Source organism: Myotis daubentonii, chromosome 18, assembly GCF_963259705.1.
Source record: "Myotis daubentonii chromosome 18, mMyoDau2.1, whole genome shotgun sequence".
NCBI classification, from domain to species: domain Eukaryota; kingdom Metazoa; phylum Chordata; class Mammalia; order Chiroptera; family Vespertilionidae; genus Myotis; species Myotis daubentonii.
Window position 1 is genome coordinate 34,421,114 of NC_081857.1, and position 143,889 is coordinate 34,565,002.

General features: G+C 47.6%; 2 protein-coding genes across 2 annotated transcripts; both read right to left on the bottom strand.

Annotated features, from left to right (window-relative positions):
• Window positions 1–11,901: 11,901 nt before the first annotated feature.
• On the bottom strand, window positions 11,902–44,524 carry CD101 (CD101 molecule). The gene is made up of 9 exons (XM_059673415.1): window positions 44,223–44,524; window positions 35,833–36,213; window positions 34,138–34,551; window positions 32,570–32,956; window positions 26,647–27,030; window positions 25,313–25,717; window positions 21,745–22,155; window positions 18,472–18,867; window positions 11,902–12,787 (listed from the first exon to the last, which is right to left on the bottom strand). Exons 1-9 carry the CDS (start codon window positions 44,263–44,265, stop codon window positions 12,555–12,557), a joined length of 3,054 nt encoding a protein of 1,017 aa, XP_059529398.1. The 5' UTR covers window positions 44,266–44,524; the 3' UTR covers window positions 11,902–12,554.
• A 4,382-nt stretch (window positions 44,525–48,906) lies between these two features.
• PTGFRN (prostaglandin F2 receptor inhibitor) lies at window positions 48,907–100,882 on the bottom strand. Its single transcript, XM_059673416.1, has 9 exons — window positions 100,561–100,882; window positions 78,132–78,500; window positions 74,768–75,193; window positions 71,769–72,149; window positions 62,435–62,860; window positions 58,996–59,415; window positions 56,208–56,315; window positions 53,987–54,292; window positions 48,907–52,535 (listed from the first exon to the last, which is right to left on the bottom strand). The coding sequence occupies exons 1-9, from the start codon at window positions 100,607–100,609 to the stop codon at window positions 52,369–52,371; spliced, it is 2,652 nt and encodes an 883-aa protein (XP_059529399.1). The 5' UTR covers window positions 100,610–100,882; the 3' UTR covers window positions 48,907–52,368.
• Window positions 100,883–143,889: the final 43,007 nt, after the last annotated feature.

Genomic DNA, 143,889 nt, shown 5'->3' on the forward strand with positions numbered 1-143,889 from the left:
CAGGAACTTGGGGAGCTACGGGCTGGACTGAGACGGGGCGACTCGGGTTTCCACTTAAGACCCTCTAGGGCAGTGGTTCTCAACCTGTAGGTCCCGACCCCTTTGTGGGTCCAATGACCTTTTCACAGGGGTCGCCTAAGACCATCGGAAAACACATATATAATTACATATTGTTTTTGTGATTAATCACTATGCTTTAATTATGTTCAATTTGTAACAATGAAAATATATTCTGCATATCAGATATTTACATGACGATTCATAACAGTAGCAAAATTAGTTATGAAGTAGCAACGAACATCATTTTATGGTTGGGGGTGACCACAACATGAGGAACTGTATTAAAGGGTCGCGGCATTAGGAAGGTTGAGAACCACTGCTCTAGGGGGCGGCCCTAGAGGAAACACGGGTTTACAAACCGCAGGGAGGAGCGCTGCAAAGAAGGCTCGCTCGGCCCGGGGGCCCAGAGCGCCGCGAGCTGCCCGGGTCTCCCCGCGCCGGGGCCTGGCGCTCGGGGGCGCTCTGGCGCTGTGCTCGGTCAGGGTCACTGGGGAGGACAGGCCTGGAGGAGCGGGCCCCGCAGGAGGAGCCGCAGAACTTGTGGTGCTGGAGCGGCGGGGGCAAGAGGGGGTGCGGGTGAGAGGTGATGGGGGCGTCCCTTAAAGCTGCGTGGTGAGCTGACAGGTCTGCCCCAGGACAGGCATAACGGACCCCACAACAGTCTTTTAAATTTGTGTAGCGCTTTGGACCCCACAGAGTGCCTACGCACGCATGTCTCTCTACTCCACAACCTGGAGAGATGGGCAGCATTTTATGGAGGACCCCCGAGTCTCAGAGGGGTTAAAGCGACTCCCCCAGGTCATAGACGCAGCGAATTACTGGCAGGTGCCCAGCGGACCGTGCAGCTTGCCTCCCGTGTGTGTACAGAATGTTCTCTAGACACTGGTAGTGTAGGGGTGGAGGGGAACTTTGTCAAACTTTTTTCTACTAGTATGCTCTGATAATATTAAAAATCGAGGTTGAAATTAAAGGAAAGGGGACTGCATTTGAAATCACAATCCAAGTTATCCATTAAAAAGGGAGGAATAGCCTAGCCGGTTTGGCTCAGTGGATAGAGCCTCAGCCTGCTGACTAAAGAGTTCCGGGTTTGATTCCGGTCAAGGGCACATGCTCTGGTTGCGGGCTGAATCCTAGTAGGCCGCGTGCAGGAGGCATCTGGTGGATGATTCTCTCATCATTGATGTTTCTGTCTCTCCCTCTCCTTTCCTCTCTGAAATATATATATATATATATATATATATATATATATATATATATATATATATATATATAGAGAGAGAGAGAGAGAGAGAGAGAGAGAGAGAGAGAGAGAGAGAGAGAGAGAGAGAGAGGAATAGAGCCCTAGCTGGTTTGGCTCAGCATAAGAGCATCAGCCTCCAGACTGAAGGGTCTCAGTTGGATTCCTGGTCAGGGCACATGCCTGATTGTGGGCTCAATCCCCAGTAGGGGGGGTGCAGGAGGCAGCAATCAATGATTCTCAGCGCCGATATTCCTATCTCTCCTCTCCTTTCCTGTCCGAAATCAATAAAAATATATTTTTTAAAAAGAAAAAAAATGATTTTAAAAATGGAGGAATAGAAATCAGACTTATTGCAGTAGAGATGGTTTCGTATTACAGCTATTGAGGGCCATATGGCCAGACATATGGTGTGGCATGTGCTGCTGTACTTAGTGGGGACAGCAGGACAGAAAAGCTGCAATGTCTAGGAAGCCTGGGCTATATGATAAATGTAAATGTCGCCGGGGTCTGGAAGAGGGAAGGCAAACCTGAGGTATCATTTATTAGTTAAACAAGTACATATTAAATAGCTTTTTTAAAAAAATATTTTTTATTGATTTTTTACAGAGAGGAAGGGAGAGAGATAGTTAGAAACATCGATGAGCGAGAAACATCGATCAGCTGCCTCCTGCACATCTCCCACTGGGGATGTGCCCGCAACCCAGGTACATGCCCTTGACCGGAATTGAACCTGGGACCTTTCAGTCTGCAGGCCGACGCTCTATCCACTGAGCCAAACCGGTTTCGGCTTAAATAGCTTTTTGTGTGCCCGGTGTGGACTGGGCACTTCAGAAATAATAGAATTTACTTATTCATACACACAAAGTTTCTAACAACTAAACAGAAAAGCCTTACTCAATATTTGGTAGAGACTGAACACTTAAATAATCATGTAAAATAGTATTTAAATGTGGAGATGAGTGGGATTAGCAGTAAACTCTGTAGGGCAAGATAAAGATGTTCCTGGAACCTAAGTGGAGTTAGTTTATATATAACCACCCCTCTGAAATGCCTATAGATAAATTTAGAGACAAGACAAAGCAAAGACAAACAAATAGAGGCATTTTCATCATCCCCAGATTATAATTCTTGCACTGAGACATTTTTAGGTACATACATTTAATAGACTCTGTACTGGGAGAAGCAGACCATAAACACTGGGTTTGCAGGAAGAGGGGCATAGTAATTTAATTCGTTTTTGAATAATATCCTTTTGAAACAAGACAAAATCAGGGCCTCTCTAAATACTCCATTCAGGAAGAAGCTCTTCCTCTGTAAGTATCCCAGCCAATATCTCAGGTCCAACCCCATGAAAGTGTGCACAGCCAGATCACAGAAAGGGGGAATATTTCTTCCATAAATATGTGATATGCTACACATCTGTAATAATGTCAACAATAAAAATAAAGGAAAAAATGTTTAGGCTCTGGACAGTTTATCCTACCTAATCATATTCATACGAGTGAAAAAACAAGTTTGTCACTGGGTGAAGGGTGGCCATAATATCAGCATAAACTATAATGAATTGTACAATATACACTTTTCAATATATACACGTACAGTAGGGTATGTGCATTAACTCGGACTCTTTACTCGCATTTTTAACTTATGTCCTGAAATAGCTTGCAGACCTGTGGAGAAACCATTGAAGAATGTGCTTTACAGACCTCTATCTTGAGTCAAATTGAGATCTTGATTTGGTTTTTCTTTAGAGATTGATTTCCTCAAAAGGAATGCCTAGGCTAGGTCCTAGAGCTAGATGGCTTAAATACACCGGTTAATGGTCCAATAAATTCTTTCCATCCCGGGGCTAGTCAAACACAAAGTATGTGATGGGTTTGCTCCAGAACTGGATTGTGGTAATGGCTGCACAACTATACAAATTTATTAAGACTCTGAATTGCATACTTTAGGTGAATTCTGTGGTATCTAAGTTATCCCTCAATAGAAGCTGTACAAAACAAAGAAACAAAAGATATAATGTATAAGCAGTGTCAGAACGTCAGCATGGAAAACAAGAGCTAAGGTTAATTATCTAAGCTATTTTGACATCTTAAGGAAATAAGAAGAAGTGAAATAGTAGAAACTGTTCCGTTTCAGACAATGTAGCTCCTTAAGCAGACTGGTTCTCCAATGTGTGAAATGAAATCCAGAGTGGTTTAAACACTCATTGTTGTTTGTGGGGAAATGGAAGGAACGTATTTTCTCTAGTCAGTGTTGTGCTGGCTGGCATATATAAACATGTCAGACATCTAGAAGATACCAGTGGTAAGAGGCTCAGCTAGAACAGCCAACCCTTGACATCCTGGCACTATCCATATGATCTATAATAATAAAAGGGTGATATGCTAATTAGAACGGATGTCCTTCAGGATGAAGCTGTGGTTGGAGGGAAGCCTGGGTTCCGGGTGCTAGAGGGAAACCAGTTCCAGCAGCTGGGGGAAGGAAGACCTACTCTTGCACAAATTTTGTGCATTGGGCTTCTAGTTTAAAAATAATCAGCAAAGCCAGGTTTCAAGTTATTTGTAAAATTCCAACTTCTATGCAACCTTATTTTAAAATTAAATTATTCAATTGTGTTTTCCAATTCATTGGTAAACCAAAATATATTTAGTTTTCTGAATGTATATCCCTGTGGCTTTTGCTCATTGTTTTGGGATGGGGTGGGAGGGGGTCACAGTTATGACGCAAATTAATAGGGAAACATCACTGGAGCCTACTTTTTTAAAACTCTCCCTCGAGCATGTTTTAATTGATTTGAGAGAAAGAGGAAAGGAGAGAGAGAAAAAACATGGATGTGAGAGAGAAACATTGATCGGTTGCCTCTTGTAAGCGCCCCGACCAGGGATCGAACCTGCAACCTAGGTATGTGCCCTGACCAGAAACTGAACCTGAGACTTTTAGATGTACAGGACAACACTCCAACCAACTGAGCCACACTGGCCAGAGCTAGCCTAACCTTTTCTGAGATGTATGTTAGGTGGTTTTACATGCATTCTTAGTTGTCATAACTACCCTGCAAGTGGGCATTCTTTTATCCCCATTTTAAAGCATAAGATTTCAAAGTTTAGAGTCCTTAAGAGCTTGCCCCAAGGCCCTGCTCCTAAACCACTGCCTTAAGAGCCTCTCCTTGGACTTTGGAATCAAATTAATCTTCTCCCAGCTCAAAGTCACAAAGCTGACACCAGCAGATGGGGACTGGAAGTCATTTTTCGAGATTCCCAATCCAGTTCTTGCCACTGTAGTATTTTTGTGAAGCATAAATTATTCAGTGATTCACGCAAATATTTCACCAACCCCATAGCCAAGCATTCAGATATTTGTGGTATACAGACATGGCTTAACAAATCCAAGAAGGAAAAAAAAAACAAACCGAGTCCTGCCATTTTCTAAATGATCACTAGGTAGCAGCATATTAACATAAAAACCAAACTGAAGGCCCTCCTCTTCTGAAGGCTCTATTCTTTTTGCTTAACAATATGTAATGCTAATTCAATTTCATGTCATTGTGTGCCTTTCAAAAAACGACCATTTTCAATTTGTCCTTTAACACAGGCACAGTCAGGTTGCCATTATAGTAGGAACGACTCTGGTTATAATTTGAAAACACAGGAGACTTTACACATTCTTTAGTCGTACCAATATTTTGTATGAATTTCAGTGGTGTTAAAATTGTATCCCTAATAACAGTCTCAGGACAAGGCAACCACCTATCTGCTTTCTGTCTTCAGAAATTGGCCATTAAACATTTTTAAGCATTTCATATAAATGAAGTCGCAGAATATGTAGTCTATTGCCTCGTATTCTTTCACTTAGCATAATGCTTTTGAGGTTCATCATGTTATATAGCATGTATCTGTACTTCACTCCTTTTTATTGCTAAACAGTATTCCATGATATTCGTTCACCAGTTGATGGATATTTGGGTTGATTTCCCTCTGGGGTTATTAGGAATAATGTTATGAACCTTAATACACACTTCTTTATATGGGCATTTGTTTTCATTCCTCTTGAGTGTGGTTTTAATTTCTAAAACACGCATGTATTGCTGTCATGATTTTTTAAAATGTACTGACCACTCTATATAAGCAATTTAAAGCTGCAAACATGTCATACTAATTAGTAATTTTTAAAAAAATATATTTTATTGATTTTTCACAGAGAGGAAGGGAGAGAGAGATAGAGAGTTAGAAACATCAATCAGCCGCCCCCTGCACATCTCCCACTGGGGATGTGCCCGCAACCCAGGTACATGCCCCTGACCGGAACCGAACCTGGGACCCTTCAGTCTGCAGGCCGACGCTCCATCCACTGAGCCAAACCGGTTTCGGCCTAATTAGTAATTTTTATCAAGCGTGCAATCAACCAAAATCACATATTTCTTTTTTCACACGTGAACTCAAATCTCCCTTACCTGGTGCATCGAACTGCCTGAACTTAACTAGGGATTCTATCTTTCATCTCATTAGTTCTGATCCATCATTCTAACCTGTCCACTACTGTCAGCTGGCTTATTAGTGCCATCTCCTGACTCTGTGTCAACTGAACACTTGACAAGCTGCTCCCTTTGCCTTCAAGTTGTCAGCAAAAATTCTGAACAGGCACTTGAGCACAACCCGGAGAGATCTCCAGGTAAACATGACGCTTAGTCGTCATGCTTTGGGTACGGTCATTTAGTCAGGCACGGAGTCCCATAAATGCCACTTGTTCCTTCTGGCCCAAGCACCTCACTGCAGATCCTGCATGCTCTATATAGCTAGCTCTTGATTAACCAGCCTCCAAAGTATAGCAGAAAAGGAAGTGAGGTTAACCTGGGTGATTTTTTTCTTGGTAAACAGGACACAACACAGACTAGAAGCCACAAGGGGATGTGGCTCTTCAGGACAATGGCTGTCACCTTACACTCATTCAGTTGCATCATCTTCTGTCCTGTCAATTTGCCTCACAACACCTGTCACTTCTCACTTCTCCGCTAACCAGCCGCCTCCTTCCTCTCCCTCTTGGTCCTCTCTCAAGGTCTGCATGCATTTGAATGAAGGCTAAGTGAGGGATTTGCTTCAGTCCAACAATGAGAAGAGGAAGAGTTAATAACTCTTTTGATGGAGATCTGAGGCAGCCTTCCTGGGCAGCTCAGGGCAGCCCCTTCAAAAGGTCTAGCTCTTCCTAGCTCTTCAGTTCCTCTTTAGTACTTTCTCACCCTCCCTTTCCTGGACTGAACTTCCACCTTACTCAAAAGCAGAAACACAGACCAGCCCGGCCGGCGTGCCTCAGTGGTTGAACGTCTACCAATGAACCAGGAGATCACGATTTGACTCCCGGTCAGGGCACCTGCCTGAGCTGCAGACTTGATCCCCAGTGGGGGAAATGCAGGAGGCAGCCGATCAATGATTCTCTCTCATCATTGATGTTTCTATCTCTCTCTTCCTCTCTGAAATCAATAAAAATATATTTAAAAAGAAAAGAAAAAGGAAAGAAACCGACAGACTTAAGGTGTTTCTCCTACTGTCCCAGAGAGCAAAGCCTTGCCCCAGTGCTGTGGCGCTCGCTGCCTCTCCTGGTGTCTGAAGGGCTTCTTCCTGAGGGCAGGCAGTCTTCCTCCTTCAGAAGTTGCCTGGTGCTGAGGGGGTGGGAGAGGACGACGGATCCAAAACCCATCTGCGCCCAAGGTCAAAGCTTGGGTGGGGCAAGGGGTGTGAGGTTCTTCTTTCTGTGGTTTGTTGGCTTGTATTTCTGCTTTCTCACTCGTATGTGCTAATTGTCCATTCCTTTTCCCCAATTCCTCTTTTTCACCTGCTTTCGCCATAACACCTCCCTCCAACCCTCAACACTTCTCTGGTCCAGAGGAGACAAAAACAGCATTTTGCGGTGGTTGTGGAGGACACATGGCCCAGCTTCGTTGTGTTCCCACCCAGAGCTCCGCATGTATGTTTAAGCAATCCCTTTTCCTCCTTCTTCAACTTTTCTCATGATGACACCATTCCTGCCACTTCAGTAATCACCCATTTCTTATGGAAGAGCTGGAGCATGGCTAAGTAGGAGGAGAGCGGGGGGAAGAATGCTGCTCACTCGAATGGTTTTCCTTTTAACTTGTGTACCCTCCCCAAGTGCCATGGACTGACTTAATTTTTTCCTCCAAATTCATATGTTGAAGCTTTGCTTGCCAATGTGGTAGTATTTGGAGATGGGGCCTTTGGGAGATAATTAGGTTTAGATGAGGTCACGAGGGTCTCTCTCTGTGTCATGTGAGGACGCATTGAGGAGTTGGCAGTGTGTAAGTTGGGAGGAGGGCCCTCAGTCAGTTGGCATCTTGATCTGGGACTTCCCAGCCTCCAGAACCGTGAGAAAATAAGTTCCTGCTGTTTAAGCCACCCAGTCTATGGCATTTTGTCACGGCAGTCTGAGCAGACGAATGCAAATTCCCAAGCTAATTATTTGCACCCAAATCTACATGTAAATTGAATTAGCTAATTAATACAGGTATAAAGAGCCTCAGGATAGGAGTCTCTAGTGACTTCATTTCCCATTAATTCCCATATATTCACTTGGAACTCCTGGATTAAACTATCTTGACTCCTCATTTAACTGTAAAGCACTCAGACAATTTTATCCAAATATTCCTCTGTCCACACCGCCTTGATATCCTGACTTTTTATGAAACTTTACACTTCTCTTTCTCTAAATTAGTCTTCTGGGCTGAGGATCCCATTTTGTGGCCAAGCCTATGCTTGAATTTCATTCTCTTGCCCTGTTCTCTCCACTGTTGTATTAAGAATTAGGTAGTAAAGTACGGCTGTCTGGTTTCCTTTTCAGGAGTAGAAAGGATTCAAACGGCCAGCTTGTCACTGATGTCAATAATGATGATGATCTCTAACATTTATGACTTCTCCTTCACATGAATATCTCCTATAATCCTTATAACAAATCCTACGAAGTAATGGGTATTATTCTCATTTTATGGAGGAGGGAATCGAGTCCAATAGAAATTAACTGCTAAAGACTACAACCGGAGAGTGATTTGAACCTAGGAGTCTAAGTCCAGAGCTCACATTCCTGACTATTGAGTTATCGAAGCACTCACTGGGCACATCATTTAAAAGGAGCAAAAAGTCAAGGTGGAAGATCCTAAGACAGTGATGGCGAACCTTTTGAGCTCAGCGTTTCAGCATTTTGAAAAACCCTAACTTAACTCTGGTGCCGTGTCACATATAGAATTTTTTTGATATTTGCAATCATAGTAAAACAAAGACATATTTTTGATATTTCTTTTATACATTTAAATGCCATTTAACCAAGAAAAATCAACCAAAAAAAAATGAGTTCGCGTGTCACCTCTGACACGTGTGTCATAGGTTCGCCATCACTGTCTTAAGAGGAAGCAGTTGCAGCCTCAATTGTATCTCATTGCAGCTTACTTCTCAGGAGGGCTCAAATGTTGACTAGTTCTTTTTGGGTGGAAAGATTACTAAATATCATAGTTGCCAAGCGGAAGTCTCGCAGTTTACTGCATTTGAATGACCCATACTTAATACTACACTGAATACCTCTCTCTCCATCGGGGAAAATGTTTCAGGTGAGGAATTTAGGCGTATGTGTGTGTTGGGAGCTGATGTTGGACAAAGCCAGTAACCCTTACTCAGTAGTGATGCTAACTCCAGCCACTTCAGACTCCTAAACACTGCTCAATGTTTTCCTTCAATAGGGGTGCCTTTTTGCACACAGCACCCCAACTTGTCACTTTAATGGCTAGAAGGTACTTGGCCCACACTTAGGGAATAAAGACCATTTTGCATCAGCGCCCTCTAATGGGGCTGGTCATGCCTTGGCTATGGAGAACAGAAGATCCATAAACCATTTCCGGCTGCCAGCAGGGTGGTACAAAGAGCTGCTGGAGACAGGCCATTAAGCAACACAAAGATTCCCTAAAGACAGACTTTAGAACTTGTAGCATCCGCCTTCAGTCATGGGAGACTGTAACAAAAACATGCTCTTGTGTGTCTATTTGAACACCATCATAAGGCAACACAGAGGAGCTATTGAATCAACATGCATTGGGTTGAATGGAAATCTGGGGATCAGGGCAGAGTGCAAAGCGGTCCCCTGCTCTTATAGTCTGAATTCTTTCCCCCTTTTTGGAACAAACCAGCACTTCGAGAGCATGTGACAAAACAAGCACCTGTCACGCTTATTACAGAAAGAGCCCTGGACTAGTCAGCCAACCTCAGTTTGAGCTCTTACTCTTCTGCAGATGGCTGGGTGATGCTAGATAAGTCCCCACCCCTCTGAATTTCAGTTTCTTGCCTATAGGATGGGAAGAAGAATCCCTTTCACCCGGGGAGGCCATGAAACTCTGAGATGATGAACACCTGTCCCATTGTAAGAGACTGTGATGGCACATGACTTCAATCTACCATTGCGTTCATCTGCTGCCATAAATCCGTTGTTCCTATAGATGCCTCAATCGACTGAAGATAATGAATGGAGCCTATTCCTGCCTTAGTCATCTCTGTGTCATCTCGTCCTGTACAGAGTAAGTGCTCAACAGGATGGTGTGGAGTTGCCATCGCTAGTAGGAGTGTGGTGGAGAGGATCCCACCTGCAGAACTGCTGGGCGAGACACCAATATGGAAGCCTTAGATTCTTTGTTAAATTAATCAGATCTATAACCGGTGCAGAAATAATAAGTCAAATCAAGTTTCCCAGGAACATAACACATGGTGAAGACAGATGGAACACTAGCCACTTAAAGAGAGCAGGGTTGTCAAACATTTTCCATAAAGAGCCAGACAGCAAACATCTCAGGCTTTGCGAAGGCCCTACAGTCTCCATAGCAACTGCTTGACTCGGCCATTTTGTCATGACAGTGGCCACAGAGTGTATGTGGGCAAACGAAAGGCAGGGGCTGTATTCCAACAAATTGTATTTTAAGAAACAGGGGTGGGCTGTATTTTGCCCATGGGGCGTAGGTAGCCATGTCCTGAGGCAGAGGTTTGTCCTGTTGCCAGGGAGAATTTATAACACAAGCAAGTAAAGTAAAACCAGGTGGTGGCCCAGAATGGAAAAGTTTAAATCAACGAGAAAAGGTGACGTTCTCCGTTAAGTTTTAAGAACTAAGATGAACAAGTACACAACCGGGGTGAGTAGAGATTTCGTGTAAAATGCCTATGGAAATGGGTGAGAACAAATTTTATTCTAGAAGTTCAAAAAGGAAAAGAAGAAGACTGAGGGGTTTTCATTGCCTGAAACCTCACCATGAGCCAAACAGTGCAATGTGGCTTCTTAGAAAATCCGACATGTTCCACATCCCTTCACTGAAAGCAGAGCGTCCAGGACAGACAAGGTGATAAGCAAGGGGAGTGGGGCTGTGCCCGCTTGGTCCCCACCGGATCCCTCACACCCATCCCGGGCCGGACACAGGACGCTCACTGGGAAATGATCACCCCCAACTCCGCTGGGTGGGGGGCAGTTAGATATTCCAGTGTCACCTCTGGCAGCCTCTGTGCTGTAGCCAAACATGAAACAGTGGCGCTTGAGCTAAGAGCTGAAAGGCGGTATCCAGGTGGAGCGAGAGGCAGTGGAGGGAGGGGAAGCACCAGAAACCACTGATTCTCTGCCTGGGCTCAGTTCTGCTCTCTTTCCCTTCAATATCCCAATGAAAATAGAGGTTTCTGGAAAAAATGGGGAGGGGGAGGCATTAATCATACTTTCTAAGAAGTCTTAACTTGAGCTTTGTTCTCTGAAAGCTATGCTCCCTTTCCTGAGAGAAAGGAACAGTGTGCTGACGTGTTTAGGGAAACATTTGGAGTATTTCAAACGAGGCCGTAAAGGGAGGTGAAGTTAAGGAACCAGTAGGTCTACAGTGGGAGTTCTCATAGCCACTGATAATTCCCCAGCAAAGGAACTAATTATGTTTGGAGAGGACGTCTGTGCCTGATAAAATAATTAAAAATAAATTGCTCTCCTTGGAAATGCAAATTACCGAGTGTTACAGCAATGCTGTCGGCCACTTAGATAATAAGTAGATGTTTTCTCAAGTCTGTTAGGTGACACTGATTGATTTTCAGTTCTGGCTGGAGCAGCTTTTGAAACAAAGGGAAGGGACCTCAGGCCCAGTGGGGACAGTTGTCCTCTCCTGGGGCACAGTTGTTGAAAGTCTTAAACCATGAACACCCCTTCTCCTCCCCCCCTCCCCCACCCCAATTATCCTCTTGACTTTTCCTGGCTGAGAATAGGGGATCCTGAGGAACCAGACTTGACTGGCTGTCCCCCTTGAACTTCTAGACCCCGCTGGAGTGGGAGGGGATGGTGACAGTATGGACCCCTCCTCCCCCAAATAACTACCATAGCCCCAGAGTGCTGTCGGGTTAAAGAAAATCAGGCACTGGCTGAGAGCCAGGAGCCAGAGAGACTTTAGGGATGGGGAGAAACGGAAGCTATGATATGAGGCCTTGGGGGACTGACTGAGGCACTGTCGCAAAATTGAAAAAAGAAAAAAGCTTTTCCTTAGCAATGACTCAATAAGTCTTACAGAGAAAATGGAAAAAAACAAATAAAGAAACTCAGGCTACAAAATGCTTTATCATTTAATCAAAGAACCAATATTGATGACGCACCTGCTATGCAGAGCTCTTGAGTGGCATTTACAGATGAGATTTCTGCCTCGAAGGAAGTCACGTTCTTGTTGGAGGCAGATTTACTGGGAATGAAGGGCATATCCCTAATTCCTTTTGCCTCGCTGGCATCCCTTCCCTACTCCTCTCCCCTGGAGGCTAAGGATTACCTGGAGCCAGTGGGACAGGTCACTCCTGGTGTCTCCAGGGATCCAGTGATGGAAGAGCTAGGAGAGCTGAGGGCAGCTCCCCCTGGGCACAGCTGTAGGGTCTCACTTCATCTCCCAGAGGCTGTGTGAGGGCAGGCCTCCTCTGCTCACAGATATTAAACCTGAACCTCTGGGAGGCATGGTGAATGAAAACGGGGTACTGAGGCCATCTAGCTCCTCACTGTTGGGGGGATGCAAAGGGTAGATGAGGTCACACATAAAGAAACATGTAACAGTGCCTGGCACCACATACACGCTCAATAACCTGTTTCCTCCGATTCCTGGGTAACTTACCCAAGGCCACAGATACAGAGAAGGGCAGAACCAGGATTCAGCCCTGGTCTGATCAGTCCCACTGCAAAGTCCACACTCTTCACAAGGCTGCACGCCTCTTGGGATTCAACTGTCCTCCTCTTCCTCCTTCTCCGTGGTGGCCGGCCCATCGCCAGCCCCCTTCATGCCCACCCAGAGGGCCTTTTCTCTCTGGGAGGTTAGCCTCAGTGCTGACGACTTCCCGGCCTTCCAGTAGAGGCCGAGGGTGGAGACGAGCAGAAGGAACACAAGGAAGGGGCAGATGAATAAAAAATAGATCAAAGGTGCCGACGAGCAGATCCTGGAAGGAAACGAGGGCTCTGCGACAAAAAGAGAGAAACAAAGAGGATCATTAGCCTCCCACTTACTTGCACTAACCAGTCTTACACATTTCTGGGAGTCACGGTTACAGGCAAACACACGTGAAAATGACACCCAGAGAGCAGCCGGCCCCTTGAGTCACATGTGAGGAGCAAGCGGGGAGTGTGGGAGCCCAGAACTCCGAGGGTGCTCTTCCAACCTACCCCCTCGCCCAGCAATTTCCAACCGCCGCAGGCTCCAAAGACCTACTTAAAACTAGCAGCCAGGAGGAAACGCAAAACAAAAAAGAAAAACCTCTCCTTTAATCTTCTTTCCTCAGAAAAGATATCTATAATTCAACCCTCGTTCTCAACTCTGCCACCGGTCCCGATGTTTTCACTGAGTTATTCCCACTGCTGCTGTTTCCTAATCCCTCCCCTCCCCTCCCCTCTCTCTCTCACATGCACGGGCCTCATAAAATAGCACCTCCAAACTGGTCTCACTCCCCAGGCCCCCTCCATTCAGCTCCTTTCCTGTGCTGTTCTTACTGCCGCCTCCCCCTGGCATGCGCTCTGCACCCGAACCCTCTGGGCCCTCTTCCTCCCCCAGGAGGTCCTGTCATCTCAGAGACAGTTCCCTTCTATCCGCTTCCACTCAGACCTACCTGTTCAGATCTCTTTCAATCCCCTTCTAACCATCTCTTTTGTCCCATCACAGGTATGTCTGACGGTGCCATCTGTTTCTACAGGCCCTACAGCGCTTAGCACATGTGCTTGATAACGTCTGCCGATCTGAACTACATTGGGCTGCCGGGGGCAGAGGATGCTATATAGAAAGGCTTGCTGAAGACACCCCATCCGTAGCTGCAGTCCGTGGGGAGGCGCTGGCAGCACCTGACACAGGGAGCACATACATGCAGCCCCACAGCGGGCCCTGGCCACACAGCCAGGGAAGCAGACGGGAGGACCACACCCCCACAGGCTCCAGGACACAGGACCTTGAGTTACTGGGTCAGGACCAGGCTTACAGTCTCTTGATGCAGAGAGAGACACATGTTTCCTGAGACACCAACTGCCAAATGTAGCCTTCAGCTACGTTTACTGATGACAGGATATTCAAAACCAGGGCTGTTCAGAAAATCTGGTGCTAACAGGAGCTGTGCTTTCAAGGGAAATTTGTAAGAACATAAGAAACTTCTTTTTTTAGAGGTTAAGCTATAGGATTCTTGGGATGTAAACTCGTTGAGATGAAAACAACAAATCCCGAGGTCATTTTGATAACCATATACTACAAGGATTCCATGTTTTGGTATGACTGATGCATTTTGCTCCTTGATGTACGTGTCTTTGTTGGAAGTCAAGAATCTCTAGACACTTGTCCAACCTCTGCACTGGCAACTCCGGGAGGACAGGGCCTATGTCTCATGCATCTTTTCTGTGCAGCGCTTTGTCCACAGGTCATCAATGGAGACTGATGGATGAATCAATTAAGAGAGTGAATTCCACACACAGGGACCCAGGGGCGTGCCTGCCCTCTTCTTACACAGAGTGAAGGTCATCGCTGAACAGGGCTGACAAGGCGCTGCAGGGCTTCATTGTCTGCATTTTCTCTGGTCTCGTTTAATTCTCCACCTTAAATCTGGTTTTGGTTTCTGAAAAGCTAGATTTGAATCCTTCATCACCCCCTCTCCACATCCTATCTAACCCCTCTCTAAGGCCCTGCTTGATTACAGCAATTCTCGCACATCTTATCTGAATAGATTTGAGGGCATTTGGTTAAGAAGGACAGATAGCCCTGCCCGAGTGGTTCTTGCTTAGAGCATGGAACCGATATGCCAAGGTTGTGGGTTTGACCCCTGGTCAGGGCACATACAAGAATCATCCAAGGAATGTATAAGTAAGTGGAAAAACAAATCTCTTTCTCTATCTCCCTAAAATTTTAAAAATTTAAAAAAAAAAAGAGGAGGAGGAGGCCCAGACAGAGATGCTGAAGAGACCAAAGGTTAAGGGCCTTGGTACTTCATACTATTCCTGTGCAGAGTGGTGACTGAGCACCTACCATAGTGTCTTGGAGAGCTGGCTTCAAATCCTGGCTCTTCCACTCATCATGACTGGCATTGGACACGTTATTTATCCACTCTAATCATTAGTTCCCTCATCAATCAAATGAGGATAATAATTTCTAGAGTCGCAATGAGATAATGCATAATAAAGCATTTCACATAGTGCCTAGTGCATTTGTTGAGTCAGCAAGGAATAAATATCAGCTAGGATGCTACTGAGAAAGTTAGGAAAATCACAGGCAACTTTCTCGGAGAGATCAGAGAGAAAACAGGCTGAGCCTGCTGATTCCTCTCCGGGGCCACAGGCTTGGTCCTGTCCTTCCACAGGCCACGTCTCTTCCTTGAATCCCTGAGCCCTCAGCCCCCAGGGTGACATTCACTGAGAGCCACATGATTACTTAGGAGACTCTGGCCTCTTTTTCTAGTCATGGGAGGTAGAGAATTGGGAGGTGGGAGTCCACAGTACCCACGTATCACTCACTGTTGCTAGGATGGTGGTGTGACGGTGGGGAGATGGGGCCAGCACATAGAACAGCGGTTCTCAACCTGTGGGTCGTGACCCCTTTGGGGGTCAAACGACCCTTTCACAGGGGTCGCCTAAGACCATCGGAAGACACATATATAATTACATATTGTTTTTGTGATTCATCACTATGCTGTAATTATGTTCAATTTGTAACAATGAAAATACATGCTGCATACCAGACATTTGCGTGACGATTCATAACAGTAGCAAAATTACAGTGATGAAGTAGCAACGAAAATAATTTTATGGTTGGGGGTCACCACAACAGGAGGAACTGTATTAAAGGGCCGTGGCATTAGGAAGGTTGAGAACCACTGGCATAGAAGGTGAAAAGAGCTCTGGTATTTGCTTTTTCTGCCACTGAGATGCTAACTTTCAGTGTGAAGGCACTGTCAGGGGGCTTGACTATCTTAATGGGGAGGAGGCTGCTCCGCTTAGAGCAGTTTGCCATCAAAGGGTGGCAAAGGGGGCTCTTCACAGCACCGATTGGCCACCAGCTAGCAACCGCCAGCTCCACTGCTTCCTAAGGACCTCTCCTGGGAGGACAGTGTTTGCTCTGGATCCCGCAATCACCATTCCCCACCATCTGCCTCACCCCTATCTGGGTTAGAATTAGTGACATTCAAAACCATTACGGTTTGGCATTTTGAATTAATCCAAGTGAGTACCCAAAGCTCAAAGTACAAGGCGTGCAAGACTGAGCCAAAAATGTAATGAGAATATTTCATCATGAGGTTTAATTTATAACATGCTTCTACCCGCAGCCAAACACGTCACAGGGAACATTCGGAGGAGGAAAGGTACGGGACAATCGGGGGGCTACCAACTCTTCCCCCACCCTCACGAAAACTTGGGCAACTGACTGCCATGTGTGGCCGTGTGGGGGAGTCGGCTCCTGCCAAGAAATAAAAGTAGGGTTAGGTAACCTGACACAAGTGCATCCCCCAAAAAGTGAACACCTGACAACAGCCAACACAAGACTGGTTTGCTCATTCTTTCATCAAACACGTGGTGAGCGCCGTGTGTCAGGCCTTGTTGGGGGCACGGGGGTAGCGTGGATACATAACACGGTCTCTCCAGAAGCTTCAGGGTGGTAGGCGCACATATCTCCAGTGAAGACCCACTTTTTAAGTATATCTTTGTCCAAATAAAAGCTTGGAAATAGTAACAAATACCATTCTACTACAAATAACCCAGTTCCCGGGAAGCCCTATAGCTTGTCCATTAATCAATCACAGAGAAGTCTCTAGAATAACACATCTATGTCTGGTGTCGGAGGGTGAGGTTAAAAGACTGGAGCCTCTGCCTTTGCTTCGTCACAGCTAAGGAGGTAAGTTGGAGAAGAAAATGCAAGGTTGGTTCCCCCAGGGAAACGCCTCTTAACATCTCTGCCTTCACTGGAACCACGGGCTCCAGTTTTGTTACCTGGTCCCAGACATCTGATGATGTCACTCCCCTGCTTGAACTTGTTCAATGGCACTCCATAACTTCTCTGATAAAGTTCACTTTCTTTAGCTTCATACTTCAGACACGTTTGAGATCTATACCGCCCCCATCTCACTAGCCTCGTCTCCTGCCATCTTCAATTGTGAAGGATACAAAGACCACTCCATGTTTAACATTTCCTTTCCAGGGACCATCTGTTTAAAACCTCACACTTGTTTTATAAAGATGCCACAAAGAGATGCGATTTTTAGTTATGTACTAAAGTATATACTTTTTACAGTTACTATCTATTCTACTGAAAAAAAGTGCTGATTTGGCAGAGCTTAGGAATTTCTATGGGAAAACATATAGGGAATGCGCTCAGGGGTGTGGGACTTCCATGATTGTTGGAATGGAAGAAAAGCTGATAGGGAGAAAAATTCTGCTTGGAGGCTCGGGAGGAAAATTCACTGACGAATGGGCAGGGGAGAGGATGATGGAACCCCAGGGAGCAAATCAGATAGCTTTGACTTCCACGCTAGAAGCCCTGCTGGGGTAGCTGGGAGGCGGCCACCTATCCCTACTCCTGAGAAACTCCCATTTGTTCCCGGCAGCACTCTCCCGCCTGAGGAGTGTCACCAAAGCTAGCGGGTGTCCTAGGAATGTTCTCTATCGATCCTTTGTACCCTTCCTGGGGTAGGGAACCAAGACCACACCGCTGCCTCTCTGATGACCCTTTTCCATCGTTTGTTTAGCTCATCGCTCACCTCTCACCTTCTCCTTAAACCCCACCGGGCAGAAGTGGCTCAGAGAACGAGCTGGCTACAGCCTCTGCCAGCTCATTGATCGCCAGGGAAGATTTACTGGTCTGGCTGGAGACATTTTTGCTTTCATTAACAACTGCTTAATAAATGGCTATGATATGCTTGGCACGGCACTGGCTGGAAGGGTGCCTTCTTCTCCCCCAGCGTCTCTTGTTCCACCTCCCTCCTGAATCTGTGGGCTCAGGTGGATAGGACCTTCCCACACAGAGAGGGGTCACCCTTTGGCCAATGGTCTTCAAGGAGCTCGCCTCCCTGTTGGAGCCTGTAAACAAGTCTATCAGGTGCACTTCCTCCTCTGAGGCCTTCCAAGGTGCACATAGGAGAGGCACGTCACGTGACTATCAAAGTCCTGGTAGTTGGCTGCGCACACAGAGATAAGAAGCTTGGCTCTTGGTCATCGAGAAAGGTTTTTCCTCCTTGTTTTGTTTTGATTTTGACTCAGGGAGCAGAGATGTAGCTGATATTGGTTCAACCAGATCAGAGGTAAAGTCGCCAGGTCCCTCGCCTTCCTCCCCACCCCCACTGCACCCCCATCAGCATCCTGACATCTAAGGTCAGCCAGGAGGTAAGCATGTCTGCTGCACACACGCTTCGGTTATTTGGGGATGTAATGCTGAAGGCTTTTTTGTTTGGGACGGGAAGCAAGCGCGGAGTCCCCTGACATTTCAATGTCTATGCTAAAAGCTCAAGTAGACCTTGTCTGTCCAAATAAGTTACTTCCGAGAGAAAAGGCAAGGTCGCTGTGTTAGGGAGTCTGGAACTGTTTTCAGCCTGAAGAAGGAGCCAACCATAGCTGAGAGGGAAAGGAGAAGGGGGGAGACAGAGGGCCTCCGGCCCATGAGCCAAGCCGGGCTGACCCCTCGTTACCTGAGGGCAGCACCGTGAGCACCATATGCTGCGACTCATCCGACGCCTGGCTGACCCACTTGCTTGGGGTGCCATGGAGCTGCCACTCCACCACCCGGCACCAGTACTCCCCAGCATCCTCCATCTCCACCCGAGGAAGCTTCAGGACGAAGTCTGTAGGGGACGAACGGTAACAGTGCAGGCGCCTCCTGAGCCGCTCTTCGCCATACTCCAGCAAGCCGTCGTGCTGCAGGTGCACCAGCTTCTTACTTCCAGAATGTTCTCTGGCCCAGTACCACGTCACAGAGAACAGGGAGGCCGAGCCGCCCGCGCTCTCCAGGCCGCAGTGCATGGCCGCCTCTCCGTGCTCCGTAGCATTTTCTGTCCAGTGCACCTTGGAGACACGGACCTTAGTTCCTAGGAAATAAAATGGCGGTGAGTTAGAGAAGAACCCGGACTTGTAGACCAGGCACCTCTGAAGCACCTCACTCGCCCGGAGGAGGTCCAGCTGATACTCTTTAGACATCAGGTCCTTCCGCTTCAACACGTTTCTTTGACCTCTGTCCTCCTTCGATGTTTGCGAGAACATTCTCTGCTATGAATCAAACCAGCCACTTCCATCCTTTAGCCATACCTCTTATCTGCCTGACCTGCCGCTGAAAGACACCCAGCTTTGGTGGGTGCTCTGCCTGCTGCTTTTACTTCTCCCTGTCGCCTGTCTCTTCTGCTTCCCAGGGGGACCAGTCAAAACTGCCCTCCGCCCCCATCCCTCATCCCCTCACCCCCCACCCCCCGATCCCTCAAGTCAGCTATTCCACCTTGCCCTTCCCTCTTAGCAAATCACCCTCCTCCCACACATCTGGGAAGGAGGAGGTTGTCTGAGAGACTGACCATTTTTGTACAAGTGTTAGAATACTACTCGAGGAGACCATTTACCTTATTGGATTAGACTAAGTTTTAAACAGATTTTGACACTCACTTAAAAATTTTTTTTCTCTCTCATCAGGTAAGGAGTTGTAATGAAGGCTAGAGTAGTTACAAACAAACAAACAAAAAAGAAAGCATAGTATGTACTAAATGCTAAACTCTCCTACAAACAAATGTATTAATCTCTCTTTGTGTGGTGAGGGCCTGGGGGGGGGGCGGGGGGGGGCAGGTGCAGGCTAGAAGGGGACAATGGGGGGAAGGGGGGGGTCATCTATAATACTTTCAACAATAAAGAGAAAACAAAAAAGAACAACTCTGCCTGGTCCTGGATTCCTTTTCAGTTCCCATTCTTTACTCTTTCCTTCTCTGGATGGCAAAGCATGGGAAATACTAGCTTATGTGATAAACTAGTATTTACCTGCTTCCTCCCTGCAAAGTACTACGTTATTGCAGCCAGCCCTCCAATGCCACTACCACCCTCCGGCCAGGTCCCCAGTAAGGGCCTGATTTCCTGCTCCAGTGCCCTCTGTGGTTTTTGTCACCGAAGTTCATTTTCTTCTTGAACTCCTCTCCTCTCCTGATTTCAGAGAAAATGTCCCTCTTACAAATGTCCCTTCTCAGGATCTTACCCTGGGCCTCTTCCTTAACCCACTCCTGACACCAGGGTGCTCAGCTGGCCACTGCAGCAGCCACACCCAAATATGTTTTGTTTGACACTCTCTGATTTTAAAAGGATTTGAATTTGCCTCAAAATGAGCCATGTCACACACACACACACACACACACAAAACCTGTAGGCCTTTCTTGCTATACTAAACGACTGGACAACACTGAGCCCCCATACTTGAGTGGGAAGCTCTGGCTTGAGCTCAGCAGTGGCTGCCTCCTTAAAGGGACTTGCACACATTGTCAAGATTTGGCTTAGCCCTAGCTGGCTTGGCTCGGTGGATAGGTCCTCGGTTTGATTCCAGTCAAGGGCACATGCCCAGGTTGCAGGCTCGATCCCCAGTAGGGGGCGTCCAGGAGGCGGCCGATCAATGATTCTCTCTCATCATTGATGTTTCTATCTCTCTCTCCCTCTCCCTTCCTCTCTGAAATCAATAAAAATATATTAAAAAAAAAAAAAAAGATTTGGCTTAGACAACGGGGAGGAAGGGATGCCAGCCCCGCAGATGGAGAATGCTGAGTGTGCACGAGCTGATGGGACAGCAGAGAGGCTAAATGCAATATAGGACATACTGAGTGTGAGGGACTCTGAGGCATCCAAGTAGCAATGCCCAGCGGGCCGCTGGTTAAAAACCCCGGAGCTCAGGAGGCCAGGCTAAGAATAGAGACCTAGAGCCAGTTCATTGAAGTCGGCAGCTGGAATCAAGGCAGTGTTTATGAAGCTCTGAAGAGAGCAGGGAAGAAGGAGAAGAATGGGCCCAGGATCCAGCCCTGAGGAACACCCACGTTTAGCAGGGAGAGGAAGAAGGGTCTGAAGAACAGTGAGAAGGGGAGCCAGAGGGGCTCCCTACGGCCCTAGCAGACTGTGAGCTCCTTCGGGCAAGAGCTGTGCCTTATATCTGTGTATTCCTAACCGCCTAACACACAGCAAAGCTCAGTAAATCTTGCGGTTGATGTTACATCAAAAATAGAACCTTAAGTGCCAAAGTAGATGAACTTATCTGCATTGTGCTGTTGGATCTCGTCCAGTTCCCAACCCTTAGCCGTGACATTCATTTAATGTTAATCAACACTGGAGGTGACCCATGGAAGGCTGAGAGGTCTGCTCAACCCTGCCCACATGGGACCGCAGCTCTCTCAGGCCAATGCAATGGGTGGAACTCCTATTACATTTTTAAAGATCTCCTGAGGCAGAGGCGATCCCCTCAGTAAGCCATTCCAACGGTTAACTACTCTTCCTCTCCTTCTGTTTAGGCAGCCAAATGTTGAAAAGCAATTTCTGCACACATCCCTGTAGAGTTGTACAGTTTCTGTTCACAGTGGGAGAAATATGCTTCTTTTACTCTTTCTCTGCCAAATTACAATAGAGCCCACTGGAATGACACAGCTTGTTATTATACTAGTAGAGATCTGAAGATATGATACCCTGGGTAGCTGCCTGGACCAGGCTGCCAGGCTGCTCGGCAAACCAATCAAAGGACTCTTACTCCCCTGCAAGCCCCTGAATCCTCAGATTGATTCACCTTAGGTGACCCCCCGCCCCCCTCTGGGGGGTTTCTGGGTCCTACCGTCATTGTGTAGGACATGATTCCTAGGACTCTAGGTCCTATTTTTACCTTCATGTGATCAGTCCAAAGAACAGCTGACTGAGAGAAGATGGCAACCCTACAGAAAGACGTGCGAGTACACTCCCAAGTTTACCTGTGGGCCTGAGTTTCAGTTCCGTCACACCCGATGTCTCCTCTCCAAGCTTGTACCCAGTGCCATTTGCAGACAAGAGCCACTCCTGCACTGCGCAGCGGTATCTGCCCTGATCGCTGTCTTCCACGTTCAGAATGTGTAGCTGAAACATGTCTTGGGAAAGTTTCTCGGTGTGGAATTTTTGTTTTCGCCGAGGGGTATGAAATTCATCCCCATATTTTACAACATTGGTTTGGTCCGTTTCCAGGATCCTCAGCCAGGATGCGTTAGAGGAAATGGGAGAGAAGTACCAAATAACGGCCAACTGCAGGTGCCCAGTCGTCTTGGATAAGATGCTACATTCCACGGCGGCGTTGGAGTTGATGGCAAGCTCTTGGGCTTGACTGCTGGAGTTCACTTGTAGCTTGCTCTCTAAATTAAAAGAATGGAAGCAGCGACATATTTTACTTTGTTAGAAGACAGAGCTTCAAGGGAGAAGATACACAGTAGAGGCCAACTAGAGCAATACCTCCTCCATCCCTCAGATGTGTGAACTCCCTCTCCAGCAGCCCCACTGACAGCTCATTCAGCCTCCGACAACTCACTACCTGACAAAGCGGCCTATTCCGTCTTCAGACAGCTCTGCCACTAGAAAATTCTTCCTGATGTCAAGGTGAGTTTTACCTCTCCACAGCCTCCATCCACGGTCCTGGTTTTACCCTTGCCCAGGGGGAGGGGACAGGCGGGCGGGGCAGTAAGGAAGAGTCATACAGAAAAGCCCAATCTTCCACAGGATAGCGCCTCAGTGTTTAAGCACAGACATCTTCTCTTCTGTAGCCTTTTATAATGCAAAGGGAGAGGAAGTTCTTTGTCTGTGTGTTCACTAGCCAGCACACCCTTGGATTCACAATTTGCCAGTCCAGTTGTATGTGCCTTCAAACATGGGTAAACAAAAGGAAGTTGTATGTGGGCTATTAAAATTGTATGTCTCAAGAAAGAAACCCATTGAGTGACGACAAAAAAAAAAAGATTTATATGTCTCTATGCAGCCACTCAACTGTGGGAATATCATATACATATGGAATCAACTATTCTTTAACCCCAACAGCTTTTCTGCTTAGTCAGAAAGATGAATGATAAAACCTGGCTTCCAGATCTTAGTCCAGTGGTTCTCAACCTTCCTAATGCCGCGACCCTTTAATACAGTTCCTCATGTTGTGGTGACCCCCAACCATAAAATTATTTTCGTTGCTACTTCATAACTGTAATTTGCTACTGTTATGAATCGTCATGTAAATATCTGATATGCAGGATGTATTTTCATTGTTACAAATTTGAACATAATTAAAGCACAGTGATTAATCACAAAAACAATATGTAATTATATATGTGTTTTCCAATGGTCTTAGGTGACCCCCGTGAAAGGGTCGTTTGACCCTCAAAGGGGTCGCGACCCACAGGTTGAGAACCTGTGTCTTAGTCTAACTTCATGTTGACATCACTGATTCTACTTTTGTAGCTGCTTATTGGTGTTGCTCTCCCTTCAATAAGCGTTTATTAAGCACATACTATGTTATGTGCTAGACTATTCCAGGCTCTGTGGATCCCTCCCCTCGGTGGGTTCACAGTCCAGAGGGAAGGACTAGTGCAAGGACAGAGCCTTAGAGGTGATAGGATTGTGTCACCCACGCAGGAAAGGTATGCAGGAGTGGCCATCGAAGCACACTCCAGGACCACCTCACCCAATGGTGGGAGTGAGGGACGCTTCCTGGAGGAAATAGCTCTAAGCTAAGTCATAAGGGTTCATAGGAATTAGACTGATGGAGAAGGAGTTAAGAAATTCTATACAAAAGAAGCAACTGGAACAAAGACTTTGAAAATGAGAGAGAACATAGAGTATTTGAGGAACTGCAAGTAATTCAGGGTGGCTGGGGCTCAAATTCAAGATGGAAAGTGGAAGGAGATGATGCTGGAGAGACATAAAATGTACCAAATCATAAAGGACCTTGCAGGTCGTGCTATGGGAGTGTGGATATGAGGTGAGCACGGAGGAGTGGTGGATCACTCGGGCTTCCCATGTGTGCCACTGGTGGGTGGTGGGGACATAAAGGGCAATGGAGGAGAAGTAGCTTTGGGGGGATAACAATGGTGCATTTATGTTTTGACATATTGAGTGTAGACATGTCTTGGAGGCAGCTGCATAGACATGTCTGGAGATCAGAAAAGGAGTCTTTCAAGATAATGGGTCTGGGAGTTGGCAGGATATAGGTTGAATCCGGGGGTAGGTATAAGCCCACTTCAGGAGAGGGTATAGAATGAGAAGAGAGCAACCTGAGGATGAAACCCCAAGGGATGGATCAGTGGAGGAGGAGAATTCTGCAAAACAGAATGAGAAGGAGCAGTCGGAGCGTTAGGAGGGAAACCAAGAAAAACTTGTATCACAAGGTCAAGAAAAAAAGAAGTTTCAAGAAGAAAGGTTTGGACCAACAATTTCAAAATCCACAGAAAGGACAAGTAAATTAAGGCACGAGTTCATCAACATGGAGACCATTACTGTTACCAAAAACACTGCTGAGCAGCAGACAGGACAATGACAGCCACCACGTTTGAGCATCCGCTTGGTGCGTCAGGCACTGTGCTAGGCACATTACGCGTGCCACCACCTTTAAATTGCACATTAGCAGAGGTACCAAGGCTTGGGCAGGTTAAGTGACTCGGCCAAAGCCATGCTGCTACCCAGTGCTTGTCAGATCTAACTGACCTCAAAGGCTCTCGAACACTCTTCCCTGAGAGAACGAAAGTCATGAAAGAAGATACTCGACACAGCAGAACTTGGCCAGGTTGTCTTGCTTTTAACCTCTATGCTCTATTAGCAACTGACAAGGTAAATTATATTGGCCAATAATCATAAATTCTCTAACTCATATACATCAACCCATTAAAGTAAGTGGATAAATACATTCTGATGAAATGTACATGACCCACACCACTGGTGCTAGCCCTAGAGGTCCCCGCTGTGCCATGTGGTACTACTCTTGGGTTGCTGGCTGGTGGGGACTTGTGGAAAGATGGAGAAGGGGCAGGGAGGAACAGTTATTATTAGTTGGTGTGGAACTATTTCAATGTTTTAACAACCAGCATGGTCATTTTGTGCATACTAACACAGTGTTAGCCTAGATATCGCTTATATGTGGTGCTGATGTATGCAGTACAAACACAGGGAGAGGCATTTCGTGTTTGAATTCTGTAACTTACCCAAAGTGGGAGTAGTATTTTTTTTTTTTTTTTAAAAAGCAGGGATTGCCCTGGCTGATGTTGTTCAATGGTTAGAGCATCTGCTGGTGCACCAAAGGGTCCCAGGTTTGATTCCCGGTCAAAGGCACATACCTCGGTTGCAGGTTTGATCCCCAGCTCCAGTCAGGGCATGTGTGGGAGGCAACCAATCAATGTGTGTGTGTGTCTCTCTGTCTCTCTGTATCTCTCCCCCTCATCCCCTTCCACTCTCTCTAAAAAATTAAAGGAAAAAAATATTCTCAGCTGAGGTTAAAAAAAAAAAAAAGAGCAGGGATTAATTTTGAGTGGTGATTACCTGGTAAAGAGATGACTATCCTCAGGGGGTGAGAGCTGGCAGAAGCCCTCGCTGGGCCATTCATGGGCAGGGAATTTCTGTCATAAACCTCCACCTTACACTGATATACTCCCGCCTCTTCCTCGGTGGCCTCGTGGATTAAGAGTTGAGAACGAAACGAAGACTGTGAAATCTTTGTCCTCCTTTGGAACTGGGACGGGAAGTCCCCCCACTCAATGGTGCCATTATGAGTGACTCGAATGAGCTGGTGAGAGACGTGAGAGCCAGCGGGCTGGAACTGCCATGTCACGGTGAGTGGTACCTGGAGGTCAGAGTAGCCGGCCCCCACTATGCAGGCCAGGTCAACGGTGCTGGTTAATTTCACTTGCGGTTGACGGCTCATCAGACTAACTTGTAAACTCGACGCTGTGGGCAGAAATGCGAAACGCAATTTGTAGTATGTTTATCAAACCAAAGTCCAGCCCTGCCCAGCTTCCCAGGCACCCCCTCTGCACACCGAACCATCATTCATCCCCGGGGAGTACCAAGTATTTGTGGGGTAGATGCTGATTCACGGTACAGTCTGTCCTGAATGCTGATCTCAATTTTCCAAAGTTGAGCCTCTTCTCAGAGCGTCCTCAGCAGCAACAACAAACAGGCAGTGTTTGTCCAGTCGGCTCCTTAGACAGCTGCCACTGAGGGGGAGGGGTGCCCCCCAGGCCCGGTGCCTGGCCTCCTTCCCTTACCCCCACTCATGTGCAGTACACTCTTTGGCACACGCCAGGCAGACTGTCATTCCAGGGCTGCAGCTGCCAAAAGCTGAGTGTATGGGACTCAGCTCCACTTGGCATACCTCTTCTATAAGTCTACTCCAATTCCTAGGATTTCCTTTTTAGCCTTGAATGACAGCTTACAAGTTGGACCTTAAAGATGATCTTTACAGCCCTGGCCGGTTTGGCTCAGTGGATAGAGCGTCAGCCTGACTGAAGGGTCCCAGATTTAATTCCACTCAAGGGCATGTAGCCCGGTGCAAGCTCAATCCCAGACACGTAAAGGGAGGCAACCAATCGATGTAAGATCGATGTTTTTCTCTCTCTTTTTCTCCTTCTCCCTTCCACTCTCTCTAAAAACCAATGGGAAAAATATCCTCAGGTGAGGACTTAAAAAGAGATGATTTTTATAAAGATGAGCGAACTTTGGAGATTAACTGACAGACATGGTAGCCAAAGACTATGCTCTGTGTTCTGGGTACACACACCTTAACTAGGGGATTCAGGATGAGACACAATCAGTTGCCACCCATCTCACTGCAAGAGATATTGGTGATTTCAGAAAAGGATTTTTTCGACACTTACCCAGAGATTTTACAGTGACCGACATCTTCTGCGTCCAGCTCAGACCTCTGGCCTGGCTCCGGACCCTCTCGGACACTCTGCACTCGTAGGTGCCACTGTCCGTGACCGTGGTGGAGGTGATCTCCAGCCGGAAGGTGGCCCAGTCCATTTTCTCCAGCCTGGCATGACCGTGGTTAGTGGGTGTCCCATAGGAGGCACCCAGTTGCACGGTGCCATCCTGCTCCATGCCAGCCACAAACTCTGGCTGTGTCTGGCCCTGTGGCACATGCCACCAGCTCACGGACAGGAGACTCTCAGCTCCATCTGCCTTGCAGAGAAGGGTGAGTGCCTCTCCTTCCCACACAGCTTGCTGCTTGTTCAGGGTAGACACGGCCACACTTCTTGCTGTGGATTACAGGTTTTAGAAGAAAACATTATTATTATTATTATTTTTAAAAAATATTTTTATTAATTTCAGAGAGGACAGGAGAGGGAGAGAGAGATAGAAATATCAGTGATGAGTGAGAATCATTCATTGACTGTCCTGCACACCCCACACTGAGGATCAAGCCTGCAACCTGGGCATGTGCCCTGACGGGGAATCAAATCATGACCTCCTGGTTCATAGGTCGACACTCAACCACTGAGCCACACCAGCTGGGTAAGAAAATATGATTTCAAGGAAATGAAAAATTTTCTAAAACACAGTGAGATCTCATTGATTGGGACGTGACTGGTTAGTGACAAATCAGACCAGGCTGCTTGCTCCTGCACCACCTCAGAAAAAAAGACTTGCCAAATGCTTTAATGGTGGAAACAAGACAGCAGAAAGAATATCAGGGGAGCCTATTCACACTTAAACAATTTATAATGTGCCCTTCTTCTTAGCAGTGTGTTAAATCAGCCCTTCCTTGAGAACATCTAGTTGGGAAAACATCTGGCAATATTTTGTTAAATTAATTAGGGGGGGATGTGTGACCCTGAAAGTAATGAAGCTGTGTTTATTTAAATTTTTAGTTTTTTGGAAGTCAGACTTGCACAGTTTAAAATGACCATCCTCTCTCTACTTACCTTTCCCTAAATTAGCATGTCTTTTGAACAGGGAAGGAGTATTGTAAATAGGATTTCTGTTCACAATACTCTCATTAAAAACGATTACTTGGGGGACATACATACGTGCAGATATATTTCTCTTTTTCAAATTACATACAATATATATGTGGTGTTGGCTGAAGGGAGATCCTTCTTTTAAATTACAGTGTAAACCGATATATGTGAATCTGGTTCCCAGGTGGGAAATTTGAGTTGTGTAGAAATGCAGACATTCATTCAACAACCAGTTCCTGGGCAAGCCCTGGTCCTGGGTGCTTTGTAGGCAAAGCAAAGACAGCTCAGGAGCTCATGCATCGGAGGCAGCCCAGCCTCAGGCTGAAGGCCCAGGTCCCTGGAGTCAGAATGATCTTGGGCAATATAATTGACCTCTGCGAGCCTCGATTTTCTTTCCTATAAATATAAGGGTAATAATAGCACTCACCTTATCATATTGTTGAGAGAACTAAATGAATGGCACATGTAAAGGGCTTAGCCTGGCTGGCAAGGGAAAGTGCCCAGTAAGGGTTAGCTGTTAGCATTAGTATGTTATCATAGACACTTCGTGAAAATAGGGTGGTTCAGAGCCAAAGGAGAAAAATGAAAAAGAACTGGCACTGGGAATCTGAATGGCATCTAATTGAATTTGCAAACTGTTCTTCCCTGCTGTGGTGTAGTTCACTCTTCTGCTGTTTTATATATATACTAGAGGCCCGGTGCACAAAAATTTGTGCACTCGAGGGGGTCCCTTAGCCAGGCCTATGCCCTCTTACAGTCTGGGACCCCTCGAAGGATGTCCACCTGCTGGCTTACGCCCGCTCCCTGAGTGATCGGGCCCAAGCTGGCAGTCAGACATCCCTCTCACAGCCCGGCAGCCCTCGGGGGATGTCCACTTGCCAGCAGGGAGCAGGCCTAAGCTGCAGTCGGACATCCTTAGTGCTGCTGAGGAGGCAGGAGAGGCTCCTGCCACCACTGCTATGGTGGCAGCCATCAGCCTGGCTTGTGGCTGAGCAGAGCTCCCCCTGTGGGAGCGCACTGACCACCAGGGGGCAGCTCCTGCATTGAGCATCTGCTCCCTGGTGGTGTGTGTCATAGTGACCAGTCATTCTCAGTCGTTCTGCTATTAGGGTCAATTTGCATATTACCCTTTTATTATATAGATACTAGAGGCCCAATGCACGAAATTCATACAAGGGGCTCGGCCCTCGGCCTCTGCCTCGGCCCCTGCTGCCCGCCAGGCAGCTTTGTCCAGAAGGTCGTCAAGAAGGACATCCAGTCTAATTAGCATATTATGCTTTTATTATTACAGATGTATATAAGTTACAAAGGCAGAATGAAGATTAATGTCTACAAATTATATATATATACATATATATGCATATGTGTGTGTGTGTATACATATACATATACATATACATATACATATACATATACATATATATATATACATGCAAACCTGTTCCCAAATTTTGGGTATTAGAAGCATGATTATACTTACATTTTTGTCAAGTTAAAAATAGAGTCATAACTGAGGCTTAGAAATCAGAGGGAATTTTATTGCTCATAATCTCACTGCTCTAATGTAACCATTATGGTAATTAATGCATGTAGAAAGCTATTGTTCCAGGGACTGGAATGTATGACCGGACCTGCCCTGACTTCAGGAGACCCACAAGCAACTCGAGCTTTGTGTCTCAGGAGGACTGTAAGCGACAAGACAAGACTGTATCTGAGCCATTGTGCTCCAGGGAGAGAATGTCCCCTACGCAGGACGCAGATAAAGGGGATCTCAGAAAATCGCTGGGCTGCAGCTTTTATCTGATTAACCTTCTTTCCTGAATTCCAAACCTCTTACCTATTTTCTCCGGAATTCTAAGCCCTTTACCTTCTTCTCCTTATAAAAAGGGTGGCTTGAAATGAGATGTAAGGTGGACTTTTTAGGGTACATAGCCTGCCGTCTTCTCAGATCACCCGCCGTCTGAATAAAGGGCTCACAAAGAGTCAGTCCTTGTGTCTACTTATTGATTCTGGTAGTGACAGGTAGCGCTGATGCTGACTTTCCCAGTTTCAGTAGTGCGTCTCTCCCTTCTGTCTAAAATGTTCATAGAAGGACACAACCCTGCTCATATTTCAAATAATGGTTTGACTTTCATTTCTTTCTTTTTTTAATTGATTTTTTTAGAGAGAGGGGAAGGGGGAGAAAAGAGAGAGAGAGAGAAACATAGATGTGAGAAACATCGACTGGTTGCCTCCCATAGGAACACACAACCTAGGCATGTGCCCTGACCGGGAATCGAGCCTGCCCCCTTTCGGTGTACAGAACAACGGAACAACGTTGCATCCAACCCAGCCACACCGGCCAGGGCTGGCTTGACTTTTAAAACTGAGTGTGCAACAGGATCCTTAATAAATTTGCTAAATACTTTTTCTGTTTCTACATATTGGGCCCATTTTGGGCTCCAGCCTACACACAGGACTGTGTTTGCTTTAGAAGACCACCCTCTTGGTGAGCTTAGGGTCTGTACTCCATGACATACACCTATGGTCCCTTTGGCACAAATTCCCACATTCTGGGTTTAAGAAAGGTCACGGATGTGCTCCAGGGGGAACTGAGATGCACAAAGCAGAGATTTAGTTCTGTGTAAATATGTAAACCGCCTACACTGTTTTCCTTGATTCCTAGAAAGTTAAACCAAATGTTTGGTGTGAAAACTAACACCAACGCACTTCCTGGCTCGCCACTCTAGGCCAGAGCTTCTGTCTTCATTCCTAGCAATCGGGGAGATGAAGGAAAGCATGAAAGGGGAATTTATCTATCTTGGGAGATCTCTCCAATGAGCAAGTACAATAAGGATATCTTAATTTTTAGTTCGCTTTTGGTTTTTGTTTTCAGGCAAACTAATCTTTCCAGACTTTGAATTTAATACTCAGCCCAGAGAATCCTAATTCAGTCAGTCCTCTATAACCATGGGTTCCTCATCTGCTAATTCAACCAACTGTGGGTTGAAAAAATTACATACACACAAAAAAGTTATTATTGTGCCGAAACCGGTTTGGCTCAGTGGATAGAGCGTCGGCCTGCAGACTGAGAGGTCCCAGGTTCGATTCCGGTCAAGGGCATGTACCTGGGTTGCGGGCACATCCCCAGTAGGAGATGTGCAGGAGGCAGCTGATCGATGTTTCTCTCTCATCGATGTTTCTAACTCTCTATCTCTCTCCCTTTCTCTCTGTAAAAAATCAATAAAATATATTTAAAAAAAAAAAAAAGTTATTATTGTACCTGATGTGTACTATGTAGTTAGGCCTAAGATGGTGGCATCTGTACAAACTTTTTTCCTTGTCATTACTCCCTAAACAATACAGAATAGCAACTACTTACATAATATTTACATTGCATTAAGTATTATAAGTAATCTGGAGGTGATTTAAAGTACACAGGAGCGTGTGCACAGGTTATAGGCAAATACTATGTCATTTTATATAACAGGGGTGGGCAAACTTTTTGACTCGAGGGCCACAATGGGTTCTTAAACTGGACCGGAGGGCCGGAACAAAAGCATGGATGGAGTGTTTGTGTGAACTAATATAAATTCAAAGTAAACATCATTACATAAAAGGGTACGGTCTTTTTGTTTTTTAGTTTTATTCATTTCAAACGGGCCGGATCCGGCCCACGGGCCGTAGTTTGCCCACGGCTGTTATATAAGGAACTTGAGCATCCATGGATTGTGGTATCTGTGAGGGGTCCTGGAACCAATCCCCATGGACACTGAGGGACCACTGCATTATTTGCATATTTATCCATTTTTTCTCCACACAAAAGCACTGACTATTCAAACATGTTTAAGGTCACCCAACCTTCATAAACTAAGTGAGAGCTGAGTGGCCTTTCCAGTCTCATGCCTACAGCTACCCATTGGACAGACATCTCACCACATCACAGCAAAAGGCAGGGAATAGCGCCTGTGTACTATCATTTCCCTCTTCATTCCTTTGGTGAGCCATGCTTTGGTGCAGAATTATGGCTTAGAAAAAAAAAAAAGACTTAGAACTGGTCCCTATGGCTGGTGAAGATAATAAAGGATTGACAAAAGGCACCTGAATGGAGGAGGAGTGTGGGGTGTAATGTGGGTGTTCATTCCCCAGGAAGAAGCAAAGTGGAGCTTTTTCCTCTTAACCTACTCACATCACACACACAACAAAAGAAGACAGAGGGCTTCATTCAGACAGGGGTTCTCTGCTTGAAGAAAAAGCCACTGTGGAAAATTAGGGCTGCCAGCAAATAGAATCAAAGAACCTAGGATAGCAAGAAAGGATTTAAGGACAATCTAATTGTATGTCATTATTTTACACTTGAGGAAGTTGAGATTTAGAGAAATAAAGTGGAGCATCCACGGTCATGACCCATTGAGCGCAAGAACGGGACTCAGGCCCAGCCAGCGTGGCTCAGTGGTTGACACCGACCTATGAACCAGGAGGTCACAGTTCGATTCCCGGACAGGGCACATACCCGGGTTGCGGGCTCGATCCTCAATAGGGGGCGTGCAGGAGGCAGCCGATCAATGATTCTCCCTCATCATTGATGTTTCTCTCTCTCTCTCTCTCTCTCTCTCTCTCTCTCTCCCTCCCTCCCTCTCCATTTCTCTCTGAAATCAATAAAAATATATTTAAAAAAAAATAAAAGGAAGGAAGAAAGAACAGGGCTCAGGTCTTCGTCTAGTTTGGGTGCTTTCCTATCCTTCCCCCCAAAGTGATCTGATTGACACCTGACTCTGCTGTGTCCCTGAGGCGGCCTGTACTAATGAAGGAGAGGATCTGAGAGCAGCCCGACCGTGCCTGGTCCGACTTCACATACCTGCTGGCTTCCTCAGGTGCACGCGACTGTCTGGGGATTGCTTGCTCTGAAGCAGCTGCCAGGAGCCCATCTGAGCCCTTGTCATCTCCGCCACTGCGCATCTGTAGGTGCCTTCATCCTCTGGGCCCGCAGCGAAGATCTTGAAAGAGAAAGCCTTGGGGCTCAACTTTGAAACCTGGAGTTGTCCTTGACTTGCTCTCTCGTTGTAGCCCTCCTTCAGGCCCAGAACTCCACCGGCATCAATGCGGGCCACTTCCATACCATTGAAGAACCACACGCCCTGAAGCTGTGGGTCCCGGCCGCTGCCCAGGACCTGGCACACCAGTTCCAAGGGTTTCCCTTCAGTAAACGTGCTCTCGGCCGTAAGGTTGACTTGAAAATCTCTCACTAGGAAACAAAGCAAGGCAGGTATGTAGAGAGGCCACTGCATCTGTCCCTTCAGTAGCAGAGAGATGACAGCCCTGTAAGGACGGTACAAAGGCTGAATGCCATGTTGGGGTTCAAGTCTAAGGAGGAGATAGGCCGAAGAAATGCCTAGCATCGAAAATGCCCTTGCCTGTTTCTGACATCACACAGGAAGAACAGCATCCCTGTTCTCTGAATGCAATCCTATTGAGCAGGATGTGTGCAGAGATGAATAAAGTATAGAGCAATGTGTTTTTAAAATAAAAGACATGACAGGTTTTATGCTATGTTGAATTACTAGGAATTGTGATTCCTTGCTCTATATTTTGGCTGAGAGTATCCAGTGGAGTTTTCCTGCGTTAAAAGCACATGTGATCGATGGCAGGTTCACAGCTAATATCATTCTTAACAATGAAAAACTGAAAGCTTTTCCTCTAAGATCAGGAGTAAGACAAGAATGCCCACGCTTACCACCTCTATTCCACATGGTACCAAAAGTCCTAACCAGAGCAATTAGCCAGAAAAATAAATAAATAAAAGGCATCCAAATCAGAAAAAAAGAAAGAAGTAAAATCATGTGGAGAAACTCCAAAAGACTCCACTCAAAAACTGTTAAAACTAATACACAATTTCAGTAAAGGTGCAGGTTACAAAAATAAACATCCAAAAATAATCTGTTGTATTTTTAGACACTAACAACGAACTATTAGAAAAATAAATTAAGAAAACGCTCTTATTTACAATCGCAACAAAAAGAAGAAAATGCCCCCCAATGCAATCTACAGCGACTCAGGCCAGGTGTCTGCGGTGACCACCTGATTCCCAAGGCCAGCTCCACCGCTCAGCAGCGGGGTGACCTTGGGCTGAGGCTCAGGGTCCTTGCAGAGCCTGGCCAGAATGGTAACAACACTCACTATTTCCACATACAGCTTGTGGAATCTATCCAACTATTCAACAGACCTTAGCCCATACAAACCCTCCTGTGGACAGAGCCAAAAACGGACGGTCTTTCTTTTATTTCTGCTTCCCGGGTGGCGAAAGGAAAATTTACTCAAGCTTTCAGGAAAAACATTTTTAGGTTCAACAGAGGATTAGAAGAAAACAAAAAGTTATCCCATAAATACCCACCACCAGCACATTAATTTTTCTGAGAAGATAATTACCTGCTGGCTGGATTCTCAAGGTTGTTTGATCTGTCTGCTTTTTTGCAATGAAAGTCCAGGTTTCATCCGGATCCTGAATCCATTCAGTTGCCTCACAGAACAGCCGGCCTTGATCCGAGGGCTGCAGGCTCCCTAAGGACAGCCTGAAGGTAGCGGCCCCAAGCTTGTCGAGCCGCACGGCACCACGTGCAAACCTCTCTGTGTAGGAGGGCCCAGGGAGCAAAGTAAAATCTTTGGAGAGGGAAATAACCTTGGTGGCTGGACTTCCTCCATCCTGCAGCAGGTACCAGGCGACAGACAGGTGGGTATGCTGAGCTGTGGCTCTGGCTGCCTCACAGGTAAGTTCTAACGGCTCACCTTCCTCCTTACTGAGAGTCTGGGGACTCATGGTGGCAGAGAGGGTGTCTGGAATAACTGGAAGCAAAGACATAATGATAATTGGCCCAATGCCAGTCAGACCGGCCTACTTACATGAAGATGGCGCCCTGACCCGCCATCTGTAAAGCACATACCTTGAGTTTCTTTTCAGGTAGCCATACGCGTTCCCTGTGGCCAATGCAAATGTTGGCATCTATGTACATACAGTCGACGGAACTCAGCAAAGCTAATGGCTCCCTGATGCACTGATCCTGACTTTACATGTTTAGCATAGGCTGGAGCCAAGGTTGCTACTTGGACATGAAGTATTTAAAGGGGAACACCCTGGGAGCTAGAAGACCTAGATTCTGATCCAAAATCTGTCCCTATCTGACTACACGAACCGGAGCAAGTCAGTTCACTTCCTTGGCCTTAACCTGCTCCTTTATAAAACAACATTCTGAAACCATCTGTTATCTGCTATTCAGAGCCAACATGCAACCTGTACGAAAGTGCTGATAACCATCCTACACCTCATCATTCTCTCCGTCCTCAAAGGAAATGACAGAGCCTAAGCTTAAGTGAAGGCAACACTTAGATTCGGTCAATGACTATTTACTGAGCATCTATTTAGTGCAAGGGACTGAGATAAACATCCCCTCCTCCTGGTGCTCAGAGTGAGGTAGGAGAGAGTCACAGAAGCAGCCAATTACCACATAAATGGGTGAGGGCTAAGAATAGTGGTGTGAATAGAGCATTGAGAGGAAAGACATTGAAATACTGCCTGCAATAGTCAGGGCAGGTTTCATAGCAGAGGTAATAGCTAAACTGGGTCCTGAAGTATATGTAGGAGTTTGCTAGGCTGAACAACGGGTGATAAGATATTCTAGGCAAAGGGACACAATGGTAATTGCAAGAACTATTACCCTTTCTGTTTTGGTAAATATGCTAGAGAAGGGTAGTTTGAAAATAAGCATTGACATTATGACATTAATATCAGCTCTTATCAAGTTAATGTTCTGCCTCCAAGAGAAGACATAACCTGATGAGAGCTCTCTAAGCTTTGACTGATGCTGTGGCTACTACCAACCTATGGGTAGCTGTGGGTAGGCCTTGGGAAGACACACACTATCTCAATCTTCAAGGCAAAGTTGATTGGAAAAATTAATCACAGCTTCCAAAACATGAAATACCTATTTGTGATAAATCCCCCAAATATCCAGAGAGGTACATGGGCAATTTTGCCAAAGCAAACAGCACAATATAAAGCCATGTCACACCGCAAGGCACTGCGATGGATATTTGGGGGTGGCTAGCAGAGGAGCGCACACGGCTTACCAATCAGAGTAGTCTTCGCACTGTAACTCCCATAGTATTTGCCATCAGTGTTCGGTGTGTGACACTCATATTCACCAGAATCCTTCACCTGGAGCTTTGAGATGTGCAACAAGACTGAGTTGCCCTGGAGCCTCTCCACGTAGATGTCCCTGCTTCGCACCCGCTGCGCATACGCTGCGTAAGTGAAGCCGGCATCCTTGGTGCTAACGATCTGGATTTCTCGGGTCGGGGCTGTCGGCAGGTAAACAGACCACTGGAAATCCTGCTCGGAAGGTCCCTGGTGGCCAGCTACCTTGCAGCCAATGCTGACAGGGTAACCTTCAGCTCTAAACAGCGGTCCTTTCTGAACTGTTACTTCTCTCTGGCCAATGCTGAGCTTAGCTTGCAAGTGGGAGAAAGAAAGGGGAATAAAAATAGATTAGTGTCCCAGTTCCCAGCGTGCCGCCTTCTGCAGCTCCCTGTATTACAATCCCTGTAACTGAGATCGCAGGTTATTAGCTATAATCAACTCAAAGGTTCAACATCTTCTTTAGGCTGAGGAGCAGTGGAATGGCTTGATGAATGAATTGTTCTTCTATAACTTTAACTTCCATTATAATCTCTAGTCTCTTAAAATCAAGTCTAGACCTAGCTGGTTTGGTTCAGTGGATAGAGAGTCAGCCTGTGAACTGAAAGGTCCCAGGTTCGATGATTCCAGTCCAGGGCACATGTCTGGGTTGTGGGCTCAATCCCCAGTGGGGGACTTGCAGGAGGCAGCCAATCCATGATTCTCTCTCGTCATGGATGTTTCTATCTCTCTCTCCCTCTTCCTTTCCTCCCTCTCTGAAATCAATAAAAATATATTTTAAAAAAGATAGCTAAATAAAAATACCTGTAACAAGACTAGAAGTTAATTAAAAAACAACAACAACAACAAGTCTAGCCCTGGCCAGTGGGGCTCAGTTGGTTGGGCATCATCCTGTGCACGAAAAGGTTGCCAGTTCGATTCCCAGTCAGGGGACGTGCCCAGGTTGTGGTCTCAATTCCGGGTAGGGAGCATGCAGGAGGCAGCCGATCTACTGTATGTTTCTCTCTCACATCAATGTTTCTCTCTCTCTCTCTCTCTTCCTTCCTCTCTAAATTGAGTTAAAAAAAAAACCCCACAACAATTCTAGCTTAATTCATGTAACATGGCCCCTACCATGAAACATATCTGCTTATCTGAAGTGCACTTATTTTAAAGTAAATACAATGTATGATGATTCACCTGTACATTTTGGGGGAGGGCGATGGGGGGCGAAATTCAGCAGGTACTTCCTAAGCCTCAAATTCCTGGGTGGCATTTCTCACAGCCATGATTGCTGGAGAGGCAGTCTCCAGCACTGCCCATGGGGCCATGCCTTTTCCTGTGGGTTGGTTGGTCTATTTGTAGCTCCTGGCCTCATATGATGCAAGATCAGCTGAAATTAGCACCTGAAGAGATAGCAGTACTTCCTTTTTATACCGCGGAGGGGGTTTTGTTTTGAAATTTTTAAAGAGCCACTACAGCTTTATTGAAAAGCTTCATACTGTTGAACGTCAAGTCCCACCGGATCTGGAATCAGAATTTATTTTAGTTCTTGCCTTACCCCAGGTTTTCATTTGGGACCACTGTGGAATGTTTCCTGTTGGGACAAATCTAATGTATTAGATTTAAAGGAGAAAACATTATTGAACGGTAACATTTCCTCTGATATACATATTTTCAAAATCAAGCATTTTGCAGAAATTACAATGTGTTTATTTATTATGTTAATATTAAAGGCTAGTTTGTGTTCCAGAAAAAAACAAAGAACAGCCAAAACTGGTTTGGCTCAGTGGATAGAGCGTCGGCCTGCGGACTGAAAGGTCCCAGGTTCGATTCCGGTCAAGGGCATGTACCTGGGTTGCGGGCATATCCCCAGTAGGAGATGTGCAGGAGGCAGCTGATCAATGTTTCTCTCTCATCGATGTTTCTAACTCTCTATCTCTCTCCCTTCCTCTCTGTAAAAAATCAATAAAATATATTTTAAAAAAAACAACAAAAAAAACAAAACAAAGAACAGATGACCAATGCCACAAGGGTGAGCTAGATCTTTCAGGAGGGCGGAGGGCTAGTGGGAAGGGGAGGATGAGATGGAGTGACCACAAGTCGGAGTACTCATCTGAAGGAATTAACAGAACGGAGTTCATAAGAAGATACGGGAGAAGCAGAGCATCTGCTAGATCGCGTGACCCTACAGGACAAAGGAAACTGAAGGGAAAAAAGTGAGAGAAAGGAACAATGACGTTACAGAGACCATGATAAGGCTGAGAATAGAAATTTTGGAATGAAAACAATTCTGATAGAAGCGGGGCTACAAACAAATGGGCAGAAAGAGTAAGTTGTCACCCGATACAGTCAACTAAAAACTGCACATGTGCATGCTCAGTGCAAAACGGAACAACAAACATCCAACCAACCAACTGACCAATCACGCACATTTCCAGTGATCATTTAAAATATACTCATGTATTCATAAATCCCAATTTCATATGTATGTTATGATTATATTATGCCTAGAAATAGAAGTTAGGGCACCTGAGAAAATTTTAAATTATTACCAAAAAAAAAAAATTATACTACAGAGGCCATGGAAAACATTTTCAGCAAAGCCAGCCAGTCTTAGGCATGCACCTAAGAGAAGGTGTGCACTGTGTCTCAGGCGACCATGAGAGAGCATCCGTGGCTGTAGTATCCATTAGCGCCCATAACTAGAGACCACCCATACGCCCACCAACGTGGAGCAGATGAGCTCAGTACATCCATAAAATGAAACAGTTGCAATAATATGAATAACTGTGTTTAATAAAAGATGCAAAATACTTTGAATCTGTTTGACTACCTAGAGAATAGAATGGTTCTACCCTTTAAAAAGTTTTAAAACAGGCGAGACTGCACTGTGTTGTTAAGTGATGCAAACAGAAGGGGTAAAGAGAATTAAAAGAAAAGAAAAGCTAGGAAGTGGTTATCATGAAAGCCAGAAAAGTGATTGCGTGGGGGGGGAGGGTTGTGATCTGGATGGGGCCCATGGCAGCATGGGTGAGTCTTTCTTGGGTCTTAGCAGTGTTCTATTTTTTTTGACCTGGGTAGTGATTGCATGGTTTTTACTTTTTACTTGTTTGTTCAAAGGCACATTTATGTTTTATTAACTGTTCTTTTGTGGTATATTTCACAATGAAAAAAATGCCTTTAAAAAAATACAGTTTCTGAGGTACCACTAACCTGTTTATATCAGGGCATGTTTCCACAATGCTATTTTTGGTTGCTAGGCAACACTCCTTCAACATTGTCCAGGACTTTTCAGAGAGATGGGTGCCGCATTTGAAGCATTTCATTGTGAAAACTAACATTTCATTTTCTACTGTTTTATTTGCCAGTTCAATAAATATTTATTCAACCACTTCTAGTATTTCTGATGCTTCAGGAGCCAAGATAGGAAGATGAGTTTGAGAGAGGCTCTGACTTCTGTATTTTATAATTTGGTCAAGTAGGGTAATAGTCCTCATAGAGAGATGTGATAAAACCGCTTTGAGGAATTTGAAGGAAGGAGAGATTGTATTTTTTGAGGAGGGAAATAGGCCAGGTTTATGAAAGAGACAGTACCAGAAATGGACCTTGGAGAATTGGAACGATGACGACAATTTAAGTGGGGAGACAGGATCTTTTAGATAAGGAGATTTCATGAGGAGACCGAATGAGTAGGAATCAAAAGACTTGTTAAAGGAAATAGGAAGTAATCGGTTAGATTAGGGGAAGAGTTCTATGAAGATTAATAGGAGGAGGTAAGACCAGGTAGGACATTTGGGTCCAGAACATGAAGGACTTGACTCTTATGATTAAATGTTTGAACTTGATTGAGTAAGCCATGCTTGATTAAGCCTGAAAGTGTTTGAATGGTCTTAGGAAAATTAACCTGACAATTTGTATAGGATGATGGAAATTAGAAACAGACATGAGGTAATTATTGTAGCCCAGGAGAGAAGTGATGAAGGCAACAGGGGTGGAAAGAAAGGGACTACAATTTCGAAGCCATTGTGGTGATAAAATCTACCGTTTTTCAGTGTCTTGGATGCTTGGAGGTAGTAGGGGTGGGTGGAGGGATGGAAGGAAGGAAGAAATCAAAGATGATACCCAGGTTTGTGAGGGTGACTGCAAGAACAATGGAACTATTAACAGAAATAGGAGATCAGGGAGAGTTTCTGTTGTGTGTTCAAGGAAGAAGATAATGCATTTAATTTTGGAAATACCAAATTTGAATACCGCGGAATAAACAGGAAGGATACACAGCAAATAACTGGAAATGATATTTAAATATATGTATCTGTGCTTTAAAGTCTTCAACCCTTTGAAAAGATGTATATTCTAATCCTTTCAAGAACTCTGTCATAGTTCCTTATTTGGCAGTGCCAAAACTTGTAAATGGTAGAGCCAAACTTGAACCTAGATTTGCCGATGCCAAACCTCTGGCTATCTCTACGGTTTCTCATGGTTTCCTGTAAATGCTTGTTTGTAAGTAGGGAGAGTTCTAGGCTGTAGATGCAAAATAAGTCAGTTATACATGTAAGTATTGGGAAGTGTTAGGGACTATAAAGAAGAGTGCTAAAGAGAGATTACTAGAAAACCTCTCTATTTAGGGGGTTTTGATGAGGAACAATACCTATGGAAGGAAGAGTTAGGGAGTTGAGAGGGCAGCCAAGGCACAGTGGCTTGGAAACCAAAGGAGGCAAATCATTCCAATAAGAAAGGGCTTGTCAGCACTGCGAAATGCCGCCGAGAGGCTGAGGATTCTAAAGGCTTAATGATGAGGGTGTCAGTGGAGATCTTTGTAAAAGTGATGTCAATAGAGCAGAAGCGGCGGATTTCAAGGGTCAGAAACCAATGCAGGAAGCGTAAACTACTTCAAGAAGTTTCATGCAGAAGAGTAGGGAGGAATAAGATGACAGCAGGTAGAGAGCAGCAGTGAGGGCCGGGAGGGACACAGGTGCCATTGTCTGCTTATGGGAGAGGAGCAGTGGAGGGGAGAGATGGATGAAGCCAGAGAAAGGGTGATGAATGGAGTAAGGTCCTAGTAGCAGTATGAGGTCAAGAACATGATTGGGATGGTACTGTTTCTCAGAAAAGCAAATGCCATAATGTAGCAGTTTCATAGGTATTTTTAAGATGGAAAGGACTGACTGACAGAGTTCAATTCAAATGCCTATGCATTGGGATCATACCCTGAAACATCTTATCATGAATATATTCTCGGTGGGATATGGTGTATATATCTCTCATCTTCCTAAAGAGTAAACTACCTCAGAGGACTGTCCCTTTGCCCTCTCTCTGAATGGGCAGAGGGTTAGATGCCCTAGCACAGCAGCTCAAAGTCTCGTTGACTGATGGGCACACAGCATGGCACTGACATATGGCATTGGAGTCATGCTTTTGAAACATGAAGAATTCCTTGATGGTATTGGCTCCCCCCCCCCCCAAAACTATCTCTGGGATTGCCAAATTTGCCACTTCAGTATTATTTGAGCAGAAGCTATTAGATTGAACCATATAAAACGACTCATATTTGACCATTTTTGATACACAAAAACAGCAACTCCAAATGATTCCACCTTACAGAAAACCTACCAGGAGAACATGGAACACACCACGCCACTCCTTTCTTTATACATGGAAAAACCTATCTGCACGGAAGCTGGGACAGCTTCCACCCATAACTTAGTGACATTTTTTTCATGAAATAGTTTCAGTTACACAAGCAAATTCCCCACCCCAAGACCCTCCCATATTAATGGCTTTTGTTTGGAGGCCGTCTAGTTGAGGTGAGGAATGACAGATCAAATATGCAGAACGAAGGGCTAAATCCAAGAGCTCATTTAATCATGACATTGACCTCATTTAGCACCGTATTATAATAGGATTAAGCAGGATTACTAAAAATATAAATAAATTAGGACTAAACAGTACAATTGATCAACTGGTCATCACTTAATTAGTGTCCTTCATCTCCCCCTCAAAATAGATATATATATGCATGCATAATATGCTAATTAGACCAGATGTCCTTCTGGACAACCTTCCAGACAAAGCCGGGGCTGCGAGAGAAGCCCGGGTCCCGGGTCCCGGGTGCCAGAGGGAAGCTGGTGCCGGTAGCCGGGGGAAGGAAAGCCTACTCTTGCATGAATTTCGTTCATCGGGCCTCTAGTATATATATGTTTTTATTGATTTCAGAGAGGAAGGGACTGGGAGAAACAGAAACATCAATGATGAGAGAGAATCATTGATTGGCTGCCTCCTGCACACCCCCTATGGGGAATCGAACTCGGACCCTTTGTCTACAGGCCGATGCTCTATCCACTGAACCAAACTGGCTAGGACTCCCCCTCAATATTTGTGATGACTAATAGCAAGCTTCCTACATTTTTGCAAGTTACTTCCTGATTTATGTGTTCTTCACATAAAATCTGGTTCTATACAAAGTTAGTGCTGAGGATGACTCAGACTTTAGAAGTAAAATATATACCCCAGTATCGGCCATTGTTTAAATGGGTTAAGGAAAAGCTTCCAGCGCCCCCTTTTGAATCGTGATTACTACTTCCTTTCCCCTCGGACCGTCCAGCCTGCTTACAAAAGAGAGAAAAGTTGCAATTGTCTGACTTGCCCAATGTAAACCCAGCTTCCTCCTACACGCAAACCAAACACACACTCCAAATTCGCAAAGCAAGTACACCGAGAATCACGCTCAGACAAATGAGCAGGACAAACAGGAGCACACCGGCCAACAATCCTCAAAGGGTCCCACCAGTCCACCTGGCCCTCAGCACCTGCCTGACCAGTCCAGTGGGCACTGGCCACCCAGCAGCGGGTCCCAGGAATCTCCTTCAGACCACCTCTCACCCCATCAAGCCCCAGACCTGGTTCTTACCTCACACTAGCCAATGCCCCTTGCGACGTGAGCCCAAGCCAATTCAGCTCAAACCAATGTTCAGTAAGCACCTCCTTGGCTGAATGCTGCTCCCTTTGTGTGCTTTGGCCACAGCCCTGGTCACTCTGAGTGTAATTTCTTCTAGTTCCCCTCTGGTTCCAGTCATTTAAGTCCCTTCACTAACTCAGTCCACTCTCTGTAGAGCAGGAGTTCTTAGCCTGGAATTACTACTTTCTTTCCCCTCGGACCTTCCAGCCTGCTCACTAAAGAGAGAAAATTTGCAATTATAAAGAGTCCATAAACCTGGGTGGGAAAAAACACACAAAAACCCCGACATTTTAATTTTCATTAATATTCATGGAAATGTAGTATTTCCTTCAGTCATGAATGTAGACAACAAACCATAAATATTTTCATTATCACATTACAGTTGTTGCAAAAATCTTGAAATATTGTTCCTATTCATTGCAACGTTGAAGTTTGGTGGTTAACTTCTAGATTGTTATGTAATGCATAAAGAGATGAATAAGTGACTACGTCACAATCGATTTAAAACTACTTTGGCCCTGGCTGGTGTGGCTCGGTTGGTTGGAGCATCGTCCCATACACCAAAAAAGAAAAAAAAAAGTGGCAGGTTTGGTTCAGTCAGGGCACATTTGGAAAACAACCAATCGATATGTATCTCTCACATTGTTTCTCTCTCTCTCCCCTTTCCTCTCCCTAAAATTAATTAAAAATATTCTAATAACTGCATTTCAATATGATTGGTTGATTTCCCCTAGGGCCCTTTGTATCTTATTTTATGCATTTAAGACATTATTCTGAGATGGGGTCTATCGGCTTTACCAGATGCTAAAGGAAACCATTGCACAATTCGTACCTGCTCGCTGCTCTACCTACTCTGGAACTATGTCATTCCCTTCCCAATTCACCATCAAACTTCCCTTTTCCTCCCCTGTTACAGGATGTAGGAATGCCCCGGGCCAGCTAAGGCCCCTGCGTATGCTCCTCAGCCAAGCCAAGTGAATCTCCCTGCCCCTTCTCCGTCTCTCAGCAGTCATTTCCCCCTTCAGCCCAGGTAGAGTCCAGAACCTTCTTTAGCTTAGCCTAAAACTACTAAGTGCTCTCATGACCTTCCCTTCTATCCCCAAGGCACACTTACCTAGTCAGGCTCTGACATCAGGCAAACCTTACAATCACCTCCCAGGCTGGAGAGCGAAGCCTCTTCCTGTCTCCAGGGATGAGCTAGCCCAAGAAGACAAGGTAAAGGCAGAGCCAGCAGAACTGGCAGATCTGGCACCGCAGACAAAAGTCACAAAGCACTGCCAACACCAGAGAAGCCTGGCCCTGTTTTTCCTGGAGAAACCACATTGTCCTGGTCCATCACCCAGCAGCCCCCGGGACCAGAGAAACAAGTGAAACGATGACACTTACTGAGAAAGAGAAGGAGGGATGCCACACGTGGGATGCGTGCCATGGGGACCCGTGCAGAGCTCTGCTGGTGGCGGCACTGAGGTTGCTCAGATGCCGGGTGACAAACACTATGTTCTCACTGTAAAGGCAAAGAGGAAGCGGTGTCATTTCCAGCCCACTGAGAAGCGAGGTGACTTGCAAAAGCCACGCTAGTTGCACTGTGGTGCTTTGCGAATTGCCCCAATTTGGGTGTGAAAAAAAAAAAATTAGCTCAGACAACTGAACAGGACAGTTATCTTCCTGGGTAAGTATATGTTCATACAGATAAAAATAAGAAAAGGTAGGCCTCATCCTGGCTAAATATGCATCCACAGGAAGTCATCAGGGAATTTAAGGAAACGGAATAAGTAAAAAAAATCAAGCAGAAATGTTCTTTTCTTAGCCCTGACCCCTCCTCCCATCCTGGGAGAGAAAAGGACTGAGAAATGGCAGAAGGGCCCCTGAAGGACATGAACCTGGGGAAGCAAGAGGTGATGGTGAGGAGGGCAGGCTCCAGGGCCGGCTGCCTGGGTTTGCACACCGAACCTATTTTTAAGAGCTGTGTGATCTTAGAGAAGTTAATTAACCTTTTCTAACTCTCATCTATAAAAGAGTATGTACCCCACAAGATTGCTGTGAGAATTGAATGGACGAATTTACTTAAGACGCTTAGAACAATATCTCATACATGGAAAATGCTCAGTAAATGTCAGCCACCGTCATTCGACATTTAAGTGAATCTTCTTCTGCCCAGTGTGGGCCTGGGCACCAAGGAGGCCGGGGGGAGAGCCTAAAACCTGGCACTGGACTCTGGCCAACTTAATCCCACTCTAGTCCCAGAAAACCATGGGTGAGCTCACGGAGGATTGGTTCCCTGGGTCGAGCCGACATTCAGATAGGCCAATAGCAAGCTGGCCTGCTTCAGGCAGATCCCTGGCTCCATCCACCCATCCAACAATTTTTCAGTCCTTCTATGTTCTGGGTGCAGTGGTAGGCTGTGCCCCTACGGAGTGTTAGCAATTCCGTCTTGGCTCTCAGGAAACTTCGTCATCGGATGATCAGAACACAACGATCAAGTCAGCACCCAAAGGGAATGGGGGAGGTTGGTGGGCAGGACGGATGGACAGGATGGGCTGGGCTGGGTCAAATGAAACAGCTCGGGAGGAAGGGGGCCGGGTACAGCTGGAGAGAAACGGTTTGACGTGAATGATGTGGCACCAGCTGTGCCCGCCTGTTGGAGTGAAGTTCAAGGCTGGTGTGAAGGGAGAAGGGTCTAGAGAGGTAGGCGGGGCAGATCTTAGTGAGCCATGCACACCAGGCCCAAGCGTTTGGCTTTGGGGAGCTCTTGAGAGGGTGGCGTTTTCTGTTTGTTTTGGTTTGGCGGTGCGTTTGTTTGCTTTTACAGGAGCATGGTTTAGTTAGATTTTCCTGTTAAGCTGAACTCCATGTTGTGTTTAGCAATGATGAGGGTCTGAATGTGGGCGTTGAACATGAAGTCAGAGGAGAGAGGGATGAAGAGGTAACCACTCACTCACTGAGCACCTGCTATAGGGTCAGCACCCTACCAGGTGCTACATACAGGTGCACGCGGAATTCAAGTGTCTGAGGAACTTTAATGGTGGTGGAGGTAGAGCACGGTGGAGGCGAGCAGAAAATACAATGACCAGCTATCACACCAGGGGAATTAGTGGGGTCCCTAGAAGAAACACATCGTAAGAGATATGGACATTTTTAGGAGGGAAAGAGAATATCTAATTTGGGACAACAGGGAAGAGGCTTGGTGGATAAAAGAAGGGGAAAATGGGCCCTGCCCACCAGGAACTTAGACTCTAGTTTAAGAAACAACTGTAGATAAGAAATAGTAGCCATGACAGGCAGCCTGCGTTGGGTATCCAATTTATGGCTCTAGCAAGAAACACCCCATGAATTAACAGACCGGAGAGACCACTGCAGGCAGAGGGCAGCCAAAGGTCGTTCAGAAAAGGCTGCTTTTAAGTAGGTGCTCAGAGATCTGGTATGATTGAAATAGGCAGAGAAGAGAGGGGAGGGCATGCTAGGAGGGAGGAATGAAATTACAGATACAGAGGCAGGGGTGTGCAGGTTGTTTAATTTAGGGCAGTGTGTCTGGAATGGAGATTTCAAACGACACCTCTCTAGGCTGCTTGCTCACTGTCACATCAGCGTGGCCCGAAGTACAAGAACCTGTTCACCATTTCAGTTGAAGTCATGAGTCAACCCCAGGCACCAAAATTTTAGGCAAATGCACCGTCTCAGTTAGTTACTGTTGTGTCACCAACCACCACCAAACGTTGGGGGCACAGAACAGCCAGCATTAATTTTTGCTCACAAGCCATTGCATCTGGTAGCAAGAGCTTAATGGTCGAGGATGCCCTTGGCTTGGACCCTCCCGTTCCCCATATCCCTCTAAGAGGGTAGCCTGGACACGCTTTCATGGTGTCAGGGGTCCCAAAGAATGAGAGGAAATACATAGGTACTTTTTAAAGCTTCTACTTGCATCAGGACTGCCAACATCTCACAGACCAAAGCGAGTCACATGGCTGCATCCAAAGGCAAGAGACGGGTTAACAAACTCGCTCTCTTTCGTGAAGGGAACTGCAGAAGGAGCGATACAGATACAGAACGGAGTCATCGATGCAGCCAATCTGCCAAGCGCACGGAGAAGAGAATTATTTTTGAAATCAGCACTGACCACAGAGATAACCGTTGCCAATAATACAGAGCGCCCTTTATTCCCGAAATACATACAACCAAGTAAAAGCTATGCAACTGCTCATTCCTGGCTGTTGCCCGCCCCCACCCCCTTTTTTTGCTTCCATTTTAGTGGCTCCATTTCTGCCAGAATTTAACATTCACAGGGTGATGTCATTTCCTTTCTGGAAGGAAAAAGAAGCTTTCTGTTGTCAAGAAAAAAGGAGAAAGAAAAAAATAGAGCCAGAGAGAGACAGAGTTATTCTACTACCTTGGGAATTGGTGCATTGCAATTGTATCATATGAAAGGAATGCAAAATGTAGTTCTTGCTTGAGATGGGGGTGGGGGGGGCCCTTGGGGGGCGGGCAGTTCTGGACAAAGCAACCCAGGAATGTATTAAAGGAAAAAAAAATCCTATTCCAGGTCCTGGAAGATTAATGAAAAGAGATATATATATTTTTAGATGTGATACACTCAAATATTAATTCCAAAGAATCATAAAAATTACACCTTCTGTGCCCTCCCCTACCCTAAAAACTCAGGCCCAAGGAATAGTTAAACAGGGACCCTTGGCACGTAGTTTTATAGACTAACTCACATCACTATGTGATAGCTATTGCTAATCCCATTTTGCAGGTGAGAAAACTGAGGTGCAGAGGAATCAACTAACCTAGCCAGGATCGTATAGCTGGGAAATGGCTGCATTCTAAGGCTGCTTCTTACTTCGATTCAGTGTTTTCTATTACACCTTGCAGCTTGTCATTCATGACTTTCAGAGAAGGCAGAATGTGTGTCCGCAGGAAGCTGGTCATGATTTTGCTCCTTTCCCTACTTGAGCTTACAATTCAGGTCAGAGTCATGGCTATATCCAGGCGTGGAACTTGCCAAAGGTATGGGCTGAGCCTCTTGTCTACATGTATGGAATACCAAGCAGGGACGCCACAGGAAGGGATCAAATGATCCGTCAACTCCCTCAAAGAACAAGAGAGAAACTGAGGCCTTGAATGGACCCAAGTCACTGCGGGGCTCTTTCCAGGGCGTTAACTGCATTTATAAACTGCCAGTACCTTCCCCAGGCCTAGAACGGAGCCGATTCCTGGGCAAGGTGAGTAATGAGGACACAGACCTCAAAACACGAGCTGGTTCCCACCCAGAGCACACATGGGGCCCACAGGAAAGTCTATGGGGAGGCCAGCCAAGGCTGTGGCTGCTCCAAGGCCCAGTAGGAAGTCGGGGCTCCCGCACTCCCCCCTGTCCAGGTCCCAGAAGCCAGCGGCTGGGGGAATCGCACTGTTTTTGTATTACAGGGGCCAGCACCTGGACGGGTTGGGTTCCAGACTGCGTCATGAGTCAGAAAAACCACTCTGCTCCAGTCACGATATGGTCACAGGACTTTGGTGTTGGTTTCCTGAGCCGCAGAGAGGAACAACAGTGACTTCTCTTTCCTGTTAGGAGACCTATCAGGTCATGAGAATTCACCCAGCAACCAAAAAGACCTTGCACCAGGCCTGGCCCTCACCTTGCTGCTCAGTGGGAATTTCAGTATTGATCCTATGAAATCCATTTCTTCTTTTATCTTTGTTTATTTTTTAAAAATGTTTTTGTAGATGTTTTTAGAGAGAGGAAGGAAGAGGGATAGAGAGATAGAAACACCAATGAGAGAGGAATACCATCGATTGGCTGCCTCCTGCAAACCCTCTACTGGGGATCGAGCCCTCAACCTGGGCATGTGCCCTGACCAGGAACTGAACTGGAGACCTCTTGGTTCCTGGGTCGGCGCTCAACCGCTGACCCACACCGGCCGGGCTCTTCTCATATCCGTAGAGAAACTCTGAGATGCTGTCCTAGGGTTCAGAGCTCAGAAGGTGCTCGAGTTGCAACAGGAATTCAGCTGCAATCCCTCCCGCAGAAGAGATAGAAGGACACCTGAGGCCAACATCACGTTCCTCACACAACTTCAATTTAAATTAAACTTCCTTTAATGAAATAAAAAAACAAATGGTGCATTGCGTAATAGTTGTGGTCACAGTATAAAACAATACAATCAGTTCATATAACATTGGAAATGGACAAAAATACACAAGATCCTTCGTTGGTCTACGTGAAATCTGGCAGATCCCATGTGCCACACTACAAAAGAAAGTCAACTTTTTTCTCCTAGTGATTTGCACCCAGTATTTATCACTGAGAATTTGGTCAAACAGTGGAAGAGAACTTACCCAAATCCCAGTTCCCTTCTTCCTCTGTGGTTATTGGTGAAGCTAAAAAGAAAGTTTTCCGAAAGTAGCAAGTTGTGTAGTATTGCTTATTATTCCTGCCACAAAGGCCCAGTCTTTGGCTCACAGGTGCCCGTGACAAAATCGTGGCTGCAGGCGGTCTGCAAAGCAAGCGAGAGCCACCAGGGAAGCAGACAGGAGTCTGAGTAGAAGGGGCCTCCACCAGCATCCCGGGGAAAGCCGCGTGGACAGGAGGGGAGAAAAGACACAAATAAATACGTTTCTCCATGAAGACTGAAATCCAGTTGGTGAGTCAGAGTTCCACCGTTCCACGAAAAATCGGAAAAGTTGTCAAAGAGTCAGAGTTTGCATTTTTTTCTCTTCTTTTTTCTTTAAAAAAAGTGTAAAATGTATGTAAACATTACAAAGTAAACAATTGAACGTAATTTTGAGGCTCCTATCTGAACATAGCGTAGGCGCTTTCCGGGGAGACTTTCATGATTAGGGGGAAAAACCCAAACATTTTCTCAAGTTTTGTTGTTGTTGTTGTTCAGAAGTGCAACGTCGTCCGCGGGCATCGTAGCCGGGTCCTCCCTCCGCACGCCCAGTGCTTCTGGCAGGAACCCCGCCAGGGAGCGCGTGAGAATGTCTCTCACACAGGCTGCTGGCAGGCGCACGTCCCTGGAGGAACGAGGTCCCTGTTACAATACCCTGGGATTTTCCCCTCCGGACCCGCCCCCTGGACAGAGGGTGGGGTTGGGATCAAAGCCTTGAACTACAACAGCAGTTTGAAAGGACAAGGGATAGTGTGAGCACAGGTCACCTTTCCTACTACCAAGTGTCTGGTGTGACCCTTTTGCGGGTCACACACATCTGGGGCCACCTGGTCACACCCCAGGCTAATACCCTTTCCTCTACCAAGAAGGGCTTCCGCTACAACAATCCTGAATCTTCAAGTGAGTGTGAGCGCTGCCAGGCTCCCGGGCACTGGCTGCTCCCAACGCAACACCTGCTTATGCGTTCTCTCTTTAACCTCCATGTGTACGCTCACCCATGACCCACCTCCTCTGAAATAGCAGTTAGGAAGCAACACGTAGACAATACCCCGCCTCTGGCCCAGTCAGTGTGGCTCAGTGGTTGAGTGTTGACCTATGAACCAAGAGGTCACGGTTCAATTCCCTATCAGGGCACATGCCCGGGTTGTGGGCTCGAACCCCAGTGGCGGGGCATGCAGGAGGCATCTGATCAATGATTCTCTCTCATCATTGATGTTTCTATCTCTCTATCCCTCTTCCTTCCTCTCCGAAAGCAATAAAAATAGACTTAAAAAAATTTTTAAGAAAATACCCAACTCTAGTGCTATGGAGGCCTCTTCCTCTTCCTCCAGTCACTCATGCTCTGCGGCCCGTCTTCCCGGTTCCATCTGTGCCTAGAAGTCATCTGTGCTGCCACCATCAGTGCAGGAGCCCGTGCCTACCCCACGAGTGGTCCCGCAGTGGGTAAACGGCGAGTGGGGGCCTGCCTCCTGGGGCTGCCTCGGTGATGCGTGCAGAAGGGGTGGTGGGCAGCAGAGTGAGGGAAGTGGAGGGAAGACTGTGAGCCGGGAGGGGTCGGGCTCGTCCGGCCCATTGTGACAAAGAGCCGTACATGAATGGCCATCGTTTCGTATTACTTTATTGCTCAGAACCAACGTGTCTTTTTCCCCCTTCGGAAGACAGAGGAGTGTCAGATCCTTCGGAGCCACGCAGCAGCACGGAGGAGTGCAATGCAGGGCGGGCGTCACCGCCGAGCCTCAGGGCCCCACGGGGAGGCTTCCGAAAGGCCGGGCCTGTGCCGGGGCCAGAACGGAGCGGAAGGTCTCTTTTGGTCCATTGTCCTATTGCTGGTACGAGCAGTCGGGCCAAAGAGACTGCTCTCAGATCACCTTTGTAGGTTGTTCCCAGGGCAATGCGTTGCTGGGTTTCCTTCATGTTCCTAACAGGAAAGCAAGCATCCCAGAGGCCAGCTCTCTCACCAGCCCTTGCAGGGGATCTCACAGACCTGCAAGGGCGGACAAGGCCAGAGAAAACACTCGGTTCTTCCAGGCGATTTCTGATCCCGTGAAGTCAGCCAGTCTCTAAGCAGCAAGAGTCCTTCACGTTAAGGAGACCAAGCAGCCTCGGAAGGAGGGGAGGGGGGCACCTGTGGGTCCCCCTGGGTGTCCCTGGTTGTCCAAGGCCTTTGCCTCCTGCAAAGGACAGGACTGGGGACTGGAGGTGGCTTCTTCCTCCTGACACACCCCTGACCCTCCCAGCACGAGCTGCAGAAACCTAACTCTCAGGGTCCGCCTTCCGCTCTCCCTGGGGCCCCCGCGAGGCCCAGTGGCCTCCGCTCGATCGCAGCGTCGGTTCCTTCCCTTGTCCCCAGCCTCCTCTTCCTGGCAGACCTTCTCCCTGCCCTGGTCCGAGTGGCTGTGTATTTTTCTTCATGTTCATTCTTAAGGCTAAGGTGGCATGATAAGGTGCTTGGTGGAGAGCCAAATCCTAGATTCCAGGGCTGCCTTTCTCAGCACGCTCACAGAAAGCAAAGAGCAAAGAAATGGAAAGGGGGCAGAGAGGCGAAAAACCAAAATCCGCGTCTGGGCTCGATGCGAAGCTACATACTGCAAGTTCAGATTTCCAATGTGGTCTAAGCCCCCGAAAACCGGGGCCGGGCGGGGGGGGGGGTCAAGGCCACACATTCGCCCTGGGCACAGGTCTGTGTTGTCCCTGGGCCGGCGTGGAGGGCCACCCTCCTCCTAACACCTGCCTCCCACCCCGGAGCCGGCCGGCTCTCACCCGGGACAAAGAACTCCGAACGCCATCACCCCGCCCTCACCGCGACCCCTCGGGACAAAAGCTATAAACACACACAAGCCAGAGATCAATAAACCAGTAGGAGAAAAAAATTAGACAGAGGTTAACCATGAAAAAGCCGCCGTCGGGAAAAGACACGCGCGGCCGTCCTCAGAAAGTGCCGTGGGAAGAGAAGCTGTGTGCTGGTAAACGTGTCCGCGCTCCATCTCCACGTGCAGAGGAGAGCGCGCCGAGTCCCACCTGAGATGAGCGAGGACTGGGTTTTAGTGTGACACACTTCACGTCAGAACATCACCGTCCTCTTCCTGCCCCAATCGCTCCGAGACCGTCTGTCCCCGTGTCGCTGCCCCGGCCGGGCGCCGGCCTCGCTAGTCCATCTCCATGGACATGAGCCGGCGGCGCTCACGCCGGGTCTCCTGCACCTCCTTCTTGCAGCACCAGTGGGAGCTGCAGTACCCGATGAGGCAGGACAGGAGCCCCACGACGGTGGACAGGCCGACGCCGATCAGCAGCGGGTACTTGAAGGCGTTCAGCACTGGCAGGGGCAGAGCAGAGGGAAGCCGGTTAGTGATGCCAGGGCGGTGGCCGCAGGGCCCACCACCACCTCCTGTCCCCACTGGAGCCATCAGACCCCCTTTGACCTTGTCTCCAGGCCCCGGCACACAGCACTGCTGGCAGGAGCAGCTCAGCCCTATCTGTCCCAAAGTGGGCAAATGTCTCCCCACCCAGTGCTGGTGGGGGGGGGGGGGGGGGGGAAGAAAACAGCAAAACGATTGCATTCGATGCCTTTGAATGTCAATTTGCTTTTTAGGGTTTGGCAGGAGATGGATTTTTAAAAGTCAGTATAAGGGCACCGCACCCTCCGCAGCAGATGCCTCCGTAGAAAAACAGTACGTAAACCAATTCTACGCGTCAAACGAAGTGCCCTCGGGGAGCTATTTTAAGTAACACTGTAGTAAATTATCCAGCAAAGTCAAGAGTCACTCCCGCACTTGTTTGGTAATCTGGGCTTCTTTTTTTTTTTTTTTTCTTTGCCACTTCAAGGAAAGAATTTCTAAGATGCAAATACGGTGCAAGTGTTAGGAATGCACACTGTTTAGGTCCCTCCCCCACCCCCCGAATCCCACGTCCCCTCCCCTGGGAAGTGCCAGCACGCCTTGGCGGGTGCCCGCAATGTGGGAGGTGCCTGACATTTCGTAGGGCTGCACTTTCACACCGCCCCAGGAAAGGGGGCCACCCCGTTTTACAAGAGAGGGAATAAAGATCGGAAGGGCTACATCATCTGTGGAGGAGCTGGGGGTCCAATTCCAGTCTCCCCCGAACTGACACTATCACCAGGGAAACAGACTCGAGTCTCCGAATGCTCAGAGGCCCCTGGACTGGAACTCTCTCCAAGGAGTTTTTTCAATCGATGTTCGCCCTGAAACGTTTTGCAGAGATGGTTCTCATTAACTGCCTCCGACACTGGGGTGCTCGGGGAACAGGGTGGCAAGGGGGCCCTCTGCCCACCTTGTTCACCTGACCCTGGTGGTCAGTGTTGGCCAAAGAGGCCGGGAACTCCCCCTCCCATCCTGGGGTCCCATGCAGAACCCCGCCATGCTAGTAACACCAGGAGGAGCCTCCCTTTCCCAAGAACCAACATCAAGGAGGGCAAGAGTAGCAGGAGCCCACTCCCAGCATCTCCCCGGAGACCTGAACCGGCTCTCCTGACTCCGCTCTCTGCGGGCACAGTGAGCTTGCATGGAATTCATAGGAAGCATCGAAAATCTTCCCAGTAAGTCTTAAAAATCATTTCTCAGCGCTGCCCCCAGCATACGATACCGAAGCTGGGCAAACACCGAGGGCTGCCTGCTCTTTCTGGTACGGGCCCCGCCAGGCCTGGAGGACACCAGGCCGTGTTCTAGCACATTCCTCAAACGGGGGGAGCCCGGCTTCTGCCCGTTGCGGTCCAGCAGAGAGCAGACAGGATCTGTGCGCCATCCTTACCGTCCATCTTCACAGTTACAAAGACGGGCTTGGAGTAGATCTCCGCCTCCTTCTGCCAGGAACCCGTCGGCGACTTCACCCAGGGAGCCACGGAGCAATAGTAGTTGCCGAAGTCCTGGTCCTCGGAGCCGTGCACCTGCAGCAGGAACTCCAGCACGCCCACGCGCTCCAGGCTGAGGTCGCTCTTCCAGTCCCTGCGGGCCGTGCTCACAATCCCCTTGCGGTCCAGGGAGGACAGGAGGATGGGAGCCTTGTCCAGGCCGAAGGAGTGCACCACGAACCAGGACACGTCGAAGGCCATGTCATCTATGGATCACAAGCCAAAACCCTGGGGTCAGTGCCATGGGCGGAAATAGGCTGGCACGCAGGTCACCTGATGACGGGCCGGCACTGCTCTACCTGCTCCTCACGCCAACCCTGTGATGGAAGTGCTGTCACCCTCCACACCCTGTGGCGGGACCAAATCCCCATGAGGTCACCCAGCCAGGAGGCAGCAGCGCGTGTGTCCTCCCTCTAGGAGTCCAGCCCAGGGTCCCCCGCTCGACCTTGTCGCTGCCACCACCCAGCCAAGGGGCACAGCAGGAAGAGTCAGACCCCAAACTGTCTCCTACAGAGAACACGGGGTGTAGAGCTGGTACGTGGTGACATCACACGCCGTCTCCCAGAGAAAGCGGGGCAGAAGCACCCATGACTGGGAGGACATGAGTCATAAGGAATGAAAGGTCCATCCAGTGGATCATAAAGAATTTAAAGGCGTCAACAGTGTCAATGTTATGGTTCCCTGTGGATTCCCCCTTCCCCCTCCCTGCCTCCCAAGAAGTGCTTAAACTCAGAACCGGAGGAAAAAAGTCAAGCTGAGAAAACTGAACACAATTGAACAGTCCCAGAGAGCAACGCTGCCGAACTGTAAAGTGTGCTGCAAAATTAAGCCTCAAATGCATTCATATGGGCATCAGAGAAGGAAGAGTTCGGCCCCAGTGGTAATGCTCACGGGATGTGAAGAGAGCGTCCCCCATGAGCCCTAGCGCACTGATACTTAATGTCCTCTTAAAAAGTGAGAAAAGGCCGAAACCGGTTTGGCTCAGTGGATAGAGCGTCGGCTTGTGGACTGAGGGGTCCCAGGTTCGATTCCGGTCAAGGGCATGTACCTGGGTTGCGGGCACATCCCCAGTAGGAGATGTGCAGGAGGCAGCTGATCGATGTTTCTCTCTCATCGATGTTTCTAACTCTCTATCTCTCTCCCTTCCTCTCTGTAAAAAATCAATAAAATATATTAAAAAAAAAAAAGTGAGAAAAGGACACCAACTATCACGAAGAGGGCCGCCAAGAAAGGGGGTAAGGCGAATGGCCACAACTCTTTGGCATCCTGTTGGCGATGCTAGTATTTCCTTCAAAGAAAACATTTACAGCGACTTCTCTAAGGATTTAATCTGCACTAGCTCCTCCTGGTCACCTGCTACGCATTTGCTCTTTTCTGCATTTCTTCCTAGCGTCAATCACTATCTGATGGTATATGGTGATTTCCTCCCGGTCTGTCTCCTTAACTAGATTGGCAGCGCCTTGAGGGCAGACTTGGAATGTTTTGTTCACTCCTCTACTCCCAGCATCTCGAACAGCGCCTGTACACAGAAGGAGCTCAATAAATATCGGCATGATTAGGAGGACGAAAGACAAAGGTGAGGCGCTTCACTCTGCCGGTGGGTTTCACACCAGCTTGAATCGGCCCTGTAAGTGGCCCACTAATTGCCTGAACAACCCAGACGAAATATCTGCATGGGGCCCAGCTGGTGTGGCTCAGTGGTTGAGCGTCGACCCAAGAACCAAGAGGTTGCTGGTCTGATTCCCAGTCAGGGCACATGCCCAGGTTGTGGGCTCGATTCCCTAGTAGGGGGTGTGCAGCAGGCAGCCGATTGATGATCTATGTTCTCTCTCATCTATGTTTCTCTCACCCCTCTCCTTTCCTCTCTCTCTCTCTCTCTCTCTCTCTCTCTCTCTCAAAAAAATCAATAAAAACATATTTTAAAAATATCATGTGTTTCCAATTCAACTGACAGATGCATCCATTCAACAAATATTTATTAAACACCTACTGAGACCTGAGCTGAGCAGTGTGGGGATAACTGGACAGTCCAATCCTTGACGTCCACGTCTGTGCAACGTAGTGGGGATGATGCAAGAGATATTTACAAAAGGCCACGTGGGGAAAGGGTGGGAGAAGTACCTGGGTCCAGGGCTGCTCCTTCGACAGTGACGATACAGAACAATTTGATCAGATCTCCCCGGATGACTGAGGGCGTGTCTGAATACACGGAGGCATTAAATATAGGACCTGGAAGAAAATGATGATCATCATTCCCTTTCACAGTGTTCAGTCCTTAAAGGGTCCAGTCCCCTTCTAAGAGAACGCAAGACGATACAAACTAAAGAGATCCTCACAACCCTAACCGGTGTGGCTCAGTGGATAGGGCGTCAGCCTGCGGACTGAAGGGTCCCAGGTTCGATTCCGGTCAAGGGCATATACCTTGGTTGCAGGCACATCCCCAGTAGGAGATGTGCAGGAGGCAGCTAATTGATGTTTCTCTCTCACCGATGTTTCTAACTCTCTATCCCTATCCTTTCCTCTCTGTAAAAATCAATAAAATATATTTAAAAGGAAAAAAAAAAAGAGATCCTCACAGAGGATTTAGGCTTTTATTTAATTTACTTAATTTGAACCAGCAAGGAAAGACTTACCTAATTTGGACAAATTTCCCTTTCTTTTCCTTCTACGACCAGAGAAAGCCCCAAACGCCTTTGAGGTCACCAGTCCCGGCCCTCACCGCCCCTCGTGGCCGCGGCTGCGGGAACAGCAGAGCGTTTGTGCTCTGGCTCCCCAGGCCAGTGAGGACGGGAAGGCCTTCCCTGGGAATGACTCACCCAGCGGGTTTCCTGCTAATGAAACCAGCCACTCGCTGTTAATGTGGGTCATTATCCCCGGCTTAGAAATATTTTTATTACGGTCAGTTTCTGTGGTGATGCTGTTTTTGTAAGGGGATTGTCTGGTTAACTTCAAGATGACAGACTAGGCCAGTGAACCACCAGAGTCACTAGGTGTCCCCCGATTCCTCGTCTGCAGAGAGTACGTGGACCACTTGGCTTTTAAAAATAAATGCTGACGCAAACCATCTTGCAACTCCATCCCCTAAAAGAAGGCTGTTAGCAGCAGTGTTTTTGTGGAAGGCAAAACTGCAGACCAGCTGCATGACCACCAACATGGTGACCGTTAACCAAATTCTAGGAGGTTGAGTCATTAAAGGTGGTGTTTACCTAGAACGTGTTATAACATGGGAAATGTTTATGTTGTAATGTTAAACAGGGGGAAAGCAGGTCATAAAACTGTATATACAGTCTGCTCTCAACGTCATGAAGACAACATACCAGAGAAAATTCTAGGAAGACAGAGACTACAAATTAAGTTTATAGGTGAATCTCTTTTCCTTCTTTCTACTTTACTGTGTTTTAAGACATTCTCTATTAAGGAGAAAACCATCAGTAAGTCATGGCTCAGTAGAAATGCAGTCCTCATCCCAGGAGGCAAGTGGCCTGAGACCAGGGGACAGAAAGGTGGACACCAGGAAGGACATCTTTGCTGTGTGTGCCTGACAGTGTGCTGCTGATTGTAAGAAGTGGTTGGCCAGCATGACTTAGCAGTTGAGCATCGACCTATAAACCAGGAGGTCACGGTTCAATTCCTCGTCAGGGCACATGCCAAAGTTGTGGGCTCGATCCCGTGTGGGGCGTGCAGGGGGCAGCTGACCAGTGAGTCTCTCTCATCATTGATGTTTCTATCTCTGTCTCCCTCTCCCTTCTTCCCTGAAATCAATAAAGTGACGACTCTTCAGTATCAAGTCAATATTTGCTAAGCGCTATTCAGGCTATGGCATTGTGCTGGAAACTGGCTTTGACTGCAGCTTCTCTTACACTGTGAACTGGCCACGACAACTCCAGGGATTAAAATAAAAACCTTAGGCAGTGTATTCATCCTGGAAGCTACAGTGATTTTATTCTTTTCTGTTATTCTGAGACATAAAGAATTGAGAAATAAATTCAATACCCATTCCTTACCCAGAAATACAAAAGACTGTATGTCTCCCCTCTTCCTCATAACAGTTTTAAAGAAACATCAAATAAGAAATGTAAAACAAGCTGGAATAAAGTTCTATAGACAGTAAAAGACATACAAATAGTAAAAACACCATCATCTGAATCTTAATAGACACAGGAAAGCATTTGAAAACACCCAATACCTCTTCATGGTAAAAACACTCAACAAACTAGGAATGAAAGGAAACTCCCTCAACTCAGTTAAGGGCACCTATGAAAAACCCACATTCCCATGACACTTCACGGAGAAAGCCTGAACATCCCCGCCCGCTGAGACCAGGAACAAGATGTCCAATGGAGCCACCACTACTCAACTCCGTATTAGAGGTTGTAGCCAGGGCAATCAGGCAAGAAAAAGAAACACAAGGTATTCAGTTTGGGAAGGAGGAAGTAAAACTGTCTTTATTCGCAGAAAGCATGATGCTCTATTCTTAAAATCCCAGGGAATCGACCAAAAAACTAGAACTCATAAACAACAAAGAAGTATCCAGGCCAAACCGTGCAGAGCATGGAGGCCGAGAACCCTGCCACAGAGCGGCGGTTCTGGAGCCCTGGCTTGCACCACAATCACCAGGAGGGCGGTAAAGCTCAGGCTGTGTGTGCCCACCCTCGGGGAGTGTGGCTCAGTAGGTCTGGGTGGGCCCAGCATTTGCATTTCCATCAAGTTCCCAGGGGAAGCTGTTGCTGGTCTCACTGTCCTAGGTTGAAAAAAGGTTGCATCCCTCCGTGAGCAGAAGCAAGGTTCCAAGTATGCACTCTAAATGGGTAAGCTGTGTGGCACAGGAACCATATCTCAACAAGCTGTTAAATAAAGCCCACGGGTCTCTTCTAGCTCAACCTCTGATTCCACAGGGCTCCCCGCTCACCTGAGGTTTGGAAGTCTATCTCAATAGGATTGGAGAGGCTGGTTGCTGCTTCTCGCCACAGGCTGCCCCTGACAGGAGACCAGGCTGTCACCACGCAGCGGTACAGCCCTGCATCCGACACCTGAGTCTGGTACATCCGATAGCGGAACTCGTCTTCCTGCACTTTCTCCAACACGACGCCGTCCACCCGGGAGGCATCTGTCCAGTTCTCCAGCCTCACCACGGCGTCCTGGTCCAGGGAGATGATGTACTTGGTCTCGTTGGGACTGGAGAGGTCGCCCGCAGGCTTCTCCGCCGTGATGAGAACAGAGTAGCGCGGCGACTTGATATTCTGGGAAGACACTTTGCAAGTCATCTCAAATGTATTTCCGGCAGCAAAGAAAGGCTTGGGCTGCCTCGCCTTCACCACGAGCACGGAATCTGGAATGAGGGAGCAGAAACAGGTGATGCCCGATGGGATCAGTTCAAATGGATATGTATCTGAAAGAACGATGTCAAGGAAATAGCAATTTATTTGCAAACTGCCACACAACAGCACTTCAGACAATGTGGAAACCCAGAAAATCACATGATGCTGGGGGAAGGGGAGCAGCCTGAAGTGACTTATCGGGTGTGAGGGAAGCAGAATTGATTTGTGGAAATTTAGTTTTTAGGTTTTTCAAGTCCTTAAGAAGAGTAAGAATTTGGGTAGCCATTGGTACCCGCCCCTCACCCCCTAAGGATGTGAGGGACTGCTCACTCTCAGGGAAGGGGGAAAGACAGGCTCTAAGAGACACCACGTGCCTCTCCTCTCCTGAGATCCCGCTGGGTGCAAGGGAAGAACCCTCAGCCTAACCAGCCTCGTGGAAGGGCAGGGAAGGGAGAAACGTGTGTTCTCCGTTCAATCCCGCGGCGGTAACGTCACAGAGCAGATACCCGTATTTACTGAAGTGATGGACACACCCACCTGCAGATCTAGTCATTTCCACAGAGACACTGCTGAACACTCTGAGCATGCATCCATGTCTACACTAACTTTAGGTGTTAAGTGTGTTATGCCCCATATCTCTGTCCAAAAAAATAATAATTAAAAAAAAAATCTCTAAGCATATACATATCAGAAATCACCGATGTTAGAACAGCTCAGTGTCAGGCACTTTGGTGCTGAAAATATTTGCTGAGTGAATGAATAAATGAATTAAACAGTCTTTTCATCCTTTAAGGAAATACGATGAGATATTTATGTTGGGGTTTTTTAGGAATAACTGTTCCACCAAACCTGTGAGTAGAACATGTATGTTACGGTGTCTCTCCAGAATCACCAGTTCTTTTTCTTTTCTTAAAATATATTTGTATCGATTCAGTGAGGAAGGGAGAGATAGAAACTCCAATGATGAGAGAGAAAGTATAAATTGGGCAATTTTATTGATAGATTTGTTCTTACCATAGATCTTAGCAACCTCAGCATACAATTTTTGTTCTTTCCTTATTAATTCAGGAACTCCCGCCTTTTCATTGAAACAAAGCACTTATGGCTTCTCTTTGGCACATCCAAATCGCCAGCATCACTACTCTCGCACGTTGGGACCGTTATTACGTAAAATAAGGGTGACTTGAGCACTTGACTGCAACACCACAACTGTCGACCTGATCACCAAGAGGCTGCTAAGTGACTATCGGGCGAGGAGTGTGTACAGAGCAGAGATGCTGGACAGAGATGACTCACATCCCAGGAGGGACAGAGAGGGATGGTGTGGGATTTCGCCACGCTACTCAGCATGATGTGGAACTTAAGATTTATTAATTGCTAATTTCTGGAAGTTTCTTTTTAATGTTTTTGGACTGCCCAGGGGCAAGGAAAGAATGAGAATAACAGGTTGGCCAGGAGGTGTGGGGAACAGAAAGATAGAAGGGATGGGAGGTCAAGATTAATTTAAGTTAAAAAACACACTAAAACAGGAGATCTAACAGCATGTTTACAAGCCAATGGGAAAGGTCCAAAAAGAGAGAGATATTGAAGACACAGGAGGGAAGCCATGTGCCTGAGTAGCGAGAGGTCGCCTAACTGTGAGCTCGGCGCTGGGGAGGGTGTGACAATTCTCCCGATTGTTTCCATTTGTTTAGGGCCTAGAAAGCAGGACCAGGAGCTGAGAGGGAGCTGGGGGAGGAGTTTTTCAGATAAAGTGATATGCAGTCATCATTTTTAAAGAGTAGGGAAGTAAACAGATTAAGGAAACGTAGATGATGCCCAGGGAGTGCTGAGAGCCCACTTGACATGAATGATCGCAGATCTAATCTAAAAGGAGCCCAGTCAACATCTTTAAATGTTTTTCTCCAACCACATTGAGCTCTGCAGATGCAGAGAGGGAGGCGGCAGAGGGCTGGCTCTGAACCGGGGTGTAGCTGAGCCAGAGAGCAGTGCAAACGGGGAGCTAAGGGTGTGCAGGGAGTGACTGACTGACTGGGAACCTGGCCCAAGTAACAGCAGGGTGACTCCTAACTTATCCGACCTCCCACCCCTGGACATGTCCGAGAATGAAGAGGGTGCTATTAAAAATGACACAGGACCCTGGCCAAGAGGCTCAGTTGTTTGGAGCATCGTTCCGCACAACAAAGGGTTGCGGGTTCGTTTCCCGGTCAGTGTGTGTTCGGCAGGCAACTGATCGATATTTCTCGCTCTTTCTCTAAAATCAATAAACATATCATAGGGTAAGGATTAACAACAACAACAAAAGACTCAGGATAACAGGTATAGATTGGACTACCCTGGGCAAATGGTCACCCTCCGTAAGACAGAAGTGAGGGCAATGGGAGTGAAGGACAGTGCAGGGCAGTAGGATTAACGGACTGTCTGTCCTGGTAGGTTGAAGAGTTGATGTTGGAGTCTAGAGAGAGTGATCTAGAAAGGCAGCGGTGTGCATAGAGAATAGGACATTTGAAATTGGGAGCATGCAGGTCTTTCAGTTATCAGAAGGGAGGTGGTCTAGTTCGGGTGTAAGCAGGGCATGAATAACAACAATAGGACAGAGGACGTGATGACCAGAGAGAAGGACAAGGGGCCAAGAATGAAAAGCTTATCTACACTGTGGCACCTCAATGTGCCTGCACCCAGTGGGAACTCGTGGTGCAGACACTCCCAAAGGCCCATGTGAAGTCTGGCTTACTAGTAAGACCCGCCCAGTGGAGCAACAGTGTCAATGGCTGACCATGCACACTGTGAGTGCCTCCAAGATGAGTCCCTGCCACCGACCCTGCCCAGTGCTCTCACGAGGACTTACCCTTGTCCAGCCTCACCACCCTACAGGGCTGGGTGCTGCAGAGAGAAGCAGCAGTCATTTGCGCGTGCGCTTCCTGGATTCCTCGTATAAATGGAAACCTGCAGGGTGACTGTGCATCCGAGAACATACAGTCGGATGACTTAAGCCAAAATAAGAACAGAGAACAAGGACAAAGCGCCTACCTTCTGAGGCCCAAAATATGTGGACAGGTTTAGAGAAGACATCCCTGCTCTTCACCCAGCTGCTGTTCCGCTGTCTGGTCCAGGCGGACACCACGCAGTAGTAATTGCCCCTGTCTTCCTCTGTAGTCCTTTGGATTCGGAAACTGAACGTGTCCGCGCGCTCCTTAGAGAAAATAAAGTCTCCGTCCTGGGCCCGCTGCTTGCTCCTCTCTCCGTACTTGAGCGTCCAGTCCCCGTCCATGGCTGCGAGGAGCTCGCTGGTCACCACGTCGTCGTTGCGCCGGTTCACCCTGTAGTACCAGGACACCGTGACACGGACGCTCCCCTCCATGCTCCTCTTGTCCACCACCCGGCACTCCAGCTCCGTGAGGTCGTCGGAGAACTCGGGGACCTTGGAGGCATTCAGGTACACCTGATAGTCTGGCTCTGAACCAAAGAGAGAGGAACAGGGCTGAGAAATCAGGCGGCAACATCCCAAGACTTAGCAAAAGGCACGAGACAAGTACTCCTCTTGTCCTTAAATTAAATGCTTATCCTGCCAACGACAAACACAGAAATGAAAGTCCTTGCATTGGACGGGAAGGAGCCTGGAAGAGCTGTTATTGCAAAACTTGTACAACTCTGTCCCCAGGAGCACTTCCAAAGCCAGAAGCCCAATGTCCCCATCAGAGCCTCGGTCTTTCCATAGGGGTGGGGTCTGCGGTCAGTTTCCCCAGGAGCCTGGACTCTTTGGAGAAGGACCTAAGAAGCCTGGTGTCCACACTCTGCCAAGATTTCCCCTGGAATGCCAAGCAGTGCCCACAGACCCCACTGGAGCAGCACCGGAAAACCCTATCCCAGAGGACATTCTAGCACTTGAGGCCAACCCACCCCATCGCGGCGCGGCTCCTGCCATCCTTGGCTGGGCCCCAAATGCAAGGCCCTCAGGCCACCACCCCCGTGTGGTCTCACCCTCACTTTACTGGTCCCTGGACTTTCTCCACTGAATCTGTTCCACGGTCAATAAACACACCATCCTCAAACTCCCAACTGACATTCTTCTCCCGGCCACGTGGAACTCGCCCGTATAAAGGTCAACCTTGAAGAGCCTGGCTCGCTGAGGCCCTACTTCCCTGCCAGGCACCGATCTGACAGGGAAGAGGGGGAAAGCCAGCCTTCTCCTAGCGTCCCCACGGCCATTGTCACGGTCCTGTTATTTTATAAAAACCTCTCCTTCTGAGGTTCACGACATTAATCCATTTCTGCAACTCCACGTCGACCCCGAGCCCTTCCTCCACACTTGCCAAGGAAGGGATATTAGAACCCCCTTGCCACCTCCTTCCCTCTACCCCCACCCTCCGCATGTCACCCTCCATTATCTAGAGTCCCCCCCAGTCACCACAGTCTCACACCTCTGTGGCGGCCTGTTTGCAGTGGCTTCTCCTCTTGACTGCCCTGCAACCCTCCACTCATTCCTCAGTGTCACCTCCCCTGCACCCCCTTCTTGGAGTCCCCAGAGTGTGACACTTTCTCTCTATGCTCCCATAAGACGGGCATGTGACCCTGGGTAGCAGGAGCCCCACCCTGTTATACTCCTTGCTTCGGTCTCATCCCCAAGCTCCAAACACACAGCCTCGTATGCAGTTGGCACTCAGTAAATGTTTGCTGCTTTCATGGTAAGGCGTTTAGAAAAGGCTACATTTTTCTTTCGTAGCACTTTGCCTTCTGGGAGGGAAAATCACTCTACCTAAACAGAAGTTTCGTTTGCCAGCACGACCTTTATTCACCTCGGTCCGACAGTGTCGTTTTATTTCACGTTGTTTTTATTTATGACTCATTCAGATTATAAACTGCTGAGGTCGAGGAACTGTTCTTTTTTGATTTACGCTTCTAATGAAATGTGTAACATCAAGACTTCTCCAAGAACGATTCACTGGGCCAGGCAATGGGAAGAACTCAAAATCCTAATTCCATCTCCACAAGCACTTGGTTGCAAGTGAGGTTGGACCCTGTGCCGTTGCAAGTTAAACCAACGTGGCCCTGCCGGCCCCTGGGAGCACGCCCTGCCATGAGGTGGCTTCTGGGACGTCATCCTGCCTCATCTTTCAGACAAGTCGCACGGCTGGGGGTTCCTGCCTCCCGGGCAGCGGGAACTGACACACCACACCGCCTCCCTAGCGACAAGGGACTGCGGAACAAATACCGCCGAAATGTATTTGTACCATCGCATGCATAAGCCGAGGTATTCCCGTTACCCCGCATGCAGGGTTTCAGACCCTCTCCTCCTGGCAGCTTCTGGCACGCGGCTGGAGTGCAGACAAGGTACCAAGCTCAGTTCACGTGGACAGGACAGACGGAACTGGCTGCGCACAGGGCCAGACGCACTCTTAGCTCCAGTCCGGACCGACCTGGACCGTGCCAACATCGAGAGGCCTCGGGAAGCTCTTTACTGAACGGGTGGTCTCCTCAAGAGGAGGACCCTAATGCAAAGACTAACAAAAGCAAGTGAACTTACAAAGGGAAGGTCCTAGTGACTTACAGTAGCGGTCGCCAACCTTTCGGACCTCACGGACCACCAATGATCCACGGACCACCGGTTGGCGACCGCTGCTTTTATTAAAGGACGTTTCAAGGTCACCTGAACTATCCACCAGCCTTGTAGGTCAATGAGACTTGTACTCCTAGCGAAGCCATGACTCCACTATGTCAGAACAGTAGTCAGAGATGGGCTCTTATTTCTCTCGTTTGGTGCATGGATGGAAGTGTCCTGTGTTGCTCTGTGGGCAGAGACTGCGCCTGTTCCCCACGGCCCATTGTGCACGTACCTCACCTCTCCTTCTAACAGAGAATTCTTCCTTTGTGCTCACCCCCACTTCTTATTCAACAAACGTTCACAGACACCCTACCACCCACCAGGCTCCCTGCTCTCTAAGGACTGTACCTGAACACGGCCTTGAACTCTGGTTGTGTCTCATGGACCTTCCTCACAGGGCCAGGCACCGCCTACCTATTCAAACATTTGTGCTACCCACACAGTGCCTTGTTCATAAAAGATACTGCCACACTTGCTGAATTGGACTGCATTTCATATTTTGCATAAAAAAATGCTCATTTCGGGCAGAAGCATTCCACCACTGATTACCGAGGCATTCTGCTTGATCTCATCAAGAAATCTGCTAAGAATGCCATGGTGGTTATGTTTAAAAATGCGTATCAGTTAAAGATGCCTACTGAAGTATTTAATGGTAAAATGACACGTTGTCTGGCATGTGCTTTAAATTCTTCCTGAAGAAAAAAAAAAAGTGAGTGTGTCTGTGTGTGTGTCTGGGGGAGGGAAGAGAGATGAAATGAGATTGGCAAAATATTGATCATCACTGAAGCTGGTGGTTCCTTCTACTTCTGTGTACATTTCTCAGCCAATTCTATTCCAATAGCACCACATGTGAGTAAGCCCTCTCTCAGCACACAGAGGCCGAGGAGTGGCGTCACCAACATTCCAACAAGCAAGGGTCTGCTCCCTAATCCGGTGCCCTGGACGGTGTCTGCTCATAAGCACACCACCTCCTGGAGCCACGGCCTCCATCACTAGGAGCCCCCCTCAAATCAAAGACCACGGTCTTTGCATATGGGTCATGAAACTCCTTTGTTACAACTTTCAAAACAATGAGCTCTCAGAATCACTGGCCGAGTTATCAAAGCAGATATTTTGTGCCTACTGTATGCAGGGGCGTGGCTGCAGGTTTTCGCAGATTACCTGCGTTCACTCTCACAATTCGATAAGGAAGGTATCATTATCCCCATGTGACAATGACAGTGACAATGACAATGACAATGACAACAACAACGACACGTATTTATCGAGGGCTTCCTACAGGCCAGGCTCCCACCATGCCATGCGCTTTCCCCACACTCTCGCTTACTCTTCTCAGCGACCTTATGAGACAGACACTATTTTCAGGTACATTTCCTAAATGGAAAACAAAAAACACACTCCAAACACAGGGTACAGATGGTGGGCTGAAGAACTATGCACCTGAAATTGTATATCGCCCAATAAATCCAATAAAAAGAAAAACAAAACAAAAAATACCAAAGCCCAGAGGAGTTCAGTTCGAAGAGTCCAGCCTTGCACAGTATGTGTGAGCAGAATTCCAGGCTGTGCTTTGGCTCCATGGTCCTCCCACTAGGACCAAATTGCACAACCTTATTACAAGTCCCAGTTATTAACACTTTCCCAGAGCCTGCTTCGTCCCAGAAGACGCGAGTGATGGTTAACAGCCCAGGCACTAATCCGGACCGTGGCCCACAGGGCCATGTTCTAATACCCCTTTGAAGCATAGTGAACTTGGCACAGCTAATCAGAGGAACAGGCTGCCTGCCTGAGTTAGAGGACATGGGAGTGTCCTCTCTGTTGATGGGGTTTCGGGCAGGTATCTCAGAGGCAGCTGAGCAAGTTGACTAATTGCTAAAGAGTTGCCACTATCACGTTTGTGTAGAACAAAATTCTCCAACATTTACACCGAGGCTACAAATAAGGGGCTGTTGTTTTGAGGGGACATCTGACCCCTCCGTAGTAGAACCATTATTCTGAAGCTGGATTTGGATTTAGGTATGTCAGAGCCATAAAGGTAATATCGTTTGAATGGTTCAGCTATGTCCCCCACACAACGTAACACTCATGTGGTTTTGCTCCTTTCAGTCTTCACTTGACTCCTCCCAGAGAAGAGAGAGTTATCAGATTTGGGGGCGGGGACAGGGAAGGGACTGGGTGTGGTCAGCTCAACCCCCTCTTCTTGGGAGGGGTGCTTCCAGGACACACACACTCCTGGTTCCTCCATGCCCTAAGACAGACTCCTATGTCCTACTTGGTTAAGACCTTGGTGGGGAAGAGTATGTTACACGTTGACACCCCACCCTGAACCCCAACACCAGTAAGTCATCACCACCAGCATGAACATGTACTGAGCACTTAAGTACCAGGCACTATGCTAAACACTTTTTAAATGGAGCGAAGGCAACCCAGAAAACCACAGCTTAGAAACCGTAAGTGACACACCCAAGATGACACACCCAGAGGGTCTCAGAGCAAGATGCCCACACTTACCTACGGGCTCTTCTGCCTTCAGAGATAGCCCTGGTCAGGCAGCTAATCATGGCTGCCTATTAACAGTCTGCAGGTCTAACTCCTATTGCCTGTAGATGGCACAGAACGCTGAAGTCTCTGCCACGTACTTAGCAGATTAACAGCTCCTATAAAGAAAAATAATTACCTTCCTCGTTGGCACACTGCTGGAAGAGGGGAGGGACGGCCCTCTCCTGGGGAAGGATGCAAATCAGGTTCCTACCCCCAAGCAGCAGAACTCAACTCTGCCTTCCCTGCTCTCCGATCGATCGGGAAGCCGGTGGAAGCCTCTCCAATTAACACCACAGAAGCTGGTACTTGGGGCAGGGAGCTCAACCACCAACTCATTAGCGCCCAACTCGTGCCAAAGGCTCATTTCCGACATCTCACAGCAGAGAGAGACGGCTTAAGATGCAGATTAACCCGCGATTCCTCCAGACCCTCTCTAGTTGTAGCTATACACCAAACCGCATGGACACAAAGCAACATTGTCCTCCACAGTAACTCAGCTTCTTACAGAAACTCCTTCACACACTTAAGATTTAGGCCCTCAGCTCTTACAGAAAGTGGATAGAAGAAACATCCATTTAAACAATCACTCGGGGCCTTTTGTGAAAGAACAGCGGAAAGCCCTGTCCTTTCTGTTATCCAATGCCCCTCAAATAACAAAGCACATGACAAATTCAGTGCCAAGAAAAAGTTTGTCTCCCTGCGTTTGATTTCCTTTATCCGAGGAGGGCTGCCTAATCACATTTCTTTGTGCCTCAACTCTTCAAAACTTCAGAGGCAAGTTCAGTGTTCAAATGCAGCAACTTATTTGCCCAACTACCTTGAGCTATCTACCCTTTGATTTTTTTTTTTAACTTCTGATCTTGATTTTATTTTTTCATTTTGCAAGCCAACTTGAATCTTTTTTTTTCCCCTTCAAAAGTAGGACACAAACCCTAAGTAAAAGAGGCCTTTTCTTACCCTCTTAAAAAACAAACATCAAGGTCCTCCCAGCTGCTACGACCGCTCTTGGACTTGCCAGACCCATTCATGTCACTGCCCTGATCTCTGTCTGGTTAACACAATAGAACGAGAGAAAGTTCCAATCAGCTTCAGCCCCTCATCTGCTCAGAGCACCAACCCCAAACAGAGAAGGACAAGAATGGCCCGGCTTTTAGGACTCTTACTTTGACCACCAGGAAACAGTGCAAGTGACAAGGTCGGTCCTGAGGATAGCTTTTTGTAAATATATTTTTTATTGATTTCAGAGGAGGAGGAAAGAAACATCAATGATGAGAGAGAATCACTGATTGGCTGCCTCCTACATACCTGCTACTGGGGATCAAGCCTGCAACCCAGGCATGTGCCCTGACCAGGAATTGAACCATGACCTCTTGGTTCATAGGTTGACGCTCAACCACTGAACCACGCCGGCCGGCCCGGAGATAGCTTTTTAACCGGCTGGGCACTTCCACTTCCTGCCTCTTGGAAGCCAGCCACCACATAAGGAGTGTGACTGCACTGAGAAGACTGTGCTGTGTCCAAGCCCAAGCCACGTGAAACGGACTTGGAGGATGAGATGCCACGTGGGGACAGAGAGAGGCCTTGGGAGCACAGGACATGTGCATGAGAAAGCCATCTGGAAGGGAATCCCCATCTCGGCCGTCCCAGCTGTCGCCATGTGCCTCAGAGATGAATCCCCTGAGCCCTTCCTAATGCCTGACCCTCAAAACCGTAAGCAAAATAAAAACCCATGGTTTTCAGAGGCGGGTAGGGCAGCACTCACTCACAGGTTGTGGCGGGGATTAACGAGTTAGTGCATGTATAGCCTTTAGCCCAGTGCCTGGCGGGCAGTAAGTGTTCAATAAATGATGATGATCATTTTTAATATGTCAAGTAGCAAATTGAGAGTTCTGTGTAACACCTGCAGAGCGAACCAACTGTCTCAAGAACTCTTTTGTGACAACATGCCATAGTCATACCATAAGATGAGCCATGCCAACAGAGGACTTGGCAGGTGATGCCTTCCTGTCTTTTTGGGGCGCCTCTCGGTGACCTCTACAGGCCCCAAGCTGCACATGGTATGGTATCCACATACATACACATGCAGGTTGTGTATCTAGAGAGAATCACATGTCAGGCCGGGTCCATGAGTTTCTGGGCAGCTATTCAACTGGGAGGTTCTGGAGAAAGGTCGGCTGCTGTACTCGAGCCGGACGTGCCTCCTGACAAGTGTCCAAGCAGCTGTGATGGTGTGAGTCACAGGCACAGGGAAGGGGAGACTCAGGAGGCAGAAAGGAGCAGGAGGCCATCGGCTTATGCCGTCTGCCATCCACTCCCAGTAGGCTTCCTGGGTGCACATGGCTCTGAAAACTCTGAATAGAACATCAATGCTTTCTTTGCACATACTTCACCACTGCCCCTGTGTCTGGCGCTGGTTTATCTAGCCAGTCAGCCAGCCAGCCAGTGCTCACAGAGTGCCCGTTACGTGCATGGCGCTGCGCAAGGTGTGGGGTCCGTCCACCTCGGCGCCAGGCAGGGAAAAGCACACAGGTGACTTCGCAACAATGGTGCTGGCACTTTGCAGAAAAACAACTGGATCCTCAGGATGATCGCTGAACCGTTTCCCACAATTCAGTCTCTTTATTTCTTCTCACTTTGGACAACAGACCCCAGCAAATCCCTTCCAGTCAAAAGAGCTTGCTCCCTCCCAGAGCCCCCCTCCATTGCCGGCACCCCCAGGTATGCCTGGATCAATGCGGGAGGACTTCAAAGGGGCCCTCAGGTTGGGGAGCAGGCAGCACTTTCTAAAAAAAAAAACCCGCTGGGGCTGTGATTCTGAGTCAGAGGGGGAGGGGGAGAGGGAGGAGCAGAGGGGGCGCCGGGATCTGACAGCACCACACAATGCTCCGAGGATCAGCTCCAGAGATGAAAAACCTTCTCTGGGCTGACAACATCTGTTTTATTTTGAAGGTTGCTAAGGAGAGTTCTAGCCGGGCCAACATTGTTCCAGTTCAGAACTTCAGAGCGCGTCCCCTGCGTGGGGTGCAGGAGGCAGGGATAAAAGCTTGCAGATCAACCCTGCTCCTTTCACTTTCAGATATCAAAGCATCGCTTTGCTACCAGGGATGACGCACGCCCTGCCTGGTCGCGCTCCGAACTGGATGTACCTTCTGCTTACTCTCATTACTCGTCCTCTCCCTGCCCCCTCGGTCCCCACTTGCCAACTCCCCATCTTTGCCAAATAAAAGGCTTATTAGGAAGACACAGACCCACGAACCCATAAGAAGATTTCAAGGCAAAGGAAGAGCCAAGTATGAGCTGGGGGTGTTTAGCATCAGACAAAGGAGGAAGTGACTTCCTAGCCTTTGAAGAGGTTTCACTCCTAATAATCAGAGCCATGCCAAAGGCCGCCAACAGGGCTCTGAGCGGGCGTGGGACGCAGAGCTGGAGCGCGGGACAGGGAAGGGTCTGACTGGCAGGCCTGCTTCCATCCCTGCGATGATGGAGGTGGACAGCGAGGCACACTCCACTTGACCCCATCCTGCCTAGGTTTACCTGTAATTACTTACAAGACCATAACAGAAACCAGGAAAAGTGGGTCTTGCCAGGCGGCATTGAGGACAGTAAGAGGTGGGGAAGACTAAGTGGTGAAAAAGAAAGGACAAGACAAAGATCGTCACATATATGACAAGTTGGTATACACGCGTGGCAAGGGGGTCAACAGGTGACGATGCATTGTGCCTGGGTGAGAGCCCACCAGGAGAGCTGGGGCAGCAGGAGGGCCCTTCTGTGTAACGGGTATATCTGCAAAGAAATCATTTGGTGATTCTAGGGCATTCAGTGAAAAAAACACGTGTCCCATTCGCTGCAGAATTCCCTCTCTCTGCACGGGGCTTGGCAAGGGAGCACCTAGGCGCCGGGGAAGGACAGGAAGCATGATGGCGGTCCCCCTGCACAACGGTCCGTCTCAAAGGGCCATTGAGCAGGGCTGGACCCTGCAAATCTCGACAAAAGGAAACTCTATCCTCTCAACTGAGGCCACATTATCTAAACATTGCCCTCGCCTGCCAGATTCTATTTCAGCCAGTTTTGCTTTCACCCCCAGCTTGGGACCTATCCAAGCCGCTCATCCTGGTACCGAGAACGCCAAACTAGCATGAAACGCACAGCGCTCTAGCTCCTGATACCCCCCGAGGAGGGACGACCCCAGGGAGGGTAGGAGCCACCCTCCAAACCACTCACCGAGCCAGGTCACATCCACCCCCACTGGGGCGGACGTGGCTTCTGCCACCTTGTGCGAGCTTCTGTTATGCCCCGGTACCCAGAGCGCCACATGGCAGGAATAGTAGCCGGAGTTCTCTTTGCTAACATCTCGAACCAGTAAATGGTAGGAGCGAGCATCCACGTGACTCAACGCGACGTGAGGAGAGCTGTGCACCAGGGAATCGCGGTCCAGCCGTGCCAACACGTGGGGGGCCGGCACAGTGCGGTCAGGCGTCCTGCTGAAGTACCATGTCACCTCGGGGCGGACGTCATCCGCTCGGTCGGTTGTGATGTTGCAGCTCAGGTCCAGCTCCTTGCCTTCAGCCACAGACACGTTCCTGCCCACGGCGGCTCGCAGAACTCGAAAATGAAAAACAAGTACATCTTGATAATCTGGATGATGTTTGTCCCTTTCACCTCCCCCGTGCCCTCTTTTAGGTCATTTCCTTTTAGGTTCTTATTTATGGCATTAAAGTGAGAAGGCCTTGTACAGCTGTAAATGCTGGAGAAATTTTTCCTAAATAAACTCATAAAGCACATCACATTTCCTTTCAATTCATAAAAATTTATATACATTTACTATATGCCAGATACTGTTCTGAGTGCTTCATAAGTATTAATCTTCAAAGCAGCCCTATGAGGTAGGCACTATTATTATCTCCGTTTTACTGCTAAGGAAACTGAAGCACAGAGAAGGTAAGGAACTTGCCCAAGTTCACACAGCTAATAGGTGGCAGAGTTGAAATTCAAATCCAGGCTGTCTGCCTCCAGGAACTCTGCTTTTAACTGATACACTACTGTGTGAAAAGAAGTCTGCTGAGCATCACAAAACTAAAATTATACTTTCTCCATGTGTATGGTAAGACCTGGGCGTTTTATATAGAGAAATGACGGTTCTGTTCGGATTGGTACATATTATTCACTGGGGACTGGGGGCTAGAGCAGCCATGGGCAAACTACGGCCCGCGGGCCGGATCCGGCCCGTTTGAAATGAATAAAACTAAAAAAAAAAAAAAGACCGTACCCTTTTATGTAATGATGTTTACTTTGAATTTATATTAGTTCACACAAACACTCCATCCATGCTTTTGTTCCGGCCCTCCGGTCCAGTTTAAGAACCCATTGTGGCCCTCGAGTCAAAAAGTTTGCCCACCCCTGGGCTAGAGGGTAGGAGCGAGGGTGAAACTATCTTTTGGTGAAAGAGGGGAGAATCCTAAACAGAAGGACTGGGAAAGTGAAACCAGACCATACGCCGGATGAGTCACGTCTTCAAAATGCAACGTACGCAGCGCGTCATTTACTCCATGAGACATACCTCCTTGAAGTTAAGCGTAAAGCATATATTTTCAAACTAAAACAATGATTTTGGGGTTACCCGAGCCGCTGCCCTCTCTCATCGGCCTGGACGATGAAAAGTGGCCTATATTTAGGAGGAGCGCTGCCGGGCTTGGAGCCACAGTCTGGAGGCAGCTCTGGTTTCAGCATTCCCCTGTCACAGCTTTTTACATGGAAACATTTTACTGTATTTAGGGGGCTTTTGAAAAGAAGTCGAACATCTGTAATCAGAGTAGAAAAACATTCAACTCGTGGTAATGCTGTGGGAACAGCTGCTTTAGATGATACATAGCCAACAGCTCCCAGGGGATGGGGGCCGGTGTGGGGGGGACAGGAAGCACAGGCACAGTCCTGGTCCTCCAGCAGGAGCCTCGCAACTTCAACTGCTGTCAGAGGCGGCTCACTGACCGAGGCCGGTGCCAGTTCCAGCAGGACCAGCCCCGCAGAGCATGCCCTCTGGAGTGAAGTGCTTTCCTATGAATAGTTCCGAAGCCTGACAACATTTCAGACAAGGGTTGCAGGCCAAGTTCAAGACCCACCTTGATGAAGACAGAAAATGAGGTGGGCATAGTAATTAGAAAAAGGAATTTCAGTCTCATTTCTCACCTCCACCTACCCTCCAAAGTCTTCCTCCTCTCCAGGTAGGCCCTTTTATAGGGGCCAAGCGTAATTTGAAGATGTCTTTTTATTTTATTTTTAAATATGTTTTTATTGATTTCAGAGAGGAAGGAAGAGGGAGAGACAGAAACATCAATAATGAGAGAGAATCATTGATTGGCTGCCTCCTGCACACCCTCCTCTAGGGATGGAGCCCGCAACCCGGGCATATGCCCTAACTGGGAATTGAACGGTGACCTCCTGGTAGCCTCACCGGACAGACTAGGAGTCAGTCTTTAGAGGAGTTAGTCTGGAAACTGTTGCCCTGAGTCTGTGCTGTGGTTTGCACCGCCCCACGTACAACTGTGGTCAGAGACCCTGGGATACTGCTGAGCCCTGTGCCGGCCACCAGCTGCTGGAGGTGGACGACGGCTCAGAAGGGAGCCGGGTGCGTGGAGAAGTGGTCCGCACAGCTGCGGGCTGTCCGCATGGAGGAAACGGTCTTCGGTTGGGCAGTGGCAGGAATGTCTCTTCAACTGTACAGCTCTCTGTGTAAAGGTCTCTGCAAGTGGCTAGTACCTTGTCACACCGCTAACCATCGTTCCCACATGTTCGGGATTAGGGGAGGGGGTTTCCTGTGGGAAACGGGAAGGATTCAGGCTGAAGCAAAAGGAAGCAGTTCTAGGGACTCGTAATGCCAAGGGGGGAGTGTTCACACAGCGGGGGAACACGGTCGCCCAAGTGGCACAGCCCACTGTCCCAGGAGCCTTGAGCTGTTTAGCACAACAATGCAGGAAGAAGCCACATGGACAGTGCAGGTGCTGACAACGAGAGAAAGAGCAGCACTCCAGTGCAGGGTTGGAACCTGGGGTCCACAGAGTCCATGATGGGTGAATGAGAAAACATTTCTATTCTCCTACCTGAAATATAGCATCTCCTCTCATGATGAGACTAACCTACAACCCAGGGTAGTGTTATCTGCTTCTTACACCATCACTGGCCAGAAAGTAAGATCACGTCTAAACGCTCCATTCCCAGAAGCTCACCTGTTGGCTGGATCACCACGGTGGCCACATCCACGGCTTTTTCTTGGATTTCTTGCCAGGCGCCCTGCTCTTCGATCCACTCGCTGACGACGCACCTGTAGGTGCCCTGGTCGGTGGCCAGGGCCTGGGTCACGGAGAGGCGGTAGCCGTCGCTCCCCACGGTGTCCAGGCGCACGTCTCCGCCATGGTAGCGCTGCTCGTAGCCGGGGCCCGGGTGCAGCCGGCCCTCGCGGGTGAGGGCCAGGACACGCTGCCGGGTGGCGCCGTGCCACAGCTCCCACCGCAGCGCCAGGTGCGTGTGCAGCGGGGACGTGGTGGCGGCCTCACAGCGCAGCTCGAAGGGCTCGCCCAGGTGCAGGCTCAGGCTCCGGCCCGGGCCCGGGGAGGACAGCGGGCTGGCGGCCACGTGCAGGGCGTCGGACAGCACTGGAGTGGGGAGGGACAGGCCATCAGCAGAGCACCCGAGCCCCCACCCCAGCAAGCACCAGCCACCTCTCTGGCCTTGAGCCACAGCCAGGCTGACCAAGGACAACCTCCTCCTCCCGTTCCCCGTGCTAATGCCCCGATGGGCACGCTTTCCCACTGTCATTCACCTGTCATCTTAATTGACTTCCTCACTTGAAAATGAAAATAAAAGAGGGCCTAGTAAGACCCCCTGGTAGAACTGGGGGTGGTGTTGAAAATTCCCTTTTGGGAGTTGGGCCTTGGAGACCTGCTACTGCTTCCCTTAAACTACCCTTTACCCCCTCCGTGCCTTAGTTTCCTCATCTCTGAAGAGGGATGACAAGTGGACCTGTCTCAGGAAGCTGAAGGGAAAGTGCCCTGGACAGCACTGGCCCTGGGCAATCACGGTGCAACCACTGGCCACAGCTGTCAGCTGTCGCACACTCCTTTGTTAGGACCCAGGGCTAGAGTGTGGAGCGCAAAGGATCTCCCGAGACTCCAAGCAGCATGATCCCAGAGGGAGGCTGGGCATGAGCTCCTGGGCCTGGGCCTGGGCCTGGGCCTGGGCACTGCCTGCGAGTGAGCAGAGCGAGCAGAATTCCACAGGTGGGGAACCCGTCGAGGCAAACAGACAGACACCTCCACTCTCTGCGTGCGCTCTTTGGGCCAACCCATCGGGAAAGGGGCCGGGCTCTTCTACAGAGTCTAGGAAAAGACGGCCGGGGATCAAGGAAGGTTAGTCAGTGCCATTTTGGAAGACAAGTGAGAGGGAGGGAACCAGAGAGGGGGGCCTCTTCCCAGGGGCAGGGACAATCCCCGAGGCCTGTCTACGAGCTGGATGAGAGAATGCTCGCACACCACGATTCATCATCTCTGGTTTCTCCCATCATTTCACACTCAGAAACTAACTTGCTGGCTTTGAGAAGGGCTATGCAGGAAAACAGGATAAAACTTACATATTTAGAAAGACCCATCCCTGCTGCAAAATGAATGTAATGACCTTCTAGTACATACAGCCGTCTGTGATTCCAGCTAACGTGACTCAGTCCCCAAGGCCGGTTTTCCCTGACACAGATGAACAACTTTCAAACCCACGAGGCTGACGGCCAGGCCGATTCTGGGCCACGGATGGCAGGTGCCAGGGGCTCCCCCTAGGCAGCCAACCAGCCTCTGTCGTGGGCCATCCCTCTGCTTTCAATGGCGAGGGGAAGCAAGGGTGCATCTGACCTAATGGAGGTGTAGCATGTGCGTGCTGACTACAAAAGCAACGCATTCGTTAGCTGCAAAGCAAGGATGCCTTACGGGACATTTTTTCCAAAAGACATCTTTAGGATTTTCTACAGGAAAAAGGAAGAGGTAGGTTTGATGTTTTAATACCTTCATCATGGACAGGGCTGTTTTATCCCCTCGTGAGTCAAATGGGGGAACAGTTTCTGAGGTGTGGTAGGGTTCTACAAATCGTTACTGCGGGAATCAAGCCCTCTTGTTATGTCAACATGTAGCCTCTTCCACTTTGATTGTTAAATACACTCCTACCCTGATATTAATTCTTTCTGGAACAAGGCAGGGTACAAATAAATGCATAATTAAGTAATAAAAATAACAACGATAATGCTTCTATTTGGCTAGCCCCAAATTAAAATTGTTTGTTCTTGCTCATTTACTAATTAGCTGTGGGATTTTAAGAAAGTGATTCACCTCTGCTCTCCCATTTCCTCATGTGTAAATTCAGGCAATGTCCTGTCCGACCTTCTTCGTTGAATTCAGAGAACTGAATGTGTGAGTAAATCTAACAGGATTTGGAAAATGGGGGAAAAAACCCCAAACAAAAACATTGCCAATGAGGCTCAGTGATTGAGCACTGACCCACGAACCAGGAGGACATGGTTCAATTCCTGGGCTGCAGGCTCGATCTCCAGTAGGGGGCCTGCAGGAGGCAGTCAATTAATGATTCTCTCTCATCATTGATGTTTCTATCTCTCTTTCCCTCTCCCTTCCTCTCTCTGAAATCAATAAAAACATTAAAAAAAAAAGAAAAAAAGAAGAAGAAGCATGTAAAAAAACAAAAAACATTGCCAATATACAAGGTGTGATGACCTGCACAGCCAGGCCAATCAGCTCGCCGTGCCCATCATAAGAGAGCAGTGACCACATGACTCTTTCTCTACATATGACCCATACAAGTTCAAGAACTAACAGGTGCTTCCGGGCACCCAGGAGGACATGAGCTTTGAAGTATCTGTTTTTCCCATCGGGCCAAACATTATCATCACGGCCGTCAGCTTCTCATCGCCAGCCTTCACTGAATGCCTACTGCGGCTTTACACGTGCCATCTCCCTGTCCTCACCGCCTTTGAGAAAGGCACTGGGACAGAGGAGGCAGCTGGTCAACGCGCCCATGCCACATAGCCGACAAGTGGTAGAGCCAGTAAGTGACTCATGGGGTGCAGGCAACCTGGCTCAGAGCGGGGCTCCCTACCGCCTGGCCCTCCTGCCTCCAACTCACCAGCCAGGGCAGGGGTCCTCAAACTTTTTAAACAGGGGGCCAGTTCACTGTCCCTCAGACTGTTGGAGGGCTAGACTATAGTTTTAAAAAAAAAAACTATGAACAAATTCCTATGCACACTGCACATATCTTATTTTGAAGTAAAAAAAACAAAACGGGAACAAATACAGTATTTGTATTTGCATGTGGCCCGCGGGCCGTAGTCTGAGGACCCCTGAGCCAGGGGATGGCCCAGAATCACAGCGAAGAGAAAGGACCTCGGGGGCCACCTGGCCCATCCCCTGCCTTTAATCAGATCAGATGCTCTTACTTGTTAAGGAGGAAGCAGGGTCCCAGGTTTCTCGACAAAGTGACCCACGGCCAAGTGGCAGGGGAAGTCTGGCCGCTGGCGTGGGGGCCCCCTTGAGGATGTACCTTTCACCTGCACTGTATCCTCATAGTTGCCCTGGACGGTGGCGTCCGTGCTGGGGGTGGAACACTTGTAGTGGCCTTGGTCCGCGGGCTGGACGTCCTTGATGTGGAGCTCCACGGCGTCATTGGCGGTGCGCCTCAGAAGGATCTCGCCCCTCTGCAGGCGCTCCCGGTACAGCTGGGCCCCGAAGCCCACCTCCCAGGTGCTGGCGAGCTCCACGAAGCTGCCCCCCGAAGACGAGAAGCTCCAGTCAAAGTTCTGCTCGCTGGGGCCGTCGTAATCGCTGACGTTGCAGGGGATGACCAGCTCGGTGCCCGCCACCCGCACCAGGCTCCCGGCGGGGACTCTCACCACGCGCCCTCGACAAAGAGCTGCAAGGACAAGAGGAGAAAGGAGGGTCTTGAATCCGGCCAGGCCTCCCTGGTATACGTGTAGCACACCTGTGGGCCCTCGTGTTTGCAGGCGCATGGCAGAGCTGGGACACCTGGACAGCTGGGGGACATGGGGTCCTGTGTGTGTCTGTACAGAAGGAGCCAGGAGCCAGGAGTGCACCCGAAATGAGTGCCTCTCACCCAAGTTTCCTAGGATTGCCAGGGAGGAAGACAAGAATTTAAAGTAGGCTAGCCACAGATCTGAATAGCAGCTTCTTCCCTCCCGTTACTATGTAACATACCATCATTACCACTCACTGGGATGGAGAAATGGCTCAGGTTTTGTGGGAAAGAAAAGAACACGGCTAATCAAGTATTTACACTTGTGCCCACCCCTGTATCAGCCCTCATCCCCGGAGACTATTCCCTGGGGCTCCTGGGACTGATTTACACTGATGGGTGTCAATTTTTAAATCCTACACCAGCCTGCTGATAAAATGATTTAACTCTGATTATCTGACATTGCCTATAAATTAATTTTAAAATATGACGACTCTACCAAGTATTAATTTTCTATTTTCTGGCTCATTTCCTTCTCCCTACTCTTCACCAAATGCAGAATGAGGATAGGAAAACACACAGGGAGGGAAGGAGGGAGGAAGAGAGGAAGAGAGAGAGAGAGAGAGAGTGAGAGAGAGAGAGAGAGAGAGAGACGCTTGTCTGGCTGGTTCCAGGCTAGGTGTTGTCAGGAATGCAGCCACTCGCCCGGGACAAGCCTGTGGACGAAGCCAAGAGTTCCCGGCACTCCTGTGTGACCTTTGAGACATCTTCATTGCAGTGAAATTCGGCACGATTCCATACTGCATTGGCCACCTGTGCTTAGCATTGCAACCCAGACCAAACGAACGCGAGTGACTCCTGGATGCTCTATGAATGAGACACACAGGAGAAAGCACGGGCTCTGAAGTCAAGGAGACCCACGTTCACATCTGCGAGACCTCTCCGCCCGGCCTTCCCGCTGTGAAATGGGGCACGAAGGGCGCCATGAGTTCGTGAGATGAAACGGCCAGCTGAGGGCCCACCGTGCGAGCAGAGCGCGACAGAATGGGGATTACCCAGCAGCAAAGCCACCATCACCAGTTCACAAGGGACATGTGGTCTCTTTTTCAATGTCAGGTTGGAGAGGACCCGGCAATTCTGAATCTCCCTAGGAAGGCTTTCAGAAGTTCGTGTCAAGGGGAAGATCTTAACCTCCTTGTGCCCAAGTTTCCTCTGAGAAACAAAGACAACAGCCACCACGCTCACCCTGCAGGACTGAGCGACACGGCACTCACAACCAGGCCTACCTCCCAGTACCTCCCAGTAAGGGTGTGTGGTTATCATCTGCTCGGCAGGCCGCCTCTAGAATAAACCTGATCACATCATTGATCTTGTTGACTTGACAAGGTTTGCAAAGGAATCTCCTAATGTATAAATCATTTCAGTTCCTATCCCTTGTCAAAAAGTTGACCAGGGCTGCCTGGCCGGTGTGGCTCAGTGGTTGAGCATCAACTTAGGAACCAGGAGGTCATGGTTCGATTCCCAGTCAGGGCACATGCCTGGGTTGTGGGCTTGATCCCCAGTGTGGGGCGCGCAGGAGGCAGCCAATCAGTGGTTCTCTCTCATTATTATTGATCTCTCTCTCTCTCTCCTTTCCTCTTTGAAATATATATATATATATATACATATACATATGTATGTATGTGTATGTGTGTGTGTGTGTGTGTATATATATATATTTATTAGAGAATCTTAGTGTGGTGAAGGCCTGGAGTGGGGGTGGGAGCAGGCTAGAAGAGGTAATTGGGGTGGGGGGGTGGAATAACTGTAATACTTTCAACAATAAAGATTAAAAACAAAAAGTTGACCAGGGTTGACGACTGCCCCCAGGCATGAGACTACCTCCTGGTAGGGTCTCTATCCGTATTCTTGGTGCGTGCAGCTTGGGAGACTGATCCAGCTCCTTGTGTCTCCAATCCTGCTTCCACATGGCTGCCATGCCACTTCCCTGGTCCAAAGTCTTCAGGGCTCCTCATCACCTACAGGACACAATCCACCTTCCAGATGTCCCCGCTGCGACCACCCCGCGTCAAGCCACCATCCCCCTCACCAGAAGCATTGACAACCACCTCCCAGCTGGGCTCCTGGTTAACAGCTGACGTTGTATGACGTCATTACTCTGCTCAAAACATTCCAATCGTTCCCCATTTCACTCAGATAAAAGTCAAAATCCTCCCAGAGGCCACACAGACAAAACCTCACAACATCTGGCTTTTCTCGAACTTCCTGCTCCTCTCCCTCTGGCTCCCTGCACTGTATCTCAGCCATGCACTCCTACGGTTTCTTGCACAAAGCAGATCTGCTGCAACCTCAGGGCTTTTGCACGGCTCCTCAGTCCAGAGCCCTCTCACTCGCTCCCGGCTTCTTCGCCAGCTTCAGATCTTTATTCCAATTGTCACCTTTGTAGGAAGCCCTTTCCTAACCACACTAAAACCCCACCACCCCATTCTTCCTCCTGCCAAATTTTCGTCTTCTCACTTATCACACTAATACACTTTATGTACATTTACATATTTTTACTATTAATTATAATCTGTTTCTTCCCACAAGAATGTAAGTTCCATACGAACAAGTGGTTTTGTTTTGTTTTTTTGGCCTGTTTTGTTCACTGCTGAATGAATGCCAGTGCCTACTCCAGGGCCTGGTACATAACAGTTGTTCAATAAATATTTGCAAAATGAGTGGCTGAATAAAAGGCATACAAGATCATGCATGGTCTGGCCCATAGCTAGCACTCCAGCTTCTTCTCCAACCATTCTCCCACCCCATAATGCTTATACTCCAGCAAAACAAATGACCCTTCATTTTCTGGAAAAGCCATGCTCTCGTGTGCCCCGTGGCCTCTGCCTGGGTGCCCGTGTCAGCAATCTCTCAGCCTCTTGCAAGAAGCAGCTCTAGCGCCATCTCCTCTGTGAAGCCCCCCTCTCCCCTGGGATCAGCAGGCACTCCTCCTGCCTCCACGTTCCAGCTCCACCTGAGACAGTACCTCCGACGCCGGCTCTGTGATAGTGCCGCTGGGGACAGTGAAGCAGATATGAACAGATGCTCGAAAGATCAAATTCTAATCTGAAAACATATAAACCCGAGCTGTGTCTTGCATGCAGAACTCAGCTGTCCCCTCAGCCGTGCAAATCAAGTTTTTAAATTCTGGTAACAGAATTTCAACTTACTACAAGCAATCTGGTATTCAGCAGATTTCTTTTAATAGTGTTAAATAACAGCTAATAATATTTTTAAATAAATATAAATGGTAAAAAATAAAGCATATGGCTTTTTTCCGATCGAAAAAAAAGTATCTGCATAACTACACATTGCCAATTTTTGTCAAAATCCCTTTTAACAGTTGATAACTGAGGGGAAAAGAATAAAACTTTCCCCTGGTTTTCTAAATTCTACCAACATTTCAAATTGAGAGTCCCAAACACATTGCTATTTGAACTATTATTAGTCTAGTTCTTCACAAAATGTCTTTACTAAGTGATGATTTAAAGCATTTCTTTATCACCCTTTAAAGTAACATTGGGGATATTATTGTGTTGTTCAATGACATAAAAATCTGTATAATAAAATTCCCTTAGAATTAAGTACAAGAAAAAAATACCTGTTGATGGACCATTATACATTCTTTCCCCAGAGGATAAGACTAACCAGTTGAGTACCTTTGATACTCAAGACAAAATAAGTTTTTTTTTTCTTTTTTTGGTAATCTTCACCTGAGGATATGTTTTCTCTATTGATTTTAGAGAGAAGGTTAAGGGTGGAGGGAGGGGAGGGAGAGAGAGAGAGAGAGAGAGAGAGAGAGAGAGAGAGAGAGAGAAAGAGAGAGTGAAATACCAATGTGAGAGAGAAACATCGATTGGACGCCTCCGCCTCATGCCCTCCACAACCTAGGCATATACCCTGACCGGGAATTGAGCCCACAGCCATTCCGTGTAGGGATGACGCTCCAAACAACTGAGCCACACCCAGTGGAACTGAGGCTTCGATGCCAAACCATTAGCAATCTCAATGACGAAGTGGCCCAGCACATGCAATGCCCTGATTGGGTCAGACTCTCTTTGATAAGTTTCAGAACCCTCCATTGCCTCCAAACTTCTGTTTTAAACATTTCTAAGTCTACAAAAATAAAACCAAAATAGCCAAAAAATAAAACAAACCAAAAAAGACAAAAGAACAAACCCCAATACAATTGTTACTACTAATATCATCTCTCTTTTCTCTTCCAAGTCCTGTGTTCCCCAAAACATATTAAAGTTATGTGTCCTTTTGTACCTTTGCTTCAAGGAAGGCCTGTCTAAATATGATGGTCAACAATGGAAACCACCCATAGCTTAAATTTCTCATAATTACCTCCCTCTGCCTTCCCTGCTGTCCTGTACTTTTGATATTTTTACTCTTCTTTTAAGTATTCTATGGCATGTACATATGTATTTTACTACAAATTGTCTCAATTACTTTTTTGGGGGGATGGAGTAAGAATGACATAAATTTCAAAAGACCAATTATTGGGATTTCCACTTCCAGGAGATTTTCTCTATCTGCTATGACACAGTAGCTTATGTCAGACCAACTCCTTCCCTGAGAACAACTACAAAACATGGATACATTACAAAAAAACCGATAACTGAATGCACCGGTGAGCAAGCCAGGATCAAGGGGGCAACATCACCGACCGGACAATGTCCACTGCTTTTTCGCTGGAGATTCACCAATTGTGAGAGGTTTAGGTCAGAGACTAAGTCAAGTTAGTAGCTCAGAGCTGTCAGCACCTCATGGGGCCAAGAAGACAACTGAAGTGCAGGCCCGCGAAGAAAGCCACAATGTGAGGGGTCCAGGTCCGAGGGGAAGAGGCCCCCGCAGGGAAATGAGCTGACATCACTTTTCCCCTCTAGGAGACGAACATTATGAAAGCTGCCTGGGGTGGGCAGTGGGGGGTGAGGGGCTGAGAAGCTAAGCACAAAGTCAATGCTAAGAGGCTAAAAGGTTAAGCAAAGTAATTACCCCAGATTTTCAATGACAACCCTGGAAGGGCTATGTCCTTGGAGTAAGAGTAAAGCTCAAAAAACAACTAGCTCTCATCCGACTGAAATCCAGTCTCAAAGCATGTCAATTCCTCATTGGATTATGGTCTCACTTACTTCTTTTACCCCATAAGCCTAGCAGGAAAACAAACAAAAAAAAGTAAATCTTGGGAAGAAGATAATATACAGAGCCTCTATCATTTTTCAGGATTCAACCATAACGTGCCAGACATTCCAAACAACAGGACCAGATGACAGGAAACAAAAGAGAAGAAAACAGATGATAGAAACAGACCCAGAAATCCAGACACTGGTGTTCTCAGACATAGACTTCAACTCCAATTAGTTTGCTAAAGAAAAAGACAAGAGGATTTCACCTCTTAACTAAAATCTATTGAAATTCTAGAACTAAAAACATAGATGTAATATCTGAAATTAAGAGCTCGATAAATGGATTTGCTAGCAGGGTAGGTGAGGTAGGAAAGAAGACAGTATAACTTACCCAAACTGAAGCCCAGGGTGTAAAAAAAAGGATGAAAATACAGAAAAGAATCCAAGAGACACATGGGAGACAGTAAAAAAAGCTCAGACATGTGTGATAGAGTCCCAGGAGGAGAAAGAATGCGCTGGGATTAGGCAGAGTTCATTTTTGAAGACATAATGGTTAAGAAGTTTCTTAAACCAGTAATAGACAGCATACCACAGATTCAAGAAGTGCGATGCACCTCCCTGGCTGCTGTGGCTCAGTTGGTTGGAGCATTGTACCTTACACCAAAAGGTGGCGGATTCCATCGCTGGTTGTGGTGCGTGCAGGAGGCAACCAATGATGTTTTCTTCTCTCTCTCTCTCTCTCTCTCTCTCTCTCTCTCTCTCTATATATATATATATATATATATATATATATATATATATAAATGTCAATTTTTAAAAAAAGTGCTATGTATCAAAAGCAGAATAGACACAAAGAAAACCACACCTAGCACATCATGGTAAACTGCTGACAGGCAGAGAAGGGAGCAACAGCACACTGACAGTTGACTTTCAACAGAAAAGATGCTCCTAAGACCATGGAATGACATCTTTAAAGTGATGAAAGAAAACAGCCAACCTCAAGTTCTACACAGAAAACATTCCTTAAAAAAAAAAAAAAGTAATATAAATATGCTTTCCACCAACTTTCAACACGGGGAAGAGAATTAATAAAAAGAAATACTAAAAAAATAACAAAAAGAAATACTAAAGGTGGTTCTTCTAATAGAAAGAAAGGTAGTAGAGTAGACAGGCATAAAGAGCAGAAGAAAGGATGAGTATGTGGGTAAGTCTACTGATTACTGATGCTATGCTACAACACCAGTAATGTCTTCTGAAACGTAAAATATATGCGCAATTAAAATATGTGACATCAACAGCACGAAAAGTGAGGGAAAGAGTGGAATACATAGGGCCACCAGTAGACACTAGTAAGTCCACAAAGCATGTTCTAATCCCTAGAATAACCATGAAAATGAAAGAATGGATAACAAACTAACAGAGGGCAGAGGGGGCTGATTAAAAAAAAAAAAAAAACTTGGTTAATCAAAGAATCCATTTCAGCTAAAAATCATTTAAGCATTTCTTAAGTACTTATTTTGTCATGTGTTCACTTTGACACATCATCAAATATCTCTCAACAATAAGACTGGAATAATAACATACTGCATCTCCCTTATATGCCATGTACTGAGGTAGCAACTATTCATAATTCATTGTGATAAATCCACAGAACGGGACCATAAGGTTGGTCCTAGGATGCCACCTCTATCATAGAACCGAGGAAACGGAGGGTTGAAACGGAGACTCGGGGAAGTTAATCAACTTGCTGAAGGTCATAACAGCTATTAAGTGGGGAGCCTACACCGGGCTTATCTGGCCTGTCTACACACTGCACGGTCAAGGCTTTCAACTGTGCTGCTGACAGTAGCCCCGCCTGCTGATTGCGCCTTTGCTCTGAGGAGGAAGGCGAAAGCTTGAAATTCCCTATAAAATGTTTCAAATTCTCCAAGGGCAATGGAACCAAATCGGCAGCAGAGTAACAGAAATGAGTTACTAAGAGAAGACGTAAGTATTCTCAAGATGAAGTAGGTAGATGAAAGAAACAGAGAAATGGGACTGTTAAAAATACCTTCCGCCCTGACTGGTTTGGCTCAGTGGACAGAGTGTCGGCCTGCGGACTGAAGGGTCCCAGGTTCGATTCCAGTCAAGGGCATGTACCTGGGTTGCAGGCATATCCCCAGTGGGGGTGTGCAGGAGGCAGCTGATCGATGTTTCTCTCTCATCGATGTTTCTAACTCTCTATCCCTCTCCCTTCCTCGCTGTAAAAAATCAATAAAATATATTTTTAAAAAAATACCTTCCAGGTTAATTTTTTTTTCTCCCTGAGATATTACCTTCATTATTTTAAGCGAGACGAACTCTAACATCTCACACTTTCATACTCAAAAAAGGTAAAGGGGAACTTTCTTCCAAAGCCGTGTAGAAGGGCTCCTGGCAGCTCAGGGCTCTGACTTTCCGGCGGTACCGATAATTGATAATCAAGAGGCCACTGTTTCCAGATGAACATCTGCCTACCTTTGAAGTGCTCGGGAAGATAATGAAATGCCTCTGACTTTCTCCAGCCACGGAGAATGGATGGGGGCAGGCCAGAAAAGCCAGGCACGTTTTTCAAGGTAACCTATTCCTGCAACCTTTCATTCAATAAGCGGATGGGCAACCGTGAGGCATCATTAAGAGAGACGAGCTAATAAAGGCTCAACTGAATTTATCTACCCTCTCCCACCCCCTCATGATATCCATGGGAAATCAATTTTATTTCTTGGGTTATCACCCACATGATTCTAAATCAAGACCTGCAGCGTCCAGGCCAAGGATTTTTGCAACGGCTCAAATTTTACCGTCTCGCTGAGCTGCCTAGAAGCAAACAGCCTGACTTTCCAATCTGAGCCATTTGGAAATATTGGCAATTTTGAATCCAGGGGTCCAGGCAGAGCTGAAATACTGACACGAAAGAGCTTATGGTATTTCGGTTTGCCTTATAAAAGGACACCTGAGTCCCCTTGCCTGAAACCTTACTGGGACTTTAAGAGAGACCGGAGCCTATGGGTTTCCACAGGGAGCTCCCAGTCCTCTGCGAGCTAGAACTGAACACAGAGGTCAAGCTCCCAGTCCGCTGCGAGCTAGAAGTGAACAGAGAGGCCAAACTTGTAAAGCTTTATGGAGCCTTTCTTGGCGTATCTGACTCAACTAATGAAAAAACCTTTGTCTCTTCCCGTCTGCCACCGAGAGGCCCTGCAGGGAGGGACTGTGCCAGCTTCATCTAGACAGTCCCTAAGTGATGAACATGCAGTAGTGTGTGCACCAAACAAGTCACAGCCAGCAGAGAATGCGCAATGAAGTCACATATGGCAGGACTTCAAAATCCCATCTGAACGCAAATAGGTTCTACTAGAGCAGGTCTTATGATGTGTTGTTTTTTTTAAGGTTCAGCTAAGACCTCCCGGACATACACTGGACAAATATAATGTTACTCATTCAACAAACAATATTGAGCAAGCGGCCCCCGTGCCAGATGACGCCCGAGAGAGGCAAGTCGGCCCCTGCATCTTCTTTTGAGGGACTCATGTGTGATGTGCTGAGGGTCAGAGGTGCACTTAGAAACTGTGATATAAGGAAGGATATAAGTCACCAAAGAGAGACAAGAGCCAGTGGCATGGAATTCAAAGTGAGGGTGTGTCCACCCAAAAAGGTTAGTGAAAAGCTGCATGCACTGTCAGCATTTGAATTGGGCCTTTGGCTGGTGGGGGCGGGGAGAGGAGGTTGGACAGCCTGTATTTCTTGCCCGTGTTCTTCCCTTGGCTGAAACAAATAACCCAGCCCGTCTCTGCCCAGCAAAAAAACTAGTCCAGAATGTTCTGTTCTCTAAGCTTTCTACTTAGTCCAGACTTAATGCGCTCACTCACATCCACCTTGCAGAAGCCATTCCTGATCCTCCCCCAGGCTCAGTCCCAGCGCAGGTGGAGTTCAGAATGTGCCCGCTGAGGGTCAATGGGCACGGCTGCCAGGGTCACCCGGGCATGTCTGGCTCCCTTGCTGGACTGTGAGCCCCTTGAAGGGGCAGAGGGCTGGTTCCCTGCTCATCATCAGGTTCCCAGCCCAGCAAAGTGCCTGGTGACGTCATGACTGCACGAGCTTCTGCAAACTGGGATTTTAGAGCCAGAATTGATCTCTGGACCATCACCTAGGTGGGTTACAACTGGAGTCATTAGTCTCATTTATATCAGAAATGGTTCCTCGTCAATGAATTTTCAAAGCTCTTTGCTAAGCTCACCACAGAAAGTGAAGAGCGTGTGGTAAGAGAAACACACATCCGCCCAGAGAGCAGGTCTCAGTACCCCAAAAGTGATGCAACCTCAGTGTCCCAAACCCCAAATTTCACCCCGTCAGTTTTATTTCACTCTTCTCTGGGGCTTGAGAAGCCAGTGAGCGGGGTGCTGTGGACCCAATCCAGACAGGCCACTAAAGCCCAAGAATGGACGTACAGGTAGAGAGGAGACACGGGTAGTGATACAAATAGGTACAGAGCAGCGGTTCTCAACCTTCCTAATGCCGCGACCCTTTAATACAGTTCCTCATGTGTGGTGACCCTCAATTTCATTGTTACAAATGGAACATAATTAAAGCATAGTGATTAATCACAAAAACAATATGTAAGTATATATGTGTTTTCCGATGGCCTTAGGCGACCGCTGTGAAAGGGTCATTCGACCCCCAAAAGGGTTGTGACCCACAGGTTGAGAACCGCTGGTACAGAGGGTTATGTCAGTCATCCTACCTTGTCTGCAAGAGCACCTCTGTCGACACTAGTCCAGAATGTTCTCCTGCCTATTCTCTAAGCTTTCAGCACTTTCCCCCCTAACAATCCCTGGACACTTCTGTGATGCCACTGCTCTTCCTGTGTAAGTCACACTCCACATCTAGTCCGGCATCTACAGGAGTCGAGGGGCTGTCCTCGTTGGGCCCAGAGCTCTGGGATAACGTCCGACACGGCGCTGAGAATAACCAGTGGTTATGAATGAGGCAGCCGGCGGCCCATGTGCCGGCTGCAGCACCACTGCCCCTTCCCTCGATGTGGCCAGAGCCGGCTGCTGCTACAAAGGTGAGGACCAGCAGGAGGGCTGCAGTCCTGACGACCTGAGCCACGAGGCCCTGGGCGCACGTGCTGGACCGGAAGACGTCTGCTCCTCCTCCCCATGAACAACCGAGTGAGGCCCAGAGGGAGCGGTGCCGCGGGGATGGGAGAGGTTGTGTCACCCGCACAAAGCGAGGCAGGGGTGGAGGGGGAGGAGAGACAATGAGGAGAAGCCACGAGTCGTTTTCTTTCCCAGGAGCTGCCGAGGAAGAACGGCAGACTTCATTCTCTCCTACCCGACCCCACAAATACACGCCTTAGAGAGGAAGTCACCAGCAATCCTTTCGGAAATGCTAATAACAAAACCGTAAGCACACCTTCCGAAGAGAGTAAGGACACATCCTAACCTCTGCCCCCTTTATGGCTTAAGGTCCGCGATTCTATATACAGACTTCATATATGTCACATATTGTATACTAGTATATTCCAGACGTAGAAGTACACGAGACAAATTAACATAGAAATGAATCTCATTCCAAGACTTGAATTCCTAGGCATCGAGATAAAAGCAGACATGGTCCAGCTGTCAGGGTGCTTACCCCCGGGGCTAGGAAGACCAGCACTCATCCTAACAGTCAGAGCATTCTAGTCCACGGCTGTGCGCTGAAGGCACGCGGCTCAGTGAGCCCACGGCAAAGGAACTGGCACAGGCTGGCCCGTGCCACGGGCAGCGGCACCGGCTCAGAACGGGTCCCCCTGTCTCCTGGAAGGGAAGCTTGAGTTCCCAATGGAAATCGTTCCAAGATGAATCAAAAACAAAAGAGGGGCAACTCGGGCATAGATTATCCAGTCATTTCCTAGGACACGGAATGGGGGACACTTGGGAAAACTTCAAGGAGTCGTCAAAATTTGACTGTGTGCTCAGTTTCCACACTTGTGTGTTGTTTTCTAAATATATTTGCATTGATTTCAGAGAGAAAGAGAGAGAGAGAGAGAGAGAGAGAGAGAGAGAGAGAGAGAGAGAAGCAGCAATGATGAGAGAGAATCACTGATCGGCTGCCTCCTGCACACCCCATCCTGGGGATAGAGTCCGCATCCCAGGCATGTGGCCTGACTGGGAATTGAACTGTGACCTCCTGGTTCATAGGTCAATGCTCAACCACTGAGCTATGCCAGCCGGGCTCCACACCTCTTTGTTTTGAGGTCCAAATGCCTTCAGTGACCACACTGGGCAGAAAGCAAGCTTGCCGCATCATGCTGTTTTCTTAGGACGAAGCTCCCATCCTGCTTCGAGGTTAACTCCCTTAGGCCTTGGGTCCCTGAGGGGACAACTGGGCAGTAAGTAATATACCACCTTGAAATGCGGACGCAGGGGTACCCTCCCTGGTTACTCTCAAGCCAGGAAAGACACGAAGCTTTCGGGACTCATCCTGTTGTTTCACATGAAACTTGTTTGTGGGATAAATTGTTATTAATGTAGGACTCTGAGGAATATGCCACATGATTGTATAGAGCTTGTTTCCATAGAAAACCCATCTAAAATCCCCCATTCTTCCTCTAAAACTTACCCGTGCCTCTTACCAGGTGATAGTCCTTAGAAGAAATGCTCTGATAAACTACCTAAGGGGAATATCAGTAATTGTTTTATGAGCCATTTTCCTTGTAAGAAACAACCAAAAATAGGATTATGGCCTGACGCATCACCTGAATTTAGCAGGCGAGCTTCCTGTGAGCCCCGGCAGACCTCAGCAGCCTCGCCAGTGTGCGTGGGCTCTTAGCTGCTCTGGGGGCGCTGACGACCCCTTGCAGGGTGACTGCTCACCTTCTTCCTCTCCGCCAGCCTCCGTCCTCGGAGTTCAATGCGTCCCCGGAGTCTCTCTCGCTGTTCCAGCTAATCCCCAAATGGGACACTGATCTACTCCTACCTACCACCGGTCATTTTCGTACCCGAAATGCTTTTCCTGCTCCCGGCTCAAACCACTTCCCAGTCCCACCTGCTCCATGAAGGCCTTCCTTCCTGTCAGCCCAGGCCTCCGTTTCATCCCCATAATTCCGACAGCCCCACAGGCACAGCCCCCCTAAAAACGCATCCGCTCGGATGCGAAACAAGCACCAGCCGCCCATCCTGTTGTTCGGTGTAACTGGTTCGGCTTCCACGTTGGCCTCCATTTCCTAAATCCTTTGCCGTCTCCCACGGTGTCGGGAACGTGGCAAAGGCTCCCTAAATGCTGCTCAAGTACCAAAACTAAGACCACCAGGAAAAGGAGGAATGGGGGGCGGCCTCGGGTAACAGCGGGGCATCCGTTTGTGCCTTTGAGCAACATGACTCAGCGCCCGGCCTGGGCCAGGCGCTGTGCTTGGTCTTCACTTGGAACTGGCTGTATGGATTTGTCCGTCAAAGATGATGGACTATAATGCCTTCTAATAAATAAGAAAACGCTGGACGTGCCAGGCTTCGGAAAATGGAAAAATGAATAGCCATGCCAAAAGCCGTTTGGTTTTTAACTCCTCTCTGCAGCATAAGCAAAGCAGCGGCACCTGGACAGACACCAAACCAGCTAGTCTCTGGTGCCCCGGACATGCTGGAGGGGCAGAGCCCTTAGAAAGCACCGGCCACCCCTGCACCCCCAGAATGGCCAAAGGCAGCGAGCCACGCCAAACACAGCCGGGGACTCTCTCGGAGAGGGTTCCTAAGAAGCTGCGAGAATATCTGCATCCGCCACGGGCGAGAGAACGGCACTGGGTCAGGAGACTGGCTGCACCTCGAAGTAGGCGACTGGGTTTGCAAGCACAGCAGAATGGAGGCCTTCCAGGTGGGATCCTTTTAGTTGTCATTGCCTCCGACACCACTGTGAACCTTCCCCGTTCAGACTCAGGGATAAAAAGGAAGAAAGGCCCCAAACACCGGGAGCACATAGCCGATTAAGACTATTGGTGGGAGACGTCTGCTTCCAACTCCCCTGCCCTTGAGGAGGCATTTGGACACACCGAGGCTATCTGTCTTCTCGCCCTCGTCTGGGGGGTATTCGGAAAAGGAGAGCCACTCTGGCCAGTTTTCTCAGCGGTTAGAGCATCAACCCACAGACTCAAGGGTCGAGGGTTTGATTCCAGTCAAGGGCACGTACCTCGGTTGCAGGCTCGATCCCCTGCCCCAGTCAGGGTGCATGTGGGAGGCAACCCATCGATGTGTCTCTCTCACATCAATGTTTCTCTCTCTGTGTCTCTTCCACGCTCTTTAAAAATCTATGATGACAAATTTCCTCGGGTGAGGATTAACAACAAAAAAAAGGAGAGCCTGCCGGGCATCAAGGTCTGCCAGGCTCTTCCCTGGACGCCAGGGCCACGTGCGGAAGAAAACGCAGTCCCGCTCCTAAGGCTGGGCTCGGTTACTCACCCCCAGCTGACTCACGGCTGATGTCCTCAACGAAACTTGCCCCAAAGTCAGTAATAAGAAACAGTCCGTCTCCTAGAAACGCCTTGCTGGTTCTATCGTTTCCTTGACCTTTCCCAGAAGTCCGCCTGCAAGCGCAGTCCGCCTGGTGGTGGGGACGCCTCCGTAGCCTAGAGAACCCTGGGGGTGGGGGGAGCTGCCATCTCCCAGCACAGGGACAGGGCTGGAAGGAGGAAGCAGCTGCTGATCGTGACAGAATGACCAACAGTTCCCAGAGCCCTCTGAGGGCCCCGCCGCCCGGTGGTAGAGAGGTGCCAGGCAGGTGAGAGATAAGGAGCACAGGCTGCAGACGGGAGAGAGGCTGGGGAAGATGGGCCAGGAGCCAGGGCTGGACCCAGCAGCCCATATGGCCCCACAGCAGGGGTCAGCGTGGACTCAAAGAGTTCCGGGGACGGAAGGGGACCTTCGGGGTCGGCTGCTGGTCCAGCCCCTGACGTTCCAGAGGCTAAGATCTATTTTTCAATGCGTCCAAGGTCACAAAACTAGTGAGTGGAAGATCCAGGGCCAGAATCCAAGCCTCCTGTTCCAGAATACGAGGAAACAAATGTTCTCACATTGTGGCTAATTGTATCAATTCCTTTCTAGGTTTGCAAACATATGTTTGACTCTGAATAGCTAGACTAATGAAGAGGTGGAGCAGGGTGCTGCGGTTATGAGCTCAGATCTGGAGCCCGCCAACTGGGTTTAAATCCCAGCAGCTCTGCCACTGACTGTGTGACCTTGAGCCGATTCCTTCACCTCTCTGTGACTCAGTTTCCTCATCTAGCAAATGGGGTAATAGTACCTTGTGGGGTTTTGAAACCTACTAAGTGAGTTAATATATGGAGAATGCAGTGCATGGTGTAACAGAAGTGCTATGTAAAAGGTAGGAAGGAATTTCTTAGGGAGGTTGGTTCCTCCTCAGCACACCTGTCCCCCAACCCCCCCCCCCATCTTAGCCACACCTTTTCCCTACAAATACCTGGGACTGATGCTTCTAAAAAGTCACACCACCGTCTCCTCTCCCAAGACCCTGGATGCAGAAGTTACTTCTTCTGGTCCTCACCGCCTACCTTCCTGGCCCACCCACTCCCTTGTGCCCTTGAATATGCTTTTTCACCCTCATCAATGCCCCCTGGCCCCTCAAACCGTCTGCCATGTATCAGCCCTTCCAGCCTCACTCACCTGCCTCTCCCACCTGAACTCCTTGGAGATGAGTCTCCATGAGGCAGCTCCCTACAGATTCCTGCATCCTTCATCCTCCCACCCTCCTGGCATGGAGAGACCACACCATGTGATCCCGGGCTGCCAAACTTGGTGGGATCAAGACAGGGAACCAGGCTGGCTGCCTCCACTACAGACCTAAGCCGACCCATCCTCATGGCTAACTGAATGGCTCCACCTTCCCACGGAGCCCACCCACGCTCCTCTCGCTCTGACTCTGAGCATGGCCTTGGCCTCACACTTCGCCCAGGAAGACCAGGCCACCAAATACTCTTGTGTGCCAAGCACTCATCCAGACCAGGGCACCTCAAACGTTAGCAATCAGTTGAATCCCCCAGGGGATCTGCTTACAATCTCTCACTTCCCTCCTCTTCAGTCGCCAAATCCAAGGCTACTCTTTGCCTTTCTCTGATTTTATAGCGGCATGTGACCAACCCTTCTTTAACAAGTCTACTCACACTCATCCCTGCTTGGCCTCTACCGAATGCACTCCTGGTTCTTCTGCCATCCTCTGGCCACTCCTTCCAGAGCTCTTCCATTTCCTGTTCCCCAGCAGGCATTCCCAAGAACTTGACCTTGACCCTCACCTCCGTCATCCAGGTGGTGCTGCACATTCTGGCAACAACATCGACCACAGGTCTGGTGCATCCTGCCCCACCTTAGAGGGCAGATCTGAGTCAGCTCTGTCCACAGCAGAATCCCTGGCACTCGGGACAACGCCTGGCGAGGGTTAGTGAACACTCTCAGTATTAACGGAGTGAATAAATGGCCGCTCTCCAGGTCACCGAGCTTCTCAACATCCATCCTCAAACAGCTCATATCTCAAGGCCAGGTTGGGGCTAAGGGCTGTGATTCACCAGGTAAAAGATGTAACTGCCAGCCTCCATCAGATCACAGCACACACAGGAAGTGATCACATCTGTATGGCTCTTGGGGTAACCACAGTGTCCGGTTTAGGGGCAGCTCTGACCTGTCAGCTCTGGGGGCTCAGGGCACCGGTAGCGTGACACAAATACAACCCACCTGAAACCCTTGCAGGTCCTAACCACCGCACAAAGGCCGGGAAGTCCTGGCCCAATCCAGCTCTGACTAAAAACGAGGAAGAGCCATGATCAGGATGTTCTTGGCTTGGTGTCCCTTGTAGCACCTGGGAAGTAACCCGTCTCAATGCACACTGCCTCTATTTTATTAGGATTCAAAGGTAGCACCCATTCCGAAATGTGCCCTGAACCCTTAAGCATGGTGCTAAGCCAGACTCCTCCTAGACCCGCAGAGGGGATGGTACTCCACCCCCTGAATTATATGAGTGATGCAAACACTTTCACATTCCAGCTGCTTAGAAAGGTGCGAGGCAGGACACAATTAAGGTCCCAGCGCATCGTATTTAAACTTGAATCATGCTGCTTAGGGACTCCAGAATCTCGCACCAACACTTGGGGAGCATTGTGGCGAAATCAGCATTCGAAGAACGCAGACGTGTACACAGTGTCATTATCTCTCGTCTACGCACCGGTCCAGGGCGACTGGGTCGAATCCCGTGGCTTCCCAAAGACTACGGTTGGTGTGGGGGGAAATCTTCCAAGATCTTAAAAAACCACCGCTGTGCCAAATGCAGCACTTGGCCTTTTCCAGAAGATAAATTACAGAGGATTTTTGCCAGTTCAAGTTATTTTCCCAAAGCAGAGCGTCAAATGGCCTCGCGATCCTGCCTTTAAGAAACCAATGCAATTAAACAGCAGAGCCATAAAATGCCCTGACAGCTCCCCCCACCCCAACTTTGCTTGATAAAGTGAGATGCAGTCACACACTGACAGACGAGCGCACACCTTATTTCACTGCCAGACTCGGCGCCGATATGAAAACCTACGTTCGATCTCCGGGGTTAAAATCCGCTCAGCACTCCGTCACTACAACAGAATAGCCATATACACGCGGACCAGCCCGACTGCCGTGTAAGGAATGAACACTGACACCCGGAGTTCCTATTCAGCAGGCTAATAAGAATAATTACAGCCAGGGCAGGCATTCATCAGCTTGGCAGATACAGGAATTCTGTTAACAAGGCTGAAATGAGTGCCAAGGAATCTCTGAAGGCCACAGCACTTCAAAGACCGCCAGGCGGGATGAATACATGGGAGCTCCTCCTGCCAGGCTTCCTGGTTCGGCGCTTTCTGGAGAAAGCTGCATTTCGGTCCCTGTCCGCGGAGAAGGCGTGGGGACCTGCCATGGGGTTGCAGGAATTGTATCTGGGCTGCGCTCACCCCAGACCCTGTTATTTTTAACCACACGTTTGCTTTCAGACACCACTATCACCCCTTTTCCTCTAAACTAACCTCAAGAAGTATACAGCGTCAGGTGACGGGGCCCATAAGCCAGCTTCTCCTTAGCAGAGTCAGAATGGAGTTCCGGGATGACTCCGGACAAGTGCCCTCGCTTCTCTGGGCACCAGTTTCCTCACCTGGAATACGGAGGAAATAACGGTACCTCCGTCCAAGTGTTGTTGCGAGGATTAAATAAGAAAATAATATGTAAGAGCCTGATGCTTGTCTGCATGCACTAGGTCAGTAGCTGCTATTTTCACTCTGTGCCTGTATAGGTGCAGAGCCCTGTACAGAAGCTCTGAGAAAGAACAAGCAGAATATTGACTACACGGACACAGGTACCGTACACAGGAGTGCTACGCCTGCGCAGTGGGAGGGTGGGTGCTTTTTTTATCTTATAGCGTTTATAACTGACACAGAGACTGCTCGCTGTTCTCCCAAATCTGTTCTTCTTGTCTTCCATAGCAGCTGGCACATGGCTGCCAGGCGACTCTGCATGTGCCAGCTTCCCTTGCAGCTACTGAATTCTATGGAACGGAATGTGTGCAGAAATGATGGGTGCCACACTTCCAAGCTTGGCCGTGAGGCCTCCATGCCCTTTTCCCCTTTAAGGGGCTGGAAAGACGGTGATGACAAACAAAGGAACCTTAGAAACTACCGTTGCCCTAACTGGTTTGGCTCAGTGGATAGAGCATCAGCCTGCGGACTAAAGGGTCCCAGGCTGATTCCGGCCAAGGGCACATGCCCGAATTGAGGGCTCAATCCCCAGTAGGGCACATGCAGGAGGCAGCCAATCAATGATTCTCTCTCATCATTGATGTTCCTATCTCTCTATCCCTCTCCTTTCCTCTCTGAAATCAATAAAAATATTCTTAAAAAAAAGAAAGAAAAAAGAAACTATGGGTTGAAGACCATGAACTGCCATCAGCCTGGTAGCCAGAATGGCTGTGTGGAGAAGGGATCCAACCCAACCTTTTTTTTTTTTTTTTTTTTTAATATATTTTATTGATTTTTTACAGAGAGGAAGGGAGAGAGATAGAGAGTTAGTAACATCGACGAGAGAGAAACATCGATCAGCTGCCCCCTGCACATCTCCCACCGGGGATGTGCCCGCAACCCAGGCACACGCCCTTGACCGGAATCGAACCCGGACCCTTCAGTCCGCAAGCCGACACTCTATTCACTGAGCCAAACCGGTTTCAGCCCAACCCAACCTTTTTATCTGAAACATCCCCTCGGGCCTGCTAAGAAAGACACTTCTACTGTCTGAAGTTCTGTGCTTTGAGTCTACTTGTGAGAGCAACCTGGCCTGCCTAGTTAATGCCCTTCTATGTTATGTGAATTTTAAAATGTAGATGCAATGCTTTTGTCATTTAAAAACTACTTCAGTGGATTTGCAAATATTTTTTAAAAGACAAATTAAAAACATATTACCTTCCCTCCACAACCTCCATACCTTCCCTGCTCTAATTCATGCTGCATACTAGAGAAGACTTACCCTCCTCAATCAGATTGCCATGTCCTGTGAACTTTCAATGGCTACCCATTACCCACAGATAAAAGGATATATACATGTACCCAGAGCCACGGTATATCAAATACCTACTATGTGCCAGGCGCCCTATTAGTAACAGGGATACAATAGTGAGTACGACCAGCATGGTCCCTGCCCACAGGGGGTATAATCAGAGTGGGGGTTGCAGCCAGGCACAGAGAACTGTGTACAGTGAGCTAAATAGGCGGGAAGATGGCAGCACCCACAGGGCCAACAAACCCACCCCTCATGGTCCAGACTTCTCAGCACAGCACAAGAAGCCCTCAGCACCCACCCCATCCCAGCTTTCCAGCTTGCTCTCCCATTATATCCCCTCCTCCCCCTCCAGTTACACGGACCTTCCTTCCAGCCATCTCTGAAGAGCCACGCACCTTCACTCGTCCACACATGGTATGCCTTTCCCCAGAGCCTGGAATGCTCTTCCATCCTTTCTTTCAAAATTCTTATTGTCCTCAAGGCTCAGCTCCAACACCACCTCTTTAGCAAAATCAACTCCAATCCCACGTCAAAGGAATTATCTCTTCCTTGCTTCCGACCAGCACTTGGTTTCTATGTAGGTATTTCCTTCTGTCCTGTAGCTGGCTGTTTTAGTACCCATCCCCCCCCCCCCCCCCCCGATCACTCAATGAGGCATCTGTCCGGACACTTACGGACTCTAATGGACTTCGAGAAATGCTGTATTGAATGGATAAACAAGATGGGTCAGACACAGGCACCAGGAGGGAAAACTTGCTCCACGAAGCTGTGTGGATGCTGATGTGATGGTTAAGTTCGTTAGGGAAGCTTCATGGAGGAAGCTGAGTTTTAGGAGGAAAAGGAAAAAACACAGACCAGAGTGGAGAAGCAGGAGGGGCATTCCATGGCCAAGGGAAACGATAGAGCCAGAAGGCTCACGGATAGACCACGTCAAGGATAGCAAACAGGTTCCTTAGGATGAAGTGTGCGAATCAGAGAGAAGACCAGAGGGGGGGTGAACACAAAGGGAAGCAAATCCTTGTAAGAAAGTCAGAAAGAACCTACATGCAAAGGATGGGCCTCCCAAAACTCATCCTTTAGGAAAATAATGAACTTAGAAGGGAAGCTGGAGGGAAAAGCCAACTGAGGCAATGGTGTGGAGAAGCGTCAGGACCTGGGCTACCAGAGTAGCTGTACAAGCAGGGGGGACAGGACGGAGCTGGGGTGCGCGATGTGGGCAAAGCCACAGAACTGAGGGTCGGTGAGAACGTGGAGGTCAAAGAAAGTGACAGCAAGGTTATGCCCGGGTTGCAATACAAGAGGAAAGATGATCTTGCTTATCAACATATTAAGTTTCAGGAATCAGGACATTTTGCTCGAGTGGTACAACAGGGAGGGCATCCCAGAGGTCAGCCGGAAGCCAACCGAGAGAGAGTGTGGGGGGCAGAGATATCAGGTTCAAGTTCGGGGAAGTTTTAGGAGAGAAGGCACTGGCTGGTGACACCACATTCCCTGTGTGTAGTTAATGAGAGATGCCCAGGCAGGGCAGGAGACACTGGTATACAACCAAGACTTCCCCAAGCTGTGCTCTCCCCACTTCTAGTCTCTCTTTGGCCCGACTTCTTTTCAGTTACTCAAGGGCATTTTTTTTCAAGCTCCTACCAGACCCCAACACCTTCATTGGTATACAGGCTGTGGTGTGACCTGTACAACTCTAGGGGGAGTCATTCTCACACAGACTATAAAGTGCACGCAACTCCTAGAGTTGAGCAGTGCACAGTCTGTGCAACCATTGGCTACCACACCCGTATACCTTACATGGGTCAGAGAGTGAAAGTGGAAGAATAGAAACTCTAGGATCCCAGACCATAAAAGACATGCCACAAAATAAGTGAGAGATCTGGAAGCTTTCTATACACAGTGGCAGCCAACGCGAGGGGGCTGCTGGGTCAGCTCTTTTTGGGAGTGAGTTCCAGAAGACCCTCTCCAAGGCGAAGGAAAACATGGCAGCTAGAAAGGCTGGCCCCCCCCAGCAGCGGGAGTCACGGGTGTGGGGCCATGTGAGCCCTGAGGCCAGCAGGCCGGGAGTGGCTGTGCAAGGCCTCCACTGGGACCCTCCGACCATAAGTGCAGAGCAGTCATTTAGCGCGTGCACAGCTGGGGCCCGGCTGGGACAGACACCACAGGCAGCGCTTTGCAAGATTCTGACCACTCTGCCTTCTCAAGGGGCTTGGAAGGAAACCCGTGGTCAGGTCTCCGGATTCATTCCGTTCTGGTTGACACAGACCCAAAGGATCCAAGAATATCCCGGCATTTCAGGGTCAGCCCTGGGTACCATGGTGAGCACGTAATAAGCAGATGTACCTCCGTGGTGGATAACCACATGGTTATGGCAACGTAACCATTTCGGATAACCAGGCGTATCTACGTGAAGATGGTGTCTGTGTGCACAGAATAAAAGGAAAACAGAGAGGAAAAAAAACACCCACCCAAAATTCCTTGGGTGGGGTGAGGGTGCTGGCCAAATTATCAAGAGGCGCCAAGGTTCGGGAGGGTGGAAGGCAGGAGGCAGTGAAGGGAGCAAAAGTAACAGGTAGGAAAAGTTGGCCAAGCCACGGCTGCTAGGTCTTTGTGTGTGAATATGGAGGTAGGCAGCTTCCAGAATAAAAGAAAAGCCTGAGGCAGACGCTCTACCCACGGAGAACAGGACGGAAGGGCTCGCACACCCATTTTCACGGCAGCGCCCTGGGCCACCCAGTGACCTTCGTAGAAGGAAGTTGGTGGGTTCTCCCGCTTCCCTAGAAAGGCAACTCAACCTGGGTTTGCATGTGAGGAGCGGGTGAGCCGGGCTCGGAGATGGCGGGGCAGATCAAAGGCGCATATTTCCGCTCCGGAGCTGGGGATCCCGGCCGGGGACCGCAGGCACCTTCCGGCCCGGGAGTTCAAGGTGAGTCGGGCTCCCGGCGGCCAACAGGTAGGGAGGGCCGCGGGCAGCCGGTCACGGGCCACTCCCCGCGCACGTGTGGGGGGCGAGGCTCGGCCTAGCGGAGCGGGGATTGACATCCCGCGCGTGGCCGGGGCGGATTCGCGCCTGGCTCCGGGGGCCCCGCGCGCTTCCCCGCCGGGCAGCGCCGCCCGCCTATCCCGTCGGGTCTCCCGAGAGCCGCTCCGGCACCCTCGGGGCCCCAGGCCGCGCGCCCCAGCCGCGCCCCGGAGCCCCCCTCCCCACCCCCGCCCTGGGGCCCGCAGGTCCCCCCGCGCCCCGCCGAGCCAAGCCCCGCGCGCACTCACCCAGCCACAGGAGCGCCAGCAGCAGCGGCCTGGGCGCCGGGCGCCCCATGCTCGCCCGGCGGGAGCGTCTCTCCGCCGCCGCCTCCTTCCCCGCCGCCTCTCCTCCTCCTCCAGCTCCGGCTGCTCCAGAGTCAGCGCTCCTCCGCCTGGGCCGCGCGCCTGCTCCGCTCCCCGCGCCAGCCGCGCACTCCCAGCGCCGGGCGTGCGTGCGCCCCTCGCGCCCGCCCCCCGCCCACCTTCCTCCGCCTCCTGCGGCCCGCGGGCACCGGGAGCCGGGAGTCGGGCGCCTGGCCGCCCCGCCGCGCCGAGCCTGCTGCCCTGGCGGCTTCCCGAAAGCAAAAGGGAAGAACCGCAGCGCCCGCCCGCGCCTCCCATCGGGCGCTTTGCCAGCAACAAACACAAACTTTCCCAAGCCCCTCCCCGCGCCAGGTAACGGAGGGAGCGCGGGCCGCCCGCTTAAAGGGGAGGCGGCGGAGCCCACCCAGCCCTCCTCTCGGGCCCCCGCCCACGACAAACTTTCCTCCGACCTTTAAAAGTTGGCGGGGCAAAGTCTGGTCTGGAAATCCCATCACTTGAGCTCCTTTCCGGGACGCCCTGCGTCCCGCCACCGTGGACGCTTGTCTGCTGTCCCTTCGGCTAACTGCGCGCACGTTCACCCGCCGGGCCCAAGCTGAGTGCCCCACCGATGAGCAGATGGGCCCCTGCTAAAAATTATTCAGGGAGGACCACGGAGATGGGAGGACTTGAAAGGCCCTGGATCCGACCTCTGCATGGGACCCAGGCCTTACGTGTTCAGGTGACTTGCCCAGGGATTCGCAGCGAAGTGGCAAGGCCGGACCCCAGATCTCAGGCCGCTGCTCCTGCCCTGTGGCTGGGTGGGCCTCGCCTTCCCTAGCCCACCCTCTTCGATCTCGCAGTGCCCATAGTGCTGATTAGAACACTTGCCACGAATACACCTATTACAAAACCAAACCAAAAAAGAAAACACCCATGTGATTAATAGCTACAGTGCTTGTAGGGAATGTACTCGTGAGATTACATTTAGTGCTTTAAGTAGAAGGGACTGGTTGCCAATAAAGACTCTTTTTTCCCCCCACAATAGGGTTTTGTGCTTTTGATTTGAATACAAAAGGCCCAGTATGGGGGGGGGGGGGTTTAGTGTCCATTGTTTAAAACTTCACAAAGATGATTCAAACCATATTGGAAGCAGCCCTGGTGCCCCCTGTCCCCCCAAACCACAGCCTCTCATTAATATATGCAAAACAAATCACATATGTTCGTGGGGAAAACTGCTTTTCCTCTGATGCATCATTATTTCCACTAACAAATGTGTGACCAGCCAGGTGTCAACCCTTCTGAAAGAGACCCTTACAAATCCAACAATTAAAAACTCACAGCAATGAGAATGTACTAAACGCCACCGGACTGTACACCTAAAAATGGTTAAAATGATATGTTATCTATGTTCTAACATCAATTTAAAAATTTTTTAATTCATTCTTGCCACCAAGCCTTTCTTCATGCTGTTCACTCATCCTGCCATTCTTTTCCCACTTCCCATCCCATGGAATCCTCTAGAATTTCTCTGGGAATGTTATGGGAAAGGGGACAGGGCCCTGAGCAGGTCTGCCTCTGGCTGGCCTGCCATGTGTGGGTTCTTCGCTTCGTGCAGGAAAGATTTCACAACACGAGTCCAGGTGATTTGGAGAGTACGTGTACTAAAGCTGGGGGCAGTGAGACAAAGGGCTTGGGAGAGAAGAAGCGACAGGAAAGAGACGGGGCGTGGCTGCCCAGGCTCCCTAGAATCCATGGGAGAGAAGCGAGCCGAGGCGGAGCTGCTGCCAGCGCCCGGGAGAGTCCCAGAAGGAGACAGATTCGGGGTTTAGCCCAGGACGAGCTGCTGCTGCCCTTTGCTCCCCTGGTTGCAAGTATTTTGGGGTCCTTAGAGTTTAGAAGATGCAGGCCTGTGGGGGAAGAAGGGGGGTGGGGCGGAGGGAAATATGCAGGCATGCTTCCAGGAAAGGGAACACTCATTGGGTTCTTCGTGTTTTTTTTGAGTGTTTCAAAGGGGAGGTCTTAGTGGAGGATCTCAATAGAATATTCATCAGCTTTTCCAGGTGTGTCCTTTCAGGATTTTGGTCTCCACTGATTAGTCATTGCAGAGGATCCTGTCATCACCTGCCTGGCTTTGCTGCTTTTCTGGGCCTGGAACTGAAATACAACTGAGGCCTAGACGTTATCTCCAGGGAGGAACAGGTCAGTGGGATCTAAATTGCATGACCAGTGATATGGAAGGTCGGGGGGTGTAAACTGCATGACCAGAGAAATGCCAGGGGAGTACAGGCCACCCTGGGAGCGAGGTCCAGTGCCAGTTTTGCCTGTTGCTGGGCACCCAGGGCTTTCCACCCTGCTGACCTTCTGTATCTGGCTGTAAATTGCCCGGCCAGTTTGTTCAGCTGTCTGTCTCAGTTTCCCCATTCCACTTGCCCAGGAATTTTCCTAGCTTCTTACAATCCTGCCTTGGGCAGGAGAGGGGGCGATAATTAGGTCCTGAGGATGGAGCCCTCAGGAATGGGACTGATGTCCTTATAAGAAGACATCAGAGAGATGATCTCTGCCCTGCCATGAAAGGACACAGCATGGAAGATTACAATTCTGTTCACCAGGAACAGAATCTTTGGGCACCTTGACCTTGCACTTCCCAGCCTCCAGAACAGTGAGAACGAAATGTTTTTGCCTAAGCTATCCAGTCAGTGATATTTGTTACAGCAGCCTGGGCTGACTGAGGCAGCATAACATACCTACTGCTCCCACTTCTGCCTAATAATGGAATGGACAGAGAAACAGTCACATCCTCATTTTGTATCACTGCCGAGTCAGCATTTGCTAAAAACTCTTTTGTTTAACAAACAGGTGCCAAGTCAGGAGTGTGCCTGGCACATGGTAGGTCTTCAATCAATATCTATAGAGTGAATTCATGCCAAGCACTGGGCTAGACCCTGACTATGCCAGCATGTGCAAGGTGCAGGTGTGATACCAGAGAGCGGTCAGTCCTAGGAAAGGTTGGCAAAAGAGCTTCTCAGAGCCCTGGCCAGTGTTGCTCAGAGGTTAGAGCGTCATCCCACACACCGAAGGGTTGCGGGTTTGATTCCAGGTCCTGGGCATGTAGTACCTGGGTTGCAGGTGCAATCCCCAGCCCTGGTCAGGGCACATGCAGGAAGGCAACTGATTGATGTGTCTCTCTCTCTAAAAATCAATAGAAAAAATATCCTCGGGTGAGGATTAACAAGAAAAAAAAACCAACAAAGAGCTTCTCAGAGGAGATGACTGACATGAGTCCTGAAGGATCATAGGTCTTTAGCTGTGAGGTGTAGGGATGAGCTGACAATAGGTGTTGTCTATTTAATATGACAGGGATTCTCCCTTCCCCTTCCCACTGCTAGGTGTTATTAAATTAATGGTGCATCTTACAGTCCTGGAAATAACAGTGGTTAATAGTTGAAATAGAAAGAATAAATGAGACTGTTCAGGCAGGGCAAGCGGAATGGGGACTAACTAACGTGGATAGCCTGTCGGCGGTGGGCAGTCACCTGTGTCATGAGAGTCAGCCCAAGATAGCCATTTTTGTAGCAGAAAATGAGCATACATGAATGGCTCCAGACAGTTGGTCATAACCACCACACCCTTGGAGAGCCCTGGGTCCCAAAGGATAAAATAGGTTTCTCAGTAAAGAAGCGAAGCACCTGCAGCAGACCAGCACAATGTGTCAATTCATGACTCTGGAATCTGATGACGCTTTTATGGTGAAAGATATTTATATGCCAGAATGAGTAACCTCCTATACAGGTAAGGCGCTTGCCCCAGTCAATTGTTCTCAGTTTGCTTAGTGTACGGGCAGGGAAGGCTCACTCTTCAGCAATTTTGACACACACCCCTCCCCAAAGAGGTGAGTCCGCCATGGGTTTCCTTAGCCACCTCACAGGGACCCTCAGGGGCTCTGGTCACAGCGGCCAGCCCTTATTGTCTCTTGATTACACGCCTGTGTCTGTAGGCATTGCCACTGAAAAGCTCATAAGGGTCTTTACCTCCACACTCCTAATGGGTTTTTCTGCTGAAATCAGTAAAATCGCCTTATTATTTAAAGTTGAGAATGGAAATGTTAAAGGTCCCACTAAATGAATTTGCTGCTAGGATTCACCCAGACTTGGCGTGTTAGCTGTGCCACCCCCACCAGTCTCCCCTCCCCCCTCTATTCTCCCCTTTACCATCCTCCCCCCCCCCCCCCACACACACAATCTCCAGGTGACCCTGACCCTTTGCGGCAGAGTGGCAGGGGAAGGAGTGTGTTCCATAGCAATATTTCATCCCACCACTTATTTTCATTAAAACAGTTCTTGTTTGGTTTCCAGGAGTCTATTTCCCCTATTGAAGTTAAACAGGGGATTACTATTCAGAAATTTAAAATTTAATCATAGAATCCGAGAATGGAATTAAGAGTTAAAAAGGGAGGGGAAGCCTTCATTTCCCGCTGAGTGAGAGTCATTCAATGCTGGGGAGGCCTTGGGGGAAGTTGTGGAATGCTCATCTGACAAGCTTCCGAAACAGCAAGGGGGTCTCATTTGTTTGCAATGGGTTACGCTTGGGCTGCCCTCTGGGACCTCTGGCCTTAAAAGGCTGAAATGGGCAAAGAGGGGAGAAAGTGTTCTTAGATGACGACAGCTGTCCTTGGTTCCACTTTCGCCAGGCCAGAAGTGTCCCTGAGCACCCACCTCCAGCGTTTACTCCTGCAGGGACACTGGTGTGGAAGTGTGAGAGGAGAAAGGAAGCAAGTGGAACAGGACAAGGCTATGGCAATAAAAGCTCACTGCAAAAGTGAGGTGTTACTATCATCATAGTAACAGTGCACCTGGCCCTTGCCCGAGAGAAGCTTATATATTCTAGCTTAATGTAGCAAAAGAGCTGGAATGCTACAAAGGCATTCCAAGGATCAATGCCAGAAGAGGGAAGAAAATTCAAAGGGAGGTGAGTAGATAGGAGAGGGCAAGCCACTGTGTGTATAGTGTTTTAAAATATGCTATCAAACTGGGCTCAAAATAACCCCTAATGAATAGAAACTGCAGAGCCAATTATGAAAAAGAAGAATTGCCACAGCAAGTTAGAAATAGCTAGAGGGGGCTTCGAGATGTTGGAAGAGACCCTTTACCTAAGATCAGGGTGGACAACCTCGGTGGTACCCAGAGGTGCCCTGCCTGGACACTGAGCTGGGGGAGAGGGCTCTATGCCCCCCAGGAAGGCACTTTACCGTAGTCATCACACAGAAGCATGTCCTCCTCCATTCCTCTCACACACTTGAGCTCTATTTCTGGGTTCAACTGGAATATTAAGTTCTAGGCACTACATTTTTAAATATGTTTTATTTGATTTTTTAGAGAGAGGGAGAGAGAGATAGAAACATGGATGGGGGCCTCGTGCACACTCCCTGCTGGGGATGGAGACCACATTCCCAGCATGTGCGCTGGCTGGGAATTGGATCAGCAACCTCTTGGTGCATGGGACAACACTCAACCGACTTAGCCACATGGGCCGGGCCAGGCACTACATTTTAAAAACATTTGCAAGCTAAAATGCACCCAGAGAGGAGCATTGTTAGCTAAAATACAGGATGCCCCGTTACATTTGAATTTCAGATAAACAAGGAATCTTTTGTGAGTATAAGTATGTCCCAAATATTACATGGAGCATACTTATACCAACAAAGGCTTCTTTGTTTATCTGAAACTCAACTTCACCTGGGCATCCCATATTTTTAATTGCTAAATCTATCTGATTATTCGGAGAGGAGGTACCTTGTGTGAAAATAGGTTCTTCTGGAAGATTTGGAGAAGATAACAGGGAACTCTGAGTAGTTATCTTCAGAATATTTTGAATTTTTGCATTTCAAAGGATGAATGGACTTGCTTCAGGGTGTTGTTTTGAGTCACTGGGTAAAAATTGCCAGGAGACAGAATTGGCCTAGTGTGTCATGACCAGAGGTAGCTCTTTGATGGTGGTATCTCCTGTCTAAAGGGGATTCAGCCAGAGATTAAATACCTACAGTTACAAGCAGCCATAGGGGAATTCTGCATTAGATGGGCCCTAGACAAGCTGACCTGAAGGACGTCCTTTCCAACCTCAAGATGGTGTGATTTATCTAAAGTCCAGCTGTTTCTGCTGCTCCTCCCTCTTCTTGAATTCCCACCCCCTCGGGTTCAGCTGCATGTGTTGCTTGCAGTGTTAGAGAACAGAGCAAGCTCCCATGGCCAGGGAATTATTCTGAAAATCCAGGACTATTACCCCTGCTACCTACCTACTCTCTACTGGAGACTCATAGATTAATTATTCTACAACTGAGCCGTCATTTTCGGTAGACATCTCTCCCTTTTCATCCACTTAGTACTCATAACCTCCCTGGGCAAGTCATTTAGCAGAGGGATACATTGCGAAACTTGGTCAAACCTGGAAGGTGCCAGGGAGTGGCATTTCATGGGCACAGTAGCCGCCCTTATCCAGGGCTTTACATTCCAAGAGCTCAGTTACCCACAATCAACCACAGCCCGAACATATTAACGGAGAATTCCAGGAAGAAAGAATTCACGGCCTGGCCAGCATGGCTCAGTGATTGAATATCAACCTCTGAACCAGGAGGTCACGGTTCCATCCCCGTCGGGGCACATGCCCAGGTTGCGGCTGGATCCCCAGTGTGGGGCGCGCAGGAGGCAGCCGATCCATGATTCTCATCATTGATATATTTCTATGTCTCTCTCCCTTTCTCTTCCTCTTTGGAAATCAATCAAAACATATTTTAAGACAAGAAACAATTCATAAAGCTTACATGGTGCGCCCTTATGAGTAGCAGGACGAAGTCTCGCGATGTCCGCTCCATCCCGCGAGACGTGGGGCGTCTTCACACCGAAGACGCGCGTCTCGCGTTAGTTACTTGTTGGCCGTCTTGGGTATTGGACGAGGGAGCGCGTGGGAGCAGCCTTGACGGTGAACAGCCTAAGGCCGCCTCACGATGCCCACGTCACTCACCGCCCTGGCTCATCGCGTCAACACAGCGTCACCCCACAGCATCCCAGGAAGGGTGAGTACAGTTCCAGGAGGTGTTTTGAGAGACCGCATGCGCATAACTTTAACCACAGTATGTTGTCATAATGGTTCCATGTTACCAGTTATTGTTGTTAATGCCTTACTGTGCCTCATTTATAAATTAAACTTTCTCATCGGTATGTATGTAAAGGAAAAAACATAGTATATCGAGGGTTCGGTACTAGCGGCGTTTTCTGGCATCCACGGTGGGGGAGGGGAGTCCTGGGCCGTGTCCCTGCGGATATGGGGCGGGGAGTGTGTGAGTGTGTCTGTGTGTGTGTGTGTGTGTGTGGTGTGTGTGTGGTGGTGGTGGTGGGGGGGGTGCTGTACTTTACTGAACGGCTTTTCTTCCCTCTTGGCGGAAGCAGGTTTGTAACACGGGGTTTAGTCCTTCTTTTCCGGACTGAAACGGTCGTATCCATGCTTTCTGACATGAAACTTGTGGGGTCTTGGTCACCCATTTGCCTCTGAGTTAGGACGAGTGCGAAGTGACTTCCTGGAAGAATCCTGGGCTCCCTGCCCTGGACCCGCGGGAGGCCCCCTTCCGAGCAGCTTGGGTCTGTGCAGGTCCAGGTGTGGGGAGTTCCCAGGAGGAGGTCAGCTCCGCCCCAGGTGGGCTGGTGGACGGGGCGGGTAGAGCAGGTGGTTTTGTGGAACCGACCCCATCCGGGGGGTGAGTTCAGATGTCCTGCTCCTCAACATGTTTACAAGCTCAGCTCAGAGAAGCAGTGGTTGTGGAAGATCCCCGGAAGTAAGTGCAGCCTGTACATTCTTCTAGATGCCCCTGAATTATGAATTAAGGGGACCATCCGTAAGCTTGCTGTCTGGCTCTGTCATATCGGCACCTCATAACGCTGCTTTTGTCCTCTTGCCGCCCGTCTATATGGAGGGATGTCCTGAGACATCAGTCCCTCTGCGCACTCTGTCGCCGTGTTTCCTGGGAGGTTTGCAACCGCCTCATTGCATCCTGCGGCAGCCTCTGGACTCAGGACCCACCGAGGAATGTGACTCTGGTCTCCGCACTGCAAATGAATAGCTGCGCTTTTCCTTCGCGCCTGGTTTCTCTCTACCTGTGGACTCTGGGAATTTTATAACCGCCAGGATCTTTCTTTTAAATGACGGTGATTAGAGAGCTACAGCCAACTCTGCGACGCCCCCTCTAGCAAAGGAATAGGACTTAAAGCAGGGATGTCACCTCCAGCTTCTCCTTACCTCGCCGCGGTGCTATTCATTTCGCTTTCGCTCATTTTACTCTTTTCATCTCCATTTCTTTTATTATGTTCATGCGGTTGTACAATGTAGGAACCGGTTTCCTATCCGCCCTACTGTAGAATTCTAGTCCATACCTCCTGCCCTTCAAGAGACATTTTCAAGGCTAACTCCTCATTTGCAGATTAAATACAATGAGGTAATAATCACAATGAATTCTGCTTCCAGGGAAAGGCTGGCATGTGATCAGGCTGTGTTAGATGCCCTTGAACTCCAGGCCCCGGTGCGATGAGAGAGGGCACTGGGACCTGTCAGTTCCGGGAGCTTCTGAGAAAGGACATTGTTTCCAAGAGCAGCCGGCAGTGGCCTCTCCTCACCCAATCCCAGGGCCCTGTTCGCCTGTCTGCACCGGTTAGCAAATAGTAGAATCAGCTTGCTTTCTCTGAGCACACGATGGTGGAAGGTGGCCATGGTCCGAGGGCATCACGGGCAGATGGGTGATCATGGACACCAGAAGCTATGTAGTCGACAGCTCACATGCGATGGTCCAGCCGGTGCTGAACCGCCCAGTGATCCCTAGTCTCTGCATTTTCTCACTTTTGAGCATTTACTGCTGCCCCCCTCCATCTGACATGCCTTCCATGCTTCTTCACGTGGCCACTCCTTTGGGTTAGGTTGCCTTGAAAACAAACCCAACACACTGACTTGGATTTGGGATGTGATCTCAGAGATCAGTGGTGAGGGAGCAGGGGGAACAGTCAGGAAAGAGGAGCAAGTTGAAAAAGCATGTGATCCCGAGGGGGTAATGGTATACAGAGGGTGCCTCAGTCCTGTCCCCCAGGGGACAGAGGGGAGGCCCAGGCACTTACTCTAATTCTGCTGCTCATCTGAGATCAGCCAGCATGGAGTGCACCTGTCCTAGTCTAGAGTCCTGATGCAGGCAGGTGGGTGTGCCTGAGGCAGGCCACTGGCAGCCTGCATGGGACTGTCCGCCAAGGCTTCCTGGAAACACATGAAGAGAGGGCGTCTGCTACAGCTACTCGTCACTCTTCTGAGAGCCCACCCTGTGTCCTCAGGCTGGTGCCCCCCAAATGTCCTGGTGTATCTCTAGCACTGCATTCAATGCATGTGTATTACAGTTACACAGCCATCCTGTGTTTATGTGACTGTCCCCACTAGAATGATAGTAGAGGCTGTGGTCCACTCCACTCTGTAGCCCAGCATCCAGCACGGCGCGTGACAAATAGGTCTGTACAAATAGGTGTAGTTTTCTGTCTCTTAGCTATTGGAATGCCATGTAAAATTGTATTTGGGGGAAAAAAGGAATTTAAAATCACTTACCTAGTCCAACCCCTTCATTTTACAGATGAGGCATGAGAGGCCCAGAAAGCCTGAGTAACTTGTCCAAGATTACACAGTATATTAAAGTGATTATGGGAATATTAAAATGATTTCACAAAGTATGCAAAGTGCAGACCAGGGAGCTGACTGAGTTATAATGTGAATTATTAGCACTTCCAGTGGAGGGTTTGACCACCTCTGTGCTGGGTTTCCAGCAGAAAATTGCTTTGAAAAATTAACTTGGAAAGTTCCTGAGCTCTGATTAAAGAGGTGAATGGCTTGAATGAGACTCTCTCTTCTAGGAGAAGAAATTCAGCCCCTATAAACACATTTTCAATGTAGCAAGGCCCTTGAATCAGAATGAACTTATTTAGCATCCTTTTCTCCAACCTGTTCATCGGCCAGTGTCAGCTACAGGAAAGTGGGGTTTTTGTTTTTAATAAAAAATGAAGTGTGAGTGGTACTATTATCTTAATAAATTAGAAAAAATCCTCCCCTTGTGCTCTGAGCCCTTCCTATCTCTAGCCCATCCTTCCACTGCAATCTTGGGCACATGTGTGCTATACAGAATGCCAGGGATGGTCAAAGATTATGATGAAACCAAGAAAAAGGAAAGTTTGGCACTCTTCAATGCATGGTAAAATATATATATATATGAAACACCCAGTGAAACAATTTATTTTGGGGGGAGGGTGTCACCTAAGTCATTGGAATTAATCATTCCTACAAAATGAGAGAGTTAGGATTTATTTGAACAGACATAGTCATACTGAACTTTCCTTGTTTGCCCAGACGTGGGTCAACATTACTCTAGAAAAGAGGGTGGGTGTAGGGTTTCCATGGTCCCTGATACCATGACTGAGGAGAACGGGGTGAATGTAGGGCCGACACCTGCTCCTCGTCTAGGTGGCCCATTTTCAGACATTTTCCTTCTGACTCTCACCTTTGCCAGAAGCTCCAAAAGTCAAATGAATAAAGAAGTGGTGGCAGTTTTCTTCAGGCAACTTAGAATAAAGGTTAGGAAACTTGTATTAGTGTCACTCGGGGTAGACACATTCGGGCTCTGTCATTTACAAAAGCTCTCTGACCTGGCACATGCTATCTAATGTCCATGTTTTTACAATGGGGACAATAATAATATTGATGGCAAAACATTATTTGGGGAATACTTGGCAAAGGGTAAAGGACGCATTTCTGGGGTAGAAGCAGTTGGTTTGTACTCAACAGTGAGTGTCCCCACCTCCATCAAGGCAGACAACCAGCTGCCTATCAAAATGTGTCCCACTCCACAGGGTGGAATTATCGCTGGCAATCAGCTCTCCTGTGGGGACTGTATTTCCAGCTCTCTCTCCATCTAGATGTGGCTCCATGACGCGGTCTTGCCAGTGAGTGAAAGCAGGCATTCATGAATAATTTTGAGGGGAGCAGGTTCAAAAGCAGTTGTGTGGCTTCTTCACACTCTCGTCCCCCGCCTGCTAGTTGGAAGCAGGTGCCTAAGACGACAGAGCCACAAGATGAGGAAGAAGCAATAGTCCCTAAATCTCTCCATAGAGGAAAACTGCCTCCAATGTGCTAGGGAGAAATAAGCTTTGAGGGTGGTTAAGTCACTGAAAGGCGGGGCCTTACTTTTCCAGCTGCTACAGCTATCCTCACAATAGAACCTCACTTTGCCGAGGAATCCACCCATTTCTGTTGAGCCATTTGCCTCCCTGGGGTGTTGGCTCCATCCCCAGTTCCCATGAGTAATACCTGACTGCTCTGCAGGGTGAGCTCTCTTGGTAAGGTCTTCTTTTTACTGTATTAATGTAGCCACTCCAGCCTGCCTGAGCGCCAGCCTATGAACCAGGAAGTCACGGTTCAATTCCCAGCCAGGGCACATGCCTGGGTTGCAGGCTCCATACCCTATAGGGCGTGCAGGTGGCAGCCAATCACTGATTCTCTCTCATCATTGATGTTTCTATCTCTCTCCCCGCTCCCTTCCACTCTGAAATCAGAGTAGAAAAACTAGAGTAGAAAAAAATATATTTAGCCATTCCAGCTTTCCTATGATTACTGTATTATTTCTTTTTTTTAAGTGATTATCTTTAAGCTTTCCTGAGGTATCATCTGTATATATATGATGCACACTGAGGTGGCCAACCAGCCCAATCAGGGACCCGATTGGCCACCCCAACCTCCTGCGGACCCTCCCCCCAGCCGGTCACCCCGCTCAACCCCCCTCACCCCGATTGGGGGCAGGGCCAGCCGGCCAACCACTTGTGGCCCCTCCCCCCGGCCTGCCCAGCCTGATCAGCCCTCATTGCGGCGGGCGGCCGGACCTCACCTGTGCACGAATTCATGCACCAGGCCTCCAGTTTACATATAAAATTCACCAAGTTAAGTATACAGTTAGATTTTTATAAATCTTTTAAGAGAGAGGACAGGAGAGGGTGAGAGAAAAACTTCAATAATGAGAGAATCATTGATCAGCTGCCTCCTGCATGCCCTACACCGGGGATCAAGCTCACAACCTGGGCATGTGCCCTGACAGGAAATTGAACTGTGACCTCCTGGTTCATGGGTCGATGCTCAACCATTGAGCCACACTGGCTGGGCTAGTTTTTATAAATTTGGTAGTCATATAACCACCACAATCATGATAAAGAATATTTCTATTTCACCAAAAGCTTCCCATGCTTTTTTGTAGTCAATCCCCTCCCTCCACACCCAGTCCCTGGCAACTGCTGACCTGCACTTTCTACCACTATAGTTTTGGCCTTTTCTAAAGTTTCATATAAATTGATTCACACAGATACAGTTTCCTATGTTTGTCTTCTTTCACACAGTACAGTGCTTTGAGATTTATCCACATAGCTGTATATATCAGCAGTTCGTTCCTTTTCATTGTTGATCGGTATTCCATTATATAGATAGAACACAATTTACCCATTCCCCAGGTGATGCACATTTAGGTCCGTTCCATTGTTTGTCTATTATGAATAAAGGTACTATGAACATTTTCAAGAAAGTGTTTGTGTGGATGTATGTTTTTATTTCTCTTGGGAAAATACCTCAAAGTTGTATTATTGGATCATATGTTGGGTTTATGTTTAAATTTATAAGACACTGTCAAACCTATCTCTTTCTCTCCCTCCCCTTCTCCCTCCCTCCGTCCCTTCCACTCATTCTAAAAATAAATGGAAAAATATCCTTGGGTGAGGATTAAAAAAAAATCCACAATTAACTTTTGATTCCTCATAAACTTAACTAATAATAGACTGCTGTTGACTGGAAACCTTGCTGATTACTTAAACAATCAGTTAACACCTATTTTGTATATTTTATGTATTATTATATACTATGTTCTTACAATAGAGAAAAGAAAATGTTATTAAGAAAATCGTAAGGAACTTAAAACACATTTACTGTATTTATTGAAAAAAATCTCATAGGTGAATCCATGCAATTCAAACCTGTGTTGTTCAAGGGTAAACTGTATTTTGCTCATTTTTGAGTTGTTGCTTTTTTAATTGAATTTATTGGGATGACATTGGTTAATAAAATTATACAGGTTTCAGGTGTATAATTCTACAATATGTCATCTGTATATTGTATTGTGTGTTCACCACCCCAGGTCAAATTTCCTTCCATCACCACATATCTCGTTACACTCTTCTGCCTCCTCCCACCCCCCTTTCCCTCTGGTAATCACCATTCTGTTGTCTGTGTGTATGAGTTTCTTTGCTTAATCCCTTCACTTTTATTCACCCTGTCCCACAACCCCCTCCCTTGTTCTTTATCTATGTGTCGGTTTCCATTTTGTTTGTTAGTCCATTTCGTTCTTTAGATTCCGAATATGAGTGAAATCAATCATATGGTACTTGTCTTTCTCTGACTGGCTTATTTCACTCAGCATAATGCTCTCTAGGTCCATCCATGCTGTCACAAAGGGTAATATTTCTTTTTTTTAAAAAAAATGTTTTTATTGATTTCAGAGAAGAAGGGAGAGGGAGAGAGAGATAGAAACATCAGTAGATGAGAGAGAATCATTGATTGGGTGCCTTCTGCACACCCCACAGTGGGGATTGAGCCTGCAACCCAGGCATACTTTCTGACCTGGAATCAAGCTGTGACCTCCTGGTTCATAGGCCGACACTCAACTACTGAGCCATGCTGGCCAGGTTATTTCCTTCTTTTTTTTATAACCCAGTAGTATTCCAGGTGTAAATGTCCCACAGCTTTTTTATCCACTCATCTACTGATAGACACTTGGGCTGCTTCCAGATCTTGGCTATTGTAAATAATGCTGCCATGAGCATGGGGATGCATATATTCTTTCAGATTAGCGTTTTGGGGTTTTTTGAATTTATTCCCAGTAGTGAATTGCTGGGTCATAAGGCAGTTCCATTTTTAATTTTTTGAGATAACCGCATACTGATTCCCACAGTGGCTGCACCAATATGCATTCCCACCAACAGTGCATGAGGGTTCTGTGTTCTCCACAACCTCACCAACACTTGTTGTTTGTCTATTAATTTATGATCGCCATTCTGACAGGTGTGAAGTGATATCTCATTGTCGTTTTAATTTACATCTCTCTGATGATTAGTGACATTGAACATCTTTTCATACGTCTACTGGCCATCTGTATGCCCTCTTTGGAGAAGTGTCTATGCAGGTGCTTAGCCCATTTTTTAATTGGGTTGTTTGTGGGATTTTTGGTGTGAAGTTTTTGGTATAAGTTCTTTATAAATTTTGCATATTAACCTCTTATCATATGTATTTTTGGTGAATATGTTCTCCCAATCAGGGGGTTGTCTTCATTTTGTTGATGGTTTTCTTTGCTGTGCAAAAACGTTTTAGTTTGATGTAGTCCCATTTGTTTATTTTTTTGCCTTGCCAGAGGCAATATATCAGGAAAAAATATTACTACGAGAAATGTCCAAGATTTTACTGCCTATGTTATCTTCTAGGGTTTTCATGGTTTTGAATCTAACATTTACGTCTTTAATCCATTTTGAGTTCATTCTTGTGTTTGGTATAAGAAAAGAACCTATGGCCCTAACTGGTTTGGCTCAGTGGATAGAGCGTTGGCCTGCGGACTGAAGAGTCCCGGGTTCGATACTGATTAGGGGCACATGCCTGGTTTGAGGGCTTCCTCTTCAGTGGGGGGCATGCAGGAGGTACTCTATCAATGATTCCTCTCATCATCGATGTTTCTATCTCTCCCTCTCCTTTCTCTCTAAAATCAATAAAAATATATTAAAAAAGAAAAGAAGAATCTGTGTGTAGAGTGGACTCGTGCAGTTTAAACCTGTGTTGTTTAAGGGTTAACTGTATTTTGCTCGTTTTGAGTTGTTTTTCTTTTTTGTTAATGAATTATAAGAGTTCATTATAGTTTTTGAATACAAGTCCTTTATCAGATATGTTTTGCAGATATTTTTTCCATATTTGTTTGCATGGTATATCTTTTCTTTCTTTTTTTTTTTACCTTTATCTATGACTATATATTTAAAGTGTAATGTTAGTAGACAGTATATAGTTGGGTTTAGCTTTCTTATCTGTTCTGACAATCTCTGCCTTATAATTAAAATGCTTACAACATTTAGATTGAATGCAATTTTAATATGTTTGAGTTTGTCTATGATCCTATTTGTTTTGTTTGTCTCATCTGTTCTTTTCTTTGTCTACCTTTATTTGGATTGTTTCTTCTTTTTTGTTTTTAGTATTCAATTTTACTTCTTCTTTTGACTTTCAGATATACCTGTTTGCTATTCTTTTTAATGTTTTTATGTTTACAATCTGTGTCTCTAACTTGTCATGGTTACCTCGTGTAAATATCAGAGCCTGACGACACTCTACTTCTATTTCCCCTTCTCTTTCCTTGTACTATTGTTTTCATTAATTTTCTTCTATATATGCTGTAAATCTCAGAATACATTTTTATATTTTTGTTAAGCAATTATCCTTTAAATAAATTTTAAAATAAGAAAAAAATGTCTCATTAATCCATATGCTTACATTTTGAGAGCTTTTCATTTTCATGTGTGGTTCCCAATTTCCATCTGGTATTACTTTCCTTCCACTAAAAAGCTTACTTAACATTTCTCACAGTATACTTCTGCTTTTGTTTGCCTAAAAAATATGTTTTGTCTTTATTTTTGAAGGATACTGTTTTCCTTGTATAGAATTCTAGGGTGTAACGTTTCTTTTTTTTTCAGTACTTTAAAGATGTCATTTCATTGTCTCCGGCTTGCAGTGTTTTTTGACATGAAGTCAATCATTACTCTTTTCTTTGTTCTCTTGTATACAATGCATCTCCTTCTCTGACTACTTTTCAGATATCATCTTTATCACTGGTTTCAGCAATTTTATTATGATGTGTTTTGCTGTGATTTTTGTGTGTGTCTCTCTTGTCTGGGATTTATTAAATTTTTAAGATCTATTGTTTTTAATTTTTATTGAATTTCAAAAAAATTGGGCTACTATTTCTTCAAATATACATATATTTTTGTCCCACTCCCCTTTTTGTCTTTCTGAATTCCCATTATATTTATGTTAGTCACTTGATATGACCCCATAGGTTATTTGAAAGACTTTTTGTCTGTTTGTGCTTCAATTTGGATAGCCTTTATCGCTATGTCTTCAAGTTTATTGATCTTTTCTTCTGCAGTGTGGATTGTGCTGGTAAACCCAGTCAGTGAATTTTTCATTTCAGATATTGTATTTTTCAGCTCTAGAAATTCCATTTCATTATTTTTATAGTTTTTATTTATGTCTTCGTTATCTTATGTTTTACTTTAAATTCTTGGACATATTTATAATAGCTGTTTAAATTCCTTTTTTAAAAATTTCACCATGAAGTGGTATTTTTTCTGGATAAGAGTCACATTTCTTTGCTTCTTTGTATATTTGGGAACTACTGATTGCTAGGCATTGCTGAGTATCTGGATTTTGTTATCTTCCTTTATTTTTTATTGAAAGTGATAAGCTGTATATGGTCAGGCAGTTAATTTACCTGCACGTCAGCTTGATTTTTTTAAAAACTATTTTTAAAAAGTTTATTATTAAAAGCAGTGTGCTTATTATATAAAAGTTAGAAATCTGAAAAGTATAAAAAAGAAAATAAAACAACAAAGAAGGTAATCATTTACCAATATATATTTCCTTTCAGTGTTTTTTACACTTTCAGGATGCATTTCATTAAAAAAAACCAAAAACACACAGATGGTATCATAATGAATATACAGCTCTGTTTTCTGCTCACAACCCCTGCCCCCCCCCACACACAATATTTTCTTATATCTTTAAAAATCTTTTTTTAAAATATTTTTTTATTGATTTTTTACAGAGAGGAAAGGAGAGAGAAAGAGAGTTAGAAACATCGATGAGAGAGAAACATGGATCAGCTGCCTCCTGCACATCTCCTACTGGGGATGTGCCTGCAACCCAGGTACATGCCCTTGACTGGAATTGAACCCGGGACCCCTCAGTCCGCAGGCCGACGCTCTATCCACTGAGCCAAAACGGTTTTGGCTAAAAATCTTTTATAAACTACATTTTAAAGCTTAGTTTGAAGTAATTTTAGATTTACAGAAGAGCTGCGAAGGTAGCACCAAGTTTCTGTATATCCTTCACTCGGCTTCCCTTCATATTCACATCTTCCACAACCATAGTACCTTTATCTAGAGTCGCCCTATTTAGCAAATAAAAACATAGAACATCTAGTTAATCTTGACCCTCAAACAGTGAGCCATGAGACATACTTATTGCATGAGACATACTTATATGAAAAATAAAAACAGCTTGATACTTTTGAGGATTTTTAAAAACATTTGTTAAGGTGGTAGCCTTCACTCCAGGGTTAGTTTAGTCTTACTACTCCCTGGAGCCTCTGCTCAGTGCCCAGGTTACCAGAGAAGACTCCACCCAGCTGGCTCCAGTGCCACAGCTGTCCCTCCTGTGCCAACACTGGGAATTGTGCAGCATTAGAGCTGCTTCATCGCCCTGCCTTGTGCAGTTTTACTCTGAGTTTATGCAGCTTAATATTTAACCAAAGACTCAAAGGTTCCCCTTAAGCAGATAGCTGGAGGTTCTTTGTAAAGCTTTCATCTCTCCAGTACTCGCACCCCGCTTGCCCCCAATTCCACATCCCCAAACTCTGGTGTCTGTCTTCCAAACTCAGAGAGGCACCCCTGCTTTGCTTTGGTCCCCCTCCTGCTCTGTGATCCAGAAATGTCTCCAGGAAGAAAGCCAGCGCAATTGTAGAGCTTATCTCCCTCCCCTCTTCTCTACCCTGCCTGTGTACATAGTGGAAAACAGGTGGGATTTTTTTCCGTATATTTTGTTCAGTTCTGTAGTTCTTTATGGCAGGAAAGCAATTCCTATATAAGTTACAGTTTCATGGCCAGAAATGGAAAAGTCTCTTTTATCTTAAAAAAAAACCAACAACACAAAAAACAAAAAACGCAACAAACCGTAATCCACGTACACACATGGTGTCTTCTTTCTTGGCTGCTGTTGTACTTGGTTGCGGTGAGGGTTGTGTGTAAGCCAAGTTGCAGATATGAAGAGAGCTGCCTGCAGACAAAGCCAATGTGACAAGAATAGTAGGGAGCAAAGATGACAATGCCTTGGTCACATTGATGCTCCACTGAGCTTACCAGCCTGGAGCCCCCCACCTTGGAGACTAATTGCTATGTCCAAAAATTTGTTTTTCATTTATAAGGCAGTTAGGGTGTTTTTTTTTTGTTTTGTTTTGTTACTTGACATCAAATGTATACTAATTTATACTAATTAATACAACTTAGTATAGTAATAAATTAGTAAATCCTCAGTAATTGTTAGTAATTTTTAAAATAAAATTTAGAGCATTGTGTGCAACCTAGATAGTGTGCTAAGAGTTTTATATATCTTATCTCATTTAATGTCATTACAAAACTAGGAGATAGATTAACCCCTTTTTACAGATGCAGAACTTGAAGGCTGAGAGAGCAGCACCTTTCATAAAGTTTATAAAGTTTAATATGTGGCACTGTCAGGTTCCTCTCTGACTTCAAGATACACTATTGGGGCGGGCTAGAAGAGGTTAAGGGGGACAAAGGGGGACATATGTAATACATTAAACAAGAAAGATTAAAAAAAAGATACACTATTATTTCATCTTCCTGATATTGGTTGTCAAGTGCTGAACTCTTTTTCACAAAAAGGAGGAAACTGGTCAATGAAATAAAAGTGCCTTTCAGGACAGAGACCCAGGCACCGGAACATTAGCCCAGATTTAGTGGATGGAGATTAAGTTCTAATCTGAGTCCTGCACCCTAACTTCCCCTGCCTGCCCATTTCTGAGAGAAAAGGTTTGCGTATTTTCTGCTGAGTCATGACAGCTAGCCTAACCATAAGAAGGAATGCCTGAACAGAAAACCTAAGCAAGCGAGTACCTGGAAATGAGAATTAGGTCCCCAGAAGCAAGAGATCCAGATGTGCAGCTAGGTTGAACCAAGCCGCCAGAGCATCCTGAGGGCCACCTGGGCTGAGGAAACAGAAGTTGCTTCCCTGGGAAAGGCTCCCAAGTCCTGTGTCAGGGTCCTGCCATGGCCAGGAACCCGAATGGTGCTAGTTTAAAGGTGTAGGAAAGAGCTACAGTGCCTAAATCTTACCCTGTCCCTGCTAGGAATGCTAAAGTCATACTTTTAGACTTTGAGAGTTGTAAAAAAAAAAAAATGGGAATGCATTATAGTGGTGGTGTACATGCACTAAAAATCCTTTAGGAACCTCTTCCATTAGTCCCTTAATGTAAGTGACATTTCTGAGAGCTGTTATCAGTGGAAAGGGAAAGGGAGATGGAGAGGAAGGAAAAAAGGGAAGGAGGGAAGGAGGGAGGGAAAGAAAGGGAGATAGAGATAGAGATAGAGATAGAGATAGAGATAGATAGAAAACTCAGTAGGGAAAGGAAGAAGAGGGGGCGAAACTGACCACTGGGCTGGGCTCCAGGAGCTCAATACCATTATACATCCTGCAATGAATAACTCTACAGGCAGATTCTAGATGAAAACGGGCATGAGGCTGAAAAAGCACATTTCTGTTCCTCACAAGTGCCTTTCCCATCAGAGTTGGGCGATAGATAACCTAGAGCAGTGGTCGGCAAACTCATTAGTCAACAGAGCCAAATATCAACAGTACAACGATTGAAATTCCTTTTGAGAGCCAAATTTTTTAAACTTAAACTATATAGGTAGGTACATTGTTATTAACTTAATTAGGGTACTCCTAAGCTGGCCTTTGCTAAAAACGTCCTCAATGTGAGGGGTTGACCTCAGAGAACGTACCCCCACTTCTTCTAACGCCTCTTCTTCAAAACAGACTCGCCCAGGCCGAAAACCAACTTCTGCGCACGGGCCACAAAGTTTCAATCGCACTGTATGTGCGCGCCCACATGTGGTATTTTGTGGAAGAGCCACACTCAAGGGGCCAAAGAGCCGCATGTGGCTCGCGAGCCGCGGTTTGCCAACCACTGACCTAGAGAATAAGTTAGTGAAACACATCAACAGAAAGGTGGGCACCTGGAGGAAGGGATGCAGTGTGTGTGTGTGTGTGTGTGTGTGTGTGTGTGTGTGTGTGTGTTGGGGGGCGGGGCAGGGTGAGCCAAGAGACACAGAGAATGAAGGAAACCCTTCTACTAATCCCAGTAAACTGAAATGACAGTAGTTTGGGTAGAACTGCCTTCAGAAGTGGGGAGGAGACAAGAGACATCTAGGCATGACTGATGGAGTAAAAAGAGCAGTACAAATTGTATTAGCTATGGAGGAGAACATGGAAAAATGAAAACAGTGAATGTGCTCGGGGCAGGGAGGTTGGAATTGTGGATGGTTTTTAAGAAGTCTGTTACTCCAATAAATAACTTTATAAAAATGGCATCCTGTGTTTGAGAATCGGGATTCTTCTGAATAGTCCCTGTTCCTGGAATGTAACTCCAGGCCGGAGGGGCTAGTAGCACTTTAAATTGATCTGAGAACAAAGAAGGAGGCCTGTGCCACATTTTAATAGCCTCCAGCTGCTGGACTAGTACCTCCCAGGCCTTAGCCTTAGCCACGCCCTCGGAGTGCGCTGCTCTTGGGCAGCCTGTGCTCCCCACGGTTTGGCTTTCTCTCAGTTAGACCAGCTTCTTGGAAAATGTTACTGCCAGTGTCACCCGGTGTGGAAACCATCCTGCCTTTGGCAGAGGAGCTTTGCTGGCTCCGCCTTCCCTGGACTCTTCTGTGGGAGGAAGCCGGGCTGCACTGACTGGAGCCGTCTCTCTTCTCTGAAGCTTCATGGTGGGCAGAGAGACTTCCTGAAAGACCTGGGCTGGTGGGTCAAGAAATGCAGAGGCCTGACAGTCTCCCTGGCAAGTGGTCCATCCAGCCTGGGTGAAAGGATATGACTGACAGCCCACCTTGCAGCTGCACGGTCATGGTAGGAGGTGTAGCCAGGCGAACCCAGTTTATAAGTCCAGATTTGAAGGCCACTCCCCCTTTCCCAGCAAGGGGAACCTAGATGTTTAAATGGCTTATCTCCTATGCTACTTAGTCAAATTTTTGAAATTTAAAATTAAACAAAATGTGTTGACCTTAGACAAATAGCAAGATATTTCTCAAGCAAAGTAGATTTATTCAGGAAGAACAAAAAATTGCAATTTGGGACATGTCATCTAATGCCAAAAACATTCACAAGTCCTAGAAACAGAGAGGATTGCTCTCTTATGGACTTGGGAGGGGTTGTTGTAAACCAAGAGTTGGAAGAAACTCAGAGTTTGAAGTACAGTGACTTCTCATTGGCTGAGTTGTGGGAGTCTCCCATTGGCTGGGCTGTTACTAAGTAGTATCACTTCCTGTCCAGATACAAGGTATGACAGTGGTGTGTGTTGAGTGACGTGTGCGTGAGCATTTTCCCTTCTAGCCTCTCAACTGTTTTAAATGAGGTTTCTGCTTATTAATTTTCACATTTCCCCCTTTTGATCAAGATCTTTCTGTAAAAGCATCACTGATCAAGAGTCAGGTTTTTCCAGATTCAGTGACCTTTTGTCCCTCGAAACCAGGAAGGACTTTTTCTGGGTGTTGTGTCCCACATCGAAGCAAAAGTGCACAGATTGGAAACCAATTGTGGTCACATTTGAGTAATAAGAGGGCCAGGTACATTGGGTGCTATCTGAAGTGGTGAGAGTTTGTGAGTTCCAAATGGGGTGGATCTGAGATTTAGAAGGACCCATGTTAATGCTTTTGGCCAAGGTATTTGTTGGGTTTCTACACAGTTTTCTAGTTTGAGTCTTAATAATGCCATTGGTACATCTGACTAAGCTTGAGGGTTAATGGTGGTAAGCCAATGGACTTACACATAGACTTGTCGAAGTACCTGACCGGCAAAATGGTTTCCTAATCACTTTGAGTTTGAGAGAGGTTCTCCAGGTAGGAATAATCTTTTCCAAAAAGACTTTAGCCATAGAAGAGGCAGTAGCCTGTCTTCAAGGGAAAGCTTTAGTCCAGCTGAGAACACATTCAGGCATGACTAAAACACATTTATATCCACGAGATGGGGGAAACTATGAAAACCAGTTGCCAACACTCAACTGGTCCACTGGGCAGTTTAAAGTATCTGGGTGCAGTGTGAGTAGGCTTCCCAGGGTTGCACTTTGAACGAGTGGGACAGGGGGTAGGCGCTTTTGGCAGCCTTCTAACAGTTCCCCACCAATATTGATTCATGAATTCTATCATTTGGTGCATGGACCAGTGGTTCAATGGTGTACTGTAGTTAACATATACGCCTTTAGAGTCTTTGGTAGGACTGGGTTGTTATTTGGCTAGAACCAGAGCTTTCTCTTTAAATCAAACTAATAGTTGTTGGATTGCCAACCTTTTTTTTTTTTTTTCCTTTTCTGAGGCCAATTGGGCTCCTTTAAGGGTAGCATTCCTTGCAGAGTTTTGGGAAGGTGACCTCCCTTGGCCTCCAGGGAGTCAAAGCTGGTAAAAGTATGGTATCCACTAATTCCTGAACATTCTGGCCATTTAGACTTATTTCCGCTGGAGATAAAAGAAGCCACGGTTGCTCTCACAACCTTCTGAAATCATGAGCTACTCCAAGAGAAATCTCCTGTCAGTCTAACTGTTAGCAATTTTGCCCTTGGCTAAGGTGCAGGCCCAAAGGCAAGGTGCCACTTCAATTACATCAAAGGGTGTTGACTTTGCATATTCAGCACAATATTTGCCATTGTCACCCTTTAAATAAGAACCATCAGCAAACCCTGAGAAGTGTTGTCACTCAAAGGAGTTTCTGGCAGATCATCAGGAGGGGTCAGGAGGTGACCTGTCAGTGTTTAACAGTCATAAGGGGCGTTGTCAGTAACAGAGGGGAGAAGAAGGCAGGGTTAAGGTTATTACAACGGGAAAGAGTTACATGAGGAGCAGTCACAAAAGGATTTCATAGATGTGAGGCAGCTGACCGAAAATGTTCAGTGTGATGAGAGTTCAGGAGGGTGCCTACTGTATGGGGTACAAAGAAGGTTATAGGGGATCCACAACGATTTCCTCGGTGGCCTTAACCAAAAGGGTGATGGCAGTAATGGCTCTAAGGCCAGGGGGATAGCCCCATACCACAGTCCTATTGATGGCTATAATACCCTAAGGATTGATGGTGGTCCCCAAGTTCCTGGTTCAATACCCAAAGGGATTCCCTTCCTTTTCATGTACAAAGAGGAATAAGAGAAGCTGATAATCGAGATACCCAAGGACAGGTGGGTTTAATTAAACTCTCCTTTAAGGCTTTAAAAGGCAATGTTGTCTGGTTCATCCCATAAAATTGGGTCAGGGTTGTTCTTTAGTAAATCATACAGAGATTTGGCAGTAAGGGAGAGATTTGAAATCCAATTTTGTTAGTAACTAATTAGCCCCAGAAAAACCTCACAGTTGATAGTTAGTTTTGGGTTTGGGGAAACTTAGGACACTATAAATCCTGTCTGAATCTAGATGCAGACCTTGTTCTGACATCAGTTGCCCAAAATACTAACTTTGGGTTTGGGCAAACTGTAATTTTTCCTTGGTGACTTTATGTCCCCTGAAGACTAAAAGCCTTAGCAAGCGGATGCTCTCGTCCTATGAGGAGACTGGGGAGGAACAGCAAAGAAGCGAGTCTTCCGCATATTATTGCAGCAAAGCAGAACCCCTAGGGAACCTCATGTCATCCAGATCACCCTGGGGAATTGCATAAAGTAAGAAGGGTTCTCAGTAAACCCTGAGGCATTACTGTCTAGGTGAGTTGTTTTCCTTCCCAAGTGAAGGCAAAACCGCATTGATGAACCTCATCAGCTGGAATGCTAAAGAATTTGCACGGCACACATCAGTTGCAGCAGAGAGTTCAGTTCAGTTGGGACGGATGTCAGTCTTGTGTGAGGGTTAGGAGCAACAGGGTGCCAAGGGGTGACAATGGGCGATTGCTGGGAGGTCCTGGGCAAACCTCACCCTAGGCCCATGGGTTTCTTCGCAGGTAAAATGGGAGTGTTACAGGAACTAGTGCAAGGGACGATGAAACCCCTGAGTTTTATAATCTCCTCTATAGACTTTATGCCTTGAATGGCTTCTTTGCTTATGGGGTAATTGACTGATTCTGGGAAGGGGTTTTGAGGGATCTCATTGAATCTTGGTAGAAGGCACACTGTGGATTCTGCCCACGTCAATGGAAGATTTTGCCCATAAAGAGGATGATAGCTGATCCAATATGGACGAGTGATTAGTGCTCCCAGATTCGGCTGTGGAGCAAATAAAAGACATCAAAAGGTCATTTAATTTATCTGATTAGCTATTTTGATGGTTATGGTAAATTTTAGAATTGTTTCCCCCTTTTGGGAGAAAGAAATTCCGGCATGATTCTTCTCTAAGAAGTCTCAGCCTAGTCAATGACTAAGGGCAGAGGGAGGAAAGGAGAAAAGGGTTAGTGTCTCTCAAAGGGCCTGAACAAAAGGGAATGGGTTCAGAGACAGGAACCTGCTGGCTTTATTGGAGACCCCCACTGTCTGAAATGATTTAGTCACTGGGGCTGCTTTAGACAGAGGGGTTAAGCTCCAGGGTCAATAAGGACAGAGTGATTCATTCTCAACCTGAAGAGTGGTCTATACAGGCAGATTAAGAGGATGAGGAAGAGCCCCTATAGCCAACCCTGGGGCTCAGGATGACACCGGAAGGATTGGCTAGAAGGCTGAAGGTGCCTGAGGACTTCAGTTTGTGAAAATCTCTTTTCCAGTGTCCTGGCTCATTGCCATAACAGCAGAAATGACGGTGTTTTGGTTTTGTCTATGGATCTTCACTTGCCAGAGTCAAAAATTAATAATTTTAGTGTTTATTCTTTCAGGTGTGAGCAAGGTGAGTTGCCAAATTGTCCAAATCTAGCGTGGATGTGGTCTCCCATTCCATCCCGATCCTTTTAACAAAAAGAGAAAGGTCTCGGTTCCATCCGTTAATAGACATCGAGTTAAAAGCTGCTCAAGTGGAATCAACATCAGAAGGAAGACCAGAATTTTCTTTGAAAACAATCTGAAGTTGATTATAATAGCCATGAACAGGTTTGCCAGACTTTTGTGAGCAAGCTTTGGGAAAGCCCTAGGAATTGCCTGGTGAAGCCTGATTACATAGTAGCTCAGTGGGTTGGTCTCCCAGTTGTAATCCTAGAAAACTTTCAGGATTTTCCTTATAGAAAACTTTCAGGATTTTCCCTATCGGTAATTTTCATCCAATGCCCCAAGCCTGGTCTTCAGCAACAAACAGATGAACTAACTGATATAAGTCTTCCTCGAAAGAGGTAGTCAGCCAGCTGGAATACAGAAACCTTTCCTGTGCTAGGGATCTTGCCAGGCCAGTTCTGCTGTGGTAACAAGATTTGATCTGAGGAAGTAGCAACTGTTCCATTGCTCTGAATGGAGCCCCATGGGCAGGCTCATTTTCCTCTACTTCTTGCACAAGCCCAGTTCAGCCACAGTTTTGGAGGAGGGTTGTGGGTGAGACTAGAGCCAGATTGAGTGATCAGAGGGGATGCTTCCAGAAGCTACCAATTAGGGCCTCCTTTGGGGGTAGTCAGACCCATAAAAAATATGTGAACACCCACACAAACACATGCTCACCATCTGCATGTATTAGCCTCTAACCTAGGGCTTTTCAACTTGAAATGTGCATACAGATCCCCGGGGATCCTATCAAAATGCAGAATAAGGTTAAATAGATTTGGGGTGGAGTCTGAGTTTGTATGGTCAGTAAGCTTTCAAGTCATGCTGATGTGCTGGTCCTCAGACCACACTTTGTAGCAAGGCTCTTCCCCACATTCTCCATCTGACACACGAAATAACATTTGTGGTATTAGGGTCCAGGAATAGGAGTGAATCGGGGAGATCAGAGTCTAAAAGAGGAGATGAATACATAAGCCAGTGATTACATTATAATGTTAGAAGTATTAATCAAGGTGCATATAGACATGTGGAAGCACAGGGGAGAAAGGGACTGAGTAGAGGGGACCAAGAGAAAAGAAAGAAAGGAAGAGAGAAAGAAAGAGAAAGGGAGAAAGAAAGGAAGAACAGGGGGGAGAGAGAGAGAGAGAGAGAGAGAGAGAGAGAGAGAGAGAGAGAGAGAGAGGATTTCTATCTATGAATTTTCTTGACCAGATCTAGGAAGGAAATGAGGCTACTTCGGGTGTCTGTTGGCAAGTCAGTGACCTCATTTGTAAAACAGGGCAATAACTACCTAACTCCTTCACCAGAATATTGCATTTCATGTGATAGTAAGTGTTAACTATCAATGAAAGTAGGTACTATTATTAACCAGAAGAAATGTCAACTGCCGAGGTCGCAGCCTAGGAGAAGAAGCTGTAGACGAAGATGAGAGGCACCTAGGAACCCAACGTTAGAGGTTGTCCCTTTGCGCTCAGAGGACTAAGAAACTATGTGAGTCAGGCAAGTCCAGGTTGTTGGCAGAGTAGCTGTGTGTGGACAGCGCTCCCTGGAGTTGTGCAACACAGCAGCTCAGGTTCTCTGGACCCCCATATTTCTTCATGTTGTGCTAAAAAGTGTGTGTTTGAATCCCCTGTTCTAGACTCCATTGGACAGGACTGTGTGTAGGGGTTCCTTTTGTGGGGGAAGATTTAGAAACAGTGGCATAGTCTGTGAGTGGACATACCTATCTCCATATTATCCTGGGTGGTGTCAGAAAAAAATTAACCCGAGGCTTCCCAAACCAGCATGCCATGTCCTGTCTAGAAGAGGGCTTTCCAAGGCAGGGAGGAGACTCATTCAGCATCCTGAAGATTAGTGCCATTATGTCAGAGTCTTGCATTTTTTGACAATAGACAGGCAACATACAGGAAAGCGCAGGCTGTGGCATGCAGCACTCCAACAGGTTCTGGCCACACACAACAAGGTGGAGCCTCGAGTGATCAGAATCCTCCCGTGGGAAATTAAAGTGGCCTCGATTCTGTTAGAAATCAGCCTCATCACCCTGGTGGATCCTGTCACAAGGGACATTTTGGGTGTTTTCCCAGCTTAAGCAGGGTATGCTTTCCTTGGGAAGGAATTTAACGCAGAATGCTGTGCTAATCACATTTGCACAAAAAATACAGCAGGTATTTTCTTGTTCCATACAAAAAGCCTACGTAGTAAACCAGAAAATGCAATCTTGGCACGGCCAGCTGGGGTTCCTGGAAAGCCATTCCGTACAGGCACCGGGGCCAGGTCCTTGGAGCAACAGAGGTATTCCCTGCTCCTGGCCAGTGACCGCTGCTCTCTGGGCCTCTCCCCAGCGTCACACACAGTTCAGTTTTTAGTTCAGCCTCCAGTCAGTCATCAAGGTCCCTTTCAGCTTGAAACTTCTGCAGTCTGTCATCAAATATTCATTGTGCTAATAGTTTTTCAAGGCTCCATCCCTGGCACTGTGGAAGTTATGTGGCCTCTTCCTCCCACCCCCCATCCTCCCAAGAGCTTATCTATTTGAGAAGCCAGTAAAAGACAAACACACCTAAAGAATAACATTTTCATTTAGTTACCACCTTCTGTTAAAGCATTGCAAGCAAATTGTATTTCCAGATAACTGAAGGTTACTCCATTAAGTGCCAAGATTTTTATTTGAAACTGTTTTGATGGAAATCTTTTCAAAATGTATTACACAGCTCTCTGTTTTCTTAAAGTGGTGGTGCCAGACACTATGTAGCCTTTCTTTAATGTTTTAGAGTTGCTATTCATTTGCAACCATTTGTTCAACAGGTGTTTATTAAGTAACTATTATTGGTTAGACTCTCCTCACCACTGGGAATGCAATGGTAAACAGTACATAGATCCTACCTTCCAGCAGCTTTTGGGGGATGGGGCAGACAGAGAAATTAGCAGGCAGTTGCCATAGGATGAGTTACTGCCATGATAGGGTGAGCAGGGAGGGGGACTTTATTTAATTTTGAGGTCAGGGAAGGCTTCCCTAAGGGATGCCCTGGACGCTGAGGACTGAAGTATCTGTAAAAATTAGTTGAAAGGGGGAATGAGAAGTTGAAAGGGATCCTTCAGGAAGAGGGAACTGCAAAAGGAAATGCCAGAGGCTTATATGGAGTTTGAGGAAAAAAATAGAAGACTGGGCAGGGGGCACAGTGGTGTGAGGGATGTGTGTGTGTGTGTGTATGTGTGTGTGTGTGTGTGTGTGTGTGTGTGTGTGTGTGTGTGTGAGATGTGCTGCTGTGCCCAAGGCAGCCGGTGCAAAGAGGGCTGCAGACATTGACAGAGCCAGGACACGGAGAGCCCTCTATGCCTCGGATAAGAACTGGATCTTCATCTTTTCAGTCTGTGCATGGTACGATTTGATTAATCAGTGAACACATGTAAACTGGCCACCCACCCTATCCACGTGTTGATAATAATTGCTAACCATGAGTGCTTACTATGTGCCAGGCATTACACTAAACACTTGCACAGGTTAACTTATTGAATCCTCATGAAGTAGGCATTCATATTATCCCTGTTCTATGGATGAGGATAGTGAGGGTCCAAGACCTTAGGCAGCTTGCCCACAGTTACACAGCCCATCTGGTGTGGAAGGTGCCACAGATAATAGAGAAGGATTTAGGGAGATTTTTATAGAAGTGAGTGGCATTTTTAGGACCCAAGCCCTAGAGGTCACACGCCATTGCTTCGGCCATATTCGATTGATGGAAGCAGTCACGAGAGGACTTTGACCTCTCCACTGAACGGGAGGAGCGTCAGTGTCGCATGATAGACAGATGTTCTGGCTGCTGTGTATGGAAAATGCAGTCTGTGGGGAGGGAAACGTAGTAGATTGAAGGCTTGATCCACTGTCTGCCTGGGCACCAGTGTGCAGTGCACGCGCTGCAGAAACACGCAGCATCCCCTCCAGCAACTGTGCTTTGGGAGACCCTTGACTGAGCGAGGGAGGAAGTGTTTTCTGGGTCCCCATATGGAGCCTCCTGGAGTCCCTTTTACTCCATAATGCCAAAGTCTTATCCCCAAGGCTGGGGTGGCTGGGTACACAGCTAGCAGTCATTCCCATCACGTGGATGGCCTCTAGTCTACCAAGCGGAGGGGGAAGCGGTGAGTATGGGAGGCAGTAATTGTAGTGTTTGTCTGAGCTTTGATTACATCTGAGTCACCATTTCTTCCCAGCAGCGAGTAGTAGGCTGTGTTTCATAGGGAAATACCGACGTGGCAGTTACCCTTAGAGAGCTTAATCAGGAAGGGTATCCTGGAACGGACTGACATTTCTGCTATGAAAGTGGTTGGAGTCTCCATGTAACTGGGAAACGCAACCTCATTTGCTGGTATTCCATGAGCCAAGATACAGAAGCAAGAAAGTGTCAAACAACCAACCCACCTCAGGAACCTCTAGATGACCGGTTCCATTTTATTGCAGTAGATGGTCTGAAAAGTGAAATCATGAGAGAAGGGGTTGAATAGGTAAATTATAGGCTAAGGGGTTTTATCTTCTTTCTTAGACCACTCACTGGCTTCCAATCATTTTTGATCATGCAACCCATTAGTATGTTTGTTGAGCACTGTTTTTGAAATGAGTACTCATCAATGCTGTATTACTATATGATATACGTTATAATACCTTTTCAAGAATAGAGTTAAGGCAGAGGCCAAATGATGATGAAAGAGGATTCTACTATTTTTTCTGTACCCCAGAACATCAGTGCACACACATCCCAGGTTGGAGGCCACTGGCTCAGACAATGGGGAAGCTCTGAAGGGCCTTGCTCCTGGGAACCAGGAGGTCAAGGTGGCATACAAGAAAAGCCGGTGGAGACCCAGGGAAGAGGCCCTTCTCACCTCTCGACCTGGGCCGGCCCTAGCCCTCTCTGTGGTTTTGTTACCAAGAGAATCTATTATTCAAGTGTGAACTCACCTGACTCCCTTCTCGTTTCTCACATCTCTCCTCTCCCAGCTGTTCAGGGCGGAATCCCTGGTGCATTGTTCCATGCGCAGGCGACATTGCACTGAGAGCTGTAGACCTGCAACACTTCAAATAAAGGGAAATCATGCTCATTCTGTCAGAGCCTTTTCTTGATCCAGCCTGAAAAGCTATTGCTCTGTCTTCCTCTGTGACCATGTGCTACCATTTCACTCATCACCAGCATCTTGATAGCTCCCTTTCTCTGGTGCTGGAACCTCACGCATCACCCTGTGGGCCAGGACCACTGCTCGGCGTAGGAGAATGTCTGATAATATTGTGTAATACACACGCCTTCAGCAGTGTGAATACGCGCAGCTGTTGAATGTGAATTCTTAAAAACACAAGTGCCAGTCCCTCCTGACGTCATGGTTTGGGTTGTCTGGCCCTCTTGTTTGTCAATACGCCCGGGTGGCAGCTGGTTGGAGTCCGTGAGTACGCTCTCAAGCTGGTCACAGAAAGACTGTCAGTCTACTTTCGTCACTGCCACCTTTTAGTGCACGCGGCCTTTTTTTTTACATGCCAAAGTTGGGAGCCCAGATTTAGCTAGTTTTTCAGAGTCTAATGGGGGAGGTGGGCTTGAGAAGGGCAGCAATGTTCAAGCCAGAGCATTGCCATGACTTTAGGGTAGAACCAGGCCTAGGTGGAGGCGTGTGAGGTGCCCATGACACCATGCTTAAGGGGCAGCAATCTCTGATTTGTGCAAGGGCAGCGCCAGCACCTGAGAGGGGTGCCTCCTTATATTTACCTCGCTATGGGGTACCCTTTTCTCTCTGGACTGATTTAATGCCCAGCATTGAGCTTTGCTTTTTTTAAAAAAATATGTTTTTATTGACCTCAGAGAGAGGAAGGGAGAGGGAGAGGGGCTGGCAATGCCAATGATAAGAGAGAATCCTTGATGGGCTGCCTCCTGAATGCCTCCCACTGGGGATTGAGCCCGAAACCCTGGCATGTGACCTGACTGGGAATTGAACTGTGACCTCCTGGTTCATAGGTTCACACTCAGTCACTGAGCCACACTGGCCGAGTTCAGCATTGAGCTTTCAAGATCTGGGGGAGATGGCTCATTTTTACTAGGGTTTCAGCAGAATCGTCTGGTCTAAGCATCAGCCAGATTCTGAGATTTCCCCCGTTAGTCCAGAGGGGCTGAGCCCAGATGGAGCTGGAGATGCAGTCGGTGGTGATTCAGAGTTTTACAAGTCTCTGTTGGAGACTAGGAATGTTTACTCGCAGAGGTTCAGGGAGGAAATAATTCATGTCTCTTGCATATTCACATGTGTCATCCTGCCCTTGGTAAGTGAGTCGAGCCAGCTCCTGTGCGGCGGAGAGCTTGAGTCACACGCCCGTGCCCTGTGGGTGAAGGAGCCCTGGCCTTTTGAGCTGTGACCAGTGGGCTCTCTGCTGCCACGTTAACAACACCGTTTCTGCAAGTTTGCCCCTCAGTCCGCAGAAGTATTTCCAGTGAGGTCCACCCGCCCTCTCATCCCTCCCACGTCCTTCAGTAATGAAACTCTCCCAGCTCCCACACTTCCAACCTGTGAGCAAACCTTATGTAGGGCAAAGGTTATCAAAACAGCTCCAATTGTACTGGACACAGTCAAAATACTCAATGAAAGAAAAAAATGGAGGCAAAGATTGTTTTCTTTTTCCTTTTAAAATGGTGACAAGCTGCAAACAATCTAACTGTCCAAAATGGGTGACTGGCTAAGTCAACGATGGTACATCAACTTCAAGGAAAGCTATATGGCAATTAAGATAAATAAAATAACCCTATGGAACTACCTTTATAATATAATGTTGTACTGAAAAAAACACCAGAATACAGAATCACATGTTCCCTATGTGAGTGTGAGTGTGATGCGCACACTGAAGGAGCAGGCCTTGGTTAAACTGGTTGCTTTGGGGTGGTGGGTTTAGCAGTGACTTCTTTTTTTCTCATTTAAATATGCTTTTAATGATACTATTTATAGAATGATATTGGTGTAAAAAAATCCAAAGCATGTTGAACAAAGGAAGATGATCTGATGGAGACTGGGGACCCGTGTGGTGCAGTGAACGTACAGATCCCCCCCTGAGAGGCGGGAGCGTGGCCTCTGACCTCTACCCCTGACTTAGCCACTTTCTAGCTATAGGACCTTCAGCATATTCTTATCTCACCTGCCCAATGCAGATAAGAACGATGCCTGTTTCACAGGCGATTGTAAGTCTAAGTGAGTCAGGATATGGCGGGCTTGGAAAAATTCCTGCCCCAGAGTGAGCACTCCGTCAGTGTTAGTTCCCGTGATATTATGGGTAAGCCATGTGCTCTGAGCCACATGCTGAGCAAGAAACTAGTCACAGGGATTTCTCTGGCTTGAGCGTGACTCATTCATGTAGATCTTCCCTGAGTTTCTCCGAGAGGCTTTGGGGGTATTTGGCAAACAAGGGGTCCTCCCTGCCCTCTCTGGCTGGCAAGAGGGAAGCCCCTGCCACCCTAGCTGGAGACCCACTGCCCATGGGGAGAGGTTGGTTGTCCCTCCCTGTACAGGGAAGCGGCCTTCAATTGAAGCTGCAGGGCCGGCAGGCGAGATGGCGGCTACGGCAGGTGCCACAGCTGGTGCCATCTCCAGATGCCCAGTGACACGTTGCCTGACTCTTGCCAGTCTACCCCTTGCCCTGCCACCCTGTCCTGGTGAAGCCCGGTTTTCACCTTTCCCAAGTGAGCAGCCCACTCACACCCAGCCCCTTAGGACGGAGACAGGTCTGGGTGACAGTGGGCCGCTCTTCACACTGCCCGCCCCCCCTTCCACCGCTGAGGCAGGGCACAGGCTGAGCACTGTGTGTGGCAGACTCTCCCCTCTCTCCCAGGAGGCCCCCCAGGCCTTCCTGCCACCCGGCTCCTCCTGCCAGTGGGCGAGCCCAGACCTGACTGTGGCCTCCTCTGAAGACAGTTCTGCTCCCGCGGGGCCCTGTGCAGCTCAAAGCCGACTGACATCCAGCCTGGAGAGCACATTCGGATGCAGGAGTTCAGAGCAGATGCCCGACAGCCCGGGGCAGGGGTGGCCAGCGTGGAGGGAGAGGGAGTGCCTGAGGCCGCTGCTGACTGGACACTAAGCGGGGAGCAGGAAGGAGGGGGCGCAGCTGCTGCAAAGGCGGAGGGGAGGTTCCCAGCAGATGCTAAAAAAAACCTGAGGCTCTTTGGCACAAATCAGCTTCAGCCTCCCCAGAGTGTCTTCCCCAGCCCCTGCCGTCCCATCCCCCCTGTCGTTTCCAGGTTCTAATCCGTACAGAAGAGGGTGTCGGAGGTTGGGGGTGGGGTTGTTCACGAGTGTGCTTGTCTCGCACACCTCATGCTGGAGACAGACCTATTATCTTAAATAATGCTTGCTTCCCCGCTGCCCCCAGTAGGATTAGAAACGGGGACAAGGTTCCTTAATAAAGGGGAGGGTGTCTGAGGAAAACGGGATGTTGTGTAAAGGGAAGAAGGTGCCCCGTAAAAAGCCCTGGTGGAAATAAAGTGCTCCACCAGTCCTGCGTCCATTAAAGTAATAGCATTGTTGTGCGGCAAGTTTATCGCTCCCTCGCAGCCCCTCAGTGTGGGGGCTGTGGCTCTTTTCAAACATGAGAGCAGAGTTGCCTGGGGCTGCTCCAGTGTGGAAGGTCAGGTCTCCCCGTTGCCCCCCTCAACACCCCCGTCCCCCCACCTTGGACTTCTCCCAGCCTCTAGAACCATCACTGAAATTCATTCCACTCTTTAATTAGATTTCATGGAGTAAGGGATTGGGAGGGGTGCTGGGAAAGGCGTTCAGATGACCTCTTTCTGTAGAGAGGGGTAATGCTGTTGATAGGAGAGGTGGGACAATGGTTGCCATGGAGACATATTCCCAGACATACAGACACACACTCATTTTAATGCCTTTTTTTCCCCCTCCTCCAGCAGGGGAAGGATCCGGTGCCCTATTTTTAGTGTCAGATTTCAGCAAAACAATTCACTTTCATTTCATCACACACACACTGCTGGGTTTTAAAGTAGGTCACATTTTCTAACCGTATCAAGCGCTCAGATCTGTCTTGCTTGAGTAGTGCAAGGTTCCACGGAAGATTTTACTGATTGAGACGCGGGTCTCAGACTTGCCTTGGTGTAGCTTTCTTTCATCTCTATTTGACAGGCATTAGAATAGACAGAATGAATAGCTGCAGGTAAATTTACATTTTAAAGACCAATGCAAAATGTCTAGGTGGTGATAATAGGAAGGGGAGGTTTAGAAATTAAAAATGACAAAGTGGTCTGTTATTCTGTTATCAGGTTATCACAGATTATTATAAAAAAAATAGTCCTTGAGTGCCAATTCTACACAGCCCATTGGGGAAGAAATAAGTCCTGATGGTAGCTGCCCAATTTAAATTTTTGATCTTTGTTCCAGTTCGACTGGGTATGTCAGAAGATGTGAATCCGGAGATTGTGGTTCTATTTCTGCCCTGTGCCACGTTGCAAGTTTTAAGTGTTTCTGTCTGCATTTCTTGCCTTGTGCCCTTTGCCGAATCTCACAGCCCCTCTGTGACTAGAATACTCCATTGACTGGAATGAGCACTGGACGTTCCGGAAGAACTAGCCGGAGGCGAGATAGTGAATTAGACTCACCCACCCCTGGATCGTGCCAGTGCCTCCTGTCCCCTGGGGCTCAGGCCTTCCTAAGCTGGCAGCAAATCTAGACTAATTTAGGGACAGCTACCCTCTCTTCCTCTGAAACTCGGTATGTATTAAGTGGGCTCTTTTGTTTATATTTTCAGACTGGTAGAGACTTCTGGCTTCCCTTGCATAACACAGAGTGGGGGAACTGCCTGTGTATATAGAATCAAAGGGTCCCCTGTAGTCCACAACCTTACAAATAATAGTCTGATAGACAAAGGAAGACTGTAATGAAGTCACTGACATACAATACTGACAGTGTCATCTGGGTAGTGGTAGTTCAGTCCATTTTTATTTTCTCCTTCCTAACTTTTTGTATTTTCCAAACTTAGTTGAATCTCCTTAATCAGGAAGCAATAAAAAAATTTAAAAACAATAACCTCATGTTGAATGACTGTTATGTACTAATTGCCATGCTATGTGCCAATTGCTCTTTCGTGTGTAATCCTCACACCACACTCTGAGATGGGTGTTATGATCCCCATTTAACTAGTGAGGAAACTAGATAAGGAGAATTTGCCTAGAGCAGCAGTTTTCAACCTGTGGGTCGCGTCCCCTTTGGGGGTCGAATGACCCTTTCACAGGGGTCGCCTAAGATCATCAGAAAACACATATATAATTACATATTGTTTTTGTGATTAATCACTATGCTTTAATTATGTTCAATTTGTAACAATGAAATTGGGGGTGACCACAACATGAGGAACTGTATTAAAGGGTCGCGGCATTAGGAAGGTTGAGAACCACTGGCCTAGAGTCACAAAACTAGCAGTGTGGGGAATGAGGATCCAACCCAGATCCATCCAAAATTCAAATCCAAGTTCTATCATCCTAACTGCATACACCTCAGATAAGCAGAGCTACCATTTATTAAATACTTACTAAAACTATATACAAACATGATATAATTTTAAAATATTTATATATGTAAATAATATATTAAATTCACTATGTAGCAAACATATATAAATAAAATTATCTCTACACAATACAGGTAATTTTGTTTCTTAATCTGCAGTCTACCGTTAAGCAAACTGAGGTTCTGAAAGATTAAGTAATTTGCCCAAAGTCACGTAGGTAGTACATAATGGGAGTGGGGGATATTTGAATTCAGGTTTGTGCAAAGCCCACAGTAGCTCCCTGGGCCTGTGGGTTCAGATTGCGGGGGGAGGAGGTGGGGGGAGGGGGAGGGAAGCCAATCTCTCAATTAAAGGATGGACATCTGTATTAGAGATGCCCTATTGCCACCCGCACAAATCTCTCTCAATTGGAAATGCCGAGCACTGGGCACCTAGCAGAATTCCTTTTCCTGCTGTGTGGACTGCAGGGAGGCGCCATCAGCGCCCCTTCGCAGGCAAGAGTCTAGGACTGGAGCCCCTTCACTAGGATGGCTGCTTTGTTTACGAAGACATAGCCCCCGTGGTCTGGGCCCCGGGGCCTCTGGAGCCCCTGTCCTGGACAGCCCCGGCAAAGGAAAACACATTTCTTTTGTTTGAGCGTGATTCCATTCTTAGATCTATCTTTGGTAGCAATTCTGCCATCTTAGCCAAAACATAAATTAGTACCAGGATTGGGGGTGGGGGTGGGGAAGTGCCATCACAGAATCCTAAAATCCTTGAGCAACAGGAAGAGCTAAGCTACCCAATTTTTAAGATGTTCGGGAAAGTACTAAGGGGTGTTTCTGCCTCAGGCCTGCCGTCTAAATAGACTAGCAGAGCAGTGGTTTGGGAGCTGAAATGTGGAAAAGATCAATGTCCTGACCCCCTCACCCCTCAAAAGGTACATTCCTGGGCAGTGGCTCTAAAGCTGCAGTGTGTTTCATTGGGAAAGTGCCATTAAAAGCTCTCTGCCGGACAGTGATGCCAACTTAGCTGTTATCCAATTAAAGATGTTATTTCCCCTCCAGAACTTACTGTTTTAGATGGCCTCAACTAACTGCCTTTAACTTAGAGGAAGGGGTAGGCAGAGGACAAAGGTCTATAAGTGAAACACCCAAGTCTTCAAGTTTAAGAGTTACTTTTAGACAAGATCTTTGGTGGTTGTTCCTTGTGATGGAGCTGAGAGAAGGCAAATGGGAGAGATGCTCACTGAGTTTCTGGGGAATTGCATTGCAAAAGCCGGAGACTCTTCAATGTCTCAAGCAACCTTTGTGCCACCAAATATGCATCAGCAGGAAACAGGCTGTGACTGCTGTGGTCCACCCAAAGGGCATCCTGGCCGCTTCCTGTCTCAGCTACGGCTGGCCATGCAGGGTAATGGACACAGAAGAACCTCCGGAGGACATTCTCCTCTATTCCTGCTCAGCAGGATTTATTTAAGAAATGTTTATTGTTGAAAGTATTACGTAGGTCCTGCTTTTCCCATTAACCTCTTCCAGCCTGCTCCCGTCCCCCTCCCCCCTCCAGGCCCTCTCCACCCCATTGTCTGTGTCCATGGGTTATGCATATACTAGTACACATACAAGTTCACTGGTTGATCTCTTCTCACCCACCTTCCCCTGCCTTCCCTCTGAGACTCAACAGTCTGTTCCTGCTTCTATGACTCTGGGTCTGTTTTTGATCATCAGTTTATTTGGTTCATTAGAGTCCACATATGAGTGATATCATGTGATACTAGTCTTTCTCTGACTGGCTTACCTGCTCAGCGGGATTTGACCATTGCTGTGGACTGTGACTCCTGGGGGTTTCCCATTTTCGGAATGGTAGTTTTAATTGTGGTTTTCCTGTTCTTACCCCATCGCTGTATGTGTAGCTTGGTATGGGGTAGATCATTAGTCTTTTAGTTGGGATTCGCAAGATCGTGGACTCAACCTGGACTCAAACAGGAAGATGACTCGTCACCCAGAGATCTTGATTTTGAACTGGAGGCAGTCCCTTGATAAGATTTTGAGGTTTCTTCCTTTGGGGAAGGAGTGTGTCCTTTTTGGAGGAAGAAGGGTACACATTTATTTTTGAGAGGTCAAAGGAATACATTGTGGCAGAGACTCCTTAATTGTCTCAAAACATTTGTTTCCCCACTTTTCCATAGTTTTGGTTCCCATACTATTTAGCCAGGCATATGCTGCTGGAAAGACTCCACTTCCCAGTCTCTTTGGCCCCTTTTTAGTAAGATAAGGTCATGTGATTAAAGCCTGGTCAATTGGGTATAAGTAATAGTGTGAGCAACTTCCAGCAAGTGTTCTTAAAGGGAAGGAGGTGTTCCTTCCTCTTTGTCTCTTTCTTCTTTCACCTGACTGGAATGGCACTGTGAGGGCTGGAGCTAAAGCAGCCATTTTGGACTATGAGATGATTTAGGGACTGACGATTATGTGAGGCAAAAAAAATTAAGGTAAAGGAATCTGAGTCCCTGATACTGTGGAGCACTTTACAATCTGTAAACTATTTGTCCGTGTTTATATGAAAGAGAAGTAAACGTCTCTGTTGTTTGAGCTATTGTTTTGTTTTGTTGTGTTTTTGTTTTCCTGGCAGGGGAGAGGGGTAAGGAGAATTAAGTCTTCTACTACCAAACCTAATCCTAACAAACACATAAGAAGCTACTTTCTTGAGTTATCCCAATTTTCCTAAAATGGGCGTATAAAGGAGGCTGAAAGTAGGTCAGAGAGGACAGGGATTGAAGTAAACATGATGCTACCTTGTCCTGTGGTACCTAAGCATCAGGAGAACCCCATGCTCAGGGAAGTCACATTCTGTTACACCACAGTGTATGGCATCGTTAGTATCTCCGGGAAACACAGATACCTATCCCTTTGTATTGAAGCACTGGGGCCTCAGAAACCCAAAGTCATGTCCTTCTCTGGGTTTTAGCTGGAAAGCCAGTCTGCAAAGTCCCCTTATTCGACAACTGCCTGTCAGGTTGGGTTAGGAAACATTGCCTCCTGGCACAGAATACCTGCGGCTCTGGAAAATGAGAAAACTCTTCCAGATTCTAAAAAGTAAACCCATTCTTCATATCCTAACAACTGTTTAAATGCTGTTTTCTATCTAGTTGGATATAAATCTATTTTTACTTCCTCACTCCTTATATCGCCTTGGACTTCTGTTTTTATGTGGACATTTTTATATTCTATTTCTTCCAAATTATATGCTATTGAGGCCACTGAAGCCTGCCTGTGACTCTACAATATCACTTAATCACCTGTTATAACTCAATATAGCATTCATTCACTGATTTGGCCTTTGGTCACCTAAATATTACTAGTTCCCTTCCGCTTCCTCTCTTGTACAATGATAGTGCTTGTTTATAAACCTGCTTTGAAATTAGCAAGGGGAAAGAGCTACATCAAGATAAAGTGCTGTGTTATTTTTCTCTTGGAAATATGCCTTGGCTCAAATTTGAACTTGGGGTATAAAGTGTAGATGCTGGCAAGGGTAGTCCAGGTCTGACATGCACTGTTCGATGAACTTCTGCTTAAGCCTGATCATTGTGCCACCTGAGGGAGGTGGGAAAGGGGAGTCAGGCAAGGGAAGGATGGCTTTTATTCGAGGGCTACCCTGCCACCATCATACTCAGAAATGGAAGCTACGTTCCATTTCCCCCTTTCTTCTTCCTTTTCGCCTCTCTCCTTGCTTTTCTCATTTCCTTCTTTTTTAAATTTCCAGTTCCTTTTCTCGCACCACCTCCTCTCCCCTCCTGCTTTCCTTCCACCCACAAAGCACTGTTTTAGAATCTGAAAAGTGAACAAAATAACAGTCTGTGCCCTCGTGAACCCACAGGCTAATGGATGAGACTCTGTTAAAAAACACACACACAGTAATAGAAGCCAAACATAGAAAATAAAGTAGAAAAGGGGAGTGTGAAGTCAGGAGGATGGGTAGGTAGGGTTAGGCTGGCAGGGAAGGCGCACTGAGAGGCTACTTTGCGAGTGAAGAACTGAGCACAGTGGAGAGTTAGCCATGTGGCTCCCTGGGGAAGGGTGTCGGGGGAACCCACAGTGACTCCATGGGCCCTGAGGTGGGAGCGTGTCTGGGAGAGTCAGGTGTGGCTGGGATAGAGGGAATGAGAAGGAAGCAGCTAGAGAGGATGTTAAAGAGGATGGGGGTGCCGCCCAGCAGGGCCCCGGCGGGCAGAGGAAGGACTGTGGCATCCATTCTGGATGAGATGGGAGCCACTAGAAGACTTTGAGCTGAAGAATGATGTTATTTGGCTGATGACTTAACAGGGTCACTTAGTTGAGGCAGAAATGGGCTTTTGTGAGACCACGTAGAACAGAGATAATGGTGGTGTGGACCTGGGGGTGGCTCAACCACTGAGCCATACCAGCCTGGCTGCTGTGCCAATTTGCTGTAAACATCTATTTCATGCATTTGGCATGCTGTGACGGTGCTGGAAAGGTGAAATAAGTGGTGAGAAGCCTAGGTTCTTATGGTACAAAGAACCCGATAGTAGGATGGTCGGCAAACTGCGGCTCGCGAGCCACATGCGGCTCTTTGGCCCCTTGAGTGTGGCTCTTCCACAGAACACCAACTTCTGCGCATGGGCCACGAAGTTTCAATCGCACTGTACATGCGCACCCGCACGTGGTATTTTATGGAAGAGCCACACTCAAGGGCCAAAGAGCCACATGTGGCTCGCGAGCCGCAGCTTGCCGACCACTGGTCTAACCCATAGATACAACTGAATACGTCTGATAGTGAGGAAAAGGAGCTGACTTATAAATGCCAATAATGTGATTCAAGGCATGGGGGTGAGGGGACAGGCCCCCCCCCCCAAAGATCAGTCTAACTAGTGGAACTCAGGCCCACTCAGCTACAGGCACTTGTCTTCCGGCGACATTTATATCTTCCGCTGTAGTCTCCTTCTCCTGCACCTGCTCAGAGCCCACGATGGCCTGAGCTGGGTGTGGTGGTGGGGAACAGAGGAGTATGGCGAGGGGGCCAAGTGCAGGCAATAGGGTGTCTTACTCTGGAGAGGGTTTAAAAATAATTATAAAACCAACTAAAAGCCATCTGGTTTGTATTATCACCGTGCACTGTGGCAGTTCTAAACAATGTCAATGACACAACGGTCTTCCCAGCCGATGGCGGACTCTCCTACCCTCCACCACCTCGGGATGCCACTGGCTGGATGAGATCCATCTCACTAGATAGTGAGCCTTCCCCAGTTAGACTTTAGAATTTTCAGTGCTTTGGTATAACAGATGCTTAATGAACATTAAGCTGTAAACACATTAACTTGGACTCAGATAAGTGTGTGGTCCTTTAACATCGGGCTGGAGCTCCCCCCAAAGATTGGCCGGGGTGACACCTATCACAAAGAAAACTTGCAGCAACACAGACCCGCTCTGTTAACCCACAGGAAAATTGAGGCAGTCGCCCAAGATATATGTAGGCAGAGCTGGAGCGCTGCCCGAATGACATAGACAGCTGCCTTCATTTTTCACCCTGCCTTGGCAGTGGTATCAGGCACACCACCAAGTGATTCTATTTATATAGTTTATTTCCTCCCCCCCTCTTCTTTTTGAAAAACAGAGAAAATCACCTCATCATTGAGAATATTAAAGGACCCCTTGGTTCTAGTTGGGCCGGGGATCCTAAGGGAAGTTCAGTGCTTAGAAAACAGTCCTACTGCAGATACCCTCCGCGATCTCAAATTACCCAAACCAGCGCATAATTGGGACCAGCTGGCAGGATGAGGACAGAGGCCCCTGCACCAAGCCAGGCATCATGTTACAAATCTCATCCCTAGAAAGTAGCTGCTCTTGTTCCATTAAGGGTTAAGGTGTAGGAGGTCAAAGGAATACTGTTTAGGAGCCGGAATTTCAACTGGCTAAACAGAACCTGCAAACAAAGGGTGTTCACATTAGCAACTGCAGCCCCTGGCTTTGTCCAGGACCAAGGACGTAGGAAATAACCGAGTCAACTGTCAGAGCTATAGCATCAGCTACATTTCACATTATACTTTGTCTCTCCAGAGCTGGCAGAATTGATTTGTATACTGCCCCTTAGCTTTCCTTTTCCCCAAGTTATTCCCACTGGCCAGGAATAAGGTGGGTTTAAAGCGAGTGGTGTCTGTGACACATGGGATTTCCTAATCTCAAGTGTTTCTTGAGATCTGCTTTCTAGATAGGCTGCTCAGCTTTGGCTCTGGCTCCGCACCCCCTCCCCCCTCCTTTTGGTCTGAACTAGACCTACGGCTGTGCTCTTGGAGAGCAGGTCATGTGTCTGGACTGGGGATCTGGAGGGACTGAAACAAATCCTGGGAACGAGTGCTCACTTTTTCTGCACAGTCAAGTGGCAGTGGTGGCTGGAGGCCGCGGTGCCGGTGGCACTGTCCCAGCCGAGCGGTTTTCAGTGGTGTGACCTTGGCTGTCCTCTCCAGTGCCAGTCTCCTTTGGTTCTTGTCTGTTGGCCGAGCCAGATTCTCCAGGCTTCCTGTCGAGTCTGTGAACTGCTTGATGGCTTTCCAATAATTTTTTTTTCTTCTGCTTAACAGAGTCAATTTCTGGTGTCAGAAACCAAGAACCCTGACTGGTACAGCATCTGTCCCTCTAAGGCTTAGGAAACCGACTCCAGTGCCTAAGGGAGAGGAGGAGAGATGAAAAGAAAAAAAACAGCAGAAGCAGAAAAGGGAAGGGAATTAGGCAGCAGGCATGGGGGGAAGCATCGTGGGAGTGTGAGGAGAAGGAAGGAGAGGACATCATAGTGGAGGGAGGAGTCGGGGTGGGGGTGAATAGGCAGGTGAGACAGAATAGCCTAGAAGGGGTCACTGGCCTTGTTAATGCTTGTAATAGAAGCCTTGAAGGAAATTGCCAAAGTGGCCTCCCTGAGGTATTCCTACATTTCTATTTGTGGCAGACAATGTGGTTTTAAGTGGTTTTATGTGACTGTTTCAGGAACAACAATTTCTTTTTTAAAAAAATATATTTTATTGATTTTTTTACAGAGAGGAAAGGAGAGGGATAGAGAGTTAGAAACATCGATGAAAGAGAAACATCAACCAGCTGCCTCCTGCACACTCCCTACTGGGGATGTGCCCGCAACCAAGGTACATGCCCTTGACCGAAATCAACCTGGGACCTTTCAGTCCGCAGGCCAACGCTCTATCCACTGAGCCAAATCGGTTAGGGCGGAACAACAATTTCTTAATTTGGATTTCCCTCTGGAGATAACTGAAGGTGTTAGCTGGTACTTCATACATTTATCAAATGTGCTGCGTGCTTGGAAGCACACAGATACATGGGCATGCATATGCATGCTGTGCTATGATAAATACACGCGAGAGAAAAATGGGTCTCGGGCTAGTTTTGTAGGTGGGGAAATTTTATGTAGCAAGCCTATTTAATATCTCAAAGGGAAAACATTACTTACTATGCCATATTTCCACAGCATTCATCTTATTGGGAAGACAGAATGAAGAATATTTAACAATTAATAGAAATTATAGGAAAAATTATGATTAAGTGCCATCTGCTGGCTTCTGTGAGTTTTATTTTTATGCAGCTTCAAGCCTGTCCTCATATTTATTGAATGTCTCCCTCCTGCTGAGGGTGAACTTGTTTTTTCTATATTTGGCCTATTAATGAAGGCTGCTTTTTGTGGACATGTGTGTGTG

Excerpts from the sequence above, each read along its gene's own strand:
- PTGFRN (XM_059673416.1), bottom strand. The coding sequence starts at position 100,609 with ATGGGGCGCCCGGCGCCCAGGCCGCTGCTGCTGGCGCTCCTGTGGCTG. Across the intron at positions 54,293-56,207 it reads AGGAGCAGCCCTGGACCCAG|ATGACATGGCCTTCGACGTG; the intron begins GTACTTCTCCCA and ends TGTGATCCATAG. Across the intron at positions 52,536-53,986 it reads TGTAACTGTGAAGATGGACG|TGCTGAACGCCTTCAAGTAC; the intron begins GTAAGGATGGCG and ends TGCCCCTGCCAG.
- CD101 (XM_059673415.1), bottom strand. The coding sequence starts at position 44,265 with ATGGCACGCATCCCACGTGTGGCATCCCTCCTTCTCTTTCTCA. Across the intron at positions 22,156-25,312 it reads GATAGTCATCTCTTTACCAG|AGAGCAAGCTACAAGTGAAC; the intron begins GTAATCACCACT and ends CTTTTAATTTAG. Across the intron at positions 18,868-21,744 it reads ACTGAAACTCAGGCCCACAG|GAACTAAGGTCCGTGTCTCC; the intron begins GTAAACTTGGGA and ends TTTATTTCCTAG.